The sequence below is a fragment of the Thrips palmi genome, unplaced genomic scaffold (assembly GCF_012932325.1).
Source record: "Thrips palmi isolate BJ-2018 unplaced genomic scaffold, TpBJ-2018v1 HiC_scaffold_5, whole genome shotgun sequence".
In the NCBI taxonomy this organism is placed as follows: Eukaryota; Metazoa; Arthropoda; class Insecta; order Thysanoptera; family Thripidae; genus Thrips; species Thrips palmi.
In genome coordinates this window covers 2,643,691-2,775,312 of record NW_023144632.1, presented here as the reverse complement: position 1 = coordinate 2,775,312, position 131,622 = coordinate 2,643,691, and the positions used below count along the sequence as shown (strand labels likewise).

The following is a 131,622-nucleotide window of genomic DNA, read 5'->3' as shown; positions in this document are numbered from 1 at the left end:
AGTGCAGTGAGCCATCAAATAGTCGTGGTGTGCTGATTGGGGTGCGCCAAGCGTCTCGTTCTTCGGGCAGGCACCGGGTTCCATGTTCCCTGGGGGAGGAAAGGGGAGGGGGAGGGGTATCCAGAGGGAAGACCGCAGCACTAGAGATTGGTGCAAGGGGTCCCCAACCGAGCCGACGAGCGTGCCCCAACCTTAAGTCAAAAGTGACTTTTTGTGACTTTTTGATTATTTTTTGACTTTTTTGTGACTTTTTCGGTTATCTTTTTTGACTTTTTGAGACTGTTTTGCCTTGGAACTTTTTAGATTTGTAGATTTTTCAATGACTTTTTGACTATTTAATGACTTTTTGACCTTTAAATGACTTTTTTGTCTTAAATTACTTTCCCACCAGCGTTCACTGACTTTTCGCCTTTTCAAAGGCTATTTCGTGACCTTTTTGCGACTTGAATGTGTTTTTTTTTGTTACTTTTTAACTTCTTAGACTTTTTGACTTTTTAGACTTTTTGACTTTTTAGACTTTTTGACTTTTTAGACTTTTTGACTTTTTAGACTTTTTGACTTTTTAGACTTTTTGACTTTTTAGACTTTTTGACCTTTTTAGACTTTTTGACTTTTTAGACTTTTTGACTTTTTAGACTTTTTGACTTTTTAGACTTTTAATGACTTTTTCAATGACTTTCTTACCCGCGTACACCGATTTTCACCGGTTGTGGACCCCTTGGATTGGTGGACCCAGAGTACTAGCAGAGGCGGAGACAGAGCCGGCCTGAGGGGAAGATGGGGCAAAGTAGCACTGGTGAAAAGTGTCCCGTTTTGCCTACTTTTCAGGATGCTTTCTTGAGGCCAAATGTGCCTTTGTCGCCCCCTACCCTCCCCTTCTCTTTGAAACCGCGCTTGAAGCCTTGTAGGATGTTTAGAGTGAGTAGCAGTAGAGGAGAGAGAGGCATGCCTAAGATGCAGCAGTCGCTATCAATCAGTGTAGCTGATCTCTCTCTGCATCTTTCCGTCTGTATCTGGCCGTGGAAAGCTTGGGATCGACCACTTGAGATGATTCGCTCCCTTCTCTGCTTCCGCGAAGGACCGGCGGCGGCCATGCTGCCGAGCGGCTGTGTTTTGGGGAGCTCCGCATTCGAGGGCCGCGAGGGGTGGTATAAAGTGGGAGTTCAAGTTTGAGTTTGGTACGAGGCGATGTGGTTTGCAGTAGTGCGTGTGCTGTGCGAGTGTCAAGTGATTCAGTGCATCAGTGTCCGAGTAATCAACGAAAGACTGGCAATGTCTTTGTGTGCTTCCTGGTGGCGTCCCGGCGTCCCTACGCAAGGACCCTGCAGCTGCTGGCTGGAGCGGGGGTGGGGGGCCAGGCGACAGCCACGCCACCCGGGCCCTGCGAGTTCGTGCGAGGAGGCCGGATCGGCGAGGCGCTCGGATTGGTGACGTACGACGTGTACAAGGGCAGTACGGATGTTCAGTGGCGGAGGCATGAGTGTTGTGCGGCACCAGGTGAGAGTGCATCGAGTGCATCTCCTTGCAGGTTGGGTCCCTCCGCGCGGCATTGGCTAGGGCCAGGCTTACAGGCACTGGGGTAGTGTCTCCGTGGGCCGCGTCTGTGTGGTGTGCGAGTAGCCTAATAAGGGCGTCAGGGCTGATTGGTCTCCTTGCGTTTGTACAGCGTTTGTAGTAGCGTGGTGTTCCCTCCCGGTCCGTGGCGATGCGGACCACGCACGTCTCTGTTGCCATGGCAACGAGGGTCGCCACCCGGCAGCAGGCAGCATCGGCGTCGGGGCCCGGTGTTGTTTTGTGTTTTTTTCACGCTCATTTACAGCTCTAGGCCTAGTCCGGCGAGCAGGCCTGGTCCTCGCACCCCCCTCCCCCTCCCCTCGCCCGTGTGCGGTGGGCCAGGCGTGGGTGGGGTGGGGCTCCGCTTGCTCCTTCTTTGTCCCTTCTTTCTCTCTCATGTGCGCTGGCGCTCCTTCCTTGTCTATCGCCTTCTCGCCCCTCCGCCCTCCTCCCCTTCCAGCGGGTGGGCACGGAGGTGGCCTAGCGCTGGCCTATTTGCATGTCGCATGTCTTTCCCTTGCAGATCAGCGGGTCCTCCATGTGTTGTGTTGTGCGAGTAATCATTTCTTACAGCCTAACTTGACCTGACCCAAGGGCGACACCTCATGGATGGGAATGCGGCTACGGCCTTCGACCCATGAAGTTTGGTGTTTCCCGATCCGCAAAAAGGGTGCCGGGCCTGACCGCCCGGAAGTCACACCCGCAGTGCCCCTAGCCAGGGTGCTGTGCCCTGTGTCGTCTGGCCAAGGATAGTCATGTGACTACACGTGTCTTACCCGGACGCCGGCGATATGGGCCTGTCATCTCTTGATGGCAATGTGTGGGCAGTAGGTAAGTCCTGGTGAAGGAGCGAGTGTCTGCACATTGGGTGACAGACTCGCTCTGGCTCAAGGCCCCCCGGCCGCTAGCACATCCAGGCACGTACGCATGCAGCGGAGTGGCGAAAGCTACTGTCGTGGGCATGGTCCTCCTAAGGACCCAACCCGTCCAAGTTACGGACGTGAAGCCACCTCAAGGCTGCTTGTTGAACCCCTAACCTGAAACCTGAAACCTGATCTGCTTCCGCGAACTGAGAAGACGATGGCATTCCACCCTCGTCAACAACGACGTGGCCCTCTCCGTAATTTTGGGGCTGTTTCTATTTTTCGCGCGTACCGGAAGTTTACCGCGACTGGACGCCGCTGAAATTGGTCCTCCCTCTGACTGTTCCACCTGTACGAGGTTGACAGTCTATCCAGTAGCACGCGCGCAGCGGCGTGTGGCTCTTCGGAGCCGCATTCTGCGGACTGAGGGCCCCCAGTGTTGCCCATCAACCTCACTAAGTAACAGTGAGAGGCTCATGCTTGACAGAGCCGTTTGTTGAGCGTCCATCCTTAAACCTTAAACCCAGCCGCGCTCTCTGCGGCACGGTGCACCAGAGTCCTTAAGCTGCTTAAGGACCCTACGGTGCACCAGCGCCGCCGTGCAGCGGACTGTCGCGGACTGTTCGCACGGCGTCTCGTCGCCCCGTCCCTGTCGCACCCCCGCGGGCCCTGCGGGTCGCCCCGTGAGTGCGACGGAGACAGCGCTAGCCAGCAGACTGACTCCGAGAGTCGTTTACTTACGTCGCTCTGTCTCTCTCGCACTTATGGGACGTCCCGTGTAGGTGCGAGAGGGACAGCGACGTAAACGACTCTCGGATCAGTCTGCAGGCCGCTGTGGGCTCGCTGCAGCGCCACGGAAAGTCCCCATGACCGCAGCCATGCGGCAGCGCGGCGGGCCGAGCCAGGCGGGCCGCACTGGGCCACACTGGGCTGCACCAGCCAAAGCCCCCGTCCCGCCCCGTCCCTGCCCGGCCTTAGACCCACTGGGCCGACCAGGCTAGGCCAGACTAGACCGAGAGCAAAGCAGCAAAGCAGCAAAGCCCCTTACGTTGGCCGGGTAGGCCGCCGCGACGACCTACTTGCTGCCGTGCGCGCCGCGCTGCCTACCCGCCGGGCGCTCGCCGCCGCCGCCACTAGCCTCCTCTGCCTCCTGTTCCTCCTCCTTCCTCCTCCTCCTCCCTCCTCCTCCTCCCTCCTCCTCCCTCCTCCTCCCTCCCCCTCCCTCCTCCTCCCTCCTCTTCCCTCCTCCCTCCTCGTCCCTCCTCGTCCCTCCTCCTCTCTCCTCCTCCCTCCTCCTCCCTCCTTCTCTCCTCCTCCTCCTCCTCCTCCTCCTCCTCCTCCTCCTCCTCCTCCTCCTCCTCCTCCTCTTCCTCCCTCCTCCTCCCTCCTCCTCCTCCTCCTCCTCCTTCCCCTCTCCCTCTCACTTCCGCCGGCGCTTCTCTGTTTATTTCGGTCCTTGTTTACGGCGGCGCCTCGCGGCTGCGGGCCGCGGCCCTCTCCGGTGTTTAACCTCACCTCACCTCACTGCCGCCACCCGCGCGAACATCCCACCTGTCAGCAGACTGATGCCGAGAGTCGTTTACATCGCTCTTTCTCTTTCGCACCCGTACGGGACGCCACACGAGTGCGAGAGGGACAGAGCTACGAAAACGACTCTTGGAATCAGTTTGCTGTCTGTGATCCGATTGCGAACAGTGCGCTCTCCGTCTTCTTCGCCCTCATGGATTCCGGGTTCCAGAAACTGCCGTCTCCGTTGCGCTCGAAGTCGCGTATCGCGACGACGCGGGGGTGTCTTCCGCTCGGACGTGGCGCGGAACACCGCCACCACTTCCGCGCGGCGTCCCCGTTGACGGCGGCCCTTTCGGCGTCCTCGTTGACGGCGGCCCTCGCGGCGGCCTCGTTGACGGCTATCTCGTTTGCCGCGGCCCTGTTGACGGTGGCGGTCTTGTTGACGGCAACCCCTCTGACGGCGGCTCTTCTTGTGGCGTCCCCGTGAACTGCGGCCTTGTGGACGGCGGCCTCGTGGACGGCATCCGCGTTAGCGGCGGCTCCTTGACGGCATCCTCGTTCACGGCGGCGTCCTCGTTGACGACGATCTCATCGGCGGCGGCCTCAATGACAGTATCAAGACAGCGTCCGCGTTGGCCGCGGCCCCTTGACGGCATCCTCGTTCACGGCGGCGGCCTCGTTGACGGTGACCTGATCGGCGGCGGCCTTGTCGTCGGCGGCCCCGCTGTCGGCGGCCCTGCGTCAATGCTGTGTAAATTTGCGGGCCGGCGGGCCCGATATCTCCGCCTTGTTTTGCACCAATGCGCCGTCGGCCTTGAGTCTGCCGCGCCGCGCCCCGCCGCGGCACAGTGGTCCAGAAGACCGGTGGAGGCGGCCAAAACTCAAGACGCGTTTTGAGCTCCAGCGTTGCCAAACGGGACTCGAACAGAACTTGTGACCCCACCAATGGATTCCTCGTTCGGAAAGCAATCCATTGGTGGGGTCACACGTTCGGTTCGAGTCCCATTCAGCGACTCTGGAGCTCAAAACGCGTCTACAGTTTCGGCCGCCTCCACCGGTCTTCTGGCCCACTGTGCGCGGTAACCTGTCGCAACGCCTGACTGAACGGAACGCCTGGGCGGCGGGGCGGCGGAGAGGAGAGGCCCTCGCGATCCGCGCGTCTTTCGGAAAAGTTGGCCGCAGCAGAGCGATTCTGCTCGGTGTTACTGTCGCTGCCTCTCTCGCACTCGCATGAGACGCCGCATGAAGCGACGAAGGCACTGTTCAGTGTCTTGGCCTCTCCCTAAGTGTGCGAGAGAGACAGACGTCTGATTCCGAGCACTGCTTCGTCACTCTGTCTCTCTCGCCCCCCTAAGGACCGCCCCATGAGTGCGAGAGAGACAGAGCGACGAAAGCAGTGCTCGGAATCAGACGGCAGCGACGACAACACTGCTCAGTTGTGGTGCGGGCGACGGCAATTGCTGCAGGCTAGATCAGTGGCGTGCGCAGAAATTTTGAAAAGGTCAGGACATGCTTTTTGCCTACTTACAGGGGGATTGTGACGCAATTTGCCTACTTTCCAGGTGGCTGTCTAGTGGCCAAGGTGCCCCCTTCCCCCGCGCACGCCACTGGGCTAGATGCGGCGCTGCATAGCGATTTCGCACACCGTCGCTGTCTCTCTCGCACCCAAACGGGCCGCGGCATGAGTGCGAGTGAGACAGGGCGACGAGAAGCCCTTTTCTGACTTTGCCAACCGGGCACGGCTCCGGCGGCATGCTTGCGTTGCAGTCCGTCTCCGCTACTCCGCACCGCCCGGACTGCACGCTCCAGACTTGACACGCCGGACACCCGAGTCCGAGTGTGCCGTGTCGGTGCCGTGCGCCTGGGGCCCAGCCGTCTGATTCCGAGCACTGCTTTCGTCGCTCTGTCTCTCTCGTACTCATGGGGTGGTCCGTAGGGGTGCGAGAGAGACAGAGCGACGAAGCAGTGTTCGGAATCAGACGGCAGGCCCTGGGCAGGCCGAGGGGTGCGAGAGAGACTAAGCGAGCAGTGCGGGCGGCGGGATCGCTGGACTCAGCTGGACTGCAGACCGATTCCGAGAGTCGTTTTCGTCGGTCTGTCTCTGTCGCGCTCACGGGGCGTTCCGTGTAGGTGCGAGAGAGGCAGGGCGACGAAAACGACTCTCGGAATCAGTGTGCTGGTCTGGCGGGTCGCGGTGTCTAGTCGGGGTCACCGGCACTCCGCGGTGCAGCGCCCCGTGCGTGGCGTGGCGGGGCGTGGCGGGGCGTGGCGGGGCGTGGCGGGGCGTGGCGTGGCGTGGCGGGGCGGGGCGTGCACGCTGCATTCGTTGCGGTGGGGCCGCAGGCTGATTCCGCGCATTCAGATCAACAGGGCGCTCGCCGCTCTGTCTCTCTCGCACTCATGGCCCGTCCGCACCGAGAAAACCTTACAAACTATTTTAGGCCTCACAAAGAAAGGTAGCTTGTTATAACAATGTATTTTGAGCATACATATAAGCTTACAAAGAAATAGTCGTGGAGTGAGGGAGAGTGTCACCTGTTTGGAATCAGACTGCTGGTCAGCGCAGCCACCCAACGCAGTGGTGGATCATACGCAACGCGGTCTAGCGGTTAGAGAGCAGCAGTTGCAGGGCTCGAAGTGCTACTCCTTCGCCTGCAGACTGTTTCCGAGAGTCGTATTCCTCGCTCTGTCTCTACTGCACCCGGACGGGACGCCCCATGAGTGCGAGGGAGACAGAGCAACGAAAGCGACTCTCGGAATCTGTTTGCTTTATTTTAATTGGGTTTTTAATCCGCCGCCTGTTTGTTGGTTAAATTATTCCCCCCCCCCCCCAATCTGTTTTTCGCATCCGACCCCCATCCCCCGCTCCCTCATTCTTTTTCAAGGGCACCTTTCGTTAGTGAATAGATAAAGGAGAAGGGGGGGGGGGCTGCACGGTTTTCGCCTCCCGCCAAGAAGGCATTGTTAGGATTTGGGGTTCGGGGGATTGCAGCGGGAATAATGAGGCAGTACTTGAGAGGAGGCGAGGCAGGCCAAGTGTATTCACGAGGGTAACTCGCTCTGCCGTCTCCGCGCCGTCAGCGACAGGGTCCTCGCCGTCAGCGACAAGGTCCTCGCCGTCAGCGACAAGGTCCTCGCCGTCAGCGACAAGGTCCTCGCCGTCAGCGACGGGGTCCTCGCCGTCAGCGACAAGGTCCTCGCCGTCAGCGACAAGGTCCTCGCCGTCAGCGACAGGGTCCTCGCCGTCATCGGCCTGGTCGTCCTCAGCTGCGGCGTCCCGGGCAGCTCCTCCATTGGTGTCCAGGCCTGCGGCAGGAGTAGCATCTGCCCTCAGACCTGTGCGAACTGCGAGAGCGGCGGCGGTCACCTGCGCCGCGACGTTGTCCGGGTCCTCGGGGGTCTGCGGCCACTGCAGCCACGGGACGGGCTCGGAGGCCGTCTGCTGCACGTCCGTCAGGCTCGGCGGCGGAGCGCGCTGTCGGGGCCGCGGCGGCGGCGGCGGCCTTTAGAACAGTCTTACCGCGCTCGGCCTGCAGCACGGCCTCGGTGCGCATGGCGGCGCACATGGCGTCGTGGAGGCTGGCGGGCTGCTGCAGACGGACGTGCCGGCGGACGTCGTCGTCGAGGATGCCGTCGACGAACAGCCTCCGCGCCGCGTCTTGCAGCGTGCCCTCCGGCCAGGCGGGGCAGGCCGCGCGGACCCACGTGAGCACGGCGGCGGCGAACTCGTGCGGCGGCTCGCCGTGGCGCTGGCGCTGCCACAGCCGGCAATCGGCCGTGAGCACGCCCTGCGCCGCGTCGAAGTGCTCCTGCAGGCGCTGCCGCAGGCTGGCGAAGTGCCGGTACTGCGACGGCGGCAGCGTGAGCACCACGTCGGCGGCCGGGCCCTCCAGGGCGACGAGGAGCTGGCGGCCCGCCTCGTCCTCGCCCCACCCGTTCATGGCGGCCACGGCGTCGAACTGCGCCGCGAACACCCGCCACGACCGGGAGCCGTCGAAGTGCGGCGTAGCCACACGCGGGTCGGGGACGCAGGTCGCCGTCGAGCACGTCGTGGCCACGCGCTCCAGGATGGCGTTGAGGTACCGCTGCTGCTCGGTGGACACGTCGACGAGGACGCGCAGGCTGGCCTCCATGCTCAACGTGAACCTGTCCGGCCGCGACGGCGCGGGGCCCCCGTTGTACTCCGCCATCGCAGACTTCGCGACGGACGACGGCGAACTCGTGGAGTTCAATCGGTAACGTCCCAAAATCCCACTTCTGACAACAATGTCAGGATTCGGGGTTCGGGGGGTTGCAGCGCCTGCAGCGGGAATGGGGAGGTACACTGGAGCTACGTGTTTTCCGGAACAGGAAAAGTGCAGAACTGCGTGCTCGGCGCGACTAACGGCCCTAACGGCTGGAGTCGTCCAAGCATCGAAGAGTGGGGTGGGGGTGGGCCCGGCACTGCCAACAGCGGGGCACCAAACCCTTGCCCTGAAGGCAGTGAGCCCCACACTGGTGAAACAAAGGCATTAAAATTATGCCCTTAAAGGGCGTAAACGATTTACGCCCTTAAAGGGCATAAGTCGTTAATGCCTTTGGGAAGGGGATTAAAATTTTGCTTGAAATTCCTATACCATTTACACCCTTTCCTAGGGCATAAAACGAATTATGCCCTTGCAAGGGCGTAAAAGAGTATTTATGCCCTAGAGGGCGTGCACTGCGCCCTGTTGCACTGCGCCCCCTATGCAACAGGGTGCTTATGCGTCCTCCACTGCATGACGCCATACTAGGGCATGAAGATTATAGGGCGATTCGGTCTATCAACAGGCGGGCAACTTTGTCGTCGTCGTCGTGTAAGTGGGCCCAAATAAGGGGCCTCGCCGTCGGACTCGCCGCCGGACTCGACGCGGTGGAATCGATGTATCGAAGAGCGATCGATGATATGCAGGTGCACTGTCATGCCGGAACGGAGCGTTCGTCGCCCTGCCTCTCGCGCACTCGTCCTGATAGGTGTGCGTCTTTGTGAGTGGGAGGAGAGCGGGAGAGGGGGAGAGAGACAGAGAGAGAGAGAGAGAGAGAGAGAGAGAGAGAGAGAGAGAGAGAGAGAGAGAGAGAGAGAGAGAGAGAGAGAGAGAGAGAGCGAAAGAGGAGAGTGGAAGAGGGAGGGGGGCCAGACCAGACGTACTTGTTTTGAAGGCTGCGTGGATGCGTGTTTCGAAAGCTACGGAAACAGAGGGAGAGGGGGGGGGGAAGGGAAGTCCGAAGCCCGGCTCCATGACGTGACGCGGTGCTCATGGGCGCGCTGAGGGATACTACTGCATCTCAGAGTCCCGATCCTTGGCGGCCACTGGCGGCCCGCGCGATGCCTCGCCGCGCCAAGGGCGGATTTAAAAGGGGGCGTTGCCCCCTCCCCTTTTCCCTCCCCTTTCGCGCCTAGAAAACCGCCTGAATTAAAGGCAAAAGGCAACACTTTGCTCCTGTAGGTAGGCAAAAAGTAACGCTGAGGTGACAAGCGCTTCATTGCCGCTCCCTCACGCCGATTCTGGATGCGCCCTTGCTCGCCCGCTTGGCGCTCGCAAGGGGGGAAGGGGGGAAGGGGGGGGGCTCGGCCCCCTGGCAACGGTCAGGAAGGGGCCACAACACGAAATGTTTCCCATGGTCTTGCATTGTTAACTTTCCTCAATCGACCCGTCCGTACAGGTAACAGGAAACTAATGAGTATGGTTGACTTGTTTAAAGAGTCAACCCTATATTCGACGCTAATTATTGTCTTTCCCTGACAGGCCTTCCTTAAAAAAGAGTGTGCATGGAATGCACACACCAATGCGCCTGTGTTAATGCGGGGGCAGAATGGGCGCAAACTAAGAGTGTAGTACTTGCCATGCACACACTTTTTTCAGCATCCCTGTCAAGTAGACGATAATAAGCGTCGAGCGTGTACACTCCTCAGTTTGCTGAGCACTAAAACAGAGTTGTGCCGCTGATAATCGATTTTGTGCGACTGAGACGCGACTGAGACGATCCCTTTTTCACTTCCAACCATCCCTCCACTTCCTCCACCGGTAAATAAAGAAGCATTAAAAACTATGCCTTAACAGGGCGTAAACGATTTACACCCCTGGAACAGCGGAAATTGGTTTATGTCCTTAGAGGGGACGTGAGTTAGTGTAGGACTTCTAGGCAAAATTTTGATTGCCCTTGCCAACCCAAGGCATGTTAGCAACTTATTGCATCCTTTCTGGGCGCGAAAGTCTGTTTTGGGCGTCGATATGCCATTATTTTCCCAGTGCCCTCCTCGCCCCGTTCCCACTTCCTCCGCTTCCTCCCCCTCCCTCGCCAGCACGCCGTCAGTTCTGCCGGGACACCGAATAAGTAATCTGGCGCGCAGTCGACCCATCGATATCCGTCGAACACTTCTTATCATGCAGTCCTTTCCCTCCGCGGACTTATGCAGGGCGGGCCGGGCAGTCGAGGCTGGCAGGGCAGGGCAGGGCTGGACAGTCGAGGCTGGCAGGGCAGGGCCGGACAGTCGAGGCTGGCGGGGCAGGGCCGGACAGTCGAGGCTGGCGACCGCCGCCGCGGCAGGCGATCAGTTGTAGCCCGTAATGGTAATGCGTCGGCTAGGCAGTCCCGCCAAGGCGGGGCGTCCGTTGGGTTGCCTATGCGCACGGCGGCGCTCGGGGGACCTCGACGACCGCGCAGCTCCGCGCTCTCTGTCTCTCTTGCCAGGGTTTATGCAAACCTTGAAAGCCTTGAAATCAAAGGAAAGTCGGGGAAACAATAAGGTCAGGGAATTTCGCAAAATGCAGCAAAAATGTCAGGGGAAAAAAGTATATTTTATTTACTACGCGACAGTGGACCTGTTGCCTGTTGGCGGCTGGACAACTGCGGAGGAGACCCAATCAATGTTTCGATGCGCTCAGTTGTCAGGGAAATTTACAATTCCGCGTCAGGGACATCAGGGAAAATCTCTTTTTTTTGTGTGTGTAAACCCTGAACTTGCACTCCCGCTGTGGGATGCTCCACGAGTGCGAAAGGGACAGAGGGACGACATTGTGTGACGCCACGTGCAGGGCTTCGGCCGAGGCTTCGGCGTGGTCGCAGCCAGCCGATTGCGCAGGGCGCTCCGACTCTCTCTCTCTCTCTCTCTCTCTCTTCCCCCCCCCCTCTCTCTCCCCTCTCCCTCTCTCTTCTCTCTCTTCTTCCCCCCCTCCCCCCCCCCCCCCCCCCCCCCCGTAAGGGTGCGAGGGAGACAGCGCGACGAAAGGCTGCCGTGGCATCGGACTGCAGAAGGGCCTTTATCTCACTCGGCAACCGCGGCACTGTGAGGACCAGCACCAGCGGGTGGAAACTACTTTTCCGAAACGGGCGTGCAGACGTTTTGTTATCCGTTAACATCGGCCCGAACCAAGCGAGTAGGTAAAATCTGCTTACTTTTTGGGAATCAGCCAAAATTTGACGGGGAAATAGGGTACTTTCTAGATGGCAAAACCCAAAATTTTTATCAGGGTTTATTTTGAAGCCAAAAAACAAATGTGTTGCGAAATAGGGCCCCTGATCCCATGTCTGCACTGTCGCGGTTTGCCAAAATGACTGATTTGGAAACTTTAAGACCGATATTATATACACGCCGCGTGTCCCCAATGCCGTTTTTTGTTATTGGACGCGGCGTGTACATAATAATTACGCGGGTAAAGGACACGCCGCGTAGCTCTAACTAAAAAAAAAAATTATTGACACGCCGGAAAAGCTTTTGACCCGATCGGACCGGTTTTTCCCGGGTTTTTTTTTTCCGGCGTATCAAAAATTTGTAGCTTTATGTTGACGCGGCGTGTCCCTAATGGTGTATGTTCTTATTGACACGCTTCAAATCTTTTCGGCGTCCCTTTTAAAATTTTTTGCCAAGTTAGGTGCACGCGGCGTATCTCCAATGCTGTTTTGCTTATTTAAACACCGAATGGAAAAATGTTTTTCTAGGGGAACCCGTCCCGCCGGGCTGGCATGGTGGGTGGGTGGTACCGCACCCGCATGCTAAGTTTTTGTCCCCGGTTCGAATCCCGCAGAGTGCGGCGTGCAAATAATTTTTTCCCCCCTTTGTTTGCACGCCGTGTGCGAATAATAAATCTAGCAGTTAAAGACCGCGGCGTGAACGCAACGGTACAATTTCTTATAGAGACGCCTCAAACTCTTTCTGGCGTGTACATAATACTTTTACCCCCAATTTCCACGGGCGTGTCTATAAGCACTAAATCGTTGTTTACACGCTTGGTCAGTACAAAGTGCTGCAAACTTGCAACCCGCCCGGGCCCAGGAAGGCGTCGTGGGCCGGTGGCACCGCACCTACATGCTAAGTTTTTGTCCCCGGTTCGAATCCCGTCAAATGCGGCGTGCAAATAATGTTTTCTCCCTTTGTTTGCACGCCGTGTGAGTAATAAATTAGCAGTTAGAAACACGCGGCGTGGACGCAACATAAGGTTTTCTTATTTACACGCTTCGAAACACGCGCTAAGTCCTCAAGCACGGCGAACAGAGCTCTGGGATGGCTGGTGTCTGTTAGGGCCACGACGGTGCATCCACGAGGAAACACTTAGGTGGTAGCACCCTCCCCCTTTAGGACTTAGCGCGTGTTTCGAAGCGTGTAAAAAAGAAAACCTTATGTTGCGTCCACGCCGCGTGTTTCTAACTGCTAAATTTATTATTCTCACACAGCGTGCAAACAAAAGGGGGGAAAAAATTATTTGCACGCCGCATTTGACGGGATTCGAACCGGGGGCAAAAACTTAGCATGTAGGGGCGGTGCCACCGGCCCACGACGCCTTCCTGGCCGGTCGGTTGCAAGTTTTCAGCACTTTGTACTGACCAAGCGTGTAAACAACGATTTAGTGCCTTATAGAAAGCCCCGTGGAAATTGGGCTAAAGTATTATGTACACGCCAGAAAGAGTTTGAGGCGTTTCTATAAGAAATTGTACCGTTGCGTTCACGCCGCGTGTCTTTAACTGCTAGATTTATTTTTCGCACACGGCGTGCAAACAAAGGGGGGAAAAAATTATTTGCACGCCGCACTCTGCGGGATTCGAACCGGGGGCAAACTTAGCATGCGGGTGCGGTACCACCCCCCACCATGCCGCCTGGCGGGACGGGTTCCTCGCTAGAAACACATTTTTCCATTCGGTGTTTAAAAAAAGCAAACACAGCATGGAGATACGCCGCGTGCACCTAACTTGGAAAAAAATTAAAGGCACGCCGAAAAGTTTGAAGCGTGTCAATAAGAAAATACACCATTTGGGACAAGCCGCGTAACATAAAGCTACAAATTATTTTTGATACGCCCGGAAAAACTTTTCCGGCGTGCTAAAAGAAAACTAGACATTGCAGACACGCCGCGTGAAAATAACGCCATTTATTATTATATACACACCAGCGGTTTTCCGGTGTGCATATAACTGTCTTTTTTCTTATAGAAACGCGGCGTGTCTATAATCACTCCGAAACGTTAATGTGGGCGAACGGAGCGTCGTATCACAATCCAAAAACAGATTTGGAATCCTCAAGACATTTACCACGGTATAGGCTATATGCGTTTTTTGAATTTTTAGATTTTATCCCGATAACTGTCGGCGAATTTCAGTCGATTACGTTTTTACAACAAAAATTTGCGTGGCTCAAGTACCGACTATTATCGGGGGTCGTTGTCATAAGAAGGAGGGCTACCTACTCCATCTATATAGCCTATACATTGGCAAATTTTTTGAGGTTCCAAATCTGGTCTCAGATTTGTGATACGACACCCCGTTCGTTCACATTAACGTTTTCAAGATGGAAATGTTACTCGACGAGACATGGGTTTTTTGGGCCCTTTTTTGAAACTTTTTTTTTTTTAGGCTTCAAAATAACCATGATAAATTTGGTTTCGCCATCTAGAAAGTCCCCTTTTCCCCTGCCCAATTTTGCGCTGATTCCGAAAATGTAAGCAGATTTTACCTAGCTCGCTTGGTTCGGCCGATGTTAACGGATAACAAAACGTCTGCACGCCCGTTTCGGAAAAGTAGTTTCCACCCGCTGCCAGCACCCGCACGTTTCCCCGACAAATCCTCACGTGCGGACCGATTCCGAGAGTCGTCTTCGTCGTTCTGTCTCTCTCGCACCGATACGGGACCCCCCACGAGTGCGAGAGAGACAGAGCGACGAAGACGACTCTCGGGATCGGTCCGCTGGCAGTTCGGCAGGCGTCGATAATTACTCGGACGGTTCTCGACACGTGAGGAGGCTGAGCGGCAAAGCCGGGCAAAGCGGCCGAGCTGCAGAAAGTTCCAGCAGAATGGGCGGGGCGAGCAGTATCGGCCGCACTCACTCTCAGACCAGTATCCGCAAACTTTGTCAATGATGCTAAAGATAATTGAGACAGGAACATGGTTTAGATATAATTGTCTGATTGTCCTCTGACACACTGTCGGATCAAGTGTGGACTGTGGAGGGAGAACTCCACACTTCCTGGCGTGGAGCGATTCTCCATACTTTGGACGTGTGGAGTTTGCAGCCTCCACACTTCAGGTGTGGATTAGCGCGCAGAGGGCTCTCCTGTCTCTTGAATTGGCGAAGACGTGGAGAACTCCACACTTAAAGTGTGGAGACTGTTATCTCTGCACTTCCAAGTGTGCACGGTGAAAACGGTTCCTGGTTTTCCCAGGAAAACCCCCTGGAAATCGCCTATGTCTTCGCCATAGGGTTCCTGGGGAAACTAGGTACCGTTCTTACCGTGTGGTGACAGCAAATGCCACGCAGCACTGCAATTCAAGTGCGAAGTTCCCCACACTTCGTTTCGCAGTGAACCTGGAGACCCGGGAAAAAGGTTGCTGGACCAGACTGTACAAGCACGCGCGGTAAGGGAGGGTGGGGCACCTAGTGACACTTTTTGGATTTTGGCACTCACTTCGATACTGTGCGAGAAATGAATCTACTTACACCTCAGAAGGTTGCTTTGATCCTTCCTTGATCGAAATAACATGTTGTGGCGTTTTGACAACACCTATTTCTATTATTTACATAGTTTCCCCCGCAGACCTCTGCACTTGTCATTTGGGTGCCCCAGCCCGGGGCACCTAGTGACAGGACATATACCTCACATTACCAGCATAGAGCGACGCTCCAGCAAATTGAAAACTATCCTTTTTGGGACTCTTTAAGCTTTTTAAATATCAAACCATTCGGGAACGGCGCCATTTTCCCCAAAAAACTGCTTTTTACTAAATTGCCAATCAAATTCAATGTTCTACGAAATTGTCTTTAAAAAGTAGTCTCATTTATGTTTCGTTGTGTGACAATCGGTGACAATTTACTTCGCGGTTGCCAAATCGATGTTTTAAAAACGTTTAAATCGTTGAAATACGGTAAATAGAGTATGTCTGTAAATCCCTCCCCGGGGGGTCATTTTCGTTCAAAATTTGATATTAAGGAAATGAAATCACATTTTTGAGCTGGTTCAGCGAAAACAACTTACTAAAGGTCCTTATTTTTCATTAAAAGTGCCAGAACGATCGGCAGTGCCGTTAACTGGAAGAATGGCGAGAAAACATTTTTTTAAAAAAGTCGTAAAATCTGTGTTTTTGGGTTATTATTTTCTTGCTTTTATTCTGGGGGCTAAAATATTTTGTTCAAAGTATCACTTTCACTTGAACATGATTCCACAGCACAAGACCCTTTTGATTAGCCATCTCAAGGTGTCTGAAAGTGCCATAGGGTGGCCAGGGCACCCCTGTGTCACTAGGGGCCCCTGTCACTAGGTGCCCCACCCTCCCTTACTGGGGTTTAATGATAAGCGACGGTTTTACATTCGTGGCTCGCGTGGCGCTTTGGGGCCCCTTTGAGCCCCTCTCCTCTCTCTCTCCCCTCTCTATCTCTCTTCTCCCCTCTCCCCTCTCTCTCTCTCTCTCTCCCCTCTCTCCCCCCTCTCCCTCTCCCCCTCTCCCCCCTCTCTCTCCCCCTTTTCCCTCTTCTCTTCCTCTCTCCCCCTCTCTCCCCCTCTCTCCCCTCTCCCCCCCCCCTCTCCCCTCCTCTTCCCCCCCTCTTCCCCCTCCCTCTTTTCTCTCCCCCTCTCTCTCCTCTCTCCCTCTCTCCCCCCCTCTCTCTCTCCCCCTCCCCCCCTCTTTCTCCCCCTTTTCTCTTTCCCCCTTTTCTCCCTCTCCCCTCCCCCTTCTCCCTCTCCCCTCTCTCCCCTCCTCTCCCCCCTCCCCTTTCTCCCCCCTCTCTCCCCTCTCTCCCCCTCTCTCCCTCCCCCTCAAATCCGGGGTTCCCCCTCCCCCCCCGGGCCCCTTTCCTCCCCTTCCCTTGGGGTCCCCCCCCTCCCTCCTCCCTTTTCCCTCCCCTTCCCTTTCCCCCCTCCTTTCTCCCTCTTCTCTCTCCCTCCCCTCTCCCCCTCCCCTCCTCCCCTCTTTTTCTCTCCCCTTCCCCCCCCCTCTCCCTTTCCCCTCCTTTTCCCTCTCTTCTCCCCTTCTCTTCCCTCTCCTCTCCCTCCCTCCCCCCCCCCCTTTTTTCTCTCCCTTTTTTCTCCCCCCCCCCTTTTTCCAATGGGAAAAGGCGGCGGGGCTTCCCTCCAGCCGCTCCCGCGGCCCGTTTCCCGGGGGTTCCCTTTTTGGCCGCCTCTTCCCCCGCGGGCCTCCCCCGGGGGGCCAGGAGGCCGGAGAAAGACTGACAGGCCGGCCGGGCCCCCGCACAGGGGGGGGCCCCCCAAGGCCGGGAGGCAAAAACAATCCGACCTTTTAAAGCTCCCAGAATTCCCCTGGGAATGGGGGGGGGGTCCGAAGATTTGGGACCCCACCCTTTCTCCCCCCTATGGGTCCCAAGGTGGGGGCAAAACGGTCGGTTTCGAATCCGTTTAGCGGCCGGGGCCAAAAAAGGGGGGGGGGTTCCCCCAGAGTTGTTGGGTTTTTCCCCCTTTCCCCCACCGGGGTCCCCCCCCCCCCCTGGGGGGGGCCCCCCAAAACCCCTTTGGGGTTTAACCCCCTTTTTGGGTTTGGGGGAAACCCCCCGGGGTTTTGGGGGCCCCCCCCCCCGGGGGGATCGGCCGGGCCTGCCACGCCCGAAGCGCGTCCTCGCAAAACGAACAGCCCGAATGGCGAACAGTTTTGATTAATTTGCAGTGCCGTGGCTCCAGCGCCTCCAGCGCCGTGCTCCTGGACACGTACAGGCGAGCGACTCTGGAGAGTCGTCCTGTCTCTGTCGCACTCATGGGATTCTCCGTTAAAGGTGCGGGAGAGACAGAGACACAAGCTGCTTACTCTGGATCGCTCGGCAGCGCCTCCAGCTGGGACCGGGGATGCGCGCGCCAAGGACTGATTCCGAACAGTGCCTCGCCGCTCTGTCTCTCTCGCACCGACACTCTTCAGGTGCGAGAGAGACAGAGGATGACTGCGGTCTGCGGCTCGCTCCCTCCGCTTCTTCACAGGCCATCCAGGCAGCAGACTGATTCCGAGAGTCGTTTTCATCGCTCTGTCTCGCTCGCACCCATACACTGTCAGAAAAAAAGTCCGTAAATACCTCGCAAACTCTTTTTTGGGAAGGGTCAAAATTTTCCATATTTCCGGCGTTTTCCAAATGCTCCGGAGACTTTCCGATTTTTACGGAGATGAACCGCATTTTTGCAGAATAACGCATTCTAAGGGTTTACACTCGGACCTTGAGAACACAACTGTACCCTCTGGACGAGTGAATTCCCCAAAACTGTTTGAAGATCCACTTGACCAATGCTATTGGGAAATCGGTGCCTCGCCGAACCCTAAGGCGAGGTCTCTTCGGGGAAGGAGACTGGAACACGGTCTGTGGTCCCCAACCCTTCATAACGGAATTGGGTCTGTTCTGTTTCAGGGGTCTTTTTTTTCTTTCTCGTAACTCCCAAATTTTACGGAGAAAATCCATATAAAAAAGGAGATCTCCGAAAAAAACTGGAATCTCCGGTAAATTTCCGTATTTTCCCGGAGTTCCTAAGGTGTACGGGATTCCCATGATTGAAGGTCAGAGCGACGAAAACGACTCTCGGAATCAGTCTGCCGCAAACACGAGCAGGCTCTCCCACGGTTAGCGAAGTTACAAGTGGTGTGGACCCTGGACTTCCCTGGCGCCACTGCGCCGCGGCGCCGCGCGGCCCTTGCTGACGTGGAATCCGCATCGGCCGGAGAGAGAGAGACGCTGCTGGTCGTCGTCCTATGTTACTCCCCGAGAGTCGTGTCCGTCGCTCTGTCTCTCTCGCACCTGTAAGGGACGCCCCACGAGTGCGAGAGAGACAGAGCGACGAAAATGACTCTGGGAATCAGTCTGCCGGACCGACCGGTCCGGTCCGCCCGGGCTGCACTGCTCGGCCGGAACGCGATCCACTCCACTGTACGAATGAAATGGCCGGCAAAGAATTAAAGTCTGGAAGCCTCGCCGCTTTTGGCTCTTTTGTGCGGAGCAGTTTTCGCCTTTTGAATCATGTTGTTGGAACTCGGAACGTCGAACTTGTCGGACTCGCTCTCGCTCCTATGGTCTGAAGTCGGCCAGACTGTTTCCCGTCTCGCCGGAAATTGGCATGAGTGCATTCGTTCTGTTTTGAGACACACTGGCCGGCCGGCCGTTTGATTCGCGGTTCCGTGCGAAGAGAGGGGGGAAGGGGGAGGAGGGGTTGCCACTCCCACACTGGCAACGACCTTTTGACGGCTGGCATGCTTGCAAGGAAACTTTTACAAATGCATTCCCCGCTATTTGGCCTCACAACTTTACAAAGAATCTTCGTAAATTTAGAAAGGTTCGGAGTTGGGCTACCTTTGTATATTCCTGAATATTTTTTTCACGGTGTGGACAGGTTTCAAGTGAAATGGAGCGACAGCAAAGTTGGCACCATTTCTGCCGCGATGCAGTGTGGCGGTGTGATGGGTTTCTTGGGTTGGCGGCATTGAGGCACGCACTCGCAGGGCGCGGGTTCAAGGTTCGTGGTTCGCCTCCCTCATCCAGAAAAATGCTTTCTTGATTTTTAATTTTCTTGATTTTTGTAAGAAACAAAAATCTTGACACAAGAAAACTTTTCTTCACTTAAAAACAAAGGATGGGTCAAGAAAATTTTTCTTAGAAAGAAATCGAGAAAAGTTAGTATTTTTTTACTCAAGTAGTCATTTTTTTGGTGCGTGGGGTTCCATGCCGCCCGCATGGATCACGTGACGCTGTCCGGTCGGAACTCGCAGGGCAGGTCCAATGCTCGAAGGTCTAGGTTCAAGGATCGAGGTTCAAGGTTCGAGGTTCAAAGTTCCGGGTTCAAGGTTCGAGGTTCAGGATTCAAGGTTCAGGGTTCACGGTTCAAGATTCAGGATTCAAGGTTCGAAGGTTCCAGGTTCAGGATTCAAGGTTCAGGATTCAAGGCTCAAGGTTCGAGGTTCGCTCCCTCGGCGCTCATGACCCTCTCCAGTCGGAACGAGCAAGTGCGTCACGCAGAATTCTTACATTTATATTTTTATGTGGGGCCCGCCGGACGTGTCATGACGATGCAGAAATTATTCTGTAGAAAGTTTGCCATTCGAGTCAGGCAGCTCGTAAATCCTGCTACTCAAATTCCTGTGGCGGATAAAAAAGAAATGTAAAGCTATTAATCTTTTTGGTGAAATTTCAGACCAATTTTCTTGCTTCACAATCAAATTTGATCGTGCCAGTTGTAAATAATCTTGGTTGAAAAAAGACACTGTCTTAGGTGTGTGAGTACCTGTTTTCTTTCTGTTACATTTGTTGTTTTCCAAGCACCTTATCAGCTTTGCTGCTGTTTTTCTGCAGCGTGCTGCTCTTAGCAGATGACGTCAAAGATTCGACTCTCCGTCTTTTTGGTCCTTTTTTTTTTGTAGTAAGTGCATAGGTTTTCGATTTCACTGATTGAACGTCTCCTTTAGTATATATCTGAAGATATTGCCTGACTGAGTGCCAAGGCGGTATTGAGATAGCCGTTCGCAAGCCGGGCCGACCGTGCGCACAGTAAATGTCTTACGGTGAAAGGCTGCACCAACATATTATGGTGGAGATTTTTTCCATAATACCAACGAAATTCGTCAAAATATCTATAAGGTACAGTGAATTCTCAATGGTATGTTACGAAGTCAGCTGCACCACCATAATATGGAACATTTTCACCATAATATGGAGAATCTTCACTGTAGAACATTTAGAGTGCGCCACACTCGAGGTTTCTCCCCAGCTTCCGATTCCGATCACACTCACCGAGGCGCCACCGCACTGTTAATGCACTGTCCTCGGCTGTCGCTCCGCAAACGGAAGTGTGTGGCACACTGTTTTAAATGCGTGTGCCTGTCGGTAGTGTGAATGCATTTTGTTCTAAACACAGTTCTAAACAGTGCGCTTTGTGAGCCACTCACTTTGGAGCAGCGTGCCTGACCGAGGCTGCATGTGCATGGGTCCCATAGGCACGCTTTTGAATAACATGCATGCCTGCGAGGCACACACAGTTTTGAAGCAGTGAGCTCAGCAGGCTTACATAAAAAGTGTGCCATGCTCACACTTTCGTTTGCAGAACGGGGGCGGGTCACTGGTCACTGGCTGAGGAAGCCAGCCTCGAAGACAGCCAACGGGCGCGGGAGGATCCACCATTTTCTTAAGGGAGGGCAAAGCAGTGGCTCCTTTTCTGCTTACAAGAGCTAGAAAGGGGACGAACCTCCAATACCGTATGCACAGGCATAACAGCCATCAAAAGTCGTTCCGTGTCATTGCTCGTGCGTTCAGTTCTTCCCCTGTCTTGTTTTTCCCCGCCCTGACCCAACCCTGTACTTTTCTCCCCACCTTACCCTCGAACACACTAAATGTTTTTGTACAAATTTTGTACGAGACATCACAGTTTTTTTGTGCACACGAACTTTTTGTACAATTGTACAAATTGTATAATTTTGTACAAAAATGGCAAAAAATGTGCAGTTTTTCGTACGAAAATTGTACGAAAATTTCGTGTGCACAAAAAAAAACTGTGATGTCTCGTACAAAATTGTACACAACATTTAATGTGTACGGGGACAAAGTAGTGCCTGGTTGCCTATTGCTACCGGCCCATTTGATACTTAAAAGGGTCATTAACCCAATTACCCTTCCTCTGGATCCGCGCCTGCCCGAAAATCCGGACTCTGGTAGCCCGCCCCCCTCTCCGCCCCCTCTCCACCCCTGTCCCCTTCCCCGCTCTCGCTCGAGCCCCTTCATCCTTGCCTTGTCGGGTCGTCTGGTCCCATCGTTTATCGGCTCTTGGTCGTCGCGTATTCGCGCAGAGAGGCTGGAGCAGCGGCGCGATGACGTCAAAGCGGCGCGAGTGTGAGAGCAGCAGACTGACTCCGAGAGTCGTTTTCGTCGCTCTGTCTCTCTCGCACTCATGCGGCGTCCCGTGTAGGTGCGAGAGAGACAGAGCGACGAAAACGACTCTCGGAATCGGTCTGCAGGGACTCTGTGTTCAGTAGCGGGGTCTCATCGGTTACTATCTATCGAAAGCTCTCCATTGAGAAGCGCGCGCTGCCAAGCCGAGTGTGTGGAGCTCCACACTTGAAATGAGGACGTGTAGAATTTGCAGCCTAACCGCTCTTGGAAGGTCTCCACACTTCGAGTGGTGGAGTTTTGCATGTTTGTTTCATTCTAAGAGATAGAGGCTCTGTTTGAGCTACTCTACGCTTGAAGTGTGGAGATTGCAAACTCCACACTGGTAAAACTAAGGCGTACTATTACGCCCTTCGTGAAGCGTACAGCCAGTACGCCCTTCTTCAAGCGTACAAGAGTCCATGCGCTCCTTTCTTCCTATGCATGGGGAAATTGCCTTGAAGCGTAGTTGTACGCTTCAAGAAGGGCGTACAGTCTTGAAGCGTAGTTGTACGCTTTAATGAAGCGTACAACTACGCTTTAGTTTTTCCAGTGCACTCGTCAGGAAGTGAGGAGTTCGCCGCTCATTGCACACTAAATGTTTTTGTACAAATTTTGTACGAGACATCACAGTTTTTTGTGCACACGAACTTTTTGTACAAATTTGTACGAAATTTTGCACAAAAAGGGGAGATTTGTGCAGTTTTTCGTACATCAAAATTGTACGAAAATTTCGTGTGCACAAAAAACTGTGATGTCTCGTACAAAATTGTACATAACATTTAGTGTGTTATAATAGGTCCATGCATGTTCAAACGAATGTGACACAATGCTCAAAGGAGCGTGACATTTTGTCTCGCTCCTTTCAACGCGATGTCACGCTCCTGGAATGAGAGTGTAGGTACTAGGTGTGTTCGCGGGGGTATTCCAGCGTCGCCCCGCCCCGCCTCACCCCACCCCGCCCCGCCCCGCCCGTGCATGCCGCTCGGCCCGTGTCCCCGGGGCAATCATGGCTGGCCGGCACACGCCGCGAGGCCCCGCGTTGCTTGGCAGCGCCAGCACGCCGTCCTGCAGACCGATTCCGAGAGTCGTCTTCGTCGCTCCGTCTCTCTCGCACTCGTGGGGCGTCCCGTACTGGTGCGAGAGAGACAGAGCGACGAAGACGACTCTCGGATTCGGTCTTCTGGCCGCGTCCCGGGAGACGTCGGCCTTTTTCTCGGAACGGCGAATGGCGGAACAGAAAATGAATTAAATGCGCCGCGCCTCGTCAGAGTAACGTGACGGCGCCCATGTCGCGATTTGCCGATTATGCTAATGCTGAGGCGCGCCGAGTTTTATCGTCGCCTAGATCCGCCAGAAAGAAAGGGGGAGGGGGAAATCAAACTGGGAGGATGTACCCCGCACAGTGGGCCAGAAGACCGGTGGTGGCGGTCAAAATCCCGGACGCGTTTTGAGCTCCAGAGTCGCTAAATGGGACTCGAACCGAACGTGTGACCCCATCAATTTATTGCCCTCCGAACGAGGAATCCATTGGTGGGGTCACACATGTTCGGTTCTAGTCTTGCCTAGCGACCCAGGAGCTCAAAACGCGTCCGGAGTTTTGGCCGCCGGCGCCGGTCTTCTGGCCCACTGGGCAGGGTGTCCTGGAAACACTGGACTGGGGATAGATAGGGGGCGAGGTCCGGGGTGAAAAGAACAAAAAGGGCGAAACAATGTTGATCATATCGGTAGGGCGGAGACAGTAAATGAACCCGTGAGAAAAGGATGCGTGCGCAAAATTGTGTGCTGCCACGCACCAAGATGGAACAAAGGAATTGAGTGTGAAACGAAGCCCCTTTCTGCTTAATCAACCCCCTCTCGGAGTGGAGTGGAAAATTCACTCACTCACTCACTCACTCACTCACTCACTCACTCACTCACTCACTCACTCACTCACTCACGCTCACCCATACACACACCTACACAATCATACACACACGAGGTGAGGTGGAACCGCACACAAAAACACCCACACTCACACGACCCGAGCAAAACATCCTGAATGGGGGTGGGGTTGTATTTGAAATAAAACGCGCCGCACAACATTTGCCGCGACGACGGTGTGCTCCTTGGCCTTCACCTTGGTGATTCAACGTCAGACGGCTGGAGGGGCGGGCGGGGCGGGGCGGGGCGGGCGGGGCGGGGCGGGGCGGGGCGTGCTCTAGAGGCTCGCCGGCCGTTGGGCCCCGTAGCGGCCGGCCACGGCTCGCGGCTACTCAGTCAGACCGGCCGGCCCGCAACCCGCGCATGGTGGACAAGTCTACCCGTGCCGCCACGCCGAGGCGTCCCCAGACACACAGTGTCCCTGCAGACGTCAGTTTGGCGCGCGATCGCTCTCGCGAGTATCAGTGACGCCGCGAGGCGGACAGTGCGGTGCCGACAACCCGTGAAGTGCAGTCGGAGTGAAGTGCAGTGGCTTGCAGTGTAGTGGCTTGCAGTGCAGTGGCTTGCAGTGTAGTGCAGTGAAGTGCACCGTATTGGCGCGGGGCGCGCGGCGGTGAAGTGACTGATGGATGAGGACGCCGATGACCCGCCCCTGCCGCCTGTCAGTGTGTCGTCGTGTGTGTGACAGTGTGCGTGACAACAGTGTGTGTGTCGGCGACAGCATGGATAACGCTGGTGACCTGAACCTGCCGGCCTGGATCACGGAGTGGGTGGACAGTGTGGTGGAGGGCAACGCGCCGCCCCAGCGGGCGAGCGCCGCCACGAACGCCACGAACGCCAAGCACTGCGGCAGCGCGGAGAGCGTCCCCCATGACGAGTTTGAGTACGTCTCCCGCGGTGCGCCGTTTGCTGTAGTGTAGAACCATCTCCTGGGAATTGTACGACGAGGGGTCACACAGTGGGCCAGAAGACCGGTGGAGACGGCCAAAACTCTGGACGCGTTTTGAGCTCCAGAGTCGCCAAACAGGACTCGAACCGAACGTGTGACCCCACCAATGGATTCCTCGTTCGGAGAGCAATCCGTTGGTGGGGTCACACGTTCGGTTCGAGTCCCATTTAGCGACTCTGGAGCTCAAAACGCGTTCGGAGTATTGGCCGCATCCACCGGTCTTCTGGCCCACTGTGGGTCACCCACTCGTTGGTGTACACACGATTCCGGATTCCCACGATCCCCGAGCAAATCCCACGAGAAAAGTGCGGATTTTCGACAATTTTCCTTATGTTTCTGAGTGTTTTGCTTCACTGCCACAATAATAGAATACCATTCCATTGAAACTGTGAGGACTTTCGATGAAATTATGAAAGAATTTGGAATGATCCCTGGAATGGGTGTGTACACACGATTCAAATGGGTATCCTCTCAGAAGTGGTCGATATTATTGAAAATCCCAGGAGATGGATTTACTGTGGGGTCCAAAAAAAAAAAAAAAAAAAAAAAAAAAAAAAAAACATTGGCCAAACAAAACTTTAAAAAAAGTTGATAACGGCGCTTTGGCGGCTTTCTTTGTTTGTCCTTCTCTGTGTTCATTGCCATGTCAAAGGACCTGCGCTGACCTGCGCAGTATTCAAAAGCTTGAGGGAGGGACAGCTTTGTGACTCACGCAGTCGAGTGGGGTTGAGGGGCGGGAGTTGCGCGTGGGCAGGGACGTGAACGTCAAATCTATAATCCGCATTTAGTCACTCAATGGAGACCACCTCTCCTTCCCCTCCCCTCCCTCCCCTCCCCCTCCCCTCCCCCCCCCTCCCCCCCCCCTCCCCCCCCCCCCTCCCCTCCCTCCCCTCCCCCCCCTTTCCCCCTCCCCTCCCTCCCCTCCCTCCCCTCCCTCCCTCCCTCCCCCCCCCCTCCCCTCCCCCCCCTCCCCCTCGTCTAATTCCATTCCAGTACCGCCATCACCATGGACGTCACTCAACCGGAAAAGAGTGTCCCCCATTTTCAATGCCCCCTCACCTTTTTTCCCATTGCAAAACTCTCTGAAAACAGGGACAGTTTTCGTCGGTCAAATACCATGAGGATTCTCAAACCCAAGGGGGCACGCCGAGTGAAAAGTGCAGGTGGGTTTTGAAATCAACCCAAAAAAGTCGAAACATTGCCCGATTACAAGTCAAGTGTTGTGACGCTCCCGGGACACGTTCTGACATGTTATCCATCTGTCCCTAAGACAAGCATTTGCGTGTTTTTTTAGAGCGTTAGTAAAAGTTCTCATCTGACCCAATTGAAAGCATGCCTTCTACACACTAAATGTTTTTGTACACATTTTGTACGAAACATCGCAGTTTTTTGTGCACACGAACTTTTCGTACACATTTGTACAAAATTTTGCACAATTTTGTACTAAAATGTCGAAAAATGTGCAATTTTTCGTACGAAAATTGTACGAAAATTTCGTGCGCACAAAAAACTGTGCTGTCTCGTACAAAATTGTACATAAGATTTAGCGTGTATTAGGTCGGTAATACCTGAAAATTGGTTGAGGTTGTCCCAATCGATTTGCGTTGCAAAGGCGGTGAAATCTGTACAGCCTTTCTATTGGCAGCCAATTTACGGCCACTGAAGGGTGGCAACATTGCCGCCCTTCCATTTACAGTGTAGTCTTGGTGGGTGCCGCGGCCACGCCCCTCCCGCGCCTCGCGCTGCCGGGACCGCGATGCACCGGGACGCACGGCACTGCATCACTGTGAAACACAAAGTGTGGAAATTTCCACACTTGAAATGCGGAGTTGTAGAATTTGCAGTCTCCGCTTCAAGTGTGGAGTTCTCCACGTCTGCACCATGCCAAGAGATAGGGGCACTGTGAGCTGCTCCACGCTTGAAGTGTGGAGATTGCAAACTCCACACACGGCCAAGTGTGGAGAATCACTCTCCCACCAGGAAGTGTGGACTTCTCCACACTGGGTTCCGCACACTGTAAATGTTGTACAGTGAAGATTCTCCATATTATGGTGAAAATGTTCCATATTATGGTGGTGCAGCTGACTTCATATCATACCATTCAGAATGCACTGTACCTTATGGATAGTTTGACGAATTTCGTTGGTACTATGGAGAAAATCTCCACCATACTATGTTGGTGCAGGCTTTCACGGTAAGGCATTTACAGTGCAGTGCGTCCGGCCGCCGCGGTGCACCGGCGTGCACTGCCCTGCAGGGCCACGCGCCGCGACCTTATCCGCCCATCGCCTATCTCGGCCGCCGTGATCGGGAAGGCGACAGCGCGACGGCAGCCGTACAGTTGACCGATTCCGAGAGTCGTTTTCGCCGCTTTGTCTCTGTCGCCCCGTGAGTGCGAGAGAGACAGAGCGACGAGAGCGACTCTGGGTGCGCCGTGTGACGGCCGTGTGACAGGCCGGCGCCACGTGCTGGGCCGAGGCGCCGAGGCTCGGACGCTCCTTTTCGCTATCAGCGCCTCGAGACGGGCGGACACACAGTGTGTCACACCGGACGCGCGGGCCGCGAATTTAGGTCGTTATGTGAAGTTCTGCCGTGACCCCGGGTCTGTCGGTTGGAACCCTTTACTCGAAGCTGGCGCTCCCCCCATGCGGGTGGCACCACTATGCACCAGCTGCCGCCCCCGTTCTGGGGGCCGAAGCAACTCTGCTTCGCCCGCACCGCCTGCCGCCAGGACCTCTTGCAGGCCGAGGCCGATGCCAGCAGGTAAGGGGACGTCTGTCTCTCTCGCACTCTCTGGCAGTCCGCAAGGGGCAGCAAGGGCAGAGCTATGAAAAACGTTACGTACAAATGTTATGTACAACTATTTGTACGAGACATCACAGTTTTTTCTGCACACAGAATTTTCGTACAATTTTCGTACGAAAAACAGGAAAAGTAGCGATATACATCGGCAACTTTGGCCCGTCCCGTGCATTAACAAATGTGTGAATTTCGCCTTTGTTTAACCCTGACGGGTTTGAACTTGAGTCTGGGGTCAAAATAGATGTTATTTTCGTCATCAGCAGCCTCACAAACATAAGAAACAATGCAAAAACTCGAATAAAAAGAATGTTCAAAATATACCCCACTGGGATTTGAACCCGTGTCCAAACTTCTCCGATTCGCTTGAAACTGGCACCATTGGTTTTGTCTCGTCGCCCCGATTCCAAAAATACCCCTACATGCCCTGCTAGCTGTATCCGTTGCCGAAATCCTCCTCGACCCCATGTAGACCATGATGCACCTGCAGCAGCGCCCCCGGGGCTCGGATCGGATTTGCTGCCACCGGGCGGTTCTTAGGGTCACCCAAGGAGGCTGCATAACAAATTTGGTCAAGATCGGACCACGGGAAGTCCTCGGACGGACGAACGAACGGACGAACGAACGAACGGACGCACAGCATGCATCATACAATATGCCCGTCCCTCCGTCATTTTTTTTACAAAAAATAAACGGGACGGGCCAAAAACTGCACACTTTTCGCCTTTTTTGTACAAAGTTGTACACAATTTTGTGCAACTTTATACGAAAAATTCGTGAGCACAAAAAGAAAAACTGTGATGTCTCGTACAAAATTTGTACAAAAACATTTAGTGTGTAGAAAGTGGAAGTTGGTACACCGCGTGAACTGCGGACACGACGCGGACAAATGCGGGCATCGCGTGGTCGAAGGTTTGCCTCTGACAAGTGTCATCGGTCAGGCCGTGCGTTTGCGCTACTGTATATCGTGCGCTAAATTTTTACTTGCCTCTAAAAGTGCACTGGTAAAATGCAGCGAAAACTTGACCATACCATGTCGTTGGTATTTTTTCATACCGCCATTTTCGCAGCTTTTTTTTCTTTGTTTGTAGGGTGTGTAGATGGCGGGCTCTAGATTTTACCGTCCATAGAAATGGCGCACAGACTTCACCGCCCTTGCAAGGCCGTGAGTCGCCGCCAATAGATTTGGAGTGTACTGTTTTGATGACGTCTGCGGCGCACGTTGTCGGTGAACGCTCCCTGACCTACGGTTGCACTCGCCAGCCTTTGGCGGCGTGTTGGCGGTTGTCCAGCGCTGCACTAGAAAAGTTTCATAGTGCACTGTAAAAACGGTTCCTGGTTTTCGCAGGAACTCCCTGGAAATCGCCTTTGCCTTGACCGTTGGCTTCCTGGGAAAACCAGGTTCCGTTTTTACCGTGTGGAGATTCTCTTTACTATGGTGAAAATTGTCTATAATATGGTGCTGCTCACTTTATAACGTACCATATAGAATTCACTGTACCTTCTAGATATTGTGACGAATTTCGTTTATATTACGGAGAAATCTTCACCATAATATGGTGGTGCAGTCGTTCAGGAGTAGTTCTCCACACTTGCATGGCGGATGCGTGGAATTTTCTGTTCCCACACTTGGAAGTGCAGAGTTTGCAGTCGTGGAAGTACATCGAGTGTGGAGTTTTCCACGTTTGCACCAGGCAAAGAGACAGGGGCTCTGTAAGCTAGTACTCCACACTCGTAGAGTACTGGAGTGTAGACTGCAAACTCCCCGCGTCCAAGTCTGCAGACTAAATGTTTTTGTACAATTTTTGTACAAGTCATCACAGTTTTTTGTGCACACGAACTTTTCGTACAAATTTGTGCAAAATTTTGTACAATTTTGTACAAAAATTGTGAAAAATGTGCAGTTTTTCGTACGAAAATTGTACGAAAATTTCGTGTGCACAAAAAACTGTGATGTGTCGTACAAAATTGTGCACAACATTTAGTGTGTGGAGAATCACTCCGGACCAGGAAGTGTGGAGTCCTCCGCACTTGATTTGACAGTGGAGGGTTGCGAGCCAGACGGAGTGAATTGGATTCTTGTCCCCGTGGCGATCTGCCGCGACGACGCCCTGGAGGCCTTCTGCGTCTCTGCGTCGTGGCGGTCAGGGCGTTGAGGCCGGACGCATGAAAATGAAAACACACTGGAAAGACGCAGCACGTTGCCCGCGCGTCACGCCTGTTTGTGTTTTGGCGCCGAAACACTGAAAGCTTTCCGCGACGTCGCGGTGACTTGCGGTGACGTCACGGCCGCCTGCGTCGTCTTCCAGCGGCCCAGCTGTCCCGCGGTGTGCGCCACTGTGAAACCAAGAACGCCACACTTGAAATGCGGAGGTGGGGACTTTGCAGTCTCCGCACGTGGAAGTGCAGAGTTTGCAGTATCTACCACGGTAACCGATAACGAAATTCATTTTCAAATTTTCGCTTTATCTCCTGAACGTGTGATCTGATTAAATCCTACTTTCAGCATATGGGCTATAAGCGTACATCAGTTCTTTCCCGTAATTTGTTCTCCTCTGCCTTTTTTTATGTATGGATACTCCTTTGCCACTTTTTTCAATTTTACCATAATTGTAATAACGTCATTGAAATTTTGCTAATTCAGTTTGAAAAATGTAAAACAAAACGACAAAGGAGTCGAAATTTGTAAGAGAGCCTTGTTATATTGATTGTTGGAAAAAATCTCATCTACCATTGGCCGAAAACAAGACTAGGATCGGACAGCCCGTTCCGAAGATATTTGAGAAAGTGTGAAAATGAATTTCGTTTATGCTAGCCAACCCTGGACTCCACACAGTGTGGAATTCTCCACGCTTGCACCATGCCAAGAGATAGGGGCTTTGTGAGCTACTCCACACTTCAAGTGTGCAGACTGCAAACTCCACACGCCCAAGTGCGGAGGATCGCTCCGCACCAGGAAGTGTGTGGTTCTCTTTGACAGTGCCGCCCCGCGTTGTCTGGCTGTCAGACGGCGGGTCCGGCCAGCTGGCCCGGCCGGCCGGAGCGGCCGGAGCGGAGTCGAGTTAAAAATAAAACTACTGTCGCCGTGACGTGGACGCCGCCCGACCCGGCCGGCTATCGGGCTGGTTCCCCTACCTGTGGGCTCATTCCGGACCGGGCACCGCTTTCGTCGCTCTGTCTCTCTCGCACTCGTGGGCCGTCCCGCGCAGGTGCGAGAGAGGCAGAGTGGCGAGGCGCGGTTCGGAATCTGCATGCCGGGCCTCGAAGGCCGGAGGGCGATCTCGGCGACTCGGTGGGACCCAGAGCCTCTGCGGGGTTCAACGCACGCCGCGCCGCCGCCGTCGCAGCCAAAGCCGAAGGCCGAGAAATTGTAGGAACTGCAGGAAATAACCACAGCAAAAGTACACAAATTTCTGGCAAATTTTTTTGTCAGGAATTTCGTGTACTTTTCAAGTACAACAATTGTTGTACAAAGTAGTACAATGACACCGGCATAAGGAGTGCTGTGCAGTCCAGAGCTCGTTGTGGTTTGTACAATTCTCGTTGTACTTTCTACAATCCCTGTTGTACTTTTTTTGTACAGTTTTTGTTGTACTTTTGTTGTACTATCCACACTTTTCCTTGCAGTGCATACGTTCAGTTTGTACAGTAGCTTTCAGAGGCGCGCGAATTTTGATCAGGTTTTCGGACAGGTTTCTGACATTCTGACAAGATTTACACGAGTGTGTACAAAATTCGTACAAAAAGTGTGCACTCGGTTTGACGGTGGAGTACACTGTAAAAAATTCCCTACTTTTGTACGGAAGTGGTACAAGAAAAATACAGTACGGAGGTACGGAGAAAAGCACGGAGCGTTCCGTACTTGCTCCATATGAGTACGGAAAAAAGTGCGGAAGTTCCGTAGTTGGCAAGTACGGACGTTCCAGGCAAATTATTGACCAGACATGTTCCGAACTTTTTCCGTACTTCTTTCTCAGAGTGTAATCGGGTCGCTCGAGAACAGACGAAAAGAGGACAGAGCGCCGTAATACGGAATGAGGTGGGCCAGACTCCTGCATAAGTGAGTGCCCCTCGCGTGCGCGGGCTCTACGTAATTGCACACCAGTCATTAGTTCGTCGATGCGCTGCGCGCTGCAGTCCTGGCCCGGCTCCTCCCCGAACATTACTAATGTCGGTACAATGAAAAGAGTCGAGCAGTAGTGTTCGTTGTTCCATTTGTTTTGTGTGGGGTGAGTTCACACTAAATGTTACGTACAATTTTGTACGAGACATCACAGTTTTTTGTGTACACGAAATTTTCGTACAATTTTTGTACGAAAAACGGCACATTTTTCGCCATTTTTGTACAAAATTGTACAAAATTTTGTACGAATTTGTACGAAAAGTTCGTGTGCACAAAAAAACGGTGATGTCTCGTACAAAATTTGTACAAAAACATTTAGTGTGTTCGAGGGTAAGGTGGGGAGAAAAGTACAGGGTTGAGTCAGGGCGGGGAAAAACAAGACAGGGGAAGAACTGAACGCACGAGCCATGACACGGAACGACTTTTGATGGCTGTTATGCCTGTGCATACGGTATTGGAGGTTCGTCCCCTTTCTAGCTCTTCCCCGCGTGCTGAGCCTAAGGCAAAGACCTACATTTCGATCCATCCCTCGACCTGCTACTTCAACCAGACAGCACTGCCAGAAACAGTGTGAAAAGTGCGACAAAAGCACAAGAGGATTGTAGAAAGTACCACGAGGCTTACACACTAAATGTTTTGGTACAAATTTTGTACGAGACATCACAGTTTTTTGTGCACACGAACTTTTCGTACAAATTTGTACAAAATTTAGTACAAATTTGTCAAAAAACGGCGAAAAATGTGCAGTTTTTCGTACGAAAATTGTACGAAAATTTCGTGTGCACAAAAAACTGTGATGGCTCGTACAAAATTGTACAAAGTGCGCAAGTGTGTAGACTGCACTCGTCCTGCCTGTTTCATTGCACTTTGCTTGTTTTACTTCAAAAGTATAATCCATCCCTGATAAAAAAAAAATTGCCAGGAATTTTTGTAGATTTGTTGTAGTTTCTCCTTCCCGTATGGAAAAAATCGTCTGCGAATGCATTGCTTTTTGTCGGCTTAATCGGATCGTTTGCGGACCGTTCTCAGCTAGACGGCAGACAAATCGCGATCAAGACGCAGTCAACTCTAAGACAGGACGCAAACAGGGGCCAGACAGGATTCGGACTTGGGCCCGCAGTGCATGCGCGGGCAAAAGTCAGGCCGGAAGTAGCGTGTTCGCAGACACGGCGCGGCCCATCCGCCGACCGTCCGCAGACCGTCCGCAGACAAAAATGTACCTCAATCGGTCTGCGGAACGTCTGCGGACTGTGGGGTGTCGGAGCTCGGCTCGGCAAAGCTACGTCACAGCTCGTCTTCAGGTCGTCTACGGAACGTTTGCGGAAGGTGTGGTGAACGTCTGCGAACCGTCTGCGATTCGTCGGGAATCAAACAACAACACAAACAAAAACAAGAGTGTGAGTCGCGGCGTGGGCGACTCGAACCCACAGCCTTTGGGCTGCTGTTCAGAGACGCTACCCACTTGGCCAGAGTGGGAAGTCTGAGAGGAGCGTCGCGAGGCTGCGTCAAGTTCCGCGCAGCCGCCCCGACTTCGGTTACCTGACTTGCAAAACAATGTGAACGATCTACAAATCAAAGTGTTTACTTGTGCGCTGTAACTGGAGCGTACTTGCCTATGTACGCTGCAACTAGAGCGTACTTGGCAAGTACGTAGTACACTGTAAAAAATTTCGAGGGTAAATTTACAAATCTGGACCGCGCAACGCTTGTCAACGGTCCATGGCTTGGCGAATTCACGCATCTCATTAGAGGGTAAAAGTAACCCTACATGACTGGGGAAAAAATGCTAAACTGTGTAAGAGCAAATTCGCGCATACATGACTTGAAAATGTGACTTTGCCGATCCACGGGGGTAAATTTGTCCTTTTGATGTGTAAATTATGTTTTCTCGATCCACGGGGGTAAATTTGTCCTTTTGGTGTGAAAAATACGTTAGGTGGGTCCGCGGGGGGCAAAATTGAAATTTTACACGATCACGAGGCCAAGGGTATGCATGAGAGTGATGGGAGAGAACAACTGTACCTCAGAGTACATCCCACGTGATGAAATCCATTTAGTCTGAAGTGATGGGCCCGCGTCTCGAACCATGATCCTCTCGCTCCGGACTCCGCACCGCATCTCATTGCGCCGCGACGCTTGCCTGCGAAGGTCGGGAGAGGCGCGGTACTAGACCGGCCCGCCGCCAGCCTATCCAACCTGGTCCGCGCGTGCCCCCTTGGATCGAGGAAGATGTTTCACTCATCCAAACGCAGAAATTCACCGCGTCCACACGAGCGTAAATTTACCCCCCTGGATCGAGAAAGATATTTCGCACATCCAAACGCAGATATTCACCGCGTCCACGCGTGCGTAAATTTACCCCCTTGGATCGAGGAAGATGTTTCGCACATCCAAACGCAGATATTCACAGCGTAATGGAATGAGTGATTTTACTATCATGAACGTGAATAAGAACTTACCTATCCACAGAGTAAATTTACTTATTCAATGGCAATGCAAATTTCCCGGATGGACACGTAAACACTTTGTCTCCATACATGTATCGGCGGAAGCGTATACCCTGACCACGAGGAGAAATTTACTCCGGAATGGGAAGACAAATTTACCACTGATTTTTTACAGTGTACGTACACTATATTTGAAGCGGACATCAGACAAGTACGCTCCAGTTACAGCGCACAAGTAAACACTTTGATTTGTAGATCGTTCACAATGTTTTGCAAGTCCGGTAACCGAAGTCGGGGCGGCTGCGCGGAACTTGACGCAGCCTCGCGACGCTCCTCTCAGACTTCCCACTCTGGCCAAGTGGGTAGCGTCTCTGTACAGCAGCCCAAAAGCTGCGGGTTCGAGTCGCCCAGGCCGCGACTCACACTCTTGTTTTTGTTTGTGTTGATGTTTGATTCCCGACAAATCGCAGACGGTTCGCAGACGTTCACCACACCTTCCGCAAACGTTCCGTAGACGACCTGAAGACGAGCTGTGACGTAGCTTTGCCGAGCCGAGCTCCGACACCCCACAGTCCGCAGACGTTCCGCAGACCGATTGAGGTACATTTTTGTCTGCGGACGGTCTGCGGACGGTCGGCGGATGGGCCACGCCGTTCGACGGCTCCGAAAATAATACGCGCAACTCAGGCCGCCGCTTACAACTAGAGTAACTGGGGGCCGCGCGGAGAACCCGCGCATCGCTTCCCGGCGGCGTCCGCGCTAGGTTATGTTTGACACGTTATATCTCCTAAACCGTTAGAGTTAGATGGGTAGTGTAAGCGAGCCGATTTTAGTTCCAACTTAGATCTACAATCGGCTTGCTTACACTACCCATCTAACTCTAACGGTTTAGGAGATATAACGTGTCAAACATAACCTAGCGCGGACGCCGCCGGGAAGCGATGCGCGGGTTCTCAGCGCGGCCCCCAGTTACTCTAGTTGTAAGCGGCGGCCTGAGTTGCGCGTATTATTTTCGGCGAACACGCTACTTTCGGCCTGACTTTTGCCCGCGCATGCACTGCGGGCCCAAGTCCGAATCCTGTCTGGCCCCTGTTTGCGTCCTGTCTTAGAGTTGACTGCGTCTTGATCGCGATTTGTCTGCCGTCTAGCTGAGAACACACTAAATGTTTAGGTAGAATTTTGTGCGTGCTACCCACACGATTTTGTGCATACGTGGAATATGCATAATATCATGCGTGAAAATGCATGAATTTATGCAAATTCACGCACAATTTTATGCACGACGGTACGCAGGTTTAAAATTGTGCATCACCACGTACAATATTGTACATAAACATTTAGTGTGAACGGTCCGCAAACGATCCGATTAAGCCGACCAAAAGCAATGCATTCGCAGACGATTTTTTCCATACGGGAATTGCAGTGATGCAAATCTGAGAGTAAATGGATGTCGAGGCCTGGTGCCAGGAAAGGGGTATGATATTCTTCGCCTGGACTTTCTTCCCCAACCTACCCCTACCTTTTCGCTCGTGTGGGCCTACACTGCAACACGGCTGCGCAGTGCCTCGGTTATCAGTGCAGTGCCCATTAGGGGTGTGGATCGGTTCGCTACCTGTCCGCCGGCGTTGCGCTCCCCTGGACCTACTCCGGCGAAAACACGAAAGGAACACACTGAGAAAACCTTACAAACTATTTCAGGCTTTACAAAGAAAAGCAGCTAGCAGCTTGTTATAACAAAGTATTTTGAGCATACGTAAGGTTGCAAACAAAATACTTCGTAATTTACGAACTATTTCTTCGTATAGCAAAGTAAATTGGTTTGTACTTACACTGGTAGAACTCAAGCGTACTTTTACGCCTTTCTTCAAGCGTAGTAGAACTACGCTCGGCTTAGCGTAGTTCTCCATTTCGCCCCTCTCCCGCCTATCTAAATGCATGGGAGAATTTCTTCTCTACGCTTGACGTCAAGCGTTAAGTCTTCAAGCGTAGTTGTATGCTTGAATCATGCATACAAGTACGCTTCAGTTTTACTGGTGTATGTATGCTCAAAATACTTCATAAGGTTTTAAGGGTAAGAAGTGCTCTGCTTGGCTGTGGGCTCAGGGGTGCGTCGGGCGTCGGTGCGGGCGACACGCGCAAGGCAACGCGCGCGCAGGGCCGGCCTTCGACCTCTCGGCGTGCAGGCGCCTGCACTGCACGCATCCCTCGCACGGGCGTGTGCTGAGGCCCCGCCGGCCCCGCGTCAGTCGGCCGCGTGCAGCGCGTGCAGTGCGGCCAACCCGCGCTCCGGTGAGTGGTGCAGGCCGCCCTGCCCCGCTGTAGACGACTTGAGCAAAGCAAAAGAAGAGGAAGAAAAGACCTTCCCGAACATGGTGGCCGGCCCCTCATTGGTCCTAGCAGCCGACGGCGGCCGTCCGCCATGTTCGGGAAGATATTTTCTTCCTCCTTTCGCCTAGCTCAAGTCGTCTATTGCTTTCATTGATGTTACATTTGCGGGACTGTGCAGGCGCTCGCCTTGCAGCAGCGTTTCTTACCCTTGCTGCCAGTGTCGGATTTTAGGGGGGAAAGTAGGACATTTTTCGTATTATTCGGGGGGATATCAAGAAGCCAAAATGCTCTATTGTTCTTCATCAGGGTCGAGTATCCGAAGGGGGTCGGATGCTGCGGGCGTTCAGTCCCGGTCCGCCGGCGATGGGGTCGCTCTAAGTAAGGACGCCCTGGTTTGCGTTCAGCAAGATTGGCGCGGCCAGGACGGGCCCGAAATGGCTAACGATCATTCCTGGTCCAGCCTATCAAGTTCAAGTTCTTCATCCACACACCCCTCCTCCGATCCGTGCCGGCCAGCTCCTCTTTTCCTCCCCTCCTCCTCTTTTCCCCCACCTCCTCTTCCTCCTCTCTGTCCTCCTTCTCCTCTTCGTCGTCCTCTTCCTCTCCTCTTTCTCCGCTTTCTCTTTCCTCCTATTTCTCTTTCCTCCTCTTGTTGTTGTTGTTGTTGTTGTTGTTGTTGCCTTTAATCTCCTTCCTCTTCCTCCTCCTTCTCCTCCTCCTCCTCCTCCTCCTCCTCCTCTTGTTGTTGTTGTTGTTGTTGTTGTTGTTGTCGTCACCCCTAATCTCCCTACTCGTCCTCGTCCTCGTCCTCCTCCTCCTCCTGCTGCTCTTCCTCCTCTTCTCCCTGGTCCACATGTCGCCGTGCCCTGCCTAGCCCCGCCCCGTGGCTACCCCTCGCTAACAGAGACTCCTCGTTTGCCCGCAGGAACACGGAGAAGCGCAAGGAGAAGTCACGGGATGCGGCGCGCTGCCGCCGCAGCCGTGAGATGGAGATCTTCTCGGACCTGAGCGACGCGCTGCCGCTGCCCGCCTCGGCCGTGGCGCACCTGGACAAGGCCTCCGTCATGCGCCTCGCCATCTGCTACCTCAAAGTGCGCAGCCTCATCCACATGGGTGAGTGCCAGTGCGGCAGCGTTTCTGATTCCGAGAGCCGTTTTCGTCGCTCTGTCTCTCTCTCACTCTCATGGGGCTTCCTGTGTGGGTGCGAGAGAGACGGAGCGACGAAAGCGACTCTCGGATACAGTGTGGCGTCGCGGAGATACCCCTTGATCGCACGGTGCGGCCTGCGTGGAGTAGCGCCCCCGTGCGAGCACGCTGCACAGTGGACCAGAAGACCGGTGAAGGCGGACAACATTCTAGACGCGTTTTGAGCTCTCGAGTCGCTGAACAGGACTCGAACCGAACGTGTGACCCCACCTATGGATTCCTCGTTCGGAGAGCAATCCATTGGTGGGGTCACACGTTGGGTTCGAGTCCCATTTAGCGACTCTGGAGCTCGAAACGCGTCAGTGGACCCTCTCGCTGACGGTGTGCTTGCTGTTGCAGTGCCGGAGCAGGTGACGCCCAAGTGCGAGGTGGCCAGCGACCCGCTCGCCATGAGCGCCATGGAGGGCTTCCTGCTCGTGCTGTCCGCCGACGGCGACATGGTGTTCCTGTCCGAGAACGTCCAGGACTACCTCGGCGTCAACCAGGTGAGGAGCCATAGCGGTGCACTTTGAAACCAAGTGTGGAGAACTCCACACTTGAAGTGTGGCGACTGAAGATTGCAAATTCCACACGCCCGCATTTCAAGTGTGAACTTCTCCACAATTGGTTTTACAGTGTGGTTTCTCCTGAAACGTCTCTCTGACGCTCACGTGCTCTGACTCCTCTGTCGCAGCTGGAGATGATGGGCCACAGCATCTACGAGTTCAGCCACCCCTGCGACCACGACGAGATCAAGGAGATCCTGTCGGAGAAGTCCGTCGCGAACGGCGACCAGCGCTCCGTGGTGCCGCGCTCGTCCTTCCTCAGGATGAAGTGCACCCTCACCAGCAAGGGCCGGAACGTGAACCTCAAGTCGGCCAGCTACAAGGTGCGTGCACGCTGCGTGCAGCGGCGGATCCAGAGCGGGGGGGAGTAGCGCTATTTTGCCTACATACAGGGGCAAGGTGTGAACTTTCGCGCCTTCCTTTCTGTCTGGCGGCTATCCAGACAGAAACCCCTCCCCTCCCCCTTCCTCCCCTCCTTTTTCCTTCCTCACTCCGCTTGGTCCACGACTGGGTGTGTAACGTGCTGTTGCCCTCAAGCCACTTCTCTGAGAATGAAAGAGTCATAACAAGGACTAAAATTTGGGGTTTGGTATACTTTATTACCCAAATTTGGGCGAGGTTTATTTTATCGCCCAAATTTGGGTGCTGAAGGCTTCCTCTGTCAGGCCCAACGCCAACGTGGGGGTAATTTAGGGTAGAGGAGGACACGGTAAGAAAAGTTCAACGGTCACTTTTCCTGCTGTTCAAAACCGCAGCATACCTTGGTCCATCTTTTTTCTCCACCCTTTCGGCAGTAAGGAATTATTCAGTACCATTGGCTCAGAAAACCATTGCACATCATTGGGTAGTGATTATTTTTGCGAATGATTAGTGATAAAATTATTGGTGCAGGTTGTCATTGGTGCTTTAGTGATTGATCGTTGATAGGCTCCCATAATTAGTCCTCAAGGCCTCACCAATGATAAATCATTTATTGACAAACTAGAGAAATGGGGTTATGCAATTAATACGCTTACAGATGTTACTAACAATGTCGAATTTTTAATTTATTATTAAGGCTGCCCTAGAGAGCAAAGCTCTGTCAGAGGGTTATCCAAATATTTTGACAGGGTGTGGAAGAACATATTTACATACAGAACACTTAAAGAATTAACACATGTAAACATCATTACATATTTAGAAAATTATTAACTATGTACAAATTTACAAAACAAATAACAGCTACTCATAAAGACTTCACAGTACATTTTACACTGTATACACTAAAACAATAGAAGGATAAACATTTAAAAAACTTAAAACAATTAGAAATTGATACTAAATTCTACATAAAACAATGATTGCACCACTTCAGAACTACCAGCAAAATGAATATAACTATCTGGAAAATTAATTGTGATGTGGAGTTGGGGTGGAGCCAGATTTCACCCACACAACTGAGGTCAAATGTTGACTCTAAAAGTTACGAGACAATCACGTCTCTTGTAATGATCTCATGTGGCTTTGGGCAAAGTAAAAGTTGTCTTCTTACTTGATCTAAAATTAATAACAATATGATAATACTTTGCTAAGAGCAGTCTAATATTATATAGTCAATGGTTTTACAACTAAGAGCAATCCCATTGTTGAAGGATAACACCATTGTGATGAGAGCCATCCGTGGCATCAAGACATTTTCCACTATTCATATTCATTAAATGTCCGTCAACCAGTTTCCATAATTGATTGGCGTGAGGAGAGTGGAAGCTGCACTCCCATTGCTCTATTTGAGCGCCATTGTCGTATGATATGCCTTTGATTTGCATGCATTTTTGGCTGTGAATGTTCATTATGAATGCACGATCTGTGAAACCAGGCGCTGGTTCAATTTTCCATTGTTGATTCGTCGTAATGGCACAATCCCATTGCTGGATTAGTCCTCCGTTGTTGACTGACCAATCCTTGTTATCAACGCATTTATTAGGGTTTTGCCGGGCAATAGTTCCATCATGTTTCATGGCCCACATCTGATTTGGGTTTCTCCAAAACGCACAAATGGACACATCGTGACACCAATTGCAAACTTGGTGGAACGGATCGTAAACTGTACCTTCGCCACATTCTTTATAAAAGGGTACGCCATTTGCGCATTGACAATATCCTTTGGTGCATAATCCAAATCCAAATTGACCATCCCCATTTCTCTGGCAGAAACTTGCATCACAACTGAGGCCTCCTTCCTCGACTTCGAGAAAATCTCGTAGCCGGGAATTTTGAACTTCAGGTTTTGAGACTAATTGTCTCGCAAGTTCAGGATTGGCTCCAATAATGCTGACTCTGGACGATAAGCAAGTGTCTGCGGAGCGCCGCTCCCTGTAGCGGTCTTGCTGCATTTGCTCCAACATTGCATAGATAGCTTGCATGAGCATCGCCATCATGCTTCTAAGTTCTTCATTCGGATCGGGTTTAGGAGCAAAGCTGTCATACAATTGCACGGCATCGTTGGCAAAATTAACGGTTTTGTAAACACCATCAAATACTCTCGGTATCCATTTGCGTCCTGTTTTGAGAATAGGACGCCCCACCCTTCTCAGCCTGTTCCAGAATCCTCTTCTGTGTCTGATGAGGGTTGCATCGCTTTGGTTAGCTGGTGTAATTTCGGGCCCAACACTTGTCACTGTGTCTTGAGAGCAACAAACTACTGCAATCATTGCCAATAGTCCACATATGGCCAATTTAAAATGCATGGTTATATTTTTGTAGCAAGGCCAACAAACTCTGCTTGCGCCAATATTAATACTGCTTTTTGTTGTTATTGTGGTCTTGAGTGCAGTTAGCTCATCAAACTTAAGGTAGTTAAATCAAAAATCTGAAACAAGGGGGAAAAGAAGCGTTCAAAACGTTATCCGGATTAGAAATCTACCGTCCCTATCTGCTTTGGTACATACCTTGGGTGGTTTGAAGCCCTCCAGTATACAGTTTTCAAGAAGTGTGAATGGATAGGTGGAACCCAACGGGTTTGATGCACCAAAACCTTTAACAGAAAAAAGCAACATAAAATTAACCAAAAAACATAAAATGAAAGAAAAGTTTTGACTTTGCCAACGTGCCATTCAGAAACTTAGAGCCCAACGAGCTAAGTGGGATGATCTGGGTTGAGTGTACATTCAAGACAGTTTCGGGTGTCAATTACTCTTCAAACTCAACAGTGTACTGAGTACACTCCCCATCGCAGTTGGATTCAGTGGGGGAGCGCCTTACGACTCCAGGATACTGTCCCGTCGAGCTCCGCTGCGTGGCGGGACTGCCTACCCCGCCTTCGTAAGGGGCCATGGCATGGCCAGGACATACCGCACAGTAGGCCAGAAGGCTGGTGAAGGCGGTCAAAATTCTAGATGCGTTTTGAGCTCCAGAGCCGCTAAATGGGACTCGAACTGAACGTGTGACCCCACCAATGGATTGCTGTTCGAACGAGGAATTCATTGGTGGGGTCACAGGTTCGTTTCGAGTCCTGTTTCGCGACTCTGGAGCTCAAAACGCGTCTAGAATTTTGTCCGCCTCCACCTGTCTTCTGGCCCACTGTCTGTCAAGCCCTCTGTGCGTTGCAAGTGGTACTTACTGTTCGCTGTAGACGGCAGTCGGCTTGTTTGTCTCTAACACACACTGGTGGGGCTGCACAACGACAGCACGCCCAGCACGGGCGGCTCGCCGATACACTTACTCGGAGCGTGTCGCTGATAGGAATGAGAAGCCGGTCCCCCAGTCACCCCTTTTATATCGAGTCGGGCTGTCAGAGTGCACTGTAAAGACTCGGTCCTGGTTTCTCCTGTACTAAATGCATACGAAGATGGTCCTGGAAAAATCTTATGAAACCTAATTTTAAAATTAAAAAAAAAATAAACACTTAAAATTTAGCTGTTTAAACATACAATTCGTGAAAGCTCTCTATTTATTTTTAGCAGAGGATACTTTAACTTTAAATCACCCCTAAATTACAAGATACAGAAAGGTGTCAGATGCCTTTTACTCGAGGTTGATGATTACTCCCCCTTTTTGGGGGGTACTACACACACCGCGTGAAAGGTACACAAAAATCACGTCTTCACTGTGAGAAAAAAGCACGGAAAAAGTACGGAACATGTCTGGTCAATAATTTGCCTGGAACGTCCGTACTTGCCAACTACAGAACGTTCAGTACCCTCTAAATGTCTTACGAAGAAATTTCCCATAATACGAAGGAAATGGCGCAAGCATAATACGAAGGTGGGTTTTCTTCGTATTACGAAGGTTTTTCTTTGTATCTTACAATGAAAAAGCTTAAAAGATTCGTATTACGAAGGAATATTGCTTCGTATTATGCTTGCGCCGATTTCACTGTAACATACGAATAACATAGCAAATTTCATTGTAAGACATTTAGAGTGTACTTTTTTTCCGTACTTGCTCCATATGAACCCATTTACATGGGTTCATATGGAGCAAGTACGGAACGTTCCGTTCCGTACTTTTCTCCGTACCTCCGTACTATATTTTTCTGTACCTCTTCCGTACAAAAGTACGGAATTTTTTACAGTGTTTGCACATGTTGGCAAAAATTGCATTACCCCCTCCTTAGAAAAACCCTGGATCCGCGCCTTATGAAGGATAGTTTCATGCACTTATTACAGTGCCTCAAAAATAGCGCTCCGGTAAATTCTACTAACGCGTTCAATAGCACAATGCAGGCGAAAATGGCGCAATGTCTTCCGAAAACGAGCAAAAACCGGAACCTTGATAACGCGGAGTGATACCGCCCGGACGGCCTGCGAGCAATATGTTTATCGGCACAGCCTGGTAACGCCGTGAGTCATATTCTGTTTTCCTCTTTCCGGGGCCCTTCAAAGCGATGCGCCCACTGTTTTGCGATAGATAACATGTTTTGCCCTCAGCCAGTGCGGGGAAGTCCCGAACACCTTAAGGGTGGGGAAAAATCGGACACCCCATTGTTAGACTGGATTTCCTTATTTCTGGAGTTAACTAACACTTGGACGTGGTAGTGTAGGGTACAAATTACCAGCAGGGAGTATTTCCTGGTGTTTAAAAGAGAAAAATGCGACAAATCAGCCTAATATAGGGGTGTGCTATTTTTTTCCCCGTACCTGCAGTTTTTTTATTTTTCCCCTCCCTGACCCTAAGTTTCATTAAAACAAACATTAAACTACGAAAAATAGGAGAAGATTTGAAGCAGCTGAATAAACAATATTGGAACACCATTCACACTAAATGTTTATGTACAATTTTGTACGTGGTGATGCATAATTTTAAACTTGTGTGCCGTCGTGCATAAAATTGTGCGTGAATTTGCATAGATTTATGCATTTTCACGCATAATATTATGCATATTCCCCGCATGCACAAAATCTTGCAAGTGGCACGTACAAAATTCTACATAAACATTTAGTGTGTTGTTGTTGTTGTTGTTCCCCAGCTCGGCGAACGAATCTGTTAATCGATGTCTAATATTAGGTCTATGACATCATGAGACCGCGGCGGATTCGCTCACTCCCTTGATTTTGTCTTGATTATCTTTATCTCGAAGAGCGCAGAAATGCCAATTCTGTCTCTAACAGAGCCCGTATCACTTGAAGTGTGGAGACTGCAAACTCCACACTATTCCGCATGGATCAGCAGTGATATGAAGCTCGAATTTCACTGGACATTTAAAGTGTGTTGTCCAATTTCAGCAAAATTTGTACCCCGCCTAAAAAAGCTCATCGAAATTCTTTCCAAATTCAGTACGTTTGCCCCGAAATCTGTCAAAATTCGACTGACATTCATTTGATTTGTACACCGAAATTCACAGTTCACGGTAAAAACGGTACCTGGTTTTCCCAGGAAGCCTATGGTAGAGACATAGGCAATTTCCAGGGAGTTCCTGGAAAAACCAGGAACCGTTTTTACCGTGTTGTCTCCTCTTGCTTCCAGGTGATCCACTACACTGGCCACATGCTGACGGGCCCGACCGTGCCCAGGGCGGTGTGCCACGACAGCGACTCGGAGGGCGGCTCGACCGACGGCGCGCCGGGCTGCGGCGGCTGCGAGCTGGTGCCCCAGAAGTGCCTGGTGGCCATCGGGGAGCCCATCCCGCACCCGTCCAACATCGAGATCCCCCTGGACAAGCAGACGTTCCTCAGCAAGCACAGCCTCGACATGAAGTTCACCTACGCCGACGACAAGTGAGTGGTGTCTCCAATCCACTGTCAAACCGAGAGTGGAGAACTCAACACTTACTGGCGCGCAGCAGTTCTCCACACTGATTCTTTGTGGAGTTTGCAGTCTCCACACTTCAAGTGTGGAGTAGTTCGCAGAGCCCCTATCTCTCGGCATGATGCAAACGTGGAGAACTTCACACTTTAAGTGTGGACTCTGCAATTTCTGCACTTCCAACCACTGCAATTTGGATGGAAAGACTTCACGCCAAAATATGGCGAGACATTACAGTCTCGCCAAGATTTGGTCAGACCTGAAAGTCTCGCCAAAATTTGGTCAGACAAAAAACACTGTTAAAAAAATCCATCTTAATTTTAAGAAACTTTTTTATGAAGCAGTTTACAAAGACTTTTTGCTAGTAAAAGTAATAAACTTTTTCTTCTTAAAAGTAAGAATCAAATTTGAAAAGTAATAATCTGTTTCTTAAAAGTTGTTTTTGCATTTAAGAAGAATTTAATATAGAGCAGGTAAAAATTGAACGCCTTATGTACGTAATGAGTTATTCATTGTATGGTAGTAGTCGATTTCACTGCCGAAATCGCTTGGAAGCGTGGTTCAAACTCGGTCTCGAACCCGGAATTCCGGATTACCGCACCGCGACGCTACCAACTGCGCCACGAGTGAGCTCTGCGAGGCGGGCTCTAGGATGTGGATGACTCCAAGCCTCTCGGCGGAGACTCCGCTAGGCAGTGGAAGCGCTCATCCCAGGGCCTCCAAACACGACTTCACATGACCAAGATCATCCAAATTTGTTCTTTACGTACACTGGTAGTGAAGCGTCCAATGATCACAATTTTAACTGGCAGGATGAGAATCAAATATGAAAGTCACGGTAATTTTGAATTTTAGAAACAATTATTGCATTTGGTAAACAGTCTCAAATTTAATGAACCTGTTTTTTAATTTTATAAAGTTTCTGAAACTTACCAATATTTTCATTACTTGTCAGAAATGTTTTGGTAAATGTAAGAATTTTCTTAAACTTCACAAACCTTTATGAGTTTTCATATCCTTTCAAAAGGTTATTAAAATTAAGATGTCATTATGCATTAAATTTAAGAATTTTTTTAACAGTGAACTTTTGTGTCTGACCACGGCCTTTAGGCCGTAACCGTCCGGCGCATTACGGCCTTGCGGCGGTGGTCAGACACAAAAGTCTCGCCATTTTGGGGTCAGACTTTTGTGTATGACCGTTTTGTGGCGAGACTTTTTTGTCTGACCAAATTTTGGCGAGACTTTCAGGTCTGACCAAATCTTGGCGAGACTTTTATGTCTTGCCTCTGGAGTGGCGAGAAGTCTGACCTTTGGATTTGTAGTGAACGGCGGAGACCGACGCATGTTCCACACCTCCGCATTTCAGGAGTGGAGTTCTCCACACGCGGTTTCACAGTGTCGACACAAGTCCCTCACGGCCTTGTTGTTGCCGTTGCAGGATCGGCGAGTTCCTGGGCTACGACCCCGCCGAGCTGGTTGGGAAGTCCATGTACGAGTTCCACCACGCCATGGACAGCGCCGTCGTGGAGAAGGGCTTCAAGTGCTGTGAGTATTTTTGAGTCAAGTAGGGAAAAAGGGGGAGGGGGGCGGTGAGTGGCGAGTGACATGGGAGTGAGTGAATGAGTAAGAGTGACAGTGTAAGCGACAGTTTGAGCGTGAGTGATTGTGAGAGTGAGTGTGAGTTTGAGTGTGAGAGTGAGTGTGAGAGTGAAAGTATGAGTGTGAGTGAGTGAGTGAGTGAGAGAGAGAGAGAGAGAGAGAGAGAGAGAGAGAGAGAGAGAGAGAGAGAGTGGTGGTGTATGTGAATGAATAGTGAGAGCGAAACAATGGGTGTGCTGTACACTGTACGTGCTGGCCGCGACGATGTGTCTGGCCGCTTTGACAGACTGACATGTCGCGGACGATGTCCGCGCCCCGCCCCGCCCCGCCTTGCTGCTGGCCGTGTCGCCCCGTCGCTGGCCGCGGACTGACGTGTCTCATTAGACAGGCGACAAAGGGCGCCGTGTCCGAACAGCCCCCTGTACAGTGTACACCCCGGTCGACCGGCCCGCGCCGCGGCTCCTAGATTGGCGATTATGAAGGGGGATTTTTTCCTGACGGCGGCGCGGCACGCCCCTGCAGACTGATTCCGAGAGTCGGTTTCGTCGCTCTGTCTCTCTCACACTCATGGGGCTCGCCGGAAGGGTGCGAGAGAGACAGAGCGGCAAACATATGTTCTGAATCGCTCGGCTGGCCGCTCTGGCGGGCTGCTCGGCTGGCGCTGAACGAGGCCCTCTGTGTGGCCGAGGGCGGGGCGGGGCGGGGCGACTGCAGCTGGGGCCGGACCTCACCTTGTGAATAGTCCCGTCAAGCACACCCCCTTCACTGTGGCAAAAAGCTACGGAAAATTCTGTAAACAGCTTGTGGTAATTCTCCGTAGGCCCCTTATCAATATTCTCCGTAGGCTCTTACAGTATTTTCTGTAGGACCGCACAGTATTCTCCGTAGGACCGCACAGTGATCTCCGTAGGACTATACAGTCTTCGAGGTCCTACGGAGAAGACTGTGCGGATTTACAGAGAATACTGTGCGGCCCTACGGAGAATACTGTAAGAGCCTACGGAGAATATTGATAAGAGGGCTACGGAGAATCCTGGCAAAAAAATTAACAGGATTTTCCGTACCTTTTTGCCACAGTGTTGGCGAAGGGCCAGGAATGCCCCACGTCGAGGCCCAGCACAGTGGCGGATCCAGAGCCGGTTGTTGGGAAGGCGGGGGGGGGGGGGGCGGGGGGGGGCAAAGAAGCAGCTTTGCTTTGTCTACTTACAAGGGCAAAGTGCGGCTTTTTGTCTACCTTTCAGGCGCCTTGCGAGGTGCCGTGGGCACCCTAGCTGTAACCGCGCCTGGCTCAGCCAGAAAAGCGGTGGAGGCAGTCAAAATCCTGGATGCATTCAGACCTCCAAAGTCGCTAAATTGGACTCAAACCGAACGTGTGACCCCACCAATGGATTGCTCTCCGAACGAGGAGTCCATTGGTGGGGTCACAAGTTTGGTTCGAGTTCAATTCTGCAACTCTGGAGCTCAACGCATCTAGAATTTTGACCGCTTTCACCGGTCTTCTGGCCGACTGTGCGGTATGTCCTGGCCATGCCATGGCCCCTTACGAAGGCGGGGTAGGCAGTCCCGCCACGCAGCGGAGCTCGACGGGACAGTATCCTGGAGTCGTAAGGCGCTCCCCCACTGAATCCAACTGCGATGGGGATTTTGACCGGGCGTTTTAAATCGTGCTGACGTTTGTGCAGAATGGGACTCGCGAACCGAACGTGTGACCCCACCAATGGATTCCTCGTCCGGAGAGCTATCCATTGGTGGGGCCACACGTTTGGTTCGTGTCACATTTAGCGACTCTGGCGCTCAAATTGCGTGGCTGCCTCCCTCCCTCCGCCGGCCCTCTGTCCCCCTAATTTCGAACAGCGCTTTTGTCGCTCTGTCTCTCTCTCAGCCCCACGGGACGCCTTATGAGAGCGAGAGAGACAGAGCGACCAAGGCGCTGATCGAAATCGGGCTTACACCGGCATGGCAGTGACGCGGGCCGGCCGTCTCATAGGACGGCCCGCAGGGCTGCGAGAGAGACAGAGCGACAATGCGACAATGCGACAATCAAGCCGACAATAGTGCCGTCTGGAATCGACTCGAACCGCAGACCGATTCCGAGAGTCGGTTTCGTCTCTCTGTCTCTCTCGCACCCATACGAGAAGCCCCATGAGTGCGAGAGAGACAGAGCGACGAAAACGACTCTCGGAATCGGTCCGCAGGCGTCGGCTGGAAATGGGAAACGCGTTCTGACGGGTTCGTCGCGTAATTGGACCCGAGTCCTTGGGCCCTTGGGTCCTGCGGCGACTGCCGGCTGACTGATTGCGCACATCGCTCTGTCTCTGTCGCACTCACGGGGCGTTCCGTGGAGGTGCGAGGGAGACAGGATGCTGCCCGGAATCAGGGCGCCACGTGAGGCGCGCCCCGCGGCTCCTGTGAGGATGCCTTACTGTGTTGCGCAGCGCGGCACAGTGTGCCGGAAGGCCGGTGGACGCGTTTTGAGCTCCAGAGTCGCTAAGCAGGCCTCGAAACGAACGTGTGACCCCACCAATGGATTCCTCGTTCGGAGGGCAATCCATTGGTGGGGTCACACGTCCGCGGTTCGAGTCCTGCTTAGCGACTCTGGAGCTCAAAACGCGTCCAGAGTTTTGTCCGCCTCCACCGTCTTCCGGCCCACTGTGCGCGGCCTCGGGCTCGATTACCTGCAGGTGGATGCTGATGTAAGGTCGCGCTGTCTCTCTCGCACTCAAGGGGCGTCCCGTATGGGTGCGAGAGAGACAGTGTGGAAGGGCACGTGGCGCGGCACGGGGTGGCACGCGACGACCTCGGCTGATTTGTTTACCAGCCCTTGCCGATCTCTTGGTTGAGAAGAAAGAGCGCTGCGAGGTGGAAGGGGGAGGTGGGGGCGCGCTGACGTGCTGCTGAGGGCGCGGGAAACGGGTACCCAGTCGGCTGCGGGTGCCGGAGGGGAGGGGGAGGGAATCGCGTTTCACCTCCATGGCACTCTGAACCGCCTGAAAGGTACTTAAATTCTCTGAATAGATTCAAATCGACTCGAGTCGAAGTGACAACCCTTGATTGGCACGGCTCCTGAAACGGACTCGACCCCACAGCACAGTGGGGGGGGGGCAGAAGACCGGTGGAGGCAGCCAAAACTGTAGACGCGTTTCGAGCTCCAGAGTCGCTAAATGGGACTCGAACCGTACGTGTGACCCCACTAATGGATTCCTCGTTTGGAGAGCAATCCATTGGTGGGGTCACACGTTCGGTTCGAGTCCCGTTTATTGACTCTGGAGCTCAAAACGCGTCTAGAGTTTGGTCTTGTGGCTCACTGCGCACTGACGACGGCAAGACGACAGAGAGCGACCACTGCTTTGTTTACCATTGTTTTTGTTGTTGCTTTTCCAGTGTTCTCCTATTCACTCTTGTTTTTGTTGTTTTCCTCCCCGTGTTCTCCCATTCATTTCTTGTTGTTGTTGTTGCTGCAGTGTTCTCCAAGGGGCAGTGCCAGACGGGCCGCTTCCGCTTCCTGGCGTGCGGCGGCGGCTACGTGTGGGTGGTGACGCAGGCCACGCTGCTGTACGCGTCCAAGGGCGAGGCCAAGGGCCACAAGCCGCAGTCCGTGGTGTGCGTGCACTTCGTCACCAGGTAGGACCCCGACGGCAGCATGCGCTTTTACAGTGCGCTGTGTGCGGCATTGCAGTGTGCTGCGCAGCATTGCGACCCTCTGCGGCATTGTGGTGTAGGGGTGGCTCTAGATTTTTTTTTTTTGAGGGGACCACCCTTTGGCACCCCTAGGAGAGCCGCCACTGATTCGCTTATTACATAGCTTCGTTGTTTCCGCATTTTTTTTTTGTTTTCTTTGGCGTTGTCGCGTTTGCGTCGTACGACCTGTACTGCGCTATTTTATTTTTTTTAGGTTTGTTTTTAAATGTACAGTGCAGCGGCGCAGTGTCGTGGACAGTTTCATCAAGTTTTTCCCTTTTAAATGGTTTCCAGCAATGCATGCTTTCTTTTCTTTTTCAGGTTGTTCTTTTGTTGTTTTTTTGATAATTCGTGCAGATGTGTTTATTTTGTTTTGTAGCAGCTATCCTTCAGTTTAATTTTTGTCCCTTCCCAGGGAGTGCCTTGTTTTTGTTGTTGTTGTTGTTGTTGTTGTTTTGATTTGCTTTGTCGCCCTTTGCATCGGAGTATCGGAGTCCCTTCGTTCTCTCGACCTTGCGCCCCTATTCATTGCCGTAGTGGACTGGACGGGTCCAATCACTGGAAACGAGTTTCCCGTAGTTCCCCCTCCCCCCCTCTATCTCTCTCCCTCTCTCTCTCTCTCTCTCTCTCTCTCTCTCTCTCTCTCTCTCTCTCTCTCTCTCTCTCTCTCTCTGGTGCAAAACAGCTACTCGTTTCCGGAAGACGAGATAGCAGTGTAGTGTCCATTGCACTTGGCTGTTACACACTAAATGTTATGTACAATTTTGTACGAGACACTACAGTTTTTTGTGCGCACGAAATTTTCGTGCAATTTTCGTACGAAAAGCTGCATATTTTCGCCATTTTTGTACAAAATTGTACAAAATTTTGTACAAATTGGTACGAAAAGTTCGTGTGCACAAAAAACTGTGATTTCTCGTACAGAATTTGTACAAAAACATTTAGGATGTATCAGTTGCTAATTGTGAGGCCCAGCTGGCCGTGGCTGCAGGCTGTTCGTGGCTCTGCTTTCGTCGCTCTCTCTCTTTCGCACTTGCAGGGGCGTGCCTGAGGGCGTGCCGCTAGGGTGCGAGAGAGACGGAGCGAGGAGCAGCGACGAGCAGTGCTCGGAACCAGGCCGTCAGGCTGGCTACGGCGCGGCGGCGGGCCCCTGCGCGGCAGGCCACCCATCCGACAGGGCGCTGCGCTCGGTCTGCCGTGCCATTACCATTAAGGGCTAGACCACACATGATCGTATGCCATTTCGGGCCCGACACGACACGACACATGCTCGCCTGCACTGCATAACAATACAAGGTCCTGCCGGTAGTAGGCTACTTGCAATTGGCTATTGACGACTGGACCACGAAATTTCTGCCGCCTCGGTGTCGTTTCATGGGGGTTGTGGGGAACCTTCGTCTTTGACTTTTAAGGCACGAAATAGCCTTGTAGCACGGGCAGAAATCGCACATCTTTTGTTTTTCAATGAGGCCCATGTGGCATTTTCTGAATTCTCCCAAATTTTCAATACGCTTTTGAGGAGAGTTCGCTGGAAAAAGTTTGTCTCTACTTGAAATCTGGTTAAAATCGCTTGCTAAGACTTTTTCCTTCAGTTTTCTTTCTTTTTTTTTTGACCAAATTGCTGGCTAAATTGCCGAGCCCCAAAAAATTGTACCCCTTACCCAAAAACATATTCAGATATGTTTTCTCAGATATTTTTGTTAAACCAGAACATAAATCGGGACATAAATCAAATCAACTTTGTAACTACCAGGATTTTGTAAAATGGTATTCTTATTTATTTTACCTTTTTGAAAGAACAAACACAAGATTTCACGCGCAATTCTGTCCGCCACTGTTTCAATCGTTTCTTTCGGCTCTCTCGAAGCCCTGCGTCGCGAAGCAAGTGAAGAGGTACATGGAAACTGCAGACAGCATCTGCAGAACAGAGGCAGCCCTTACACTCCCATTCCAAGAACGTGAGAATAGAGTTCTGAATGCCGGAATGTGTTCGCAACAGCAACTCCAGCAGAAATGACCTAAAACAAACTCTCAACTGAAACGCACTGTTATGGCGAGGCTCTCGTCGCAGCGGCACACGCCCAGCAGGTCGTACCGGTTGTCCTGGCGTTCGATGCACTCGAGCAGAGACCGTACCTGGGGGCAGCGGAAGCGAGGGGTTAGTGTGCTTATGTGCACACATTAGCCAACACTCAGTGTACTCACAATAGCGAAAAAAACAAAATTTATACAGGATTTGGTATTGTTTTTTCTTTAAAACACTAAAAAGGCGTAAAAACGATAAAAATAAGTCCAATTTATAAGTATTTTATCAGGCATACTTACCTGTACTCATGTACTCATGTGCACTGGTGAAACAAAGGCATAAAAATTATGCCCTTTAAGGGCGTAAACGATTTACGCCCTTAAAGGGCATAAATCGTTAATGCCTTTGGGAAGGGCATTAAAATTTTGCTTGAAATTCCTATACCATTTACGCCCTTCCCAAGGGCATAAAACGATTTATGCCCCTGGAAGGGCGTAAAAGAGTATTTATGCCCTTAAGGGCGTAATTTTTATGCCTTTGTTTTACCAGTGTGTACACCAAAGCGCTGAGTGATTCAGCCCTCGGGCGAGAGGGTCTCGGCAAGGCGTCGCAACGCACTAACGCGTCGGACTTGGACAGTGCACGGTAAAAACGGTTCCTGGTTTCATCCACGGATTCAAAGGCAAAGGTGATTTCCAGGGGGTTCCTGGGAAAACCTGGAACCGTTTTGCCGTGTGCGCCTACCTCTCTTGCGGCGGTCGGGTCGAAGGCTTGCCGGTAATTCGTGAACAGAATCCCGACCTCCGTGGCCAGAGTTTGGAACTGCGACAGAGACAGAGAATGGCATACAAAGCCGTGCGAGACGGAGTGAATTGCCGTCAGATTCAAACCGCTGGAATGGCTTTCCAGGCTCTACCTCCGTTCCCGGCCACTGGCACACTGCGGGGATGGGGAGGACGGTGACTATGAAGACTGCGTATTCGAACAGCTTTAGGACAGGGTCTGCGTCGTCGGAGTAGACCACTGCACCATTGGTGAGGGTAGCGAGCGTGAGCAGCACCACCAGAATGCAGAGCCCGTCGACGTCGCTGGACTTGCGCAGCATGTCGTGGAGCAGCTGCTGGCGTTGGCGCAGCGCTCGCCACGCGAGGGCGTCGTCATGGTCGTAGAGGACGGCGTCGTGGTCGTGGAGGATGGCTTCGTGGTCGTGGAGGATGGCGTCGTGGTCGTGGAGGATGGCGTCGTGGTCGTGAAGGATGGCGTCGTGGTCGTGGATGGCGTCGTGGCCGTGGAGGATGGCATCGTGGTCGTGGGGGGCGGCGTTGTGGTCGTGGAGGATGGCGTCGTGGTCGTGAAGGATGGCGTCGTGGTCGTGAAGGATGGCGTCGTGGTCGTGGATGGCGTCGTGGCCGTGGAGGATGGCATCGTGGTCGTGGGGGGCGGCGTTGTGGTCGTGGAGGATGGCGTCGTGGACGGTGGCGTCGTGGCCGTCGAGAGCGCCGTATTTTTTCAGAGCCGCCAGCACCGTCCGATTGCAGTCGAAGCGCAGGTCGGCGGCCGCGGCGGCCAGCACCGCCGGCGGGCACATGATACGCATTGCCGCGCAGCCAGTCAAGCACGTGGTCACCAAGAACATCAGCACGTATGCGACGGTGACGGCGGGCCCGACCACGCCGGCGTGGTGGATCTGACTCGTCTGGTAAGCGCCCAGCGCCAAGAACGGCGCCACGGTCATGGCGGAGAACAGGAACAGCGAGCGCCAACGCTCGGCGCGCAGTGGGTACGCGTCCAGGTAGGCCTTGAGGTGGTTCAGGAGCAAGGCCAGGTCGTGGCGCCGCGTGCTGTAGGTCAGGTGAATGACGAACGTTATGCCCAACCGAAGCGCGATCTCCGTGGACATCCTTGGGCCGTACAACACCATCGGGGTGGTGACGATGGCGATCCGGGAGCACGCAAGCGCCGCCAGCAACGCCACCAGGGGCATGGGGTGCGCGCGGCCGCGCCGCCACCACACTGGGACGATGCCCAGCAAGGCCCCCAGCCTGCAGCCAGCGGCCCAGAGGCACAGCGTGGTGCCGCGGAGAGACATGTCGCCGCACTGAAGGGCGTCTTGTGCTGACGTCTCCAGGCAGCCGTCGTGGAGGGCGTTTATCTGTCAAAATGTTTCCTGCCCCTCATGTCAAAGGCATCGAGCGGCTTGGACGCGTAATATTCCGACTGTGGCCCCGCCCTGCTGTGCCTTTCAACGCCGTGCTTGGTGCAGGGCCCGAGGCGGCACGTGCCTGGCCCGCGCTTTCACGACGACTGTCCTCACAGGGAGGACTGGACGAGTGTCGATACGAATCGGCAGCTTTGGTCCGTCCCGCTTATTTTTAGGTCAAGCGTGAAAAACCCAAAAATTGGATCCGACCAATAGGAGAGCGCTTTTTTGCTTCCGTAGCACTTACTCCTAAACATACTCAGATATGTTTGCTCAGTTTTGTTGAACCAGAACATAAATCAAATCAAATTTGTAACCACCATGATTTTGTGAGATCGTATTTTTATTTTATTTTTCCTTTTTGAAGGAACAAACTACAGAATTAGTCTAGTCTAGTCTAGCCCTGTGCTAACTGCACTCTAGCTGAGCTGCTATTTGTTGGCCAGGCATTCTGTCCAATCTGCAGTTTAAATGGAAGTAAAAATCTATTTATATCTGTAGTCTAATACTGAAGATAGGCCTACAGTTGGTAGGGGTATGCTGCAGTGCTCGCAATCTCGACATCTGAAAAAAAACCCTCACTGTGATTTTAAATGCCATACACATCGCTCGTCTGGTGCAATGCATTGAGACATCGCACCGCTCAGTTTTGTTGAACCAGAACATAAATCAAATCAAATTTGTAACCACCATGATTTTGTGAGATCGTATTTTTATTTTATTTTTCCTTTTTGAAGGAACAAACTACAGAATTAGTCTAGTCTAGTCTAGCCCTGTGCTAACTGCACTCTAGCTGAGCTGCTATTTGTTGACCAGGCATTCCGTCCAATCCGCAGTTTAAATGGAAGTAAAATCTATTTATATCTGTAGTCTAATACTGAAGATAGGCCTACACTTGGTAGGGGTATGGTGTGGGTGCTCCAGTGCTCGCAATCTCGACATCTGAAAAAAAACCCTCACTGTGATTTTAAATGCCATACACATCGCTCGTCTGGTGCAATGCATTGAGACATCGCACCGTAGGTGCAATGCCGTGTGATGCCTCCCGCAAACGCCCCATGCTGAGAAAGGCATTGCACTTCAAGTTCAATGCAGAAACTTGTCTGAAAACCTGATCAAAATTCGCGCACAACTTATTCTGACACTCTGCAGAACTCAGGCCATCAGTTTTAGAATCAGATTTCAGAATTTCAGCTTTCAGAAGTGCGCGAATTTTAAACAGGATTTCAGACATGTTTCTGACATTCTGACAAAGTTTACACGTGTGCAGTGGGCGATGAATGCGGTTTCAAACGCACTGCACCAATTGACTCTGTACTCACAGCCGTGGGATTCTCGGCGCGCGCTAAGCAAACACAAGATGGCACGCGCAATTCTGTCCGCCACTGTTTCAATCGTTTCTTTCGACTCTCTCGAAGCCCGCCGCGAAGCAAGTGAAGAAGTACACGGAAACTGCAGACACCATCTGCAGAACGGAGGCAGCTCTTACACTCCCATTCCAGGAACGTGACATCACGTTGAAACAAATGTGACAGAATGTCACATTCTTAATGCCCCACAATGAAATTTGACCTATGTAATTTGCATGTTACAGTGAATTTGGCGCAAGCATAATACGAAGCAATATCTTTTCGCTAAATGAATCTTTTCAGCTCTTTCATTTAAGATAAAGAAAAACCTTCTTCATACGAAGAAAAAGCACCTTTGCACCATTTCCTTCGTATTGTTGGAAAATTTACTCGTAAGACAATAAGAGTAGACGTTCCTTTGGGCATTTTGTCACATTTGATGGAATGTGAATAGTCTGGTTGATTTACATTCAAAAGAATGTGACGCAATGTTGAAAAGAACGTGACGTTCTGTCGCATTCGTTTCAACGTGATGTCACGTTCCCGGAAAGAGAATGAAGTTCTTAGCTGTGGCACCAGCTGATTGCTCTCCGAACTGGAAGCCCTCATGAGTTTGAATCGAGTTTTGGAAGCTGGAATGTGTCCGCAACAGCAACTCCAGCAGAATGACTCAATAAAAACTCTCAACTGCGTGACCATCTGGCAGAACAACATATCTTCATAGGGAATGCCACAGTAGATACGCTGTTTTGTGATACTGCCATACAACTGAAACGCACTGTTATGACGAGGCTCTCGTCGCAGCGGCACACGCCCAGCAGGTCGTACCGGTTGTCCTGGCGTTCGATGCACGCGAGCAGAGACCGAACCTGGGGACAGCGGGAGCGAGGGGTACGTGTACTCGTGGAAACATAAGCCTGTATACTCACAATTTTAGAAGAGGGGAAAAAAGAACCACAATTTATATCTGATTCGGTATTGTTTTTAGTTTAAAACGCTAAACAGGCGTAAAAACGTTAAAAGTTATGCCTAATTATGAATATTTTATCAGGCATACTTACCTGTACTCGTGTACTCATGTGTTAACCAAAACGCTGAGTGATTCACCCCTCGGGCGAGAGGACCTCGGCAAGGCGTCGCAACGTACTAACATGTTGGACTTGGACAGTGCACGGCAAAAACGGTTCCTTATTTTATCCTTGAGCCCGGACATAGGCGATTTCAAGAGAGTTCCTCAACAAACTAGGAGCCGTTTTTGCCGTGTGCGCCTACCTCCCTTGCGGCGCTCGGGTCGAAGGCTTGCCGGTACTTCGTGAACAGAATGCTGACCTCCGTGGCCAGAGTTTGGAACTGCGACAGAGGCAGAGGAAAGCATGCAGCCGTGCTGCGAGACGGAGTGCATTGCCGTCGGATTCAGACAGCTGGAATGACTTGCCAGGCTCTACCTCCGTTGCCGGCCACTGGCACACCGCGGCGGCGGCGAGGATGTTGACCAAGAAAACTGCGTATTCGAACTGCCTCGGGACAAGGTCTGCGTCGTCGAAGAGGTCCACTCCTCCATTGGTGAGGCTAGCGAGCGTGAGCAGCTCCATCAGGATGCAGAGCCCGTTGACGTCGCTGGACTTGCGCACCATGTCGTGGAGCAGGAGCTGGCGTTGGCGCAGCGCTCGCCACGCGAGAGCGTCGTCATGGTCGTGGGGGATGGGCTCGTGGTTGTGGAGGATGGCGTCGTGGTCGGGGAGGATGGCGTCGTAGTCGTGGAGGATGGCCTCGTGGTTGTGGAGGATGGCGTCGTGGTCGTGGGGGATGGCGTCGTGGTCGTGGAGGATGACGTCGTGGTCGTGGAGGACGGCGTCGTGGTCGTGGGGGATGGCGTCGTGGTCGGGGAGGATGGCGTCGTAGTCGTGGAGGATGACGTCGTGGTCGTGGAGGACGGCGTCGTGGTCGTGGAGGATGGCGTCGTGGTCGTGGAGGACGGCGTCGTGGTCGTGGGGGATGGCGTCGTGGTCGTGGAGGACGGCGTCGTGGTCGTGAAGGGCGGCGTCATGGTCGTGGAGGGCGGCGTCGTGGTGGATGGCGTCGTGGTCGTGGAGGATGGCGTCGTGGCCGTCGAGAGCGCCGTGTTTTTTCAGAGCCGCCAGCACTGTCCGCTTGCAGTCGAAGCGCAGGTCGGCGGCCGCGGCGGCCAGCACCGCCGGCGGCCACATGATACGCATGGACGAGCAGCTGGTCAAGCACGTGGCCGCCAAGAGGAGCACTACTTGTGCGACGGTGACGGCGGGCCCGACCACGCCGGCGTGGTGGATCTGACTCGTCCGGTAAGCCCACAGCGCCACGAACGGCGCCACGGTCATGGCGGAGAACAGGAACAGCGAGCGCCAACGCTCGGCGCGCAGTGGGTACGCGTCCAGGCAGGCCTTGAGGTGGTTCAGGAGCAAGGCCAGGTCGTGGCGCCGCGTGTTGTAGGTCAGGTGCATGAGGAACATCATGCCCAACCGAAGCGTGATCTCCGTGGACGTCCTTGGGCTGGGCAACACCAGCGAGGGGGTGACGATGGCGAGCCGGCAGCACGCCAGCGCTGCCAGCACCGCTACCATCGGCATGGGGTGCGCGCGGCCGCGCCGCCACCACACAGGGACGAGGCCCACCAAGGCCCCCAGCCTGCAGCCCGCGGCCCAGAGGCACAGCGTGGCGCCGCGGAGAGGCATGTCGCTGCACTGAAGGCCGTCTTGTGCTGACGTCTCCAGGCAGCCGTCCTTTTGGGCGTGTTTTGTCAAATTGTTTCTCGCCGCTCATGTCAATGGCATCGAACGGCTTGGACGCCTACTATTTCGACTGGCCCCGCCCTGCCGGGCCTTTCAACGCCGTGCCTGGTGCAGGGTCCGAGGCGGCACGCGCTTGGCCCTCGCCCCCACGACCCCTGTCCTCAAAGGAATGACTGGACAAGTGTCGATACGAATCGGCAGCTTTGGTCGGTCCCGCTTATTAGTAGCAAGCTATTACTCGCAAAACGTGCGAGGCGCTGTGTCTGGCCCGAGGCTTGGGTTTGGTCGCTGTGGAGGCACGGGCTCGGAGCTTTATGTTTCTGGACGCCCAATTTCAATGTGTTTGAAATTGGTTGGTGGGGCAATTCACGATGCCCATACGACAATATAAAACCGTAGGATCAAGATCAGGCCATCAGGCCACTAAGCGGATGAGAATACGATTATCAAATTTCACACACTAAATGTTACGTACAATTTTGTACGAGACATCACAGTTTTTTGAGCTCACGAAATTCTCTTACAATTCGAGGGGTCCTATTCAAAAGATCTTATCTGGGCGTTCCCCCCAAGACAATCTTATCTTAAACGCAGGTGAATTTCACATAGTTTGATCATTTGATACAGCTACATATCAATGAAATTTGTGAGTATGTTCAAGTAAATCTAAAGATGGAAGATGACAGAAACCAAAAGTGCATGTAGAAATATATTTCGCTTACCGTCGTATTTATTCTGACGATTCAAAATGAGTGAAATTTGCAGGCCTTTAAGATAAGATTGTCTTGGGAGGAACGCCCAGATAAGATCTTTTGAATAGGACCCCTCGAATTTTCGTACGAAAAACTGCACATTTTTCGCCATTTTTGTGCAAAATTGTACAAAAAGTTAGTGTGCACAAACTGTGATATCTCGTACAAAATTTGTACAAAAACATTTGGTGTGCACCAAACTGCGATTTTGCACCTAGGGCCAAAACTGCAGACTTGCGAGGGATTTTTATGAAAAATGTAGCAGTTTGGTCAAAAACAACCTAAGAAAAAAATTCAAAAACCGAGTCTCCCCATGAAATTCATAAAACGTCACCTAGGCGGCTGAAATTTTACCCCGATGGAGGTAACATTTGAGCCATAAATGGGCCAAATCGTCGAGGGTCCAATTCGCTCTCCGCAGATTGGTTTGCCCCTACATCCCCCTCCCCCTTGAACCTTGTCCTGGATCCAACCTATGTCCGGCAGCAACGTGCTCCTGCTTCCCGTGTACCATACACACTTATTCCGAATTTCGTCGCTCTGTCTCTGTCGCACTCGTGGCGGGTCCCGCCCGCACAGGGACGGCGCGAGCGAGACGGCGACGAAACGGTGAGACTCTTTCATAGAGAGACCAAATGAGCGGACACTGCTGTCGGCGGCTGTAGGCATGTGTTGCGAGCCGAAGCATTTTTCGGCTTCCGAAGATACCCGAACTCGTCGCCGAACGCTCGTTGAAACCTCTGTTTCCGGATCGACACCCGCCTTTTTCGGAAGCAGGCCAACAGGGACCCCCGCCTCACCCCTCGCCCGGCATCTGTCACAAACCCTCTCGACAGGTGCTGCCCTCTAGCGGCTGTCGTTCGGCTCCGAGCGACCCGTCGGCCGCCCTTCGGGTCGCTTCGGCGTCCGAGCCTGGCGAGCTTTGCCGTGTCCGCCCGCCCGGCTCGGCACGAAACGGAGCCGAACGAGCCGAAGCTCGCACCTTCGTTTGTTTCCGGACAAACGGACAGCCAAGTCCGCTCGTTTGGTCTCTCTACTCTTTCAGACGCGCTCGGCAGCTGTTTGCCCCCCCTTTTTTTCTCCCTTCGCCCCTCCCCCTCTTTTTCCCTTCTTTCCGACCGCCCCCCGCGCCTCGCCGCCGTGGCCCTGGCGTGTCCGAGACCCTGGCGGCGGCGGCCGTTGCTGGCCGGCATCGTCGTGCTCCTCGTGATCCTGGCCCTCCTCGTGACGGGGCGGCACGAGCGCGTCTCCCTCCGCACGCGCGCGCGGTCGCCGAGTCTGTCTAGGGCTCGACTCCCGGTCCCGGCGGCGGGCGGAACAGCTAGCGCCTCGACTTTCAGCCGTGTCGCTGTGACGTGCCATCTCCGCTGTTGCTAAATCAATTAGTAGGCTTAAACGGTTCTCACTCAGGGCACCAGTGCCAGAAGGGTTGCCTGCCTGCTAGGCAACGTCTCGACTGGAGCGTGGCTGACAATTTTTGCTTATCCTAGCAATAGAAGTGTCCGCTTTCTGAGGTCGGCACGCGATCCTTGCGCGACTTGGCTTCTTTCGACGTGATGTTGTTGATTCTCCGATTCTTGTTTGTGGTAAAGAAGTACGGTGACAAGCATGCGACAAAGTCACGAGGGTTGCCTACCTGCCGGGTGGTCGGGCTGCCTACGGGTGTTGCTCACCTGAGACGCCTGGTTGCGTCATGCCTTGGGGGTGGCTTGGCCCGGCGTGGCGGGGAGGGGCGGCCAGGGGGTGGCGCTTGCACGGCGTTGCATCACCGGCCGGCGGGCGCTGGCTGCCAGCCGCTCCAGCCTCACTCGCCGAGGAGCAGTGGAAGGGCCTGCAGCGCCGCAGCCCCCCGACTAGAAGGTACAGTGGCTGCCAGTGCACAGTGGGCCAGAGGACCGGTGGACACACGAACTTTTCGTACAATTTTTGTACGAAAAATTGCACAAATTCCCCCTGTGCAAATTTTCGTACAAATTTGTACGAAAAGTTCGTGTGCACAAAAAACTGTGAGGTCTCGTACAAAATTTGTACAGAAACATTTAGTGTGGAGGCGGCCAAAACTCTAGACGCGTTTGGAGCGACAAGGGGAGCCCCATGAGTGCGGCGGAAACAGAGCGACGAAACGCCTCTTCTAAATCGCTCGGCTGTTTCGGCGCCCAGCGTTGCCTCTGTCGAGCGCGATTCAGCCGCCCGCGACTCCCTTCTCTGTCTCTCTCGCACAGACAGCCAAATCGCTCGACAGGCACTCAGCGTGGGTGACGTCGAAATGGAGGTGGAAACTGTCACGTAGGTTGGCCTTTTTTTGTGTGTGGCGCTTTCGTTTGTACGCGTCGGCCGAACAGACACTGTAACTTCAAGTGCGGTAATTGCGATAATTTTGATGGAATCACAGTAGCGTTTTTATCGCTGCTGTGTTGACTTATTGTCGTCACATCTAAAATATCAGTCAGTGCACTTAAGGTCTGCAATGCAATAAGTCCATAAAGCGATGAAATCGACACAATTTCAGTTCTGTAACCGTGACATTTGAAACCTTTTTTCCCCTCTTGTTTTGTGACCCAATTTAGAGGGTGTTTGCGTGTCCCGTCATGGTTTCATTCGTCAGAAACAGCGTTTCCCGTTTCGCTCTCTCTTATTATTTTTATTTTTCATTTGGCCGCCCATATTTTCCTAGTCGTTTTCCCGCCTCGCCTTTAATCGAGTCGCAAATTGGGTTCGAGGATGGAAAAACGACGAGACGCGATGTCGCCGCTGTGCGTCGCAGTGCCGCGCCTGCGACCGACGGCCGTGGTGCATGCAGGCCCGTGTACACTGTTAAAAATGATTTTGAAAATCCCTGAATAGTGCCTTTACTCTCATTAAAGGAACGTGACACCAAGTGACATAACGCTGAAGCGAATGTGACAAAATCTCACGTTTCTTTGAGTATTTATGTCATAATCGTTTGATTGAGAATGAGTGAGTTTACGGCCGATTCGCATCCAAACGAATGTGACACAGTGCTGTGACAACGTGTGACACGTTGTCACATTCGTCTCAACGTGATGTCACGTACTTTACTGGAGTGACAGTGTTCACACTAAATGTTTTTGTACAAATTTTGTACGAGACATCACAGCTTTTTCTGCACACGAACTTTTCGTACAAATTTGTACAAAGTTTTGTACAATTTTGTACAAAAATGGCGAAAAATGTGCAGTTTTTCGTACGAAAATTGTACGAAAATTTCGTGTGCGCTAAAAACTGTGATGTCTCGTACAAAATTGTACGTAGCATTTGGTGTGTTGCGCTGCCCGAAGGAGCCTGCGTCGCGTGCGGGAGCAGTCCAACGAGCGGACGACTGGACCGACTCAAAATACACCACTCTTCACTGACGAAGCTTCAGGACAGTTATTTCAGGTCATGTCCCCCACGCCACCTGCACTGAGGTGCACGCTGACAGCGTGCCCTCTGCACCGAGCGTGACCGAGCGTCTGTCCGCTTCTCCGCTCGCGCGTCACACACTAAATGGTATGAAAAATTTTGTACGAGACATCGCAGTTTTTTGTGCACACGAACTCATCGTACAATTTTCATGTACGAAAAACTGCACAAATTTCCCCATTTTGAGCAAAGTTTCGTACAAATTTGTACGAAAAGTTCGTGTGCACAAAAAACTGTGATGTCTCGTACAAAATTTGTACAAAAACATTTAGTGCGCACGGCGCTGTGTTGTTGTTCTCTCTCTCTCTCTCTCTCTCTCTCTCTCTCTCTCTCTCTCTCTCTCTCTCTCTCTCTCTCTCTCTCTCTCTTTTTTTTTTTCTTTTTTCTCCATTCAACGCATTACGCTCATTACGTAAAATGTATGTCAAGCGGAGCGCCGTGAGGTCGAGGTCCTCGCCGCGAGCCTCGCCTTGCTTGATAAGGGGCAGAGCGCAACGCGGTGTGGTGTGTGTTGGTCCAGCAGAGTGGCTCCGAACAGTGCGCTGCCGTCGCTCTCTCTCTCTCCTCTCTCTCTCTCTCTCCCTCTTCTCTCTCTCTCCCCTCCTCTCTCTCTCTCTCTCTCTCTCTCTCTCTCTCTCTTCGTTGACTGAGAAAGACCTCCTCTACGTCGCTACGACAAAGTTGTGAATTTACCTGTGCTAATCCATCAACTTTACCAAACCATATCAAAAAACTTAAAGAACTAGAGTCAGTGAGTGATTCAAGCTAAAAATCTTAACGATTTTTCCTCAAAATGGAGCCAAATCGGCTCTTTTCTGAAGACCCTTGGAGAGCGTGAGCCAACATGGATTCCCGCCAAAACATTTCGTCTCATCAAACTGCCCAACAATCAACAAATCAACCCAGAAGCTTCGCCCAAGCAGTAGTGTCAAACTCATCATCAACATCAAGATCCACAGTGCATAACCAATTCCAAATCCCCAGTGCAAGTGTGAACCTAACCTCTCCATTGAGTACAATGAATGATCGCAGCCATGGCGGTTTCCCGCCACGACAGGGGCTACGGTCACATGACCTCAGCACCACAACACCAACAACAACAACAAACAGCAGAAGCCACCAGCAAAATGTAAACAACAACTTAGCTTACAACCCATCAAGAAAAAATGCAATAGTGCTGGACAACACTGAAGGAACCACGCAAGACCAGTGCTTACGAAGTGTTGCAGACCAAATCGGAGGTCGCAACATTCACTATGTCAACAGACTCAGTGGAGGCAGAGTCTGTCTTTACCTCACAGATCAAGACTGTGTCAACAAAATTGTGGAAGGAGGAGGAATCACAGTTGGTGCACAATTTATTCCAGCACGTAGGTACGTTTCACAAGCAAAGAAAATAGTTATTTCAAATTGTCCACCTGAACTGTCTGATGAGGATTTAAACAAAATCCTGCAACCCTACGGAAGAATCGTCTCAGCACCTACTAGACTGCGAGTGACAACAAACTATGAAGATCTCAAGCATATTAGATCCTGGAGAAGATCTGTGTACATGATGTTAAATGAAGAAGGCGGAGACCAACCTCAACTCCCTCCCAGTATCGCCGTTACTTCAAGTGAAAATGTGAAATACACTATTTACATAGACAAAGATGAACTAATATGCAATTTTTGCAGAGGACCAGGGCACATCGAAGAGAAGTGCAGAAGAAAACAACGGCAACTCGAAGAATTTCCTCAAATGCCAACCACCAGCTTCAATGTTCCAGTCAGCCACAGACTTTTTGTTCATGGAAATAATCCCTCAGTCAACGTAACAGCTTCAGTTAATGATTTCACCCCTGTTTTCAACAACTCTGCCGAGAGAAACCAAGATACTATTTCTTCTAATCCGCAACCCAATGAAGAACAAGATCTCATAAATCTGGAGCAGCAACACCCACAGAAGCAGCAAGCCCCCTCCCCCCTCGATCAAGAAATAAGAAACCAAGATCTCCCTCCTGCCCCGATGGACCAAGAACTCCAAACTAACTCCCACTCAGCAGGCATGGAATTCCGTTTCTCCAAACCTCTCAATCAAGAAAGAAGAAACCAAGATCTCTCTCCTTCCCCAATGGACCAAGAACTGCAACCTTACTCTGACTCATCAAGCATGGAATTTCTGTTTTCCAAACCTTCAAGTGCAAGTCATCAAGCCCAACAGTCTCTCTTTAATTTTTCTAGTCAAGCTGGAGTCATCCTTGATGAAGAAGAGCCCCTCAAGAAGAGAAAGCACTCCCCTGAAAATCCAACTGATCTCAAGTTTGCCAAAACTACAAATAAAACTGCAGAAGAAATAGATACCGATCAAGAATTTTCTACAACTGATGAAGATATTACAAACTCTGATAGCTCTTCAAATTTTGACAGCTCATTTTCACAATTTGAAGAAGTCAACACCAAAAAGGCCAAAAAGGATAAGAAAAAGAAAAAAGAAGAAGCGGTTTTGCAAAAAACCATCAATACAATGTCTTTTGATGACACAAAACTCACTGCTGAACAATTCAAAACCTTTGTGCAAAATTGCAGAGGAAAAGCAAATTCAAAGAAAATTGCCTATGAAGTCACTTCAAATGTAACAGAACTTATATCCAAGCTAGACAACGCCATACTTCTATGTCCAGATTTCAACTTGACAAGAAGACTCCAGCGCGCTATGAACGCACTCAACACTGAAGATTAGAAGAGACTCCTTCCTTCAAATGTTCTGCAAGTTATTGTTCTTTTTAGCAATGGCCTCTTTCCTCACCTTAAATATAAAAGGTCTGAAAAGCCATAAAAAGCAATTAAGTCTATTTGAACTGGCAAGCCAAACTAAATCTCAAATAATTTTTCTTCAAGAAACAAATTTGCACCCTGAATCAATAATAATTCATCCTCACAAATTTTCTTTCTTCATAAACCCCCCAACTCAAGCTTCATCTGGAACAGCAATAGTTTTTGAAAAAAATTTCTATCAAAATATTGAAGTTTTATCTCACCAAGTTCTAGTACCTGGTTATCTACAAGCCCTCAAAATCAAGTTGAAGAATGAAAATTACCATCTTGTAAATATTTACATGCCCCAAGCCACCCCTCTTGCTTTACAAGTTTTACAAATGATTGACCATTATGTTCAACAAACTGAAGATCAATCAAAGCTAATTATAGCAGGAGACTGGAATGTTACCATCCAAGATCAAGACAGGAAAAATTGCATCGAGACAAGAAAGGAACTGGCAAGTAAACTTAGACTACTCACCCATCAATATCAACTTGTTGATGTCTGGAGAGACTTCTATCCAACAAAAGAACAGTTCTCCTTCCGAGGACTCCACAAGAACAACCCTATGGCAAGATTAGACCGGATCTACATGAAACAAAAAGATTTAGACAAAATCAAAAATATTTCTATGATCCCATCATGCTCTGACCATTCTGCAGTGTCAATGGTCTTCACTGACTTCAAATCTCACTTCAAATCCCCTTATTGGAAAATGGACACAACCATCCTTCAATCCAACCACTTCAAAGAGATTGTCAAAAATATCTTATCATTCTATGAAGAAAAGTCCCTAAAACAAAACTCAGATATCAACCAACTGTGGGATGAAATGAAAGAAGAAATAAAAATCGCAGCACAACGCTTCACAAAGTATCTCCATCTTCAAGCAAAAGAACAACTCTCTATTCTTCAATCTCAAATAAACTATATTGAAGACAAGCAACAGATTTCAAAATGTGATGAAAGAGTCCTCATTGAAGTTGAAAAAGAAATTAATCAACTATACAAGAAAGATTCAACAAACAAGTTAATTTTTATTGAATCACAAGTATGCAATGAAGCTAACACTCAATCAAAATTCTTTCTCAGACTAGCCAAGCAAGCAAAGCCACCAGCAACGATGGACCAACTAGAAATAAATGGTGAAATAACCAGCGATAAAATAAAAATTTTCCAAACAGTGAGAGAGACCTATGAACAAACTTTCTCAGACCAAAGCTGTAACCAAATAGAACCTACCCATGTTCTGTATCAGAACCTACCAGTTCTGCCTTCAAACAAACGTGATTTGTGTGAGAAAGAAATTTCCGAGCAAGAAATTCTTGATTCTATAAACAGCGCTCAACTAAATCGAGCACCTGGCATGGATGGTCTCCCAATAGAGTTCTACAAGACTTTCTGGCAAGAAATAAAAAGCATCTTCATGAAACTCATCAAAAATTTTCAAGAAACAAGTCAATTGCCAAAAAGCATGAAAAAAATTGTCATCAAAACAATCCCAAAGGATGGAGACAGGAATCTTCTCAAAAATTGGAGACCCATCTCACTAATAAACACGGATTACAAGATCATCACAAGAATTTACAGTAAGAAAATATCCAGTGTCATAGATACACTACTCACATCTGATCAGAGCTATTGTGTCCCTGGAAGAACAATTTACGATAACCTGCACCTCATAAGAAATGTCATCAGCCACTCCAACAGAGAGAAAACCCCACTGGCAATCCTTAGTTTGGATCAAACAGAAGCATTCAACAAGGTTTCACATTCTTATTTAATTCATCTTCTCCAAGTTCAAGGATTTGGACCAAAACTCTGCAATGCAGTTCAAAGCATTCTCATCAACACACAAGCCTATATAAAACTAGGATCAGCTTTACTGGCACCCTTCCAAGTGAAAGCCGGAGTACTACAAGGTGATCCAATTGCAGGACCACTGTACGTGCTGTCAATTGAGCCATTCCTTCGATATGCAAGCAACAGCATGAATATAATAGGTTATCCAATACCAATGTCAACAAACACAGTGAAGCTCACCGCCTTTGCTGATGACATAAACTTCCTGATCTCAAGAGAAGAAGACTTCAAGAAAATCGAACAAGCCTTTCGATTATATTCACACCAGTCTGGAGCAAAACTAAACCACAGAAAATCGAAAGGGCTATTCTGTGGACAATGGAAGTCAAGAACAGACAGTCCCTTACAATATCAATGGAATAATCAAGGTTCAAAATTTCTGGGGATTCACCTTGGAAATGACAAAAGTTTCGAAGAAAAAAATTGGCAACAGCTAACCATCAAGATCCAAAGTACTTTAAATAGATGGACACAATTTGTGAAGATGACATCATATCAAGGAAGAAGGATTATATGCAACCAACTAATTGGATCCTTGCTGATTCACACAGTTAATATACTCCAGCCCTCAAGAATTTTCATCTCCCAAATTCAAAAAGTAATGGACAACTTCCTCTGGCAAGGGAAACACTGGCTGCACCAAAATCATATTTATGCACCACAAGAACTTGGTGGATTAGAACTGATAAATGTACATGCAAAGATAAATTCACTGCGTGTGACACTTGCTCACAGAATTCAAAACAACTTCAACACTCTGCAACCATCGTTCCTCTTCCATCTCTATAATCTGTCTCTCTACGGTGGAATCTCCCCTCAACTAGTCTTCTGCCAAGAAAAACAAGAAAGAGATCTAGTCGGACTACAATCATTTTACCAAAGCCTCTTAAATGCATGGCATAGCATTGATCCGAAGCCATTCTTTACAAGTCTCCCAATCAAGATTCTGAGAAAAATTCCTCTTCAAGGCAGTATGCTAATCCATGATATAAATTTCCAAATAATCCCAGAATGGAAACAAATAGGTCACACCACCTTGGAAAAACTCCTCAATGAAGATGGATCCTGGAACACTATTCAACTGACGCAGTCCTCAAGCACCACTAATAGAAGAATATCATATAATTACAATCAAATGAAAACTTTTTTCAACAAGAAGATGGATAAAGAAGCAACACAAACCTCCACCATAAAATTCAACTTCAAGTCTCCATCATCTAAGAAGATTGTCTCTTTCCCTTCTACTAAAAAAACAATGTATCTAGCCTGCCTGGATCCTCTAATCTCAAGACCAAAAATAAGTGGCAAACCAAAACTACTGGATCAAAAAATTAATTGGAAATCTCTCTATCACAGTCCCATTGATAAAAAGGACTCAGACATCTCATGGAGGCTACTAAACAATGCCCTCGTTACACCAAGAAAATTATACCAATGGAGAGTTATAAATGAAATCAATTGCCCTTGGTGCCCAAATCAAGACGGAAACATTTCCCATATGATTTTTCACTGCAAAACAACCCATCCCTTGTGGAGTTTTGCATCTCTGAAAATACAGAAAATCAATGGAAGTGCATCACCCTTAAATATCCATCAGGCATTGACTGGCTTCCCTCCAACATCCGAAGCAGGCAGACTTTCAAACCTCCTAATTTCTTTGGCCAAGAGTACTATCTACCGATGCTACATGAATGTCATCAAAGAAGAATCACCACCTATCCCCGCATATCTCCAAATTTTCAAGAAGAGAGTTCAATATAGACTTAAACTAGAATTTGCCCATGCCATTCTCACAAAAAATGAAGAAAATTTTGCCCAAAAATTTCTCCTAAAAAATGCACTGCAAGAATTTATACTATAATTTTTTCCCAATCTTGCTTATTTTTCTACCAATCCAACCAATCCAGTTTTTAATCCAAAGCCCCAAACGAAAGAAGAAGAAGATGTGAGGCAGCCAGTCCGAGCCGCCTGCCAACTCCGGCATAGGCAACACGCACCACTGCCACGCGCTGAAGAAGACCAGGAGGCCTACCTGCTAGGCGCTCAATCTACCACATTCTTCATCATATCCTTTTCAAAGCAACTCAAAATCTAAAACTATAACTAAATAAAATTTCTTCTTTTTGCTTCAATTAAATTTTTGCTACTTTTGTTTCTACATTTCTTAAAATGGTGTCAATTCAATCTAATTATTTCTCCTTTCTTTTTCTAATGTAAAATTATTTAAAAAAAAAAAAAAAAAAATGTGTTTCAAGTTATCAAACAAAATGTAAAAACGGCACTCACCACTCACATCAAAACCTCAAGAAGCATAAAAACAGCATGCTCATTGTACCAAATTGACTCTAGTCCTACATCATCCCAATGATTGTTAATTCAAATCCCCCCAATAAAACATTTTTATAAACTAAACTCTCTCTCTCTCTCTCTCTCTCTCTCTCTCTCTCTCTCTCTCTCTCTCTCTCTCTCACCCCTACGGCGCCCTCCTACACTGCAGGAAATAACCACAACAAAAGTACACAAATTTCTGGCAAATTTTTTATCAGGTTTTTATTGTACTTTCAAAGTACAACAATTGTTGTACAAAGTACAATGGAACCGGCATGACGAGTGCTGGGCAGTGCAGGCCTCGTTGTGGTTTGTACAATTCTTGTTGTACTTTCTACAATCCCTGTTGTACTTTTATTGTACAGTTTTTGTTGTACATTTGTTGTACTATTCACACTTTTTCTTGCAGTGTACTGTACCCTACGTTGGTGTGCGCACCATGTAGAAAATCGTGATGGTGCGCCACGGACTGCTTCCGTCACCTCACTGTGAATTCGAGTGCGGAGAACACCACACACTTGAAATGCGGAGGTGTGGAAATTGCAGTCTCTGCACTTGGAAGTGCAGAGTTTACAGCGTTTGCAGTCTCCGCACTTAGAGTTGTCCGCGTCTGGACCATGCCAAGAGACAGGGGGTCTGTGGGCTACTCCACACGTGGAGACTGCAAACTCCACACATGTGGAGAATTACTCCGCACCAGGGAGTGTGGAGTTCCCCGCTGGTTTCACAGTGCCATCTACACTCTACAAAAAATGTCCTGTCAACGCCGTTAATTTATTACCAATGTTTGCTGTTATGCAATTCACGGCGTTTGCTGTGAACTAGTTCACGGCGTTCACTGTGTTCTCAGTTACAGTGTTCACTGTGATCTGGCCACAGTAAACGCCGTGAATTGGAGCCTGATTTGCAGTACGTCGGTGCTCAGCGGCGTCATCCTCACAGTGTTTACTGGGGACCAGATCACAGTGAACACCGCGAACAAAATCACAGTGAATCCCGTGAGCAGATCACAGTAAACGCTGTGAATTGACCTACAGTGAAAACTGGTAATAAATTAACGGCATTTACAGGACATTTTTGGTAGAGTGTATTGGAGACTTGAGTCGTCGGCGCTACTCTGCGCGACGGACTCTTCGCGTTGAACTTTCCGGGCGAGCTGGGCGCGGGGTATCGCCGAGTACAGTGGCTGGCGCGCCTGCCGCGGTACCTGTTGGCTTTGCGGGACAACAGGTGCCTGACTGTACAGTGGGCGCGAGTCCTGGGGGGCGCGGCCCCTCATCTCGAAGGGGATTTCGAGTGTGGCGGGAAGGGGCGCTATTGGTCCGAAAACTCTGACGATTCGACCCTCTCCTTTTTTTCTGGATTTCTGAAATCAGTTACCTGTTGGCGTCCCGTAGGCCCTACCGTCCTTTTCGTCGTCCTCTCCGACGTGACGCGTTTTCCCCGCTCGGCCGAGGGGCCGGAGGGGCCCTCGACCCGCGAGTTTCTGCTGAATACTAAGCGGCAGACCGATTCCGAGAGGCGTTCTCGTCCTCTCTCTCTCTCTCTCTCTCTCTCTCTCTCTCTCTCTCTCTCTCTCTCTCTCTCTCTCTCTCTCTCTCCCTCCCTCCCTCCCTCCCTCGGATCCATGCGGAAGTCCCCATGAGTGCGAGAGAGACAGAGGGTGCAGGCTGTGCCGTGTCGACGCTCGTCGTGGCGCCTTGCCTCTCTTTTGACTAACAGTGCCTTTCCCACCAATGAAGCATCACCACACCCATCAGCGTTATTTTGGCTGACCCAAAATCAATATACCTGCTCGTTCATGCGACTGACACTACGCCGATCACTGTCAAACCAAGTGGTGAGAGAGAACTCCACACTTTCTGGTGCGGATAGTAAATTCTCCACACTTGGACGTGTGGAGTTTGCAGTCTCCTCGCTTCAAATGTAGAGTAGCTCACAGAGCCACTGTCTCTAGGCATGGTGCAAACGTGGAGAACTGGCACACTTGAAGTAAGGAGACTGGCAAACTCTGCACTCCCAAGTGCGGAGACTGAAAGTTCCGCATTTCAAGTCTGTGTCGTTGCGCAGACTTCGTTTCACAGTGTCTGCAAGGTCACCGCCACGGCCAGGCAGGCAAGCAGCCAGGCAGGCCGCCAGGCAACCAGGCTGGCTGGCAGGCAGGCAGGCAGCGAGGCAGGCAGGCAAGCAGCCAGGAAGGCAGCCAGGCAACGAGGCAGGCAGGCAGCCAGGCAGGGAGCCAGGCAGGCAGGCAGGCAGGCAGGCAGCGAGGCAGGCAGGCAAGCAGCCAGGAAGGCAGCCAGGCAACGAGGCAGGCTGGCAGGCAGGCAGGCAGCGAGGCAGGCAGGCAAGCAGCCAGGAAGGCAGCCAGGCAACGAGGCAGGCAGGCAGCCAGGCAGGGAGCCAGGCAGGCAGGCAGGCAGGCAGGCAGCGAGGCAGGCAGGCAAGCAGCCAGGAAGGCAGCCAGGCAACGAGGCAGGCAGGCAGCCAGGCAGGGAGCCAGGCAGGCAGGCAGGCAGGCAGCGAGGCAGGCAGGCAAGCAGCCAGGAAGGCAGCCAGGCAACCAGGCAGGCAGCCAGGCAGGGAGCCAGGCAGGCAGGCAGGCAGGCAGGCAGCGAGGCAGGCAGGCAAGCAGCCAGGAAGGCAGCCAGGCAACGAGGCAGGCAGGCAGCCAGGCAGGGAGCCAGGCAGGCAGGCAGGCAGGCAGCGAGGCAGGCAGGCAAGCAGCCAGGAAGGCAGCCAGGCAACGAGGCTGGCTGGCAGGCAGGCAGGCAGCGAGGCAGGCAGGCAAGCAGCCAGGCAGGCAGGCAGCCAGGCAGGGAGCCAGGCAGGCAGGCAGGCAGCCAGCCAGAGGGACTCGGCCTTGGCGACTATTTGCCAGCCAATTGCCGGCCGCGTGTCCGTGACTGCCCGTCTTATCCGCGGTCATCGTCGTCGCCGGGGATCAGGCCACCAGTTGATGTAACTATTTGTTTCCTCAGCGAAAAAAAAAGAGGAAAGCTGTGTTTGCATGTGTGGCGCTGCAGTGCACAGTGCGCCAGACGACCGGTGCAGGCGGTCTTAACTCCATAGACGCATTTCGTGCTCCGGAGCCGCTAAATGGGACTCGAACCGAGCGTGTGACCCCCTCCAACGGATTCCTCGTTCGGAGAGCAATCCATTGGTGGGGTCACACCTTCGGTTCGAGTCCTGTCTAACGACTCTGGAGCTCAAAACGCGTCTAGAGTCTTCGCCGCGGTCTTCCTGCACTGCAGGAAATAACCACAACAAAAGTACACAAATTTCTGGCAAATTTTTTATCAGGTTTTTATTGTACTTTCAAAGTACAACAATTGTTGTACAAAGTACAATGGAACCGGCATGACGAGTGCTGGGCAGTGCAGGCCTCGTTGTGGTTTGTACAATTCTTGTTGTACTTTCTACAATCCCTGTTGTACTTTTATTGTACAGTTTTTGTTGTACATTTGTTGTACTATTCACACTTTTTCTTGCAGTGTGGCCCAGCCTGGGGTGTCGTGTCTTAATGGATGTGAAAAGCAACGGCTGCACTGAAGGTCCGGCGTGTCGAAAGGTCACCCTGGACACGGATTCCGAGAGTCGTTTTCGTCGCAGTGGCTCTCTCTTACTCGTGAGCACCGCTTCTATGTGCGAGAGAGACAGAGCGACGAAAGCGACTCTCGGAATCAGTCTGTTCATTAGCGTGACTGTCCCGCCCAGTACGCGGCAGCCTGGCGAGTCTGCAGCGCCTGCAAGGCGTCCTCAATATTGCACTCGCTAACGACCCAAGCAAACCTCACCGTTCTGCCAGCCCCTCCCTCCTTAATATTTATCCCCCCGCCTTCCTGAATCGGTGGCCTGTCTCCTCGGCCCGGAAAGGCATAACATCCTTGCCTTAGAGATGCAGGCCTTGTAGGCGAAATATTTATGCCCTTCCAACGGTATTACCTCATGGCGTGAAAGATTACGCCCTCAAGGGCGTAGGTATTTTTTTTAGCAGGTGATACCTTTACGAATTTAATGTATCAATGCCTTCGTTTTACCAGTGCGGGCTCGCGGCGAGGTGCTCCGTTTGGCGGGGCAGGGCCTGCCCGGCAGGCTGTGTCGACGCGTCGTCGCCTCGCGATATCGTTGGCGGTTCGTCCGGTCGACGCGTCGTCGCCTCGCGATATCGTTGGCGGTTCGTCCGGGCCAAGGGTTCGCAAGGATGGCCACTACGCTCCGCATACTGATGTGCTTTTACGGTTGCCCCACGGCCCCCGTGACGGCGGGAGAGAGAGAGAGAGAGGGAGAGAGAGAGAGAGAGAGAGAGAGAGAGAGAGAGAGAGAGAGAGAGAGAGAGAGAGAAAGGGAGAGAAAGAGAGAGAAAGAGAGAGAAAGAGAGAGAAAGAGAGAGAAAAAGAGAGAAAGAGAGAGAGAGAGAGAGAGAGAGAGAGAGAGAGAGAGAGAGAGAGAGAGAGGGGGGGGGATTGGGGAGAGGTGGTGGAGGTAGGTACACGGCCAGTTCAGCGTTCAGCGCACCCTAAAAATAGTCCCTTCTGCATACCGCGGTACTCCCTCTTGAAGCTGTGGCCTCCTCCTCCCCCACCCCCTCCCCCGCCCTCTTGCCAAATGAGACCCCCTCCACCCACTCCTCGCCCCCCTCCCCTCCCCCTCCTCCTACCCGCACGGGGGTCGTGACCGATACAGGTGTCTCACTCTTCGGAGCGCGCCTAGAGCGGCTAGGCGAGGATGGCGTTGCCGTTGTCCGCCTCGCCGACTGTCTTGGAGGCGGCGGCGGTTGTTCGTCAGCCCCTTGTCACCTGCTGTCCGCCCCTCCCCCTCTCCCCACGCAGGCGCCACGTATTTTTAGCCTCACGTGACGAGCCCCGCCCCGTGTTGACATTTCCCGAGCCTTGGCGCAGCTTGGCGTCGCTTTGCGGTGCTTTTTGCGCCCTTCCTCGGACCGACCATCCCCAACACACACACACACACACACACACACACACACACACACCCTGCTGGTGCCTCCCCGGTTTTGTCTCGTTTCGCTGACAATTAGTCCGTGGCGGATGGATGCGGACACTGCGTCTGCCTCACTGTCATTTCATCAAGAACGTTGACATCACGTTGACACGATTCAGAATACCACGCTCCTTTCCACACTGTGCCACATTCGTTTTAATGTGAATCAGCCGTAAATTAGCTTACTTACACTCCAACGAATGAGACCCAACGCTTTAAGGACCGTGACACTTTGTCACTTTCGTTGCGACGTGATGTCACGTTCCTGGAATGAGAGCGCGTTTAAACGTGCCTTGAATAGACATTTGAATAGACATTACTGCGGCGTTACGCCGCTCCACTGCTAGGAAGGTGCGAAGTAATTATGTCCGCCGGCCATACCGAGATTCACTGGCCATTGTTTGTCTGGATCGACGCGTTGGCCCTGTGGTGTTGTAGCAGTGGAGCCGAGCATCCCTGGATGGCTGGACGCTCTAGATTAGCTCTAGATTCTAGCCCTCTCCCTCTGAGCAGCCACAAACGCTGTCTGTCCGTGCACCGCGCTGCAGCCGCTGCGTGCAGCCACGCAGACTGCCGGCCGGGTCGGGGTGGGGTGGGCCGGGATGGGCCGGCGGGGGTTCGCGCTGCGGTGTGTCCCCCTGCCTGGCGACTCCGGATCTTCTCCGAGAGCTCCGTGGGATCTCAGAATGGGTACACTCTGTAAACACTGTAATTTGATTGGTAAGTTCGGTTGCCGCTCCAAAGGGGCTGACCCGTTAACGCCAAAGTTTGGTCTTCGGTTTGGATTGCCCCCACAGAATGCCGAAACTCTGCTCTCCGAACGGCCCGGGACGCCAGGTTTTGTCTTGTCCCATTGGTCAATGTTGGCCTAGAAGATAAATTTTACATGGCATTCAAAATGGAGCGCCACTGGCGAGTGGCTCGCAAACTTGCCACCACTGGCATCGCAGTGTTTACAGTGTACACTGCACTCCGGGGCGGAATCGAGGGCGGAATGCAGCGGCCTCGGCCCACCGAGGGGCTCGGACTCCCCCTCGGGCCGTCAGGGAGGATTGGCAGGCGTCTCTGCAGACTGATTCCGAGAGTCACGTTCGTCGCTCTGTCTCTCTCGCACCCACACGGGACGCCCCATGAGTGCGAGAGAGACAGAGCGACGAAAACGACTCTCGGAATCAGTCTGCTGTTTGGAAAGGAGCGCCGTCTTCAATCCGCCCGGTTGGCGTTTCGTTTCTGAAACCCGAGACGCAAATCTCGATTAGCCAAGACACTGCTTTGTCGCTCCGTCTCTCTCGCACGCGTACGGAGGGCCTCGCGAGAGCGAGAGAGACAGAGCGACGACGGCACACTGGTTGTGCCAGGCTCGACGGTCCGGTCGGCCTGGGTGGCGCTGGCCCGCTATTTTCCCAGTGTTTTGGGCGCTTTCGGATCGCCGCGGTGACGTCACGGGGCTTTCAAAATATGTGGAGCGGGGTCGGGGGCGCAGGCCCTCCTCGGCAGAGTCTATCTCTCTCGCACCCGTACGGGACGCCGCGTGAGTGCGAGAGAGACAGGGAGCACTGTTCGGAATCAAACCTGCAGGCCGCAGGCCCTCGGGGACTGCCAGCGGACTGATTCCGAAAGTCGTTTACGTCGCTCCGTCTCTCTCGCACTCATGGGCGCCCCGTACAGGTGCGAGAGAGACAGAGCGACGAAAGCGACTCTCGGAATCAGCCTGCGGGGACTGCCAGGGATCGCCAGCTGCCCAGCTGCGCGCATTGGCGTCTGCCCATTGTGTTGACTCACTGCCGCGCCTCGCCCGCGCTTCACCCGACGCATTTTTCTACTCTTTATTTCGTTTATTTATGAAATTATCGGGCGGAGCGTGCCAATCACACGCCGAGCCCGCACTGCTGTCGACACGTTTTTTTAGAATTTTATTTCGCGTGTTTATAAAAAGTTTCGTGCCAATCACGTACCGTGCCCGAATGGCGGGTGATGCATTTTTAGCAGATGATACCTTCACACTTGAAACATACTTAAAACTACTATACACAAATGAAGGTGTCAGCGTGCTTTTACTCTCGAGTCCAGAAACTAAGCGCGTATCCTAACAATATAATAGGGGCTGCACACTAAATGTTATGTACAATTTTGTACGAGACATCACAGTTTTTTTTTGCACACGAAATTTTCGTACAATTTTCGTACGAAAAACTGCACATTTTTCGCCAGTTTTGTACAAAATTGTACAAAATTTTGTACAAATTTGTACGATAAGTTCGTGTGCACAAAAAACTGTGATGTCTCGTACAAAATTTGTACAAAAATATTTAGTGTGTGGTGGCCGGGGCGGGCTAGTGTTTCTACTTTTATTTGCGCGTGTTTATGAAAGTGTCCAACCACATACCGCGCTCGCTATGCACCACATACCGCGCTCGCTATGCCCGTATCTACCGCCTGACTGCCGCGTACCAGGGATCGAGCCAGGGATGCCCATCGGGGCGGCTAACTCGTGGGTGTGGAGGCACCTCCACCAAGGTATGAACCAAGGGGTGTTACCCCTACCCCCTTCCGGGAATACTGGGTAGAGGTAGGCAGCCGGCAGCCTGGAAATGAGGCACACTCCTCTACGTTGCCCCTGCAAGTAGGCAAAAGCCGCAACATTGCCTTCTCCTTAAAAATCCGGAATCTACGTTGTTGCCGCCAAGTTCTTCTTAATTATTGTATTGTCCCTTTTACATGACCTGGGGCTGGGCGCGGACGGTTGCTGAAAATCCAGGAATAGGCGGAGGGAGGGCAGGAGTTGACGATTGTCAACTGAATCTGCTGTAAGTCGTAAACTAAGCTTGTTTGCATGCGTGTTTGAATGCGTGGGCTGCTGTGCTTTGGTGGTGGTGGAGGAGGGGGAGGTTGGGGGGGGGGGGGGGGGCTAGGCAAGGCAGGGTGCCTCTAGGCGGTTGTCGACCCCCCGCCGCGCGCCCACGGATAGCGTTGCCGCACTGGTAGTGGCACGGTGCCCTGGTCATGGTCATGGACGTGGACGCCGAGGTGCTAGACGTGGACGCCGAGGTGCCAGACCTGGACGCCGAGGTGCTAGACGTGGACGTCGAGGTGCTAGACCTGGACGCCGAGGTGCTAGACGTGGACGCCGAGGTGCTAGACGTGGACGCCGAGGTGCTAGACGTGGACGCCGAGGTGCTAGACCTGGACGCCGAGGTGCTAGACGTGGACGCCGAGGTGCCAGACCTGGACGCCGAGGTGCTAGACCTGGACGCCGAGGTGCTAGACGTGGACGCCGAGGTGCTAGACCTGCACGCCGAGGCGCTAGACCTGGACGCCGAGGTGCTAGACCTCTGCGTAACTCTATTCCTCCAAGTACGGAGAATGAAAACTCAACAACCTCACTTTCGAGAGCAGAGTTCTCCTCACTTGGTTTCACAGTGCACTCTGGACTCCGTGCGGCACGGCGCGAGGCTCGGCCGGCGGTCACCTCTGCGCGCCTGTTGGTCTGCTGGTCTGCTGGTGTGTTTGCGGCGCCGAGGCGTTGGAGCGTGGCGCGCCGTCTCGCTCGCTCGCACTCGTGGGGCGTCGCGGAAGGGTTCGAGAGAGACAGGGCGCAGTTTGGAACGAGCCTGCTGCAGCCTGACTCCGAGAGCCGTTTTCGTCGCTCTGTCTCTCTCGCGTCTATGTGGAAGGCCGCATGAGTGCGAGAGAGACAGAGCGACGGAATCGACTCTGGGAATCGCTGTCTGCTGGTGGCGCTGGGCGCGGCGTGCTGAAGTGCCGACTACCCGCGCGACCACCGCGCCGCAAACAGAGACGGAGGCAAAGGCAGGCCCACCAGATGGACCGCGGCTATTTTTCGGCAGCCGAACCCTCGTAAAAAACTTTTATTAACATTTAATAAATTTTGATAAATTCTTAATTAATTTTTTATTAGGGGCTGTGTTTTAATTAATTTTATCACGGGTGCTTATTGACTTTAATTAATTTTAACAAGTACCGTTTATAAAAGGTTTTAAATGTTGATTAAAACTTGTTAACAAAGAGGGTTTAATAAACATTTATTAGCTTTTATTATCATTTTTAATAAAGACTTTATGTAGTTAATGTTAAGTGTGATTTCGCCAAAGGTTTCTTTGAAAAGTCCGGTGACAAACAAGAGTGTCGAGTCATATTCGTCGTTAAATCCTCTCTCGAGTAAGTGGTGTTGCCATATGTTAAGGAACTTGGTGTTATCCCCTGCAAGATTTAATTAAGTTTAATAAAAGTCTGTCCGCCGCTAGATGGCGCTGAGGTCTACTTTAGTCCCTTAGCTCGCGGTGTTGACTCACATCGCCACATGCACTAGTCGCGCAGGCTATTCACTCTCCTCCATCGCGCTCAAGGAAGTGTGATGTGATTTTTAGACTTGCCTCAGACACACAAGTGTTGGAGAGTTGGACGGCCATGGAGAATGCCGTCTCACGCTCAAATAGCAGATCTCAACACTGACTGACTTACTGGTATGCAACATTTTCGTTAGCGTGGGTAGGGATTTAATTAAATCATATGTGTTTTAATTAAACTACAGCTTAATAAAGCTCTAATTAGCGCTTATAAATTTAATTAAATATAATTAAAACTTATTATTCACATATTAAAAATAATTAAATTTCATTTCAGCCTGACCTATTAATTAGTCTATTCGTGTTCATAGATAGCTCTATTCTTGGCCACTAACAAGATTTAATTAGCATTTAACAAAATTTAATTAAAGTCAACTCTTATAAAAAAATAATTAATTACAAATTAATTATTTATTAAATTTAATATGCGCCTTTTTGCCAGGGAAATTCGGCTGTCGTAAGACTGACGGTGTGGGGCGCTGGTGGTGCCTTAGGGCCGCCGGTGCCGCTGGCGCTGCGACCACCGCCTGCAGACTGGTTCTGAGAGTCACTCTCGTCGCTCTGTCTCTCTGACTTTCTTGGTCCGTCCCCTGAAGGTGTGAGAGAGACAGAGCGACGAAAGCGACTGTTGGAGTCAGCCCCGCCTGGCTCGGCAATTGGCCCGCCCACCCCTAGGACAGCCACTAGGCCAGCCCAGTGCGCTGAGGCCAGCCAGTCGGCCCACAGTGGGCTAGAAACCCAGTGGAGGTGGACATAACTCTTGATGCGTTTTGAGCTCCAGAGTCGCTAAATGGGACTCGAAACGAACGTGTGACCCCACCAATGAATCGCTCTCCGAACGAGGAATCCATTGGAGGGGTCACACGTTCGATTCGAGGCCTGTTTAGCGACTCTGGAGCTCAAAACGCGTCTAGAGTTGTGTCCGCCTCCACCGGCCTTCTGGCCCACTGTGCGGCCGGCCCCTCACTCTAAGAGAAGCTTGCCGCCGCCAGTGCGCTGGTCGTGGTGCTGCCTCTCGGCCAGCGCCGCACCGCCGAGTCGCAGCCTTTGGATTTACAAATGAAAATTTTGAGAGCAGCTGACTGATTCCGAGAGTCGTTTCCGTCGCTCTGTCTCTCTCACACTCAAGCGGCGTGCCGCGCAGGTGCGAGAGAGACAGAGCGACGGAAACAACTCTCGGAATCAGTCTGCTGCAGGGATACCGCTGGGCGGGCTGCCGCCGTCGGCACGCGAGTGACACCGTGACCGTGAGTGACACGCGTCGTTTTGTCTCCTCTCTCGCTTGGCGCTCGGCGCGTGGCGCGGCTCACTGTCGGTGTGGCGATACCCCTTGCCTGCCCGGCCGCCGTGTCGCCGCGGTGATTTATTCGCGGCAGATTGAGACGGGCAGGTGTGTCGTGGAGTGGCGTCGATACCCCGCGTCACTGTCGACTTGCGGCGGCACTTTCCGACCGCCACTTGCCGCGCCGCGCCGCGCCTCCACTGTGAAACCTAGTGTGGAGAGCACGATACTGGAAATGCGGAGGTGCGGAATTTTCGGTCTCCGCACCTGGGAGTGCAGAATTTGCAGTTTTCGCACACTCTAAATGTTGTATAGTGAAGATTCTCTATATTGTGGCGAAAGTGTTCTATGTTGTGCTGGTGCAGATGACTTTATAACATGCATACCATTGAGAATTCACTGTACCTTATAGATATTTTGACGAATTTCGTTTGTATTACGGTGCAAATCTCCATAATAACACTGTAAAAAAAATATTACTGAAATTTCATAATTTTAGTCTGAAGTTTTTAAACAGACTAGTGGTCTGAAAATTCAGAGTAATTATTCAGACCATTCTGTCTGAATTCCAAATTTAGACTACTTGTCTGAACAACATTTTCAGACTGCTACTCTGAAATATTAAATAAAAGTGCCATCTATAAATCAAAGAGAGAGAAATCAAAAAGAGAACAATTTGAATCACCAACGTGTGACGGTACCTTCTTTCCACTTTACACTTGTTCGCTTCGGCCCGGGTTCGAACCGGGACTTTTTGGTTACGAGACGAGCTCGGTACCACTGCGCTACGGGCGCTGCCTGGCGGCGGGGGAAGCCGTGCCGCGTGACTCTCTTCAGAAGATACCAGCTCCTTTCGGCAAGTCCAGAGTGCAAGTTCGGACAACTCTTACGGTTAATCTACCGTACACAGACAAATCTGCGTGAAGCGCGGGTGTACATTATTATTTCCGATAAATTGATACAACGCCTTACGCCTAGACTTGATTAGTAGACAATCTGTCAAAATTTTCATACCAAAATTATGAAAACAGGTTTCAGGATGACAAGTCTGAAAACTATCAGAATTTTCAGACCTTTTGCTTAAAATTCAGACTAACCGGTGTGATCTCAAATTTCAGAGTTCCTAGTCTGAAAATTCAAAGCAATTTTCTGAATTACCGATTCAGACTGCAAAGTCTGAACAAATTGTACTGAAATTTCAGAATTTTTTTTACAGTGAATATAGGGGTGCAGCCTTTCACCGTAAGGAATTTACAGTGCACTTCAAGTGTGGCCTCCCCCTCGTTTGCACCGTGGCAAGAGACAGGGGCTCGGTGATCACTACCGCACACTTGAAGTGCGGAGACTGCAAACTCCACACGCCTAAGTGAGGAGCATGACCCAGGAAGTGTGGGAGTGTTCCCCACGTGGTTTGACAGTGTGTCCGCGCATCGCGCCGCGACTGGCCGCGTGGCCGGCCGTTCAGTGCTCGCTGCGATCAGACTCTCCGATAAGACGGGCCTTATCTTATGGAAGTGATTATAGACACGCAGCGTTTATATAATAAAAAGCAACTTAAATACACGCGGCGTGCAAATAACGCCGTTTTCATTATATACACGCAGGAAAAGCTTTTCCAGCGTGTATATAATAAAAACAGCAGTTTTTTGCACGCAGCGTGTCTGCAAGCCCCTTTAAGGGGAGGTTCTGGTGAAAATCTTGCCATTTTCCAAATGGATCCGACTGTCATAATTCGTTCGGAATATAAAATCTTTCTATGAGGACACTAAAATTAGATTTTTGAAAGCACATCCCAGGCTCTGAACCCAGTCAAAGAGTCTTTTTGAGCCTATTTTGGCTGTATCTTAAAAAATCTCCTTGCGCATACTATTTTGTCGTAAAAGGTTGACCTTTACATTTTTCACTTCTTCGATTCATTTTTAAAAGATGCCGGCATGCACAACTCAAAATGGCCATTACAGTATTAATTGTAAGCTTTTTAAAGCTGAAAAGTCCCTAAAATTTGACTATTTTGTACATTTTTGACCAATTATAGTGAAATGCTTGGCTAGAAAGCTTGCGAATAAAAATATAATTTACATTTTGAGTTGTGCATGCCGGCATCTTTTAAAAATGAATCGAAGAAGTGAAAAATGTCAAGGCCAAGCTTTTACGACAAAATAGTATGCGCAAGGAGATTTTTTAAGATACAGCCAAAATAGGCTCAAAAAGACTCTTCGACTGGGTTCAGGGCATAAGATGTGCCTCCCCAATGAAAAATTTTAATAATTACTTGGTAAGACATCAAATTTTTAACTAATTTTCATAGTGGGACTCAATTTGGAGAAAATAGCATTTTCACCAGAACCTCCCCTTAAATTATTTACACGCCGGAAAAGCTTTTCCGGCGTGTCTATAATAAAGGCGGGTGTTATTTTTACGCAGCGTGTTTGCAACTCCCTATTTTATTATTTGCACTCTCGTTTTGAGGCCAGCTCGGAGATAGAGATGCCTAGGGGGAAGCCGACTGGGTGTGTCGCCTCGTGGTCTAGTGGATACGTGCCTGCATGCCACTTTTTTGGCCCGGGTTCAAAACTTGGAGAATTTTTTTCAAATGCTGCGTGCACATAATTTTGTGACATGCAAGGGACACGCTGCGTTTAAATAATAAATTTCACATTGCAAACACGCTGTTTGTCCGTAACTGAGGTAATTCTTATGTGCACGCAACAAATATTTTTCGGCGTGCTTATAATTTTTGACGTCTTAAAGAAACGCAGCGTGCGTTTTACATTAGTAAATCTTATACACACGCAACAAATATTTTTGGGGCGTGCTTATAATCTTTTTCCTTCGTACATAAACGCAGCGTGTTTGCAACTTACAATTTTATTATTTGCACTCTCGTTTTTATGCCAGCTAGGAGATAGAGATGCCTAGGGGGAAGCCGACCGGGTGTGTCGCCTCGTGGTCTAGTGGATACGTGACTGCATGCCACTTTTTTGGCCCGGGTTCAAAACTTGGAGAATTTTTTTCAAATGCTGCGTGCACATAATTTTGTGACATGCAAGGGACACGCTGCGTTTAAATAATAAATTTCACATTGCAAACACGCTGTTTGTCCGTAACTGAGGTAATTCTTATGTGCACGCAACAAATATTTTTCGGCGTGCTTATAATTTTTGACGTCTTAAAGAAACGCAGCGTGCGTTTTACATTAGTAAATCTTATACACACGCAACAAATATTTTTGGGGCGTGCTTATAATCTTTTTCCTTCGTACATAAACGCAGCGTGTTTGCAACTTACAATTTTATTATTTGCACTCTCGTTTTTATGCCAGCTAGGAGATAGAGATGCCTAGGGGGAAGCCGACCGGGTGTGTCGCCTCGTGGTCTAGTGGATACGTGACTGCATGCCACTTTTTTGGCCCGGGTTCAAAACTTGGAGAATTTTTTTCAAAAGATGCGTGTACATAATTTTTCAGTATTCAAGGGACACGCTGCGTATGAATAATAGATCGTTGGTTGTGAAGACGCTGCGTGTCGCTTACATTAAGATTTCTTATGCACACGCGCTGGAAAGATTTCGCAGTGTGTCTATAAGCAATTGGTGCTTTACTTGCACGCTGCGTGTCTCTTTCTGCAGTAAATCTTATTGGCACGCTTTAGCCTTCGATGCTCCGTGAGTCCTGAACAATGCACTCCTTGGCATGACTCCCTACCTTTATGAACTGGACAAAGCTGGACTGGGAGGCAGCAGGGAAGCGAAGCGCCTGCGAAAGGCAGGATAGGCAACCTTCCCGTCCGGCGCGCAGAGGGTGGCCTACCCTGCAAGGCGGCTCCGGACGGTCCCTGCCGAACGCGCTCCGCTGCAAGCACCCGAGGTGCCCGGCCTTCGAAGCGGTAAGCGGTGCTTCGTCACATTGTCCGGACCTGATCAGTATGCATGGCGATGATAACTGAGCCAATTGTCAACGCAAACTAGCGTTATTTCATGTGCGCGTCCTATGTTTCAAATGTTGAATAATTCGCGGGCACAGAGGGCGCTGGCGGCGGACGACGTTCGTTCCGCCGCCTGCGCCCTCTGTGACGCTTCGCTGGGACTACCATCGCGTAGCGCGGGAAAACGCAGCCAACAACAAGAACACGCGACGCTGGAGTCTAGATTTCGTTGATGTGAGAAGGTGTGAAAGGTTTTTGGCTTTGGCTGAGACTTGTCGTCAAGAATTATTTCGTGAGCTTTGAAATGGAGGTGATTAGTGATGGTGAAGATGATGCAGTGGACGAAGTGGTAGGTTGAGTGTTATTCGGCCAGAATGAGAATATTTTTGTGGCTTATAGTTGGGTTAGGTAGTGGCCTAAGGGTCGTTACGTATCTTGGCTTTAGTTAAGCTTTTTAAACCGTGTTCTTTGCTCTTCTTATTTCAGCAACCATCTCAGTCCCCAATTAAACGTGGGGATTCGTATGACTCATGGGAACAGTTTGAAGAGGCACTCAAAAACTTATCTCAATCGTCCCATGCTGTGTTTGTGGTGAAGAACAGCAAATTGGTTAGTACTGTTAATATGGGCTTGAAAAAGAAAAAGTATGATGAACGTCTGAAATACAAGTCAGCTTTAATCGCATGCAAAAACTATGGGACCTATGTCACCAAAAGCACTGGTCAACGGCCTAATCAACAGTACGTATCATGTCATGGTTTCCCGTGTTGCTTTCTCAACTTGCAAGGTAACCCTGTTCATTACTTTATCTGTTCTAGGACTTTTAAAATGGATTGCAAAGCCCATATTGAAGTCAAAGCAGACTTGGACAGACAGAAAATTGTTGTCACCTCTGTTTCTCTCGAACATAACCACATCACTGAAAAGGAGATAACTGCATTTTATCCTGAGGTCAGAGGCTTGAATAAGTTTGAGCTTGACGATGCCAAAAAATTGATCAAACTGAGGGTGAAGCCCTCTATTCTTCTCCAACAAATACATGAAGAGACTGGAAAACATTTGGTTGGGCAGGACTTGGTCAATGCACGGTAATAATACAGATTTGTCTTTCTATTTTCTTTGTTATTGCTGCATGCTCCTTTTAACTTTGTAACAACAATGTTCTTCGTAAATCTTCACAGAACAGAAATTTTTCTGAGTTTTGAGTCTGAACTTCTGCTTTTATAAACACTTTCAATTAATTCAAATTAACTAAGGGCTCTGCAATTGATAACACAGAAATTGTTTCCTTTACAAACACTTTACTTATAATGTTATTGCTGTAATTGCTTACTTTGATTGTTTCAGACATGCTTTTAAACAGCAAGAGAGAGAGGGACGCACTGAAGTAGAAGATCTGCTGCATTATCTGAAAGTTCTGGAAGATCAGGGTGATTTCATCACTGTGGGGACAGATGATGAAGGAGAGATACAGTTTATATTTATAATGCACAAAGGATCAAAGGAAACATTCAATAAGTTTCCTGAGGTTGTTATAGCAGATTCAACGTATAACACGAATAAGAATAAGATGCCCCTGCTCCTGATCAATGTCATGAACGGCCTTGGTGGTTCTGAGTGCATTGCCTATGCGTTTATAATTAACGAGACCAAAGAAACTTACTCAGAAATTTTCAAGCTATTGGGAAATGCAGTTGGTGATGACATCAAGCGTACTAAGACCATTGTCGTTGATCATGATATGAGTGAGATCAGCTCACTGAAGGAAGCGTTTCCTCATATTGATGTACAGTTATGTTCATTCCACGTTCCCAATTCATTCAAGCGCAATACCTTAAAGGAAAAGAATAAGGAATCTGTCCGTGAAGTACTTCAAAAGATGGTGTATTGCAAGAACGATGAAGAGTACAATGAGCTGTACAAAGAATTGAAATGTGTGGCATCATCTAAATTTATGACGAACTATTTTGACAAATATTATCATCACTGTGCTAATGCTTGGACTAGAAAATCAAAACACCACAGTCCTAACTTTGGAAATGACACAACTAATAGGAATGAGTCCATGAACCAGAAAATTAAGGTGGTAAGTTCGGTGTCATTAGTTTAGTCCATGTCCAGCTGTTTTGGTCAAAGCAAAATTTATTCTTAATTTTTTCTTTTTTCTTTTTCAGATTGTAGATAGAAGTTTTGAACTGAAGGAGACCATAGTGCAAATTCGTGCTTTCCTTCGAAACAAACAGAACACAATGGCTTATAGGAGGTACCTCATGTGTGCTAAGAAATCTTATGTAGTAAATTGCAATGACCCTGACGTGCAAAATATCCTGGACATTTGCACCCAATTTGCCTCTAAATATATAAGGTTAGAATTAGAGCAAGCAAAAAAAGCTGCAGTTAAGATCATCTATGATACAACTGAGACCAGCTGCAATTGTTATTTTGCGAAAAGTTTATTGCTCCCATGCAGACACATCATGCGGATTAGAGCTAGTTCAGGTAATGGTTAATTCAAAAATATATGCCCTTTGTCCCTCTTGCATGAATAATCAATGAGACTTTCTTTATCAGGCTTGTCACGCTTTGATGAGAAGCTAGTGCACCAAAGATGGCTGAAAAGTTACAACACGGTCACAACAGGGACTGTCAATCCGGAAAATGAGAATGGGAAGATGCTAGTTGTGTCCATGCCTCCCAAACTCAAGCCAAAAGGCAAAGCTGACAAATTCAAGAGTGGGATGAAGCTGGGAGGGGAATTAGCTGAACTTCTGTCTGTCTCTGGAACGGAACAATATGAGAGGCGAGTCGCTTTTCTGAAGGAAATAATTTCCTCCTGGAAAAATGGCCAGGAGCTTGCTGTGTACAGATTAGGTATTGTAATCGGTTTTCATAAGACTGTTCCATGCTTATAAAATAATAGTTTTGTTAATTTTTCTCTTCATTTTGCTCTGTAGGTGCACCTTTAGGAGAGGAAGAAGACACAACTACTGAAACTGCTCAAGAAGAAAATCTAGAGACATCTGATATTGATCAAGCAAATAATCTGGGAAAAACTGTTCAAGAAGACAATATTAATAAAGATAATACACGAGCAGAAAATATTTCAGAAGACAATACCAATGAAGATAATTCACAAGAAGAAACAGAAGACAATACTAATGAAGATAATACACTAGAAGGAAATATTTCGGAAGACGATCCAATGAAGAAAATAGCTTCACCCACCGTAATTAAGCTTCCTCAGACTTTCAAAATTACTGGGAAACCAAAAGATTGTGATAGGACTGTTTTTGGGCAAGCCACTCGCAAATGTAAGTGAATTGTTTTTATAGTTGTCAATATCATTTCTGTGTCTGTTGTGAAACTTAACTTATATTTTGCTGTCCAGGGACACTGCCTTCAGTGAAGAGCAAAGGCCGTCCAAAGACTGCTATGGCAAACAGATTGACTGCGATTGGTAATAAACGTAAGATACCCATAAGGAGACAGGCAATAGACTCAGAGTCAGGTATTATCTTAGGTATTATGGTTATCTTACTTAAAGTCACTATTAAATTCTTCAAAATAAAACCTTTTTATTTTCAGATGAAGATGGTAATCTGCTAAAAATTCCAAAGCCAAAGAAAGGTAAGCTGCAAGAAATTCCAAAGCCAAAGAATGGTAACCTGCTTAAAATTCCAAAGCCAAAGAAAGGAAAGTACTCCACCTCAGGACATGATTCTGATTCAGGTTAATTTTATTATTTTTCTAAATTTTATTTTCTTTGGGACTTTTTTGGCAAAGGCTTGTGTGGTTTTTCATGTTTCTTTTGCAGAAAGTGATGTGGATGTAAAGCCCATGATATGGAAAAAATATGATGGAGGTACCATTGATCTTGTTTCTGAATCTGAATCAGAAGAAAGTTTTCTTGCAACAAAGCAGCACAAAGCACAAAGCACGAAGCAGCAAAATGAAAAGGTTTCTCCAGCAACACAGGAGACTCTTAATGTAGACACAGTTCCGTTACATGACATGCCTTCAAGTGCAGATACTCCTGAGAAAGACCCAGGCATGGAAGCACAGCGATCCATGTCACCTCTCAACTTAAGTAATTTCACTGTTCCTTTCCAAACAGCCACTTGTTAGCCTAAATCAAATTTACCTTGTTGATCTTTATTTTTATATTCCAGGTCACCTTTTAGATGATGAAAATGACGATATCTTTTTGGGTGTACCTACTGAAGACAACAAAGACAACCCCATGTGTCGTTGCCGTCCGCAGCTAAGGAGTGTGAGGTAATATTTTGAAAAGTGTGTCAAAATTTACCTTATTTCTTCATTGCTCTTTTATAAAACAGACCGTCTTTTGTTTTTCAACCAGACGTATTTCTGGACCTAAAGCAAGGCAACCAGGGCGCCACTATTATGTGTGCCAAAAACAGGTGAATAAGTGTGACTTTTGGAGATTAGCAGCATCTCCCAAAAAAGGCAAGTATACTGGGAAAACAGTCAAGATTTTGAAATTTCCAATAGCTTTGGTTTTTGCACTAACGCATACTTCATCATTACAGCAGCTACAAAGCCTTTCGCAGCAGCAGATTTTTTTAGAGCTAAAAAAGCCCAGAAGATTTCTGATGGTGATATTACATTTAACACTGTGGATGGTTCATACAATGTATGTTCTCAAACAACTCCCAATAAGGTGTACAAGGTTACTGCAACAAGCTGTGGCTGCCCGGACAAACAGAAGCGAAAAGTGTTTGAATGCAAGCACATCATCAAAATTAAGAGCCTTATGGAAGGTTTGCTCTCAATGTTTTTCTGTTTGCCAGGGTTTGCTGTCCATTGGACTGCCGAAAGGGTTCACTTTCTTCTAGTTAGTTTGGAAGTAGTTGGATTTTTTTTTATTAGCTTTATTTATGGTGTATGCTTATGAGTGCTGTTGGAAACAAAATAAGATTATTATCAGAAATTAGTCCGAATTTCTGTATGCCTCTGAAACTTGTTAAGACTTCCAAACTTCTTCATATCTTGTTTTAGATTTATTTTAAAGTCTGTCAATTACTTGTTCTTGATAGGGAAACCAAGGTAAGATGAATGATAATTACAGTGTCACTTCTGTAGGTGTTGCTGTTTATGATAGTAATGCATTAGTGCATTGTACAAGCTTAAACCTAATTAGGTAAAACAAAAACATTGTGATGAAACAAGTTATAAATACTATTTTTGCTTTCAACTCTCCTTTTTATGCAGGTATGTCTGCAAATCAATTTTTTATGAGTGACTAGGAGAATCCATGACTAAGTGACTGAATAATGTTACAATATATTCCGATTTAACTGTTGTGTTCAGTGCAAGTAGTCTGGGAGTGACCATAATCAGTAGGGTCTCCCAACATAGTACGCTTGTAGCTGCTTTTTTTTCCTCTATATTTTTATTTTTTCTCTCGTGCATTTGTTTGGGATCATGCATGTAAAGCATTGGCACCTGAACACTAATTCCAAAAGATTAATCTGTTTCAGAGTTTAATAAACTATCTCAAATGTTTCATACGTGAATGCCCTCATGAATTTTTAAGTAACTAATATCTAGTTTCTGCTCATTTTCATTTTTGAGATCATGTACCACATCAAGAGATTTTGTGCCATGGAGCATTCATGTATGTAACCATTGAGATAGTTTCATCCGTTACCTTCCTTTCCTTTTGCCAACTTGAGCAGCGGTGAGTTAATGATGATATTTTTTGTTTTGATTTCATAATGGTGTACTGTCTTGAAGTTAATTAACCATTCTCCCTCTCAAGTTGATGTAAAATTTTTCTTAACGCTTTCAATTTTTCATCGTCTGCTGCCTTAACAAATGAAATGATTTTCTGTTGCCAGATAAAACCCAACTGAACAATAAGGAGCCAGAAACAACCAATCAGCCGGCTGAGCAAGGTAAAACTGAATGTCAAGTTATCGACTTTTATATTTCTCTTAAGGGAATGTTATGTATAACTGTTGGCTAATAATAAGTTGCACGTTACCTTTCCAACTTCCCATCAATCTTTTTCATATCTCTATTACAATTTTTCAGTGGGCAAAGCGAAGAGTTGCAACACGTGCAATAAAGGGGAGCCCAGTCATTGCTGTGCGTTCTGCGGTCGGAAAGTCCACGCGATTGGATTGTGCTCTGTGCCTGCTCCAGGGGCACAAGAAGGGTATGGGCAAAAAAGGATTTGCATAGGGTGCCATGGTAATTCACTTATTTACATTACGCTTTCAATTTTTTATCGTCTGCTGTGAAATGATGAATGATGAAATGATTTTCTGTTGCCAGATAAAAACCAAGTGATCAGGAAAGCGCCAGCTAAGCCAGCTAAGCCAGGTAACACTGGGTGTCAAGTTAACATTTTTTGGTTGTTTGTTTATTACTGTATGGAGCTCGATCCTCTCATAATCTCTTTTGCAGGTCCCTCTGGCTTGACAACGAGATCAGGCAGGGTCCTGTAAAACACCTCTTGTCCTTCCTGCAGTTATCTTTGATTACCTTTGATATCTTTGATATTTGATATGACCTTTGATATTTGATATTGACCCTTGATATCTTTGATATTTGATCTTTAATATTTGATGTGATCTTTGATATTTGATTTTTCATATTGACCTTTGATATCTTTGATATTTAATATTTGATATGACCTTTGATATTTGATTTTGACCTTTGATATCTTTGCATATCTTTGATATTTGATCTTTAATATTTGATGTGACCTTTGATATTTGATTTTTGATATTGACCTTTGATATCTTTGATATTTGATATGACCTTTGATATTTGATTTTGACCTTTGATATCTTTGCATATCTTTGATATTTGATCTTTGACTACAACTTTTATAACGCACTATTAAACCTGGATAATTTTGAGCCTTGATAAAAATGGTCTTTGGAATTTTATTTTAGAGCCCGCACTATCGCAATCTAACAAGCACACATTGGGAAATTTACTACTTAAAATCAAACTCAAGATGCAACCAGTTTTTTCTTGAAGGCATGAGACATAGTGTTGCACACCTACTGTGAGACGAGACGATAAATGGAATCATTGCAGTTTTCAGCAAACAGAAAAACAATATCATACCGCATAGGTTAATAAGTGGATATGGTTCACAAATTCCTCGACTAAACTGATGGCCAAATAAATGGCATGAACACAAAACAGTGATTTGAATCGCCTTTCAGTAAAGATGCACGAGACGCGCACATGAAATAACGCTAGTTTGCGTTGACAATTGGCTCAGTTATCATCGCCATGCATACTGATCAGGTCCGGACAATGTGACGAAGCACCGCTTACCGCTTCGAAGGCCGGGCACCTCGGGTGCTTGCAGCGGAGCGCGTTCGGCAGGGACCGTCCGGAGCCGCCTTGCAGGGTAGGCCACCCTCTGCGCGCCGGACGGGAAGGTTGCCTATCCTGCCTTTCGCAGGCGCTTCGCTTCCCTGCTGCCTCCCAGTCCAGCTTTGTCCAGTTCATAAAGGTAGGGAGTCATGCCAAGGAGTGCATTGTTCAGGACTCACGGAGCATCGAAGGCTAAAGCGTGCCAATAAGATTTACTGCAGAAAGAGACACGCAGCGTGCAAGTAAAGCACCAATTGCTTATAGACACACTGCGAAATCTTTCCAGCGCGTGTGCATAAGAAATCTTAATGTAAGCGACACGCAGCGTCTTCACAACCAACGATCTATTATTCATACGCAGCGTGTCCCTTGAATACTGAAAAATTATGTACACGCATCTTTTGAAAAAAATTCTCCAAGTTTTGAACCCGGGCCAAAAAAGTGGCATGCAAGCACGTGTCCACTAGACCACGAGGCGACACACCCGGTCGGCTTCCCCCTAGGCATCTCTATCTCCTAGCTGGCATAAAAACGAGAGTGCAAATAATAAAATAGGGAGTTGCAAACACGCTGCGTAAAAATAACACCCGCCTTTATTATAGACACGCCGGAAAAGCTTTTCCAGCGTTGGAAAAGATTTTCCAGCGTGCAAATAATTTAAGAGCGCTTGCAGACACGCTGCGTGAAGGAAACAGCTGCTTTTATTATGTGCACGCCGGAAAAGCCTATCCGGCGTGGAAAGGCCCTTCCGGCGTGCACATAATATTTTTGTGATTTCAGACACGCTGCGTGTGTTGTTCTAATGTATATATTATTGCCACGCGGCGTTTAAATAATTTTTACCATTGTTGCGTACACGCTGCGTGTATATAATATCGGCCTTATCTTATTGCTTCGCTTCGATACGCCGGCCGCCCTCTCAGCAGACTGATTCCGAGAGTCGCTTTCGTCGCTCTGCCTCTCTCGCACCCAAAGGGGACGCCCCGTGAGTGCGAGAGAGACAGAGCGACGGAAACGACTCTCGGAATCAGTCGCGTTTTTTTCCTCTCGCCGCTCTTCTCGTTTTCGCGCGGCTCTTGGCGGATCGACACCTGCTGCAGGCAGACCGATCCCGAGAGTCGCTTTCGTCGCTGTCTCTCTCGCACTCGCACCGACGCGGCGAGTCCGAGTGAGACGGAGCGATGATAAGTCTGCTGCCTGGCGACGGGGGGTGTCCCGTGCCAGGGGCGGCCGAGCCAAGGGCCAGGTGGGTGACGAGGCACGTCAAGCACCCCCCGACGGCCACTCCGCGTTGACGGGTGCCGCGGGGCGCGCGGTGTCGCGGCCGACCCGCCAAGCGATTCGGAAGGTCGGTCCGCCGCTCTGTCTCTCTCGCACCCGTACGAAGAACTCCGTGAGTGCGACAGGGACAGAGCGATGGTACGCTCGACTCTTCTTAATCGCTCGACTGTTGGCGAGGGTTTAATCGTTTGTCGCCAAGCCGGTCGGATTCCGCGACACTGCCTCGTCCGGACCCGGGGGTAACGACTGGCAAATTTCTTGTCAGCCGGATTACCCGGATTACCTCCGGATTACAAAAGAAATTTTCCTGGTTTACCTTTGCATTTCACAGGATTACCCCGGATTACCTCTCAAAATTTTCCCGGTTTACCCCGGATTACCTCGAAATTTCGGGTTATCCGGATTACGGATTACCAATTTGCTGTCAGCCGGATTCCCGAAGTCGTTACCCCCTCGTCCGGACCCCACGGTGGGTCAGAAGGCTGGTGGAGGCGGCCAGAACTCTAGACGCGTTTTGAACTCCAGAGTTCAGAGTCGCAAAACAGAACTCGAGCAGAGCGTTTGACCCCACCAATGGATTCCTCGTACGCCGAGCAATCGATTGGTGATTGGTGGGATCACACGCTCGGTTCGAGTTCTGTTTAGCAACTCTGGAGTTGAAAACGCGTCTAGAGCTTTGGCGGCCTCCACTGGCCTTCTGGCCCTCAGTGCGGGCGCGGGGCTGCGTTCCGGGACGGTCCATGTCCTGGGCCCCTTACGAAGGCGGGGTAGGCAGTCCCGCCACGCAGCGGAGCTCGACGGGACAGTATCCTGGAGTCGTAAGGCGCTCCCCCACTGAGTTTTTGAATCCAGTTGATTTTAGATCATCATCAAAAGTTTATTTTCTGTCAAAGCTCATAACTGTTGCTGTATTTTTGCATTTAGCTGTGTCCAGCTAAATACCTAAATTAGGGACAGGGACGATATTTCCATGTACGCTTAAGTATTTATAAAATTTACCAAATTCAGGCTCGTGTACGCAACTTACACTCCCACAGATAAGTCAATACTTCTGTGCCAAAAGTCCATCAGCTTTTAATGTGTAGTGCCAGAGCCGCGTATACAGTGTAGTCCGGCCTGCCCAACCCTGACCGCCGCAACCGGCCGCAACGGACGCGTAGGGTTGGTGCAGCACGGGACTCGCCGAGGGGGCAAAAACTCGGGATTTTCGTGTACACATGATTCGGAAAACGCAATGATTGCGCATGGTTTTAATTGATTTCATGGCTGATTTTGCCTTATTTCGCGACGCACCAGGGTGATGTTGAGCGTGATTGCGTGTGATTGTGTTCGGAAAGAAATGATTTCGGACTGATTTGGCCTGGTTTCGTGTGATTCTGCCTAATTTCGGTCGATTTTAGTGATTTTGGCTGATTTCGGATTGCTTGATTTCGCGTGATTCTCAATGATTCGCGTGTGATTTCGGGGGCCGTGTACACATGATTGCGCGAGTTTTTGCCCCCTCGGGACTCGCTCAGTGGGCTCCGCAGCGCGTCTGTCTGTCTGTCTGTCTGTCTGTCTGTCTGTCTGTCCGTCCGCTCGCCCGAGAACGTCCCTTGGTCCGTCTGTCCGCGCGGCCACTCTTGCCTTCTAATTCGATAGGGCCGTTTGGCGCGGGGCGGGGCGGTGTGGGGCGGGGCGGGGCGGTGTGGGGCGGGGCGGGCGGGGCAAGGCCACGGGCAGTGGCGTAACGACCCAGCGCCCAGCCGCGCCACCACGGTGTGCCACCGCGGTGTGACATGGCGTTGCCAGGTGATGGCAGCGGCGGCGGGGTACTTTTCCTCTGCCAGACGCCCTACTAATTGAATGAAAATTAACTGGACGCATTTGTTTGGGTGTGTTTTTTCTTGTCCTTTTCTTCTTTTCTCTCTGTCTCTGTCTCTCTCACTCTCTCTCTCTCTCTCTCTCTCTCTCTCTCACTGTCTCTCTCTCTCTCTCTCTCTCTCTCTCTCTCTCTCTCTCTCTCTCTCTCTCTCTCCCCCCCCCCTTGCGGGGCCCTTGCCGTTGTTGTGGCTGACAGTGTAGTAGTACAGTGGAGTCGCACAGCATCGCGGAGACCATAATGGCAAGACAAATTGGCCGAGGTGTGCCCGACACACTGTCATGGACGCTCCGCCGCCGTCGCGACGGCTCCGAAAATAATACGCGCAACTCAGGCCGCCGCTTACAGCTAGAGTAACTGGCGGCCGCGCTGAGAACCCGCGCATCGCTTCCCGGCGGCGTCCGCGCTAGGTTATGTTTGGCACGTTATATATCCTAAACTGTTAGAGTTAGATGGGTAGTGTAAGCGAGCCGATTGTAGATCTAAGTTAGAACTAAAATCGGCTCGCTTACACTACCCATCTAACTCTAACGATTTAGGAGATATAACGTGTCAAACATAACCTAGCGCGGACGCCGCCGGGAAGCGATGCGCGGGTTCTCAGCGCGGCCGCCAGTTACTCTAGTTGTAAGCGGCGGCCTGAGTTGCGCGTATTATTTTCGGAGCCGTCGGGGCAGTTTTCTTCTTTTTCTTGTGTTTTTTTCCCAGTCTTGTTGTTTTTTTTTTCGAGTGTACTACTCGTCGTGTCCAGAAGCGCCAGGCCCGAAACGTATTATTGGCGGCTCTGACAATTGATAGTGGGCCTGGACGGCGGCGGCTGGCTGGGCGGGCGCGGCACTTGTGGTGGCGTGGCGCGGCGTGGCGTGGCGCGGCACGGCGTGCAATCGCTGATGCCGCGGAACGCTCTGCCCCGATGCAGCAGAATACTATCACCGCGCCTTGACGCCACGATACGCGCCCACACACCAAATGCTTGTGGATTTTTTTGTACACGAGTATTGACGTGTTTGTGAAGGAGTAATGCACAAATTAGCTCATCAATAGACCCTTTCAGTCCGAGGGGGTAAACGCTTCAAGAAATCGTGTACAGACTACTCGGTATTACGCTGTATTACGGGGATATTACACGTGTATTACGGCCTTAAAATGCCAAAATTTGGCACATTTGACCCAGAAATGGTATTACGACCACGTGTATTACGCGTAATACACGGTTTTTGTGTACATGGTATTACGCGAGTGGTTACCCCCTCGTTTCAGTCTTCGCCGAATGAAGAACAAAAGTAATCAAAAATCCAGGAACCACTAGGAACGTTCCTACTGGTTCCTGGATTTTTGATTACTTTTGTTCTTCACTCGGCGAAGACTGAAAGGGTCTATTACATGCAATTTTATGATTACTTAAGCATGATACGGAAATATTGTCCACTTGTGCATTAAACTGTGCCTAGCACACACATGTACGAATTGTGACGGACAACGTAAGTGCATAAACATTAACTGTGTGCTGACTTAACATTTAGTGAGATTTTGGTGAGTCTGTTTGGAGTCAGTATCTTGTACGTTTTTGATTGAAGTTTGAAATTAGCGTATCAAACAATGTTGATTAGCATAACAAATTATTTATTTTTCGCGTTCTGTGCCGTGCCTGGCCGCGGCGTGCGTCTCCTCTTCTTTGCGATTCTAGTTTCTGCTAGTTTTATTCTTGAACCCGCGAGCGGAGCGGCGGCCGCGCGGCTGTTTTGAACTTTGCGTTGGCAGATCGCCGCGCGGCGCGTCGCCCCGTCGGCCAGCAGACCGATTCCGAGAGTCGTTCTCGTCGCCCTGTCTCCCTCGCACTCACCGGGCGTCCCGTGCAGGTGCGAGAGAGACAGAACGACGAGAACGACTCTCGGAATCGGCTTGCAGAAAGACAGAATAAACGGCGGCGGTGGCGGCGGCGTTTGCGGACGGCAAAAGGGTATCGGGGAATGAGGTTTGTGTCGCCGCCTCACTGTGAAACCGAGTGCGGACTGCTCCACGCTTGGAACGGGGAGGTATGGAATTCGCAGTCTGCGCACTTGGAAGTGCAGAGTTCGCAGTCTGGACAATTCGGCGCTCCCCACGTCGGCACAGTGTCGAGAGACACGGGCTCCGCGTGAGCAACTCCGCACTTGAAGCGTGACAAACTCCACTCACTCGTTCAAGTGTGGAGAATAATGTGGAGCCACCAGGAAGTGCTAGTCGACTGATTCCGAGAGCCGCCTTCGTCGCTCTGTCTCTCTCGCACTCGTGGGGTGCCCCGCATAGGTGCGAGAGAGACAGAGCGACGAAGACGGCCCTCGGAATCAGTCGACAGGTTCTCTACACACTCGGTTTGGCAGTGCCGGACCAGACCTGCCCGATGGGGCGGACTACTCCACTAGTCACTACTCCAACCCGGCCGTGCAGTACACCGGGCGCGACCGGGCGGCTCTGATGCGGCCTGGCCTGCAGGCTGATTCCGAGCACTGCTCTCGTCGCCCTGTCTCTCTCGCACTCGTGGGGCGTCCCGTAAGGGTGCGAGAGAGACAGCCACGAAAGCAGTGGTCGGAATCAGCCTGCTGGCCAGGCCTGCCGCGGCCGGTTGGGCGCCAGCGAGCGCGAACGCGTTTCAGTGTTTCGGGTGTGGGGCGCATGAATCGGTACCCGTGGCCAGCCTCCCGCGCGGACAAGCAGACTCATTCCGAGAGTCGCTGTCGTCGCTCTGTCTCTCTCGCACCCGGACGGGACGCCCCACGAGTGCGGGAGAGACGGAGCGACGAAGACGACTCTCGGAATCAGTCTGCAGTGGACATGCGGCAGCTGTTGTGCACCTCGGAGAGAGAGAGGAGAGAGAGAGAGAGGAGAGAGAGAGAGAGAAGAGAGAGAGAGAGAGAGAGAGAGAGAGAGAGAGAGAGAGAGAGAGAGAGAGAGAGAGAGAGAGAGAGAGTGGAGTGTGGCCCTCGCGCAATGCGGCCTTCTTCGCACGTGTTCTGTTCAGTTCATAGTCCGTGAAAATTTGGCGCTGGCGCAGGCACACAAATACAAAAGGAAATGTCACCGTAATTTGAAGCAATTTTTTTTAAAGCATGGTCTCAGAGGCCTGCATTCTCTTCGTCTGACAATGAACTTACTTTGTGTAAGGCCCTTAGAGTGTACCCCCTTCTCCGCGGTGTTGCTAAGGGGAGGCGAGAAGCCAGAGGGTCGTGGCGGAATTTTAAAACCCATCTCCGGTTTGAATGACCGTGCGTTGGCCTGCAGACTGATGCCGAGAGTCGCTTTCGTCGCTCTGTCTCTCTCGCACTCACGGGTCGTTCCCGTGCTGGCGCGAGCGCGAGAGAGACAGAGCGACGGAAACGACTCTCGGCATCAGTCTGCTGGAGGCGCTGCTGCTGGAGAAGACCGCCGTTGTCGTCGTCGCGGTGCCGAAGCACCAAGCACCGCGCTTCCCGAAACCGCCACTCCGCTCCACTGTCGGGCCGACGGCGAGGCGACGCGACGTAGTGCCGCTCATTCTGTTTTTCTTCTCGGCTAACCTTGAGCGGACCCGCGGGGGGAGGGGGGATGTTGGAGGAGGAACGAGACCATTATCTGGCGGTGCCGGCCGGCTGGGCCGCGAGATGGGGCGGGGCGGTCGCGAGGCGGTGCCGCGGCGCGCGGTTCGACCCGCACTCCCTCCGCGCTCCGCGCCGCCGACATCGAGTGCACCGCGCCGGTGCGCGCGGCCTGTTTACTCATCCCGAGAGTCGTTTTCGTCGCTCTGTCTCTCTCGCACCCATACGGGACGCCCCATGAAGTGCGAGTAAGACAGAGCGACGACAACGACTCTCAGAATCAGTCTGCGGCTGCCAAGGCGGATATCTTCATATTCTCCACGGTGCTCCTGAGATGAAGAGATCCGTCGCGCTGTCTCTCTCGCACCCGCGACCCTCGGCGGGACGCCTTGGCGAGTGCGTGAGGGAGGCGCTCGGAATCGGTCGCCTTGTCGCGCAACGCTCCGCCTGCAGATGATGACCCCCGTTGGCCTCGTGACCAACACTCGAGCGTCATCGCGTATCGCGTCCCCTCCCCGTCCCCTTTCTCCACCCCTTCTCCCCGCCCCCCATCCCTCCGCCCCCTTTCCCCCACCCCTCCCCACCCCCAATCCCGAGTCTATTTTTGATTTCAACAAAACTCATACTCTGCCATTGTGGACATGAAGCTGACACCGCACGCGTAGATTTCCCTTTGTATCTCTGTTTCTCCTTCTCCCTCTCTCTCTCTCTCTCTCTCTCTCTCTCTCTCTCTCTCTCTCGGCGCCGCCGCGGTCAACAAGGCCGCCAAGCATAGCCAGCTCGTCGCTGTTTGCCCCCATCGGGTCGTTTTGTGCTGAGCAAATAGGCCGAGAGCATAGCCAAAGCAGACTGACTGATTCCGAGAGTCGCTTTCGTCGCTCGCTCCGTCTCTCTCGCACCGACACGCGACGCCCCATGAGTGCGAGAGAGAACGTCCGGAATCGGTCTCTGGAGCGCCTCGCGTATAGCACGTCGAGCGAGACTCGTTGTTTTTGTTGTGAATGGGAAGATTTTTTTTTTGGTGGCGTCGGCATCATTGGTCCCGGTTATACAACCTTGTGTGTTTGTGTATGTGTGTGTGTGTGTGTGTGACGCTGGCGGCGGTACAATCTTATCTTACCTCCCCCGGAGGCGGGGGGGGGGGGATGGGCGATAAACTCCTCTCAGGGGCAAAGACGGAAGTACGTATCGTCGTGGAAAGACATGTTTGACGTCCGCCCGGAATCAATCGGATCGATCGGAAAGCAATTGCATAATCCGAGTTACGGTGTTTGTGCCGCGCGAACCCACCCCCCGTTTTTTTTTTTAAATTTTGTCTCCTTCTCCTGTCCTTCTCGCCCCATTTTCTCTGTAATCTTTTACACTCACACACGTACACTTGCTCACGGACCACAGTCACATTCGACACTCTTTCCCCTTCCCTCCAACCCCCCATCTCTCTCTCTCTCTCCTCTCTCTCTCTCTCTCTCTCTCTCTCTCTCTCTCTCTCTCTCTCTCTCTCTCTCTCTCGCTCTCTCTCCCTCCTTGTCTCTGTCTCTCTCACTCCTCGCTTGCCCGCTCGCCTTCAGAGGGCGAGCAGAAAAAGAAAGAGAGATACAGACACACAGACAGTCGGAAACTGTCTCCGTAATTCGGTAGCTGTCGGGTCGGCAAGGTGTCCGCTGGCTGGCTGGCTGCCTCCCTGCGTGGCTGCTGCTGGTACTCGTGCTTCAGATAACGCCGCGATTAGAAAGGGTCTCTTCTCCCCGTTGATTGGGTCGCTCGGGACGCGGGGCCAATCAGGGCTGCTGGGGCCTGCACTGCAGACTGATGCCGAGAGTCCTTTTCGTCGCTGTCTCTGTCGCACCCCTAGGCGTCCCCTGCAGGTGCGAGAGAGACAGAACGACGATGAAACGGACTCTCGGAATCAGCCTGCCGGCTGACAGATAATTGGTTCATTAGGGCGGGTGCAGGCACCCCACGTGCACCCTGGGGTGCGGACGTTTTATCATATTATACCATGCGCTCCATCGATTTCAATTTGCGCTCGTCGGAGCAGAATCTCGACAGGTAATGACGGAACTGCACCGCTCTCTCTCTCTCTCTCTCTCTCTCTCTCTCTCTCTCTCTCTCTCTCTCTCTCTCTCCACCCCACCCCCACCAAACCAAAGTTTGCTCGGGTGAATTTTCCCGTTTTGATTCGTTGATCGTTCTTGCGTTGGAATTCTTATCAGCACTCTCAAAACTTTACGTACACTATTTCAGGTCTAAAACAAAAGTAGTTTGTCATAAGTATATTTTGACCATGCATAAGTTTACAAAGAAAATAACTCGTAATAATTTACGAACTATCTTCTCGTATAACACACTTAATAGTCAGTACCTTACATGAATACTTTGTGACGTTTTCATGGCTTTTCGCAGCGTGGTCAATTTTGACACGACCGGAAAAATGAGCTGTCAGGAGTCTTTTGCACCGCTGCAAACAAACACAATGCTTCCTTTTATTTCTTTCTCGAATGAAAAATAAAACGCCAGTGCCAAGATGTTGGTGTTTGGTGCGCTTTCATCTCCTTTTCAGAAATAGCGGGCCAGCTCTGCCCGCCGGTTGCCGCGGTCTAAAAGTCGTACAGTGCAGACTGTCAATATTTTTGGAGGTGCAGCTTCGGCTCTTCTATAGATATTTTGACAAATTTTGTTTGCGTTATGGACAGAATCTTGACCATTATGTTGATGCAGTGCAGCCTTTCACCGTGAGACGTTCAGAGTGTGCGCCGTTCGGTTTCCCTCTCGAAAGCCCCGCAGCTTTGGCCTCTGTTATCTGCCGCGCTGCTGCTCCGCCAGCGAGTCCCAGTGTACCTGCTTGTCGCACCGCTTGGCGCTACCGACACCGCCTGCCTGTCTGCCCGCCTGTCGGCCTTGTGACCCGCGATTCGCTATTTGGGCCCCACCGGTTTTGTGCCGTGCCAGGAGGACTAGTGACGTACTAGCGCGACCTGATGCCCGTCTCCCCGCCCCTCCCCTATTTTCGTCTCTCTCTCTCTCTCTCTCTCTCTCTCTCTCTATCTCTCTCTCTCTCTCTCTCCGCTGATCCCCCTCTCCCCTTTGGCGGCCGTTTTCAAGGTCGCGTCAGTCAGCCGCACTCTGCAGCCGCGTGGCAGTGTCTCCCCACCGCGGCACCGCCAGCATTGCCAGCCGAGCGATTCGGAAGATCGGTTTGTCGCTCTGTCTCTCTCGCACCCTGACGGAGAGCCCCGTGAGTGCGAGAGAGACAGAGCGACGAAACGGTTCCTCTGAATCGTTCGGCAGGCACCGCGGTCCCGCGTTCCCGCGTTGGATTCGAGAGAATCCCCGCGCGGACGGGACGCGAATGGGACGCGGTGTGGACGACCCGGCGTGCTTGGTGTCGGAGCGGACGGCCAACAAGTGCCTTCGTGTTCACACCTATCGCACCCGGAAAGGCCGTTTCCTGAACCATAACTATGTATACTTGCACCCAGTGGATTTACTTTAATGTTTCAAATTCAACAATTTACTTACTGGTATGCTTCAAGTTCAAGAATTTACTTCCTTGAATTTTTCAAGTTTAAGAATTTGCTTCCTTGAATTTTTCAAGTTCAAAATTTTGCTTCCTTGAATTTTTTAAGTTCAAAATTTTGCTTCCTTGAATTTTTCAAGTTCAAAATTTTGCTTCCTTAAATTTTTCAAGTTTAAGATTTTGCTTGAATTTTTCAAGTTTAAGAATGTACTTACTTGAATTTTTCATGTTCGAGAATTTATTGAATGGTTCTGGTTCAAGACTTTAAATAAATGTGTCATGCTCAAGAATGTACTGAAATGTTGCAAGTTTATGAAGTCAGTTAAATTTCTCAAGTTCATTAATTCACTTAAATTTTTTTCAAGTAAATTCACTTGAAATTTTTTCAAGTAAATTCACTTGAATTTTTTTCAAGTAAATTCACTTGAATTTTTTTCAAGTAAATTCACTTGAATTTTTTTCAAGTAAATTCATTTGAATTTTTTTCAAGTAAATTCACTTGAATTTTTTTCAAGTAAATTCACTTGATTTTCAAGTAATTCACTTGAATTTTTTTCAAGTAAATTCACTTGAATTTTTTTCAAGTAAATTCACTTGAATTCTTTTCAAGTAAATTCACTTGAATTTTTTTTCAAGTAAATTCACTTGAATTTTTTTTCAAGTAAATTCACTTGAATTTTTTTCAAGTAAATTCACTTGAATTTTTTTCAAGTAAATTTACTTGAAGGGACTGTCCTTTTGTTACAAAAATTTGTGATAAATTTTCAATTTAAAATGAAGTTTGCAGGCAACTGCAACCTGAATGACAGTGAAGTCTTCCAAGTGGCAGCGTACCTAAATTTGCCGGTTGTTGAAGCACCTTGCTTGCTGTTCGGCGAGGCGGTGGCGTCCCAAAGCGACCACCGCCTGCCCGACTGATATAAACGGCCACACCGCAGATCCGTGACGGGGATCGTACGAGAGTCGTCGTATCACCACGCTCCCCACGGCTGCAAACTAATTCGCCCTCGGAAAAATGAGTTTATCACACCGTTTTTTTGTACGAATTTTTATCATCGCACTCGATAGATAAGGGAAGGACGGCGAAGGGGTGCACCCATGGTGTCAAAACGAGGTCGCGGCGCCAGGCGCACCGTGGGTGACCCACTGTTGAAACCGAAGCGTGGACAACTCCACACTTGAAATGCCGTATGGATGGGTATGGGATAATCCGTCTCCGCACTTTGGAATGCAGAGTTTGCAGTCCGTCTCCGCTCCAGCGGAAGTGTGAAGTTCTCCACTCCACACTTGGTTTCACAGTGAATGTACCGCAAATATTTAGCACACTCTACCGCTTCACTCCCGCGTGACCTCATCCAATCCTATCGGGCGTTTCGCTGCATGTGCAACGCGTTGCATTGACATCACTGTACTGTGTGTGTGTGTGTGTGTGTGTGTGTTTATCTCTAGTGTCGCGGAGCGCGGCCCGCGCCTCCTCTTGAAGGCCACTAAGCGCTTGGGCCCTTGGTGATCAAGGTGGGATAAATTAAATTGATAGCTGCGAGCGGCAGCTGGCGTAGTAACAGACGAGCACACGGACCAGCAGTCTCTCTCTCTCTCTCTTCTCTCTCTCTCTCTCTCTCTCTCTCTCTCTCTCTCTCTCTGTGTGTCTCTCTCTCTCCCCCCCCTCTCTCCCTCCTCTCTCCCCCCTTTCTCCTCCCCCTCTCTCCACCCCCTCTCTCCACCCCCTCTCTGGCACTCGTGCGAAGCGTCCCTTATGGGTGAGAGAGAGAGAGAGAGAGAGAGAGAGAGAGAGAGAGAGAGAGAGAGAGGAGAGAGAGAGAGAGAGAGAGAGAGAGAGAGAGTGTGTCTGGATGTCGCATCCGGGCGCAACACTGTGGGACATGAGACTGCTTGCCGCTGTGCTCCGCGGCTCCGCAACAGGTGTCCCTTGCCGCCCAGCAGCGGGCCGCTCTGCCTCGACCGGTCTAGAAGAGTCCTTTTGTTGCTCGCTCTCCCTCGCACCCTTGCGGAGAGACCCGTGACGCGTGTGCGTGACAGAGACGGAGCGGTGGAGTGACCCTTCCGAATATAGCGGCACCCGTCCAGCATGACGAGGGTCTCCTTCTCCTCGTCACGGAGTCGCGGACACAGACGGCAGCAACATCCGATCGCCGCCGGGCAGTCCGCCTCGCCGGCCATAGCACTTGTCTCGACGCCCGCACGGACGCACTGCAAAAAAGTCGTTTCTTGCACCAAGACAGTGTACTTCAAGTTAAAGTTTCACTTGAATGTAAATAAATTCATTCGTTCCGAGTGGATTATCTTGTTTCAAGATACGTACGGCTATTTAGGGGGCAGACGAACGGATAGACGTACAGACAGTCAGACAGACAGACAGACAGGAAGTTGAAAGTTTACAATATGTTTGTGAAACATGTATGTTTTTGACTATGTTTTTAAGTATGTATTTGTCATGTTGAATGCTGTGTTTACAGACAGACAGGATGACGAAACGGTTTACAGACAGCGACAGACAGACACTTAAGTTCATGCCATGCTTTGTGGGGGAGTTTTTGAAATAAAGCAGAGCAGTGTCAGGGTTGATGTTGGCCAGTCTTACAGACAGACCAACTGACTTCTGACTGACTGCTGGCAGGCTGACTGCTGACTGACTGACAAACTGCTGACTGACAAACTGACTGACTGCTGACTGACTCACAAACATACTGCTGACTGACTGACAAACTGACTGACTGCTGACTGACTCACAAACATACTGCTGACTGACTGACTGAATGACATACTGACTGCTGACCGACTGACTGACTGCTGACTGACTGCTGACTGATTGACCGACCGACTGACTGCTGACAGACTGACTGACTGCTGACTGATTGACTAACTGCGACAGGCAGCCAGACTGACAGCGACGGACGGACGTCGTGGACCTGCACTATGCTCTGGGCGGGTGTCCCCGCCGACACACGTGTCGTGTCCTGTTCGAAGTGCGGCACCAGGCTGATGCCGAGAGTCGTTTTCGTCGCTCTGTCTCTCTCGCGCTCATGCGGCATGCCGGATTGGTGCGAGGGAGACAGAGCGACGAAAGCGACTCTCAGTCTGCAGTGCGGCCCGCCCGGTGTCGGCAAGTCGCTCGGTCATAAAGCGAGGCGCGTGGCGCGGCTGCTGCAGCAGCAGACTGCTTCCCAAAGCGGTGCCCCGTCGCCCTGTCTCTCTCGCACCCCTACGCGACGCGCCGTGAGAGCGAGAGGGGCGGAGTATTGCGTCTGCGATTGAGAAAAAGGTGCACCTGTCTGAGAGTGAAGTCAGTCTGCTGATTGTGGCGGTGGCAGGCGCCTCGTGGAGAGCTTCCCTCTCGACAGAGAGAAATAGAGAGAGAGAGAGAGAGAGAGAGAGAGAGAGAGAGAGAGAGAGAGAGAGAGAGAGAGAGAGAGAGAGAGAGACAGGTGTGGATGACGAGTCAAAAGAGTGAATCGATCCAGTCATTGTCCGCCACGCTGCGACGCCGCGACGCTGCTTGTCGGTGTCCTGGTTGTCGCAACCGGCTCCTCGTACGCTTCATACGTAGTCGACGTAGTCGTCGTAGTGGCGCGGCGGTACAGTACAGTGCAGTTGCCACGGACCCACACGCGGTCCTCGCGCACGGGATAGCCACACTGAAAAAAAGAAAGCAATTCTTGGAACAATAAATTTTACTTTGAACAAGGATTATTTTTTACTTAATGTCGAAGTAAGTAAATAATTCTCGTACCTAATAAGTAAATTTTCCTTATACTACACGGCAAAACCGGTTCCTGGTTTTCGCAGGAACTTCCTGGAAATGGTCCATGTCTTAACTGGGAAAACCAAGATCCGTTTTTACCGTTCAAAAAAAAAACTTATTTCAAGAAATTTTTTTCCCGAGTGCTGGTGGTGCTTTCTGTCTCTTGCTACTGCCCGCTCCAGCGTTCTCCGCTCTCCTTCCAGAACCGCCCGTCTAAGGAGGCGTCGTTCACTAGCAGCGCTCTGTCTCTCTCGCACCCCTACGAGGCGCCCCATGAGTGCGAGAGAGACGGAGCGACGAACCGCTTGAGCGGAATGAGTTTGGTCGAGGCAGTCAGTGCGCTATCACTGCGTGCTCCTCCCGAACCGCGTTTATCTCTGCAGACCGATTCGGAGAGTCGTCGCTCTGTCTCGCTCGCACGCATCCGGCACGCGCGACGAGTGCGAGAGAGACAGAGCGACGCAAGCGACCGCCACGCGACGAGTGGACGCGGCGGCACGGCACGGCACGGCGGGCCGTGTGGTCATGCACTCGTGTGCGTGACGCGCACCTTGTAGAAGCGTGCTCATGCCGAAAAGTGGCGAATCTCTTGCAGAATCATGCGAGCTTTACGAGTCTACGGGAGAAAAGGAAAGGGGATTTTGAGGAGTGGCTGGGCAGGCGCGGATCCAGAGAAGAGCGGCAGTCTGACAATGCTGACAGTGGACCAACCCCTTTGCCTATCGGCCAGAAGGGTTTTCAATGAAGCCACTCTTTATGCGCACAAACTATTTACTTTGTTATACGAAGAAATAGTTCGTAAATTACGAAGTATTTTCTTTGCAAGCTTATGAATATGCTCAAAATACTTTGTTACAAGAAGCTGCTTTTCTTTGTAAGGCCTGAAATGATTTGTAAGGTTTTCAGAGTGTCGATAGCCGCCTGGAGGGTTGTCAAAATGCCACTCTATCGGTACAGTGGGCAAAAAGGGTCCCCCCCCCCCCTGTAGATCGGCTCTGGATCCGCCACTGCCGCCGGGGAGAGAGAGAGAGAGAGAGAGAGAGAGAGAGAGGGGGGGGGCGTCTAAACGGCCGGGAATACGAGAGCACGCGGCTGCTACTCGATCGCGGGGCGGGGCGGGGCGGGACCGCGGGCGTTTTCTGCTGACCGCTCACCTTTCAGCGTGTCGCCGTCCGTCGTACTCTGCCGCGCGCGCCACGCCCCGCCACGCCACGCCCCGCCACGCCCCGCCACGCCCCGCCACGCCCCGCCACGCCACGCCCCGCCACGCCCCGCCCCGCCACGCCCGGCCCGGCGGGCTTGCTTGGAAATGTCGCCGTCTCGAGTTACGTGTTTGTCGCTGCCAGTGGCGTGGCGGTGGCATTGCGGCCACCCTGTCTATCCGGCTGCCAATACACACGCCTCGGCTCGGAGGGCAGTCCTTTCCCCTCGCTCTGTCTCTCTCGCACCCCCGCGGAACGCCCCACGAGTGCGAGAGAGACAGAGCGACCTCGTCCAAGGGCCTTCTGCCCGATGCCCTGCATTCTTTATAGACCGCGCAATACTCGGACAACCCACGGACATTCTCCGGGGGGCGCTTCCGTCGCTCTGTCTCTCTCGCACCCCCACAGGGCGCTCTACAAGCCCACGAGTGCGAGAGAGACAGAGCGACCTTGGCGGAAGGCTTGCGGCGATGCCCTTGGCGATGCCCTGCATTCTGCATTGACCGCGCGCGGACCTGCGCGGACAACCCTCTCATTCTCGGAGAATCATTTACGTCGCTCTGTCTCTCTCGCACTCGTGGGACGTCCCGTAAGGGTGCGAGAGCGACAGAGCGACGGGAAAGACACCCGGAAAGGTGTGTTCGTCCAGTGACGCGCAGGACGGCGCGGCCGATGCAGAATGCAGGGCGGCAGCACTCCAAATCGAAAGGCGGTAATATTTCCACCCTTTACTGGCGGTAATTGGCTATTGGCGGGCTCCAGGTTTTACCGCCAATACGAAGGCGGTACAGAAATTACCGCCCTTACAGAATCGTTTGTACCGCCTTTGGAGAGCTTTACCGCCGATTTCTTGGCGCACTGAGAGAACGTAAAAGGCGGTAATATTTTGTACCTCCTTTTTCGCACCATCTAAATGGCATGCAATGGGCGGTAATACTTTGTACCGCCTTTTTCGTTCAATTTGTAGGGTGCGTAATTGGCGGGCTCCAGATTTTACCGCCAATAGAAAGGCGGTACAGGTTTTACCGCCTTTTCCACACCATGTGTACCGCCAATAGATTTGTAGTGAGCGGGCAAGCCTTCCCTCAGCCAGCCGCCACGCCCCCACCGCGCCGCGCCACGCCACGCCACGCCCCCACCGCGCCACGCCACGCCACGCCCCCACCGCGCCACGCCACGCCACGCCACGCCCCCACCGCGCCACGCCACGCCACGCCCCCACCGCGCCACGCCACGCCACGCCCCCACCGCGCCACGCCACGCCACGCCCCCACCGCGCCACGCCACGCCACGCCCCCACCGCGCCACGCCACGCCACGCCACGCCCCCACCGCGCCACGCCACGCCACGCCCCCACCGCGCCACGCCACGCCACGCCCCCACCGCGCCACGCCACGCCACGCCCCCACCGCGCCACGCCACGCCACGCCACGCCCCCACCGCGCCACGCCACGCCACGCCACGCCCCCACCGCGCCACGCCACGCCACGCCCCCACCGCGCCACGCCACGCCCCCACCGCGCCACGCCACGCCACGCCACGCCCCCACCGCGCCACGCCACGCCACGCCACGCCCCCACCGCGCCACGCCACGCCACGCCCCCACCGCGCCACGCCACGCCACGCCCCCACCGCGCCACGCCACGCCACGCCACGCCCCCACCGCGCCACGCCACGCCACGCCCCACCGCGCCGCGCCACGCCGCGGCCGGACTTTGCGCGGGCGGCGCGCTATGCAGGGGGCAGGGTACACTCTGAATGGAAAGACGGCAATATTCCCACACTGTGAAACCAAAGTGTGGAGAACTCCACACTTGCGGAGGTGTGGCATTTGCAGTCTCCGCACTCGGAAGTGCAGAGTTTGCACCATGCCAAGAGATAGGGGCTCTGCGCTCTGCGATTTTCTCCACACTTTGAAGTGTGGAGACCGCAAACTCCACACCATCCAAGTGTGGGAAATTCACTCCGTACGAGGAAGTGTGGGAGTTGTCCACACTTGGTGGCAGTGCCTCGTCTCTCCGCGGCGAGCTGTCCGAAGCTCGGGGCGTGCAGGCACACTGTGCAGGCAGGCACACTGTGCAGGCAGGCACACTGTGCAGGCAGGCACACTGTGCAGGCAGGCACACTGTGCAGGCAGGCACACTGTGCAGGCAGGCACACTGTGCAGGCAGGCACACTGTGCAGGCAGGCACACTGTGCAGGCAGGCACACTGTGCAGGCAGGCACACTGTGCAGGCAGGCACACTGTGCAGGCAGGCACACTGTGCAGGCAGGCACACTGTGCAGGCAGGCACACTGTGCAGGCAGGCACACTGTGCAGGCAGGCACACTGTGCAGGCAGGCACATTGTGCAGGCAGGCACACTGTGCAGGCAGGCACACTGTGCAGGCAGGCACACTGTGCAGGCTGCATGCCGCGCGGTGCACGGAGCCAAGTCGGGCCGCGCCCCCTCCCCCTCCCCCACCCCCTCGAGCGCCCCACGAGACATTTGGCAAGCCGCGGGCCGCCGCGGGGCTCAGCGGCACACGACAGCGCTGCCATTCCGAACAGTCTCTGTCTCTCTCGCACTCATGGGTCGTCCCGTGGGGGTGCGAGAGAGACAGAGCGTAGACAGGTTGTAATGAGTTTTACGTGCTGAAAGCTGCTCAAGTCTTGTCGCCTCCAAGTGGCATCGCCGACACCGGCCACCGCCCTGCAGACTGATTCCGAGAGTCGTTTTCGTCGCTCTGTCTCTCTCGCACTCACGAGCCGTCCCGAATAGGCGCGAGAGAGACAGGGCGACTAAAACGACTCTCGGAACCGGTCTGCCGGTCACACGCCCCTCACATTACTCGCCACCTATTGTCTGCCACTGCCGAGCGATTCAGACGAGTCGTTTCGTCGCTCTTTCTCTGTCGCTCTCATGGCTCTCAGCGTAAGAGTTGGAGAGAGACAGAGCGACGCACCGCTCGCCTGGATGTCTCTGCTGCCACTGACTGCGTGCAGCGTTTCGTCGCTCTGTCTCTCTCGCACCCACACAGGCCTCAGGTGGGAGGCGTTCCGAAAAGGGACTAGAGTCCGCCTTCCTTCCTTTCACCGGCCTCCCCTCCCCTCTTTCCTCTTCCGTCACTGCTTCCCCCCCCCCCTCTTCTCCCTCTCACTGTGTGTGGAAAACGATAGGAAACCCGGCTTCAAACTTTCTAACAGGCTTCCGCCACGGTTTTCCTGCTGGCAGTTGCATTCAACAGCAGGTGGCAGTTCCTGGGGCCCGCACTGTCCAAGCTGTCTAGGCCGCTTAGAGTGTAGGCGCAACCTGCGGACGACGCATTTCAACTCCCATTGGTTGGCGGCGGCTTCCACAGCAACACGTTTGACAGTTTCAGTGGGAATGTCTGATCAGGCCCAGGGGCTGTGGTTTCTCCCTCCAGTGTGGCCGTCGCTCTGCGTCTCTCTCTCTCTCTCTCTCTCTCTCTCTCTCTCTCTCTCTCTCTCTCTCTCTCTCTCTCTCTCTCTCTCTCTCTCTCGCACTCAAGGGATGTCTCTAATAGGTGCGAGAGAGAGAGAGAGGTTCCTCGCGGAGTTAGTCTGACAGCGGTCAGGCCTGCTCCACACTGATTCCGAGAGTCGTTTTCGTCGCTCTGTCTCTCTCGCTCCTACACGGGGCGCCCTATGAGTGCGAGAGAGACAGGGCCACAAAATGACTTTTGGACTCGGCCTCACTGAGATTCCAAACGCTATGAGTATAGCACGTATGGTGCAATGCGCTGTGATATCGCACCATACGTGCAATGCCACAGCCATATTGCACCTTTGGTGCAATGCTTCCCGAAAAGGCCCTATGCTAATGCATGGGAATTTGGATGCATTGCACTTCATGTGCAATGCTTTTGTATTGCACCAATTGACGCTATACTCATAGCGTTTGGATTCTCAGTGCTGCTGGGCCTTGGTGCAAGGGGTGGGCACGGGGGATGGGTAGGAGGGCAGCAAGCCGATTCCAGGAAAGCATTCAATGCAGCGCGAGTTTGCGCTTGCCATCTCTCTCTCTCTCTCTCTCTCTCTCGCTCTCGACGGGTGCGTCATACTCTCGACGCGTTGTGCTGCAGCCCGTGATGAAGAAGCGGAGCGCCGCAATGGCAGGCAGCGGATCACAGCGGGCTGCCTGCTTGTTGGGTGGTTTCGCGCAGCGCGGCCGACCGTCTGTCTCTCTCGCACGCATGGGACGCCCCACATGGGTCAGAGAGAGAGAGAAATAGAGGGAGAGAGAGAGAGAGACGGAGGAAGAGAGGTGGAGGAGAGAGAGAGAGGGAGAGAGAGAGAGAGAGGGGGGAAGGCCTCCCGTAGATTCACTCTGCAAGCTTTGCCAGTCTGGTGCACCCGGCTGTCCATTAGGGGCGCGGGCGCGGTGCGCGTAGGCAAACGGTGCTCGCGTCGCTCTGTCCCTCTCGCACTCAAGTGGCGTCCCGCGTGGGTGCGAGAGAGACAGAGCGACGAGGCGCCGGACCCGCTCCCCGCCATCGTCACCGTCGTGGTGGCGCGGCCCGGAGGAATAAGTGACTTTGGTACGTCGTCTCATATTTCCCGGCCCGGCCGTCCAGCGCCCCAGCGCGCTCCGGCGCCCCTCCACTGTGGAGCGGCGACATTGGAAAACTGTCCCCCGGCGCCTGATTACGGAGAACGTCGCTGGCCTCGTTGCAGGGACTGATTCCAAGAGTCGTTTTCGTCGCTCTGTCTCTCTCGCACCTTTACGGGACGCCCCATGAGTGCGAGAGAGACAGAGCGACGAAAGCGACTCTCGGAATCAGTCTGCAGCACGGTCGCGGCACTGCCGACGTGCCTTCGGGGACGTCGGGCCTGTCATGCCGGGGCGGACCGGGGAGGATAGGTAGTCAAAACGACGCGTCGAAACAAAACGACCCCCGTTTTGACTTTGTCAAAATGGACTGTCTTTGGATGTCCTCGGGAGGTGTGCTGAAAGCGGAAGTTCGATGGCAAGTCTTCCCGCTCCCCCCACTCGTGTAAATTTTGTCAGAATGTCAGTGTCTGAAATCCTGATCAAAATTCGCGCACCTATGAAAGCTGAAATTCTGAAAACTTACTCTGATATTGACGGTTTGAGTTCTACAGACTGCCAGGAGATGTTTTCAGCTTTCAGAGGTGCGCGAATTTTGATCAGGTTTTCAGACAGGTTTCTGACATTCTGACGAGATTTACACGAGTGCCAGCAGACTCACTCCGAGAGTCGTCTTCGTCGCTCTGCCTCTCTCGCACTCATGGGGCGTCCCCTATGCGTGCGAGAGAGGCAGAGCGACGAAAGTGACTCTCGGAGTGAGTCTGCAGCCTCCGCTGCCGGCTCCAAGGCCGCAGCACTGGAAGGGGAGCGTCAGCCCGGGCGCTAGGCAAGCCCGTAACGCTGCCGCGCGCTGGATGTCCTGGCCGGCCTACCCGCCAGGCGCTTTGCGGTGTCGTTGTCCCTTTTCTTCGCGTGCCACCAGATTTGCTTTCTGTTTACGGCCTTGCCCCGCCCCGCCTCACCCCGCCCCGCCCCGCCTCACCCCGCCCTGCCCCGCCCCGCCCCGCCCGGGCACGCCCTCGGCCCGCTTGGAGCGAGAGTGGTCGTCGCGTTGATGGGCGGTCGGGCACTACACTGTGGCAGCGCCGGCAGCGACACTGTGAAACTGCAGACTCGCTTTCGTCGCTCTGTCTCTCTCGCGCCCACAGGGGGGTGCCCCATGAGTGCGAGAGAGACAGAGCGCTCTCGGAATCGGTCTGTTGTGATGGCTTACAGTGTGGCGGCCTGGCGGCGCGGCGGGGCATCAAGTTCGCCACGGTCGCCTCCAAACTGTCTCGGAGTAATTCAGTTAGCGATGTCGTCCAAGTGCTGCCTGCAGGCTGAGCACTGCTTTTGTAGCTGTCTCTCTCGCACCCTTGCGGGACGCCCCATGAGTGCGAGAGAGACAGAGCGACGAGAGCAGTGCTCAGCCTGCAGGCTAGGCCAGGCGAGGGGCTAGGCCTGGCTAGACCGGTACCGCAGGTAGCGCTGGGGGATGCAGGGCGCCGGGGTTGGGGATGGGAAGAGGGCGAGGGGTTGGAGGGGGAGGGGGGCTCTCATATGGCCGTGGCTGTGATGTCGAAGGGACAGGGCCTGACGGACAAAGGGCCCAGGGCCTGAGGCGCGGCCTGGGGCCTTTGGGGCGTAGAGGGCAGAGGGCTGGACGATTGCCGGGCTGGGTTCCTGCAGACTGATTCCGAGAGTCGTCTTCGTCGCTCTGTCTCTCTCGCACCTAGACGGGGCGCTCCGAGTGCGAGGGAGACAGAGCGACGGAAACGACTCTCGGAATCAGTGCGCTGAGGTTTCGGTCGGGATGGTGGCGGTCGGGATGCGTCCCCAGTGAGGCAGAGTCGCCGCGCCATCACGGGCCGCATCGCCATGGCCGGCCTTGCCCACGGGCCACAGCAGACTGATCCCGAGGGTCACTACACTTTCTTCCCTCTGTCTCTCTCGCACTCTCTCGCATCCCCCATGGGTGCGAGAAAGAGAGAGAGAGCGACGAAAACGACTCTCGGAACCTAGCCTGCAAGGTTGGCTTTTCGTCGCCCTGCGCTGTGTGCGAGGCTGTGTGTGTATGAGTGTGTACACTGTGTACACAGAGTACACTGTACTGACAGTGTACCTCGGCGTCGTGGCCGTGATTTGGCAGGGGGTGGAGGGTTCGAAGTGTGGCGCCTTGAGGCTGCTCGGCTCACAGTGGGCCAGAAGACCGGTGGAGGCGGCCAAAATCCCGGACGCGTCTTGAGCTCTAAAGCCGCTAAATTGGACTCGAACCGAACGTGTGACCCCGCCAATGGATTGCTCTCCGACCGAGGAATCCATTGGTGGGGTCACACGTTCTGTACAAGTCCTGTTTAGCGACTCTGGAGCTCAAAACGCGTCGAGAGTTTCGGCCGCCGGCGCCGGTCCTCTGGCAAATCCACTGTGCGGCTCGGCCTAGCTTGTCCCGAGGCGAGGCCGCCGCGCCGCTCGCCGGCCGCCTCGATGAGCCCCGTGACGCGCTACGCGCTGCGCCGCCTCGGCGTTGTGGACGCGGGCCGTGACGTCGGCGTCGTGGAGGCGCGTCGCGCGCGTGGCGGCGGCAGCACGCCTCCCTGCAGCGGGGCGTGCGCTCGGCGTGCGTTGCGTGGCCCCGCCGTGCGTCTCGTCACGTGGTTCTTCAAAGTTGGACTGGCAAGCTGGCAAGCTGGCAAGCACGGTGGCAGCGGCCGGGGAACGGGTGGAGAGGGGCCGCGGCGGCCGCGGCGGTAGGGTCAGCTGATCTGTGCCGCGCCTCCCCGCCCCGCCCCGCCAGGCCTGGGCTCGGCTCGGCTGCTCTTGGCGCTTCAGTGCTGCGAATAGCCCGGCGGCGCGAGGACAGCCAGACACCGCCGCTGCGCCATGTGTGGCCGCTAGCCCTGCCTAGAGGGCCCCCGCACTGCTTCGCCCATCGTCGCCAGCCTTGCGGCCTTGCGGCCTTACGGTGTAGTGCACCGAGCCGTGCATTCGCGCCCAGCTCGCCCAGCTGGACGGGCCGGCCGCCTAGTTCGCCCTGGTTAGTTGGGGCGCCCTGCCACCTGTGGCGCCACCCTGCGCCGCCCTGGACGCCCCGCCGACGCTCTGTCTCTCTCGCACCCTCACGGAGAGCCCCGTGTGTGCGACAGAGACGACGCCGTGGACACGCCCCCGCACCGCCCCCATTGGATTACCGCCCCCAAGTGCATGCGAGTGCCGCGGAGTGATGCCCTACAGTGCCCCCCCCCCTCTCTCTTGCACCCTCACGGCACGCCCCGTGAGTGCGAGAGGGAGACCTTTCTCTTTCGGATTATCAATCTGCAGCGGTGCAGCGACCCCCAGTGCGGAACGGAGTGTGTGACAGTGCAGTGCCTCAAGATGATGATGTTGATGATGATGGTGATGAGCTTGGAGGCGGCGGGGCCCGGCGTCGCTCCGGCACGCCCCGCTCCGGTTCTTGACCTGCTCAACGGAGGAGTGGCACCGCCTGGCGACGCTGGCCTCGCCCAGTGGACTGGATGCACTTCAGTGACCTGGCAGTGCAGTGCACTTTAGTGACCTGGCAGTGACCTGGCAGTGACCTGGCAGTGGTCTCTTGACCTGCTCACGTGGGGTGCACTTCAGCCTGGCGACCTGGCCTGCCAGTGCTGGTGCACTTAGTGACCTGGCAGTGCAGTGCACTTTAGTGACCTGGCAGTGACCTGGCAGTGACCTGGCAGTGGCCTAGCAGTGTGGTGCACTTCAGTGGTGACCTGCCTGCCAGTGCGGTGCACTTAAGTGACCTGCCAGTATAGTGCACTTTAGTGTCCTGGCAGTGTGGTGGACTTTAGTGACCTGGCAGTGTGGTGCACTTCAGAGACCTGGCAGTGCGGTGCACTTTAGTGATTTGCCAGTGCACTGCACTTTAGTGACCTGGCAGTGCGGTGCACTTTAGTGATTTGCCAGTGCACTGCACTTTAGTGATTTGCCGACTGCAGTGCCTGGTGCCTTGTGCCGGCAGTGTTGCCGAGCGGCCGCGCGCCGCCGGTGCACTGCAGGCAGACTGCAGCCAGCCGCTCTCTGCACACTGTGGAAGAATGTTGTCTGTGCAGCCGGGGATGTTCCTCGTCGTGGAGTTGGCCTCTCGAATACAGCTTGTGCCCTCAGACCCAGGCCTCTGGAGTTTGGCCGACTGGCGCGCCGTGCCGCGCCGTGCCGCGCCGTGCCGTGCCGTGGCGCGCCGCGCCGTGCCGTGCCGTGCTTCGCGGGCCGCGCCGCCGTGCCGTGCCGCGCCGTGCCTCGCGGGCCGCGCCAGTCCGCGCGACTTTGGCAACGGCTCGCCGTGCCGTGCCGTGCCATCACATGAGCCCGCCACCATCACAAGGCGTCGCAAGGCGTAATTTACGCGCATAGCGAGCGAGGCGCCCCCGAGACTCTGCGAGATAGGAGCACCACACTGTACAGTGTGTACTACTACGCCAGTCCTCGAGGTGGCCGTCGTGCCGCCGACCGTCCTCGGCCTTTACTGCCTGCGGACTGAGCGTCGTTTTCGCCGCTCTGTCTCTCTCGCACCCACGGGGCGTCCCGTATAAGTGCGAGAGAGACAGACGGTGTCGCTCAAGTTGCCTACCTTTTGCGACGCCCCGGTCGCCTCCCCCTCCCACGGCCCCGCGCCTGTCTGGCTGCCGCGCGCCGTACACTGATCCAGAAAGTCGCCGTGTCTCTCTCGCACCTAAACGGCACGCCCCACGAGTGCGAGAGAGACAGAGCGACTGAAATGGCCCTCTGAATGAGTCTGCTGCTGCGGTCCTGGCTGTCCTGGCCAATCTGTCTTCGTTTCGGAGGCAAGTGGAGGGCTGCCGTGCCGACTCGCTCTGTCTCTCTCGCACCCATACGGGGCGCCCCATGAGTGCGAGAGAGACAGAGCGACGAAAGCGACTCCCAGTGTGCTGGAGTGCCCCGGCAGACAGGAAGACGCCGATTTGAGATCTGGATGGCGGCGAGGGGCGTTCATTGACTGGCCATGGACTCGCGCCCCACCACCGCAAGTTTTCGCGGCTTTTTGTTCGTTTTCGTCGCCGGCGTCCTCTATTTTTTCCGGTGTGGGCACCTCCGCCCGGGCCGCCGCATGCCGCATACACTTACGGTGGGGCGGACCGCGGACCGCGCGGCGACGCGCCAAGCGGCGCGGACGGGCAAACGAAAAACAAAAAACAAACCGAGACGAAGACGGACAAAGTGGGAGACCGGCGCCAAGCGGCTTCGCGGCACTCCGCGGTGCCCCGCGGCTCCGCACAGTGGGCCAGAAGACGGGTGGAGGCGGCCAAAACTCTGGACGCGTTTTGAGCTCCAGAGTCGCTGAATAGGACTTGTACAGAACGTGGGACCCCACCAATAGATTCCTCGTGTAGAGGGCAATCCATCGGTGGGGTCTCTCGTTCGGTTCGAGTCCTGTTTAGCGACTCTGGAGCTCAAAACGCGCCTAGAATTTTGGCCGCCTCCACCGGCCTTCTGGCCCACTGTGCTCCGGGCCAGCAGCAGACTCATTCTGAGAGTCGTCGTTTTCGTCGCTCTGTCTCTGTCGCACTCTTTGGCGGCTCTGACTAGTGCGAAAGAGACAGCGACCAAAACTGACTTTCGGAATCAATCTGCACTCGCGCCCGCGGGGACGGCACGGCACGGCACGGCACGGAGCACCCAACGCGGCCGCGCACGCGTACAGCGTCAACAACAACTCGCGACTATACGCACGGCGGCGGCCTCTCTGTCTCTCTCTTTCTTTGGTTTCTCTCTCACTCCGTCTCCCCCTCTCTCTTTTTCCGTCGGCACCGCGACGGGGTGCATCGCCACACGCCCCCTTGCCGACTTCGCCGCCCCGCAGACCGATTCCGAGAGTCGCTTTCGTCGCTCTGTCTCTCTCGCACTCATGGGGCGTGCCGCATAGGTGCGAGAGAGACAGAGCGACGAAAGCGACTCTCGGAATCGGTCTGCGGTGCGTTATCGCCCCGGTGCGAATGCCGCTTTGCCGCTCTGGTTGGCGCGCGCGCCTTAACCAGTGTAACGCCTTTCCGCGTCGCGACTCGCGACGCGCGAGGAGACATTCCGCGCGGTCTTCTCTCCGCGACCCCCGGCCCACAGTGGATTCGCCAGAAAATCGGCGGACGCGGCCGAAACTCTACTCTACAAATCGAAGAGCGTACATTGTATGCTCTAACTATGGAGCATGCCTGCAAGCACGCTCTAGCTAGCGCATGCCTGTCAAGCATGCACTTACTAGTGCATACATGCCATGTACACGCTAACTGAAGTATGCATCTAGTGCATAAGGGATAGGGAGTTGCCTGCATCAGGAAACGTGTACATGGCATGTATGCACTAGTAAGTGCATGCTTGGCAGGCATGCGCTGCCTAGAGCGTGCTTGCAGGCATGCTCCAGTAAGCTAGCATACAATGTACGCTCTTCGATTTGTAGAGTAGGCGCGTTTTGGGCTCCGAAGTCGCTAAACAGGCCTCGAACCGAACGTGTGACCCCACCAATGGATTCCTCGTTTGGAGAGCAATCCATTGGTGGGGTCACTCGTTCGGTTCGAGTCCCATTTAGCGACTCTAGAGCTCAAAACGCGTCTAGAGTTTTGGCCGCGTCCGCCGGTCTTCTGGCCCACTGTGCGGCCCCCTCTCCTCCCCTGTTCCCCCAAACGTGGCCGCGGCCGTGCACTCATCATCAATTTGGCCGATCTTATCGGACACTTTCACTCGAGGACCGCGCCGCCGCCGACCGCACTGTATCGCGGCAACGGCGCTAGCAAAAGGCGTCAAAGCACGCTTCACTTCTACCAGTGCACCACCATCACCGCCGGCGGCCGCGCTGTATCGCGGCAACGCGGTGATGGTGGTGCACTGGTAGAAGTGAAGCGTACTTTGACGCCTTCTGCTAGCACCGTGGCTGCTGCGGTCAGCTTCAAAGCTCAGCCTCAAGCGTATTTGCTTGCTTGAATGAAGCGTTTAACGACGCCACTTCAGTTTTACCAGTGGGGTGGCGAACCACATTACCCGCCCTAAAGCGGCGGTGTTGACGAAAGCGATTTGAATGTGGCGCGCGAACGACGACTGCATCGTTGGGCCGCACCAGAGAGGACGCACCTGGCATAGACTGATCCCATCCGAGAGTCGTTTCCGTCGCTCCGTCTCTCTCGCACCTGTACGGGACGCCCCGTGAGTGCGAGAGAGACGGAGCGACGAAGCTATGTTCGGCCGAACCGAGACGAGTGCTTCGGGATTCGTTCGGCTCCTGTCGCCCCACTCAGCGCCGCTCCATTCATTCCGCTAGCATCGGGTGAAGAGAGCGGTTGTTGTCTTCGTCGTGCGTGAGCTGTTTGTTCGTCCGAAAGGGTTTCTCGGGTCGCCGACTTGGCGAAAGGGTCTCGCAGTGCCGTGGGGCGTGGGTCAAGGTGGACAGCAAATGGAATGGCTTGTGCCGGCTTGTGCACTGTGAATCGATGCCGCCGACCGGCCGGCCGAAACATAACCTATTCTTTCTGACAGCGCGCGCTGGGCTGCCGCCCCCGAGAACACGAAACGCTCACCGTGACAGCATTTGATGTCAATATGGCTGCTTGTAGTCAAAATTTCGACCAAAAAACGTCAATTTGACGGTTACGTTGACGTCGTTTTGACTTCTTTGACATCTTCGTGAGTGTTTCGTTTTTATTGGGGCCGCGCCCGGCGGCACTCTTGGCCAAAGCTGCTACACCGTGAAACTAACGGTGGAGGGGCATCGCAAGCGACACGACGACAATCGGCTTGTCTGCGTCTAATTAAAATGGTTTAGCTAGCGACAGCTTTGACAGAAAATGTGCTTTGCCTATGGAAGTCGTCCTGTTCCACTCGTGGACCGGCCCTGCAAATTGGCTTAGTTGCGGAAACGCGCAGAACAGGAGACCGGGCAGGGCAGTCCTCTCTCTGTCTCGCTGAGGAAGTACTTAACGAGCAGGACGAACGGCTTTGACTTGCTTGCACTGTTTACCTTTGCAGTGACGCCGTGTACACTGTAAAAATTCGTTGTCACTTTATGCACTGTGAGAAAAAAGTACGGAAAAAGTACGGAACATGTCTGGTAGGGTGGTCCAAAAAAATATGAAGTTGCTCGGATCGTCCAACGCCGCCCGGGTTTGGATTCTACATCGAAAAATATGAAATACGTGTTTTTTCCTTTTTCGAAAAAATGATTTTTTGGACCTCCGCAGAGCCCTCAAAGTTTTTAACAGTGCTATTAATAGGAAAAAATCGTAACTTGGTCATTTTTTGACCGATTTTCAAAAACGAAACGGGGATTTGTTCTTTTTTAAATGCTTATTACGAAAACAAATATGCCCAACCCTTTTTTTGGTTTGCCTAACTTTCGGGGGCAAAAAATGACTAAATTTGGGCCCAAATTGGCAATAGTTTCAGTTTGTAGGCCGCTTCACCACTCCAAGTGCACCCTGTCAGCAGGGGGGGGTCCCCCCACCCAAGGCAACCCCCATAAACAAAATTTGGGGATGCCGGGGCAATTTGCCTATCTCCCGGGGGCATCCAATTGTGGATTTTTTTCGAAAACCTATCAATAGTGATTTTTCTTGGGGCCTCGGGCACTCAGATGGGCCCCCTTTTCACACGGTTGGGTACCCGCACTACGTAAAAAAAAAAACAATAGGAATGGAGTTGAGCACCTCATCCCTACCTCTCAGGCCCAAAAAAAAACGTAAAATTTAGAAAATTCCTTCATTTGATGGCTTTTCTTGGGGCCTTGCGGGGTTTTGCGGTCCCTCGCGTCAACAATGTCCATAACGTTCATATCACGTAGTGTGGGTACAAACCGTGTGAAAGTGTGCCCATCTGAGTGCCCGGGGCCCCAAGAGACATCAGTATTGATAGTTTTTCAAGAAATCCACAATTTGATGCCCCTGGGAGGTGGGCAAATTGCACTGGGCACCCCAAATTCTGTTCTTTGGGGCTTGCCTTGTGGGGGGGGCACCCCGCCATGCTGACAGGGGCACTTGGAGTGGCTGAAGCGGCCTACAAACTAAAACTATTCCCAAATTTTGGGCCGAAATTTAGTCATTTTTTGCCCCTAAAAGTTAGAAAAACCCAAAAAAGGGGGTTTGGGCATTTTTTTTTTCGTAATAAGCATTAAAAAACGAAAAAAATCACCGTTTCGTTTTTAAAAATCGGTCAAAAAATGACCAAGTTACGATTTTTTCCTATTATAGCACTGTTAAAAACTTTGGGGGCTCTGCGGAGGTCCAAAAAATCATTTTTTCGAAAAGGAAAAAAAACTCTTTCATATTTTTCGATGTAGAATCCAAAGCCGGGCGGCGTTTGGGCGATCCGAGCACTACACTTTTTTTTTGGGCCACCCCAATGTCTGGTCAATAAATTTTCCTGGCCGTCTGTACTTGCCAAATACGGAACGTTCCGTACCTTTTTTCCGTACCCATTTACATGGGGTTTATATGGAGCAAGTACGGAACGTTCCGTACTTTTCTCCGTACCTCCGTACTATATTTTTCTTTACCATTTCCGTACAAAAGTACGGAATTTTTTACAGTGTGACTAATTCGTGAATGACATTTTCTTTCATCTGAAATACTTCCAAGCGCGGGGACTGAAAACTCCACCCGTCCTCCCCACCTGGTTTCCCAGTGGGGCCGGTCCGGGTCGGCCGTGCCTGTGCCCTTTCGATGTGCGTGCCATCATGTTGGCGGTGGCGTGCCGCCGATATGTGCCTCGCCGTTAGCCGTGCAGGACTGCCGGGGGGGGGGGGGGGGGGGGGGGACCCGTCGATGACAACTTTAACTTTGATGAGCGAAGCGCGCCTCGTCGGCTGGCCGCCCCGTTTTTCCTGTCTTTTGTCCCTTTTTCGCGGCTAGACACGAACCGCCGTGCCGTGCCGTGCCGTGCCGCGCCTTGCCGAGGCGTTCCGGGCTGTGCGAATGAATCATTGGCGAACCGATCGAACGGTGGGCGTGGGCGAGAGGCGCTCTCCTCTCTCTCTCTCCCTCTCTTTCTCTCTTTCTCTCTCCTTCTCTCTCCTTCTCTCTCCTTCTCTCTCCCTCTCTTTCCCTCTCTTTCTCTCTTCTTCTCTCTCCTTCTCTCTCCCTCTCTTTCCCTCTCTTTCTCTCTTCTTCTCTCTCCTTCTCTCTCCCTCTCTTTCCCTCCCTTTCTCTCTTTCTCTCTTCCTCTCTTTCTCCCTTCCCCTCTTTCTCTCTTTCTCTCTTCCTCCCTTCTTCTCTTTCTATCTTTCTCTCTTCCTCTCTTCCTCTCTGTCTCTAATCACCTGAAAGGCAAGTCTCCCTCGCCCCCCTCTCTCTGTCTCTCTCTCTCTTTCTCTGACTCCTGGTTCCGCCAGAGCTCTAATTGGCGCCGCGTCTCCAACGCGACGTCGCCTTTTGCTTTTGGTGGAGAACGGACAACTTAAATTGCATTTCGGTGAGCAATGTTTTGCTTGCCGGTCCTGCCGAACGATTCAGGCCCGTCCATGCACTTGCAGCACGCCACCAGTGCTCAGTGGGCCACCGATGGAGGCGGCCAAAACTCTAGACGCGTTTTGAGCTCCAGAGTCGCTAAATGGGACTCGAACCGAACGTGACCCCACCAATGGATTCGTCGTTTCGCAAGCCATCCATTGGTGGGGTCACACGTTCGGTTCGTGTCCCATTTCGTGACTCTGGCGCTGGAAACTCGTCCGGGATTTCGACCGCCCCCACCGGTCTGCTGGCCCACTGTGCAGTGCAGCAGGGTGGACTTCCCATTTCTTTTTGCTCGTCCTTTCCGACGTGGTGCTCCAAGTGAAGGCAGTGGCGTGGAACCGTCCAACCCCCCCCCCCCTTTTTTCCCCGGTACTCCGATGCACTCCGCAGCACTGAGGGTTGTCTCTAGGTCCTTGTCCGTGCGGTGCGCGGTCTGGCGGTCTGGCGGTCGCGTCACCGTGTCCCCAGAGCGCGTCCAGGGCGTATCACCAGCCACCCGGCCTGCCTTCGGCCTGCCCCTACCTTGGTGCTTCTTTCTTTTGCAGTGGCATCGAGGAGCGCGATGAGATCTTCGCCAGCAGCCAGCTGAGCTGCGTCCCCGCAGCGGTGCAGGCGGCCCCCTCCGCCGCGCCAGTGCCCGCCCAGGCCGCCAAGGCCGTCGGCGTGCCCGCGGCAGAGCCCAAGGCCGCCGCCAAGGCCGCCGCCAAGGCCGAGGCACCCGCCGCGCCGTCGGCCCCGCGCGTCCAGTCCGTGACGGCCACCCTGTTCAAGTCGGTGCCGGCCGAGCCCCAGGTCGCCGTGCCGGCCGTGCCCGAGGTGGTGGTGCTGCCCCCCGCCAGCCCCACGCCGCCGCTGCCGCCGCCGCCCTCGGTGGACATCAGCGTCAACCAGTACATCCGGCCCGACATCTTCTCCCTCTCTCCCACCTTCTCGTCGTCCCTCTCGCCCGCCCTCTCCCCCGCGCTCTCGGACGGGCCGCTGCTGCGCCCCACCTCGGCCACCAGCAGCATCTTCGCGGCGTCCCCGGCGCCCTCCTCGCCGACGCCGTCCTCGAGCACGCCGTCGTCGCCGTCCGTGTACCTGCGCCCGCAGGCCGCCACCGCCTCGATCTTCGCGCCGCGCACCGAGGACATGAACAAGGGCTTCCTCATGTTCTCCGAGGACGAGGGGCTCACCAGTACGTACTTTGTTGTTGTTGTTGTTGTTTTACTCTCCGCCGTGCCGCTGGATAATGACTGACCGTGTCCGCTGTTTTTGTTGTTGTTTTCGCAGTGCTCAAGGACGAGCCGGAGGACCTGACGCACCTGGCGCCCACCGCCGGCGACGTGTGCGTGCCGCTGGAGGGGCCGTACCTGGGCGACATGTTCGAGGACTTCATGCTGTCCGACAGCGACAACTACTGCCCCCTGCTGGGCGACGTCGGCGACGACAACAGCAACTCCAAGTTCTTCTTGTACAGAGACAGCGACAGCGACCCCTCGCCCGGCGAGCTGTCGCCGTCCAGGCACTCGCGCCTCTTGCTCTCGCCCACACTGTCACCCACTCTCTCTTCAGCTCTCTCAGAGGTGAGCGCCGACGGCTGTCGGTTTTCACACGCCATCGATAACTGTTTTGAAATTTTCATGTTTGTCTTTCCATGCTGGTGCTTAAGCTGTGCTGTTGTTCCTTCGCAGAGTCCCGGAGAGTGCAGTCTACCTTCCCTGTGCAGTCCAAGCCGGGCAGTGGATCTGGACGACAACATGACCTCTTTCATGTCGCTGTCAGTGGACACTGGCATGACCAGCTTGTCCGACACAGATGATGATCTGAGTTTACGAGCACCTTACATACCCATGGGGGAAGACCTACCTCTCATTATGTCGAATGACCTCATGTGGGGGTCTTCGTTACCTTACAAAAGCAGCTGCAGTAGTAGCAGAAGCAGCACGAGTGGGAGCAGTAGTAGCAGAAGTCCTGATGACAGTGGTGGAGGCGACAACAGCAACAGTGGTGCCAGCAGCCCTTTCGACAGTTCTCATAGCTGCTGGTAAGACTTGCTTTTGTGACGCAGTCAGCTGTCAGAGTATTGTACCTTTCCCTGTGCGTTAATCCAGGTTTTATTACTACAGGTCTCCTCAGCCACAGACATCGAGCAAACCAGATATGAATTCAAGTCTAGCAAGACTTTTACAGTCTAATACATCATCTCATAATAATCAGCGACAGTCAGCATCTGATCTGGTCGATCCGTGTGAGGTGTTGGGTCAGATATATTCTAAAAAACAATGTAAGAACTTGTGTTACTAATTATTATGTGACTGGAAATGTTTTTGTCAGGGTATTTTGACTGACCAGTGTCTCGACCAATTCTCTCTGCAGCCTCAGCATGGAGCGGTGCGCGCGGAGCAGGCCGCCCTGTTGCAGGGGCTTCTTACGCCCACAAGAGGGGAGCGAGTGGCTTGGGGCAGTACATTGGAGCCAAGCGAGGCCGGTTAAATGTGGCTGTGAATCGTTCCAAGAAAGCACGATCAGATGTGCATACTTCAGACTCAGTATTGGTGTTGGATGGTGCGCGGGCTGAGCACAAACCAGTTCCCTTACCTCAACCCAGCGACAGTGTTCTCATGAACCTCTTGGTTAGTGGCTGCGATGTGAGTGCAGGATATATCTGTGTTGGGTTTGGAAAGAATGGCAAGCTCTCGACAAGAGTGCAGTGAAAAGTGTAGACAATTTTGTGGACTCACGTGAGCCAGTGACCTTTCCTCAGATTCGGGACGTTCCATTTTGCACCCTGTCCTGTGTTGTACTAGTCATGATTTGCTCTCAGCAGGTTTTAATTATTTGTACATATGACATGATGTGCCATGTTGCAAAGGCTTGTGATGTATGGTTGGACATGAAGTTATGTATGACTGTGCCTTAGTCACAGTTATTTTTATTTTCCCCTGTAAAATACACTAAGATCTACCTTCTTTTCTTTTTACCTTCTTATTTCTCAATACCAAAAATATCGTGTAATTCTGCTTGCGTGACATAGATCTCTCCAATCCTACAGTATTTGTGGGAGGTCAAGTTAGCTACTATTTGAATTTAGGATGTTGTACCCTGAACACTTTGTGTGTGTGATTAGTGAAACAGAATTTTCCTACTCAGTCCTTCACAACCTTCTCTCAATAATTGAAACATTCCAAGTTCAACTGATTGTCCTACAAATGCCTAAGTAGAAATAAAAAGAACAAACGATTGTCATAATTTTGTTTCTGTTTCTGTTAAGAAACAGCTATTCTTGACAGTCTCATTATTAGAATCGGACTTCACCTGGTTTCTATCTGTAAATACAAATTTTAGAAAATGAAATTAGAATTTGCTTGAAGAAATTACTGTTCAATGTTAGACTCTTTCTCAATTATATCAAAACTTTAATCTTTTCTTAAGTGAGACATTTGACAGCACAAACGCTGTTTCACACAACAAAGAAGTTGGTTTCGTTAAGATCTTGTAGTTCAAGAAATTGATGCTGCTGCTGTTTTGGGATGATAAATATGTGTAGTTAACTGTGTAATAAAGAACGTAGTACTGCCTTGTTTTTACATCGGCACCTTTATCTACCTCATCCAAAGTTATGACGCAACCAGTTAGGCACTTTTATTTCTAGAAGGTTAGCGTACAAATTTCACTATCCAGACCTTCTTTTATCTCAGCTACACCACCATTACCTAGCCCCCAAAAAAAAGAAAAAGAAGAAAATAAAGAGAAAATTGGCATTTCTTGAAATCTTTATCACTCTACAAATAATTTCAGAGCATAGTTTTTTGGGGGGTTTTCTTCTTCACACTTTTTGCAAGAAACAAGAATAATAGAAAAGTCTCGCAAAATATACTTTGGAGACCGTGCAGATGGTTTGGGCATAATTAAAGAAAACTTTCAAAGATACATCCTTCTGAATCAATTTTTCCAATTTTAAGATAAGATTTTGGGGGCTGTGAACGAGTGTGTGCCTGGAATCAACCACACATACACACAAACCCATAAATTCTGGCCTTGAAAGGCGAGGTGTCTTTATATTGAACCGTCATGTGAGTTTAACTCACAGAAATGAGATTTTACAGCACATCGCTTTTTAAGACAATTTAGTGTCAGAGATTTGTGCTTAAAACAGACCGAAAGAATTTAAAAAAATTACCTTTAGCAGCAATCTTACTTACTTGACAAGTTTAATTCAGAAACCATGAGCCATAAGAGTAGACAGAAACTCTTCGAAAATGTAATCAGAAGTTCAGTTGCATAAGAAACTGTCATATGTACAATAAGCCTTCAGCTCATGTGAAGCTTGCCATTCTTACTCCATACACAGAAATCTGCTCTAAACATTAAATATTTATTTATTTGTGCTAATTTTAAACCCCCAAAATTGCCTACTTCTTTTTTAAAATTATTTTTGTCTGTTTTAGGGCCAGGACGGTATGTTTAAGATACCAATTCAGAAGAAAGACGCTGTTGTTGCTCTAGGTAACCTAGTTGCATCTGCATCATCTATTCTCCGTGAGCTTGCTGGTGACAAGATCCCAGATGATGCCCCAATCGTCTTGCAGCCAGCAAAGCCACCAGAATCTGGATCGTCAAGTAATACTTCGTTTAGGCCTGTGCCTATGGGGAGGGAGCTGCTTCGTAAAAATTCATTCTCACTGCTGGATCCCGATGGCATGATACCATCTCTTGCTGATCTCAGCCAACAAGATTATGATGTGAATGCCCCTGTGTCCAGCCAAGGTAGTCTTCTGCAAGGGGAGGAATTGCTGACAGCATTAGAAATGTCTGGTGCTGGCAATATTTTGTCAATGGGATAGTGTGAAGTTCTGAATGAACTTGAAAACTGGTAATGGTGTGTGTTACATGAAATCTTAGATTTGTAGATTAAGTTTATCTTGATGCTCTTACAAAAGCAGCGTCTCCTGGGGTGACCGTATCTGCTTACCAGCCTTACTGAAGGTGTTGGGCAGTTGTTTTGTCTTTTTGCCATAGATATGTTACTAGTTTCCCGAGCAACAGGACACTTCTTATGAGGATTCTTTACTGCCATTTGTGTCATCAATGCCCACAAATATACATAAAAAAATATTTCTTGTATGACCATGAATCACATCTATTTTTTTTAACTCCATTAACTTCATGCATGTAGTCAGTATTTAAGTGATCTTTATTCCCCAAATGATTTTTATCTTGTTAAAGAGAGTTTAAAATTAAACAATGGGCTGTGCACTGTTTGATGAACTATACTGTGGGATTGTGAAGTGTCATTTTTATTCCTTTTTATGTTCATTTTTTAAAATAGAGCGTTCTGAAAGATTAGAGCAAAGTGAAATTTCAATTTCCATCGAGGCTCAAGACATAATGTGTGTTTGCTTTTATCTTTATTCATTTGACGATTTACTCAAATCTGTAAACCAGTAAGCGTTTCTTTATTATAATGGATATTGTGTACTACTATGTTATTATAATACCATTGATTAATGTGACTAAGATACACCTTTTACCTACTGCTGTGTTCATTCATGACTAATTAACATGTTTGCTGAGCTCTCGTGGATGGCCAGCCAAAGTATGTGCAGCTATTGTAAGACTTAAAGTTTGTACTTCTGCCTTCTCTCCTCAACCATCAAAGACAACAGCGAGCAGTTCAAAGACTACCATAAGTGGTACCTGAATCCAATCTAAGCTCTACGATACATTAAAGTGCCATAAAATGTTGTCCAGGAGAAAGCAGCGTCGTGAGCAAATGAGTCTTTTCTGTTCTATTGTTATCTGTCGTAAATTTTCTGCTCAGATTTGATGTTTCACCATGGAGTGGATTGTTTTTGGTGTATAGATTCTTATTTCTTTGCAAGACATGCTTCTTTCCGATTCATAGCACTCTTCTCGTATTTCATGTAGATGTGATTTTTGTCTTTAAGATACCAGCATGAACTATGTTGTTTTGACTGTACGTTTGAGGAAAGTCTAGAAGAGAAAAATAAGAGAGTATGTCAGTTTTTTATTTAGGTGGACTGCCAATTTATTGTAAATACGTTAATTCCTCGAAGTTATATAATTTGAAGACCTTTCCCTCCCTCTGTATTTACAAACTAAGATCTTTTGCTCATTATGTTATTGGTTTTCATTTCAATTTGCCAAGATGAAAGCAAAGCTGCAAAAGATGTTTGTGGTGTTGACCAGTTGTAGTGAATGTAGTCTTTTGCTTTAGAGTAAGAGAATGTGTAATATGTGTTAGAGCTAGCGGTATGTCAATATGTCAGTTGCTTGTTGTAGTACAATATCACAATTATTTGAGCACTATTCCTAAGGGTTTATCAATTTTATTATAAGGAAGCTCCCATTGCATTTCATGATCATATTTCAATGAACCTCTGTCTTTTTCCACTAAGTAAAAAAATGTTTTGCACTGATTCTCTCAGTTTTTGTAATTGGCATGAAAACAGGTGCACAGAATATGTATTGTTGGTTGGACACTGTTAATACTTATCAAGTCATTTATTCTGACCACAACAGTTCTGACTACAAATTCACTTGTCCTTTTCCACATTTAAACATTCCTTATCTTATTTTTTTTAAAGATACGTAATTTGTTTCATGGATCATTTGCCTCCGTCTTTGATTTTTATTTCTTTTAATATTTCACTATGTGTGTGGATTTGTTTTGAATGCCACATTACAATTAATGATGGGAGCAGAAATGTTAAGTGCGGTGTGGGAACGTGACTTTAGATCTGTGACTAGCAAACAGAGTCCTGTTTCTAGTTAGAAACCATGAAATCTCCATTAATTTCTCCTTGAGATGAGGAACTTTATAACGGAGTTTTGTTTTGGCTTGCTTTATTGGCATGTTCCAACTCCGACAGATCTGACCTATCACAGGAAAAGATGAGTCTTGAGGGAAAATCTTTTCCTTTTTTTATTTACATATATATTTTTTGTGTTATTTGAAGCTTTTTCTTGAAAATCATGTTTTTATTTGGTTTTGTTAGACTTCTGAAGCTAGAATGTTTTATTTACTCTTGCCTTGTTCAGTTTTCAATTCTGGGTCGTGATGGACTTTCATTTCAGAAATCATTTTTGCTTTCTTTCCACTTTAATATAACGGAGTTCTTTGACTCTGTTGGTATTGCATGAAAGTAATGTTAGTCTTAGAGGTTTGATTCTTTGTTTTATCAAAGACCAAACACAATTATTGTTCAGAGCCTCTCCAAATAAAGAGTGAAAACCATAAGGCCTTCTACTTATTCCCCTGCCAATCACTTTCACGGCAGAAATAATCTTGACTGAAAAGGGACTTTTCAGATCATCCATAATTTGTCATTGTCAAAACAACGAAGAAAAGAAAAATTTCAACGGCTGTTAGGTAACAACTCAAAATAAATGAAAACAAGCGTAGCAAAGTTGTAAAAATAAAACAAACAAACTTTGTTATATTATCAACATGAGCAAATGTAATATCCACCTTAATTGTCTCCACACAGTCTGATGTTGTGAATCCTGTAATTTTGACAATAAACAAATTTTACAAAAAAAAGGGGGGGAAGGTGGCTTAGAGCGTAAAGGAAGCATTACAGTTCTATCATGTCCTGTTTTGCACGTCTTCTCTGTGGCGTGCCAAAGGGGTGGTCTACCTTCCCGGCGCTGTGCAACAGTAGGGACAAAGAATTTTGAAGGAAAAAGTGGCCATGAGAAAAGACACCATGGGAATCGAAACCAGGACTGTTTTTTTTCCTGACCGACGCCTTCACCTTATCAGCCATTCTATGCGTGATGCTAAGTTGCCCGATCAATCTCAGAGCGATGGTCGCCATAATTGGTTTTGGGCTCGGGCGCGCTTCCGCTAGCCGCTGCGTTGCGCCGTTCTCTCGCGGGGCAGCGTCGCTCGCCGTCTTGACTAGTCTATCAGCATGTCCCATATCTAAGTGGTGGTCATCTTCGACCAGCCTTTTCCTAACTGGGCAGTTTTTCTGCCAAGGAGCTCGGCAGTAGTACTCAACAGTAAGGCAAGCGCCTGCACTGAAAAACCAAACGTGGTCCAGACCGCACCACTGGTGTGGTCAGATGGATGCCATTTTAACCACATCAGTTGGTGTGGTCTAGACCACATTTGACCACACCAAACGCATCAAACGTGGTCATGTCCACACCAACTGGTGTGGTCAAAATGGCATCCATTTGACCACACCAGTTGGTGCGGTCTAGACCACGTTTGGTTTTTCAGTGTGGGTAGGTGCTTGCTTCTTCATTCGGTCAGCCACTGCAAGTAAGCGCTGCATGTATCTCGCCGCCATTCGCTCGCGGGGGTGGTGTCATGTGGCATTCCGTAGTACTTGATCAACAGCGCCTGGACGGTAGGCCACCCCTTCTACGCCTCACAGGGAGGACGTGCATACACGCCCGGCCAACAGGAAATAGCGATGGACTTGACGAGGGGAACTCTTTTGCCTCTTCACAGGGGAAAATCGTGAGTTTCCTCTTCATATGGCCACCATGTATCTAATTTCCTAGAACCGCACGGTGACATGTCAAATGGGTGACCTACCTTCATTGCACCTTGAACTTCTCTCGGACAATGGCGCCGGGAAGGTAGGCCACCCCTTTGACACGTGACACGAGAAGTGAACTGAAGAAAAGAGGAACCCGCCTGGGATGCGAACCGTGGCAGCCTTCACCTCAACCAGCCTATCCACCGAGACTTGGTAACATAGCGTCCCATCTTACAGTGATGGTACCGGATTTGAGAGGCGATCAGAAGAAAACATCAAACCGCATGGGATGCGAACCTGATGCGAACCTTAGAACGTTTTCGTGGCAGCCATCGCCTGAACCAACCGCACCCCGCAAGGGCGGATCCAGGGACGGGTTCGGGGCGGAATATAGCGTAAGTTGCCTACCTACAGGGGTAATGTGCGACTGTTTGCCTACCTTTCAGGCGCCGTATTCAGCCCCCCCCCGGTCGGTCGTTCCTACCAAAATCGTGTGTCGCACGTTTATTTTAATATCTTGTAATAACGTTTGTTTGAACGTGCGTCTTCCACAAGGTTCTAGCCGAGTCACATTAAAATAAATGTCACATTTTACTTGGACGAACGTGACCGTGACAAAGCCCGGGTTTGACACAGGGGCCACCCCAGGAGGGGCCAGCCACTCCTGGATCCGCGCCTCAATTCAGTGGAAATGAACTTCGGACAAAACATACGAGTTTGGTACCCACAGTTCACTCTGGTTCCTACTCTGTTATCGTGACCCGCACAATCTAAGGGCGTGCGCGTCCGCTTTCACTATAAATTTGGCGACTGGTCCGTGTGGCCCCAGTCGAGGCCAGTATCCCACAGCAGCAGCCAAGCAATCGCTGTGATTTCACTAACACCTTGTGGTGAGTCATCGGTTCGAAAAACCGACCTCAGCACACTTAAAACGTTACGGATACCGTGCTTGTGGGTTACCGATAGTTTTGTGCTGCCATATTACGGATCGAATTCCGTTTGTAATACGGATGTTTTCGTCCGCAATACAAAGTTTTTGGTGTCCGTTATGTACAGATAGTTTCGTTACACCAAAACCCTTGAATTACGGACCCGTAATATGGCTGCACAAAACTATTCGTAACACGGTGTCCGTATGGACTTTAGTGTGTGCTGAAGGCTAGCCTCACTGAAAGTTTATCCAGTTGTCGGATTTTCGTGAGAGACGTGCCGGATCCGACTGCATCGGGTCATCCACTGGCTGAATTACGTCTGAATTTCTTCCCGTTTACAGGGAAAGATGGTGGCCGGATGGTGACTCGGCTTACTGGACGCTGCCTCCGTACCAGACCTGCCATGAGCTGGCCTGGCCTATGCACAATGAGACTGGCGATGCTGGCGCTGGCAGCAATCGCGATCACAGGGCTCACAGCTAGCTGCAGCCCTGCTTCACAGCACAGTGGACTTTCTGCAAGTCTGGTGACCGTGCCGGAAACGTTAAGAAACCCCGCCACCCTTATCTCAGGTGACAGGTGAGTAATTATAATACAGTTGGATTCCGATTTGGTTCAAAATTTGCATTAGCAGTCTTACAATGAAGAGTGACCGCTTTAAAAGATTACGTGCATTGTTAAAAAAGTTTTGAGTTTTCAAAACAATTTTGATGACAGTTTTCCGAACACGGATATGAATTTTACAAACATCGCACATTTCATAACTTTATGCAAAAATTCAAACCAAGTCGTAAAATTGACAATTGTTTTGGTAATTACAAATCGTGTTCTGAAAATTACGAAACGGAAATGTTGATTTTGAGGACGCGAGCGTAATTTTCGGCATTCGATCGTAAATTTCATAACTGACTGAGAGTCATCAGGTAGCTGGACCCTCCATCTCCCGTGGAACGTGTTAGCACTGTGGTACAGAGCGTGCACCACTCGTCAAAGATCCCGGGTTCGAACCCCGCGGGGACTCTACATCAGATTGTTTTCACATTTTTCAAGTCACTTTTTCATGATAATTGTATTTCGAGACATGGAAAAACAGTCAATGAAAGTTTATAATAAGGCGATATTTGGCGATACCACATTAACTTTGTTCAAACGATGGAAAGTCACATATTGCCTATTGAGAGAAAAAGTCGAAGTCCTGCATCCCTCACTTGGGTGGAGCGATGGGTCTAAAATCGAAAATTCTTCCACAGAAACGGGACCTTTAGGGTACTGAAAGACTGGTGCCAAAACGACGGTCCCTATCGATAGGCTCGTAAGTCTGAGCGGCGAGAACGTAAGCGCGCAAGTCCGTCCGCCCGGGACATACCGTCGTATCTCGCCCGGGTCGCTACGTAGGGTAAACTATACAGTAGGGTGGGCCGTGAAACACGATTTTTCGATATCGCAAACGTAATAGCGCGCCAAAGTTACTTCATGGC

General features: G+C 51.4%; 4 protein-coding genes across 5 annotated transcripts in view; 3 read left to right on the top strand and 1 right to left on the bottom strand.

Moving 5' to 3' along the window:
• Window positions 1–23,535: 23,535 nt before the first annotated feature.
• Window positions 23,536–127,957, top strand: LOC117650358 (hypoxia-inducible factor 1-alpha-like). The gene is made up of 13 exons (XM_034393728.1): window positions 23,536–24,070; window positions 36,759–36,946; window positions 37,379–37,524; window positions 37,713–37,907; window positions 43,528–43,778; window positions 45,245–45,351; window positions 48,867–49,026; window positions 121,260–121,891; window positions 121,987–122,279; window positions 122,388–122,740; window positions 122,823–122,980; window positions 123,073–123,329; window positions 125,145–127,957. The coding sequence occupies exons 1-13, from the start codon at window positions 23,910–23,912 to the stop codon at window positions 125,538–125,540; spliced, it is 3,297 nt and encodes a 1,098-aa protein (XP_034249619.1). The 5' UTR covers window positions 23,536–23,909; the 3' UTR covers window positions 125,541–127,957.
• LOC117650352 lies at window positions 38,602–41,326 on the bottom strand. The gene is made up of 3 exons (XM_034393720.1): window positions 41,183–41,326; window positions 40,512–40,597; window positions 38,602–40,432 (listed from the first exon to the last, which is right to left on the bottom strand). The coding sequence occupies exon 3, from the start codon at window positions 40,308–40,310 to the stop codon at window positions 39,192–39,194; it is 1,119 nt and encodes a 372-aa protein (XP_034249611.1). The 5' UTR covers window positions 40,311–40,432; window positions 40,512–40,597; window positions 41,183–41,326; the 3' UTR covers window positions 38,602–39,191.
• Window positions 81,462–90,706, top strand: LOC117650351. 2 transcript variants are annotated; one of them, XM_034393719.1, is made up of 17 exons: window positions 81,462–83,511; window positions 83,649–83,902; window positions 83,981–84,250; window positions 84,510–85,248; window positions 85,337–85,661; window positions 85,734–86,033; window positions 86,117–86,473; window positions 86,551–86,628; window positions 86,748–86,891; window positions 86,977–87,249; window positions 87,332–87,437; window positions 87,523–87,629; window positions 87,713–88,863; window positions 89,024–89,080; window positions 89,220–89,378; window positions 89,463–89,510; window positions 89,595–90,706. In XM_034393719.1, the coding sequence occupies exons 1-13, from the start codon at window positions 83,467–83,469 to the stop codon at window positions 88,075–88,077; spliced, it is 3,363 nt and encodes a 1,120-aa protein (XP_034249610.1). In that variant the 5' UTR covers window positions 81,462–83,466; the 3' UTR covers window positions 88,078–88,863; window positions 89,024–89,080; window positions 89,220–89,378; window positions 89,463–89,510; window positions 89,595–90,706. The 2 variants fall into 2 exon arrangements, with proteins under 2 accessions (XP_034249610.1, XP_034249608.1); XM_034393717.1 differs by having other exon boundaries at window positions 86,551–86,670; window positions 89,595–90,705.
• A 2,096-nt stretch (window positions 127,958–130,053) lies between the features above and the next one.
• LOC117650350 overlaps window positions 130,054–131,622 on the top strand; it is a 16,536-nt gene continuing 14,967 nt past the window's right edge. The window contains exons 1-2 of the mRNA XM_034393716.1: window positions 130,054–130,102; window positions 130,486–130,723. Of these exons, the coding sequence (XP_034249607.1) occupies window positions 130,503–130,723 (221 nt within the window). The 5' untranslated portion in view covers window positions 130,054–130,102; window positions 130,486–130,502. The remainder of the gene's footprint in view (window positions 130,103–130,485; window positions 130,724–131,622) is intronic.

Bases quoted from the DNA above. Each gene is read 5' to 3' on its own strand.
- LOC117650358 (XM_034393728.1), top strand. From the start codon at position 23,910: ATGGATAACGCTGGTGACCTGAACCTGCCGGCCTGGATCACGGAGTGG. The intron at 36,947-37,378 runs GTGAGTGCCAGT...TTGCTGTTGCAG, and splicing joins GCGCAGCCTCATCCACATGG to TGCCGGAGCAGGTGACGCCC. The intron at 122,981-123,072 runs GTAAGAACTTGT...TTCTCTCTGCAG, and splicing joins GATATATTCTAAAAAACAAT to CCTCAGCATGGAGCGGTGCG.
- LOC117650351 (XM_034393717.1), top strand. From the start codon at position 83,467: ATGGAGGTGATTAGTGATGGTGAAGATGATGCAGTGGACGAAGTG. The intron at 85,249-85,336 runs GTAAGTTCGGTG...TTTCTTTTTCAG, and splicing joins TGAACCAGAAAATTAAGGTG to ATTGTAGATAGAAGTTTTGA. The intron at 86,474-86,550 runs GTAAGTGAATTG...TTTGCTGTCCAG, and splicing joins TGGGCAAGCCACTCGCAAAT to GGACACTGCCTTCAGTGAAG.
- LOC117650352 (XM_034393720.1), bottom strand. From the start codon at position 40,310: ATGCATTTTAAATTGGCCATATGTGGACTATTGGCAATGATTGCAGTA.